Source organism: Martes martes (assembly GCF_963455335.1).
Source record: "Martes martes genome assembly, chromosome: 3".
Lineage (NCBI taxonomy): Eukaryota > Metazoa > Chordata > Mammalia > Carnivora > Mustelidae > Martes > Martes martes.
Window position 1 is genome coordinate 160067874 of NC_137890.1, and position 144179 is coordinate 160212052.

The 144179-nt window shown below is 40.1% G+C and overlaps 2 protein-coding genes across 3 annotated transcripts; both read right to left on the reverse strand.

The window, feature by feature from the left end:
• Positions 1-25149: 25149 nt before the first annotated feature.
• On the reverse strand, positions 25150-66944 carry DAW1 (dynein assembly factor with WD repeats 1; the record flags this gene model as incomplete). 2 transcript variants are annotated; one of them, XM_080799356.1, is made up of 13 exons in its annotated part: positions 25150-25184; positions 27020-27182; positions 29044-29120; positions 36142-36256; positions 37027-37129; positions 38021-38127; positions 40263-40370; positions 44441-44540; positions 48398-48520; positions 51203-51261; positions 53183-53327; positions 56703-56775; positions 66854-66944. In XM_080799356.1, 13 exons carry the CDS (start codon positions 66933-66935, stop codon positions 25150-25152), a joined length of 1290 nt encoding a protein of 429 aa, XP_080655482.1. The 2 variants fall into 2 exon arrangements, with proteins under 2 accessions (XP_080655482.1, XP_080655481.1); XM_080799355.1 differs by lacking the exons at positions 38021-38127; positions 40263-40370; positions 44441-44540 and having other exon boundaries at positions 66854-66893.
• A 35616-nt stretch (positions 66945-102560) lies between these two features.
• CCL20 (C-C motif chemokine ligand 20) lies at positions 102561-105979 on the reverse strand. The gene is made up of 4 exons (XM_080799686.1): positions 105889-105979; positions 104658-104769; positions 103867-103944; positions 102561-102997 (listed from the first exon to the last, which is right to left on the reverse strand). The coding sequence occupies exons 1-4, from the start codon at positions 105965-105967 to the stop codon at positions 102976-102978; spliced, it is 291 nt and encodes a 96-aa protein (XP_080655812.1). The 5' UTR covers positions 105968-105979; the 3' UTR covers positions 102561-102975.
• Positions 105980-144179: the final 38200 nt, after the last annotated feature.

Sequence of the window (144179 nt, forward strand, 5' to 3'; positions counted from 1 at the left end):
CATGACCTTGAAGCACTTTGCAGAAGCTCTTTTCTCTGCTTGGAATATATATTCACCTATGATGGACACTTGGTAGTGTCTCTTCCAGTATCTCTTTGTCCCATCCCAGTGATTCCCAATTTCCATCTTAGTATCTGCTTGCTTAAAGGGAAACTAATAACTTCCCAGTCTCTAGAAGTTTGCCCACAACCTAGGCTAAACCATTCATTACTTTCTATTTCCTTGGCAACAGTGGTTGATTTAGGGTTAGACATATGACTGAGCCTAGAGAGTGAAGCAAGAGTTTATAGACTACTGTGAACTAACGAAAGAGATCTGTTAGGAAAAACGGGCTTATTTTTACGTTTATTTTTATTTTTTTCATTTTTCTAACTTGTTCACTTGGTATTTGTGGTATTACATATGGTTTCCTCAATAACGTAATTGAGGTTTCTTGAAACTAAAATTTATTCCTTTCTAAATATTGGAAAGATAATTTTGACCATCTTTTAAAAGACTTTGATTAATAACGAAGTTAAGCATACAAGAAATTAATTAAATATCTCTTCAAAGAGTTCTCTTGGTATCTTTCTTTGGAATGAAATGGGCTTAAGCCTGGCATCTCTCCTCTAGAAACTGGGAGACCTATAAATCTCTTATAATTGATGCCCAAAAATGCACCATGAAAATAATATCAAACAAACTTGATTAAGTCATTGCAATAATTCATTCCTCTAAGAAGAGTCAGCCTTAGTTTGTATCCAGCTTTTTATAGTTTTGGAGGGTGATATTTTTTAAATGAACACAAGTTATTTGACACTCCTCCAACTGAGCAGTGTCTGTGTTCCCTGCACTTGAATCTGGGTGGGGTTCTGTCATTTTCTTACAACAGTGTTTGGTAGGAGTGATGCTATGTGATTTCTAAGGCTAGATGATTAAATGCCATTCAGTTTCTGCTATTGACCACTCACTATGAGGGAATCCAGCTGCCATGTAAAAAAAATCAGACTAGCCTGAAATTACCTTGCTGGAGAGAACAAGTGTAGACATTCCTGCTGGCAATCTCACTGAGTCTGGGCTTCAAGTCATCCAGCCCAGGCACCACACATCATGAAGCAGAGACAAACCATCCCTGCTGTGTATTATCTAAATTATTAACCTACAGAATTCTTTTAACATAATAAAATTACTATGTGTGATGCCACTGAGTGGTTTTTTATACAGCATAATAATAGGAAAATTTGTCTTTATTCCTTCAAGGATAAACCTAAGGTTTTTCTTTGATGTGTTTTAGCTTGTATGTGTCTAAATGTAGCATTCTTTTTGTTATATTTAGGATTTAATAAAGTTCTTGAATCTGTGATTGCTCTCTTAAAGAGTTCTGGAAAATTCTCAGTCATTACTGTTTCTGTACCATTCAATCGTTCTTTCTCCATCTCCTTATCTCATCAAACATGTTAGACCTTTACCCTCGGTCTTCTGTTTCTCACCCACTCTTTTGGTGCCTCTTTATGCTAGATAATTTCTTCTGAACTATCTTCCAGTTTAAAGATTCTCTTTTCAGCTAAGTCTTCTGTTAAACCCATTCGTTGTGTTTAAATTTCAGTTCCTGTTTTTTAGTTGTAGAAGTTCTGGGGTTTTTTAAATCTGTTATGTCACTTTTCATAATTTCCTGTTCCCTACAGATATTTCCCAGTTCTATTTAAAAAACAAATATTCTTTATACATAATAAGTATATTTGTCTTACCATTTGTGGTCTGGTAATTCCAAAATCTGAAGTCACATTGGCTCTATTGTTATTGACTATCATTCTGCTGAATCTCACTCATGTCATTTTGATTCTTTGTGCACCTGATGTCTTTGATAACATGCTCAATATTCTATTTGAAAAACTATTTGTATAAATAATTGTAGGCCTATGATATTGAAACGTTCTTCTAGTGAGGATTTTTGCTTGCTTCGGCTAGCAGTATTTCAGTCTAGATTGCTTTAAGCTCATTTTGTATTTTACTCAGTTTTTTTGGTTGTTTCATTGAAGATTTGATCCAAACTGTATAGGTCACTATTACCTAAAGCATAAATTCAGGAAATGGTAAACTAATAGAGATCAGAGCTTCTCAAACTTTACAATGCATACACATGAGCTGGTATCTTGTTAAATGGTGGGATTGTCAACAGGAATTCAGATTCTCATTCAGTAGGTCTAGGGTAAGGACCAGAATTCTGCATTTTAACAAGCTCCCAGGTGATATGCTCAACTTTTGAGTAACATGTGTAAAACTGAATAGGAATATTGAGTGACAGTTGGGAAGATGAAAACTCATGATAGAAGACATTCCAAGTGTAATTTCTAAACAATACGCTACTCCTAATCAAACACATTTACACATTTCCTTGATAATATATTAGACACTGAGCAACTAGAGAGACTGAGTTGTGTTTGAGGGTACCTGACACGGTGGTACTCCCAGTGCTACTTTGATTTTTTTTTTTTTTTTTTTTTTGCTACTTTGATTTCAACAGAGATGATTTGCAAGGAGTAAGAGGTTCATGAGTTAGATGGGGAATGATGACAGAAGATAATGTGGTATCTGCCTCCCACACTACATCCCTTGAACAGGTATCTAAGCCCATGTAGGATGGGTCTGCAGGTGAAAGTTGAGGAACCATTTTCTTGGGAAACTATGCAAGAAATAAGGATATAAGTAGGTGGCTATTTATCATCATCAGGACTTGCGGCTTTGGAAGCTCTGAGAAAAAACATGTGACCTCTCCTCAGTAACTGATACCAAATAGGCAGATTTGTAGAGTGGGTAGTTCCCCTCAATTTCAAGGACATGTTCAAGGCAGTACAGAGCAAAACACCTCAAGTAAACTCAGCTGTCATGAAACACTTCTAGGATATGTATGTATCTGTATATATATAATCACATTTTAGCATCTAGAGACCCATATACATTAAATATCCAAATAAGGGGAAATTCTGTATTCATGGAGGTAGTACAGTGTATAGAAAAGTGTGCAAGATTTTTAAGCAGACTTAGGCTGCTTAAAAAGACTTGGGTTTCAAATCCATGCTCTGTCATGGGGTCACTTTGGGTTAGTTACTTAGCATCTTAAATTCCAGGAAGTTTGTGAAGCTTAAAAGTGAAAACAATTACAAATTACTTGCTACATATTAAGTGTTTAATGATAAATGTAAGTATCCTTCCTTTCTCTTTCCCTCAGCAACAACTTAAAAAATACATCTAAATCCCCAGCCACAGCTTTATCCACTTAGGATTTTGATGAAAGAAGATCTGGAATATTTGAACAAGAAATGCTCTAAAAAATCAACATCGCTATTGCATAAGAATTCAAAGCCATAGAAATGTAAGTCCTCTTCTCCTCACTCCTTTTTCCGAAAACTAATGCACCAGGCTGGGAGCAATGATTTATTTGATCACACCATTCCGAAGTTAAAGGAAACAGACTTAGGATAATTAGCTAATAAATTTTATTCTTATTTAATAACCAAGGGAAAAGATCGTTCTTCCATATCCTCAAAGTAGGTCAATCTTGGAGTCTTCTAATAAAAATGTGGTAAGCACAGTTGATCAAAAAGTTTTATTATTGAGAGAAGACATAAATGCCAAAATATGAATGTAATTTTCCCCTATATTCTCACTCTGACCAGTTCAGACATATTTATTAATAATCACTTGTGGAAACATAATTCATAAAGCAGATATTCCTAGAACAATAGTGCATTTACTTATCTCAACAGTACCACATGCTGATGCTCGTCCAGCATTCCTGGAAATAATTATTCAACAGCAATATGGTAAGTTTAAAGTCAGAAAGAAACTAATTTAAATACTGAAAAGTACACTTGCAAATTAACCTCTCCCAAAATGTTCTCAGTTAACAAAACTCTGGCTCAAAGAATACTTTTTTATATTGGAAATTGCTCATGTGGGCTTAGGAAAAAATATATTTTATAACAGATACTCAGCCGGGCTTAGGACAAAACATATTTTATAACAGATACTCAGTTAAGCATGCAAACATTGACAGCTTCACAATTTCCATATAGGAAGTAGAGTTTAGCAGGAAAAAAATCTTATCATATGGCAAAAACACACTGGCTTTACAGATCATGTGTGTTTAATTAAAAGAGCTTTTGAGGGCACCTGGGTGGCTCAGTGGGTTAGGCCTCTGCCTTCGGCTCAGGTCATGATCTCAGGGTCTTGGGATCGAGCCCCGCATCGGGCTCTCTGCTCAGCAGGGAGCCTGCTTCCCTTCCTCTCTCTCTCTGCCTGCCTCTCTGCCTACTTGTGATCTCTGTCAAATAAATAAAAATCTTTAAAAAATAAATAAATAAATAAATAAAAGAGCTTTTGAACATGGTGGGGAAGTTCCAGCCCCTCAAGCCCCTTGTCATTCCTGGTTTGCAAATATATATATATATATATACATATATATATATATTTTTTTTAACATTCTTTTAAAAATATTTATTTATTTTTTTGAGAAAGAAAGAGCAAGAGAGCCAGCATGAGCAGGGGGAGTGGCAGAAGGAAAGAATCTCAAGCAGACTTCCTGGTGAACTCAGAGCCCTACATGGGGTTCAATCCCACAAAACTGAGATCATGACCTGAGCCAAAATCAAGAGTCAGGTGTTTAACCAACTGAGCCACTCAGGCACCCCTGCAAATATATTTTCTTTCATGGAAAACAATGGGTGGTCCTTATAAGAAGACCTGCCCTGTAGATGTTTCAACTCTCCTCAATTATTCCTACCGAAAAGAAAAATATGTTAGAGTTGAAGCCTGCCATTTGAGTGTCCTTTTCTGGTAATAAATAGACTTGTGATTGGTTCTTATGTGCGTCTTGGTTCAGATCTCAGTGTGAACACCAAGAGAGAAAATCTGAAGACTGTCAGGCTCACACAAAAGGAGTATAGAAGCATTAATTTTCACAATCCCACATAAAATATCCTCCAAGGGCCCTGTAAGAATGTTTAACTTTTGACAATGGACTTGGCTGCCTGACAGATTTAATTTGAATGCCACTTTCATTGTTAAATAAACACCTGAGCATCACTGTACTCACACATTCTGGAAACACCAAAGCTAAGCACAGCATCCCCAGAGAAGCAGTCTTGTGTGCCAACAACTACAATACACAAAGGCTAGAAGTCCTTTTTACCTTCTTTTCTTCTCTTTTATTGTGGTCGATGATAGCTTTCTCTCTCTTTTATCATGTGCAATTTTATGATTACCCAAAGTGTGTGTGTGTGCGTGTGTGTGTGTGTGTGTATACAAGTTGGATATTTCCTATGAATAAATGCTAGTTCTTGATACAAAAGGGTCACACAGAATTATGGCAGAAGCATAAACAATAGTCCATGAATCCATTGCTTCAAACTGGAGACTTTCATCTGAAGACCCAAGAACAAAAGAACAATTTTCTAGAGCTCTGTGATGGCTCATAGGTCAGACCAGGATGTATTTAAAACTCCTCTGTTATTCATCTGTCTTCCTTATTTTAAAACTAAAGACTTCAATCCAGTTAGGATTTTATCTTTCCTGCTTTTTGATCTTTTAATAATATACACAAGTGACTGAAGATTTATCCAAAGAGATCGCTAAAGTATTTTAGGGAAGCTTCCTTTAAGAGATACATTTCCACACCATAACACATTTGTCATTGTGTTTTTTGATAGAGTTAAGTATTTAAATTATATTTAAAAATTAAAACTTTACATTTGTCAAACTAGATATTTGAAAAAACAAGGAGCCTCAATTTGAAAATTTCTGTGCACTCACACTAAGCTCCTCTTTGACATAACTTCCAAATTAATTAAATGAAAAAGACATGAACTAGGCCAAAAAAAAAAAAAGTCAGGAGGCCCAAGTTCAACTATTGCCTAGAATACTTGGTCTTGCCTTAATTTGCTTGTAGGTGGTACTGTTTTAGAAATGGTGAAGCCAAATTAACACAAAAAGAGTATCAAGTTCATAAAGCAAATTAGAAGAATTAATGAGTACCTCTACCTTCCTTTTCTTTGAATAAATGTTTAAAAAATTCTCTCAATGTGAAACAAGATTTAAATAAGCAGTAGATGAACTTGGTAATCACTGAACAAATATTTGAGCATCCCTTGCACAAAATACATTGGGTGATAGGTGCAAACCCCAGACCACTGGGAGGCTGGTAGCTCTAAGGCTTGAGACTCTTAACCTCAGGAAAAAAAAACTGAGGGTTGCTGGGGGGTGGAGGGGGGGATAGGGTGACTGGGTGATGGACATTGGGGAAGGTATGTGCTACAGTGAGTGCTGTAAATTGTGTAAGACCGAATATTTGTGTAAGACCTGTATCCCCGAAGCAAATAATAAGTTAAATTTAATAGAAAGAAAGAAAGAAAGAAAGAAAGAAAGAAAGAAAGTCAAACTAGAGTCAATCTACCTATGCATAAGATGCAAGACTTCCAAGCCAGACAAAGGGAAGGTAAAAGCTGTTAACCATCTTGCCCTTGGCCACTGCCTTGATTTGGTTACAGAATAACTGTTGTATATCCATCTGATTGCATTATTCAGAGATGATGTCTTCAATACCTACACCCTCCAATATGGTAGCCAGTAGTTACCTATGGCTATTGAGTATTTGAAATGTGGGTAGTGTGACTTGAGGAAGTGAAGTTTTTATTTTACTTACTAATTTGATATTAATAGTATAGTTTGATAGCAGGATTAATGAATTTACTTAAGTTGGACAAATGTAACTTTGAAACAGATGCTTTTGTTTCAAAGCCAAATCAATTCTTCCCATAAAAATGAACCAAGTCTCTCAATGTGGGTGCAACTATAAAGGACAATGGTTATTCGGTATCCAATTTAGTTATTGGGAAACTTTCAATTATGGCTGGGACAACTTAGATATGTGAGTGTACCTTTTTCAACTGGAAATTTTATGAAACTTAAATATAAATCAAGTATTTCCAGTGAAAATTTAACATCTAGATAAAGATGTGTCTGCCCCAATGCCACTCTGCTATAGAAATGTTCTCATTCGCATTTATCCTGGAGGGAGGTTCATGGGAATTTCACCCTCTGAAAGTCTGTTCATGAATTTCTCTGATGAGGCAGCTAAGCCCCATATAGGATACACTGGGAAATGCAGAGTTTGAGAGGCCCTGAGCATAGGGCAGCCTGTCTTCCTTTTTAGGCAAGCCTCCAATCTTCAAATGTGGGACATGTGGTGACAGCACTGGCCAGTGGTAGTTACCTGACCAGGGGAGGAATCCTGGAACTGCATTATGGATTCTCTGCAGAGCCTAGCCAGGTTCACTGAAAATAGACTTTTTTTTTCAGCATATTAATAAAAATTTATTAAGAATTCCTGGGATGGTGTCTATTGCCTCCCAACCTGGAAGGAGGAACCAATACTACAGGGAATCAGTCAGAAATCACACTTCCCAACACCTCTGGCCGACACAGGGAGGAGCAAAGTCGTGCCCCTGGGAAATTGGCCAAGCCTTGTTCATCCAAGAAGGGGTGAGATGACAGATGCAGAAGGGACTGTCGCATGATATTGGGGGTAGGATAGAGGTGTGCTGCACCCCAAGCGGGGTCCTCAAAAAGCAGGGAGAGAAAAAGATCTACTTCTTCTCTGGGAATGGAGTTCCTGGTCACCAGGCTCATTTCTTATCCTTGATGAGTCTGTCACTGCCCTTAGTAAAACTTTCATCCTGCAGATTTCAAGACAAGGTTGTCAGCAGTGAGACAGATAAGGTTCTGTGATGTGGCAGTCCTCCTGGAGATGTTCTGGGCTGCCTGGATCTTGTGCAATTTGATATAGTCAGGGTTCTTGCTCAGAGCTCCTCCGACATGAGCAGGTTGGGGTATGGGTTCACACAAAGCCCATTTTCAACCCCAGCTCCATCCTTTACTACTCCAGCCCTTCTCTTTGCTGTCAGAGCCAAGGCTGCACTCAGATGGCTCCTGTCTGGTCCCACTTTGTTCCCCACGGGTGGGACCCCCTGCAGGCAGCTGCCAGGAACCAGAGGCAAGGCTAGCAGTGCTATTGATCTGCCTTACAGAGAGGGATAGGCCTCAGGCACCTGGCTAAGCAAATAGACTTTTTAATGGGGTACTTTCTGGAAGGGCTCTTTGCTTTTTTATTGGGTCAAAAAGAGGAATTCTGAAGAGATGAGGGTCAGTGAGTAGTTGGGTACCTGTGGTATCACAGGGAGCTTCTCTTTACCGATGCTGTCATGGCAGTTGGAATCACAAAGGTCTCACAGTTACCTGTCTCTGTTCTTCTACTCCCTGGAGTCCCAAATCTGTGGATCTGTAGATCTGAAGAGCTAATGCGGTAAGAAGCACCTGCCTGGAGAGGAAAAGTAGATCGACTACACGCACATACACAGAATCGCCCAGTCTCTAAGAGAGAAGAAAACAAGGTGTGTGAATTCATTGAATACTGAGTAAGCGCTTACTATGTGCCAGTTACTGAGCTAAATGCAGAGATAACAAACCAAATCAACTAGATCTTACTAATGAGCCTGAGAACTGGGCGGGGGGGGGGGGGGTCTTCTTTATTTAATTGCCTCTTAACCTTATCTATCCTGACTGATGACTAAGAATACATGGCACTTTTTGCCATGTAACTTTAGGTATTCCAGTGGCTTCAGGAAGCACCAGAATAACTATTTCTAATTTATATAGGTATTTATGTCCAAGGGTGATGAAAATTTTATCAATATCAAAACATATATAAAACAAGACAACTAGAAATTTCAAGTTCATCAGAGCGGTTGTTCTCAACTCTGGTTACCTGTTAGAATATCTCTAAAATGCCAGTGCCTGGAGCCCTAATCCCCTGAGACTCCAATTTAATTGGTTCAGATTAGGGTTCAGGCATTAGTATATTTTAGCAAGATTCCTCGTTTGATAGTTGCATTAAGCTCCTGGGATAAAGTCTCCTAAGTTAAGTTTTAAAGTGAACACCAAATTTAACTCTTAACTTCCAGCTGAACAAAGGAATATAGATCATGTTTTTCTCCTTCCTGGAAGTGATGATATTTTTGCATGGTTTCTTTAATGTTTTTCCCTGTGATGGTCAATTTGTGTCAATTTAGGCCACAGTCCCCAGTTATTCAATCAAACACTTGCTGTGAAGGGTGTTGTAAAGGTATTTGGTAGAGGTGATTAAAGTCCATAAACAGGGACGCCTGAGTGGCTCAGTTAAGTGTCAGACCCTCCATTTCAGCTCAGGTAATGATCTCAGAATCCTGAGATCAAGCCCCGCCCCCCACCGTCATTGTCTTTGGGCTCCCTACTCAGAGGGGAGTCTGCTTCTCTCCTTCTCCCTCTCCCTCTGCTCCTTTCCATGCTCTGTCTCTCTCTCTCAACTTAGTAAATAATTCTTTTTATTTTTTAAGATTTTATTTATTTATTTGACAGAGAGAGAGAACAAGAGAGGGAACACAAGCAGGGGTAGTAGGAGAGGGAGAAGCAGGTCTCCTGCCGAGCAGGAAGCCTGACATGGGGCTTGATCCCAGGACCCTGGAATCAACACCTGAGCCAACGGCAGTCATTTAACCAACCGAGCCACCCAGGCGCCCCAGTAAATAATTCTTAAAAATAAATTAAGTCCACAGTCAGCTAACCTTTAGTAAGTAAGGAATGTTAAATATCTGAATGGGCCTAATCCAATGAGTTAAAAGATCATAAAAGCACAACTGAGGCTTCTCAGGAGAAATTCTACCCATGAGCAGCTCCTTTAGCTTGTGCCTGAGAGTTTCACCCAGCTCATCCTGATGGCCTGCCTTTCAGTCTTTCAGTCTTTTCTTGTGAGCCCCCAAGTCATCTGAGCCTTGCAATGAATCTCTTAATGTATTTCTCCTTACCAATTCTGTTTCTCTGACTGAATATTGATTAATATACCCCAATCTTCACTAGACCATATACTCTGAAGGCAGAAGTATCTGTGTTATTCATCATGAATCTCAATTCCGAGCCCCATGCCTCCCTAACATGTACCAATGAACACTTATCAAGTAAATGAATGAACAAACCATCTGGTTGGGGAAGTAGAGTTTATGCAACATAAAGGGTTGGCCATGAGACACCATAAATGCTTTGCAATTCAGCATAAGGAAAGAGCACATCCAGGCATGGGGATCGGGGAAGACTTGCAACGTGACCTGCGGTCGCAGGATGGAGGTTCAGGGAGGAAAAATATGGAGACCGGAAATGGCAAGCACAGACACATTATACAAGTTAGACTAGATGACGAATTTATGTGAGCAAGTGGAAGAAAATGAATTGGGAAGAATCAATCATGGCCAGATTTTGCATGATTAAATGCAGAACTTCAACTTCTTAGACAGTGGTGGTTCTCAGTCTCTCTCTTAAGGATTCCAAAGCCATTCTCTGAATGCATTTTATTTGCAGGCTAAAATCAGGACTAACCAAAAAAGCTAAGTTCCTCTGGTAAAGAAAGATTTGGAGGACACGGTTCTCGCTCACTGGCATGGATGCCTTTAAGAAACCCCTAAAGAACAGCTAATGTCCCATAAAGAATCTGTTGAAAATTAACACTAAAGTAACAGGTCATGTCAGTATTAATTCACTCATTTAACCAGTCCATCAGTCATTCACTGTTTGGAGTGCTCTACCATGCCACATTCTGGAGAACTTCAGGGTGAAGAGCAGACGGTGTCTGCTGGTGGTGGGCCCAGGATGAGAGGCAGCGATTATGCTCCTGAGGTCCTGAAGGGTGGCCTCCTAAGGGTTTTGCGGTTTGTTCCAAAGGCAATTCCTGATGGAGGAGACAGAGTTCTGTAAAAACTGTGGATCTTGCTTACCAGGTCTTTATCTGACCTCTTCTCTCCACCATGAACATGTGCCAGAGCCCTGGGGAGAGGACGCAAAAATGAAATACTCCATCATAAAAATCTCTGAGACTCTGGGGAGGGACTGTATGGCAAACCAGTGCCAGAGGGTATCCTCTTCCCTTAAAGTGGAACGTATTCTAAAAATGGAATATGAAAGAATGTTACCCATCAGAGGGGGGAAAGGTGAGGGTCATTGCAGAGGCAGGAGTACTCATCACCTCAACTGCATCCTGTCTTAGAAGCCACAGACCGACAAATCCAAAGTGGCCCAAGGAGACTTCGATCTACCTGGTTGGTTGACTTTGCAATGCAGATTTTCCATTTTCACCCCAACCTTCTGATTCCAAATGCCCTGGACTCTTTCTAGCTGAAGAGCTTCTCATTACCTAGAATGGCTTCTACCAGACAGTTTTCTAAGACTCATCTCCTGGTGGTAACTCCCCTCATCTCCTGTCTCTGTTCACTTCATTGCCCATACATCACAGCAAGTCGAGAGACTGTGCTCACCAGCACTCTCAATTTTGACTCCTGTCCTGTGTCCTGGTCTTTCTGTCAACCCCAGCCCAGAACCACTTGTAGGATATGCCTTCTCCACACCTGTGCTGTGCAGCCACACGCCTTGGGAGAGAATCACACAATCACAGCACACATGGCTACAAACATCTGAGGTCCCAGCTTTGGTACAGCCCATCAGCCTTTTTGATTTCCTTCAGTAACTATCAAAAAAAAAAAAAAAAAAAAGTCAATGTCCCTTGGTCTCTAAGCACCACATTCTCAGCCAACAACCCTATATAACCCAAGGTCATCAGGCATTTATCAGCCAGGTATTAGTGTTGCTACTGCCTTGACATCAAGACAAAACCAAAACCGTTCCATTAGAAGTCTGAACATAGCAAAAATAGGTGCACTGTTCAAGCACAAAAATGACCAAACAGCCCCCTCTCCTGGTGAGTATGAATGGTGCCTCTTCCCTTACTAAATTACATAAAATTTACCAATTGAATAGAATTGATGAATATACACAATAACAGCATTCCCCCTGCTTCCTTACAGCATCCAATCTAGAGCAAAGAGCAAAGTCCCTAAACACTCCCCCAGAGAACCTAACACAAACCCAAACCCTGTAATAAATCCTTCCTGACATTCCCTTTCTGAGATGCTCCACGATTCCCCAGGCAAGTGTGTTCTCCCTCCAAGGAGCAATCCACCCAATCTGTTCTTTGGCAAGAGGGCACTGGCATAGCAATAAGAATTACTGTTATCACTGTTGTTGGGTTCTGTGCTAAGTACTTCACACGTGTTGTTCATTTAATCCCTTGATGACAGTGACAATTTTGCCCACTGTGGACCTGGAAACATGAAGACTGAACAGAATTTAAAAGCCATCTGGGTCACAGATTCAACATGATGGGTGAAGAGACTTAGGAATGTGTCTCTGGAGCTCATGCTTCCATGATTTTAGAAATAATAATCCACAAAAATTAACAAAACTTGTTTCTTTCTCACATCATCCCCTCTAGTCTCAGAACATGAGCTGTTTTTCTTTCAATGTCAACCCCTCCTTCTGTCTGTTCTTCGACCACCTCTCCTGTCTCCTTTAACCCTTGGTTCTAACAAGTTTCAATTTCCTTCTAATTCTTCAATCTTCCTTTGCCTTTTGAAAAACTTCTCAGTCTAACATTGGGTATAAGTCTTGCTCATTCTAAAACAAACCATGGAGACATCTGATGGTCCCATGGCCCCTTCAACTTTTCCATCTTCAGACCAAGTCCTGGAAACTTAGTCTCTATTTTCAAGAATAACATAATTTCAAATGATAAACTAGGCATGCAGAAATGGAATTTGGGGAAGAGACCTTTTCTGCCTTGGAAGGGTAAGGCTGGGTGGGAGGGATCAAACAAGAATTCAAGGAAGAATTGATATCTGGGGCAAATTGTAAAGCATGGGGGGACAGCAGATTGCCAGCCAGAGATATTAAAAAAAGGAGTTTTAAGGCAGATAGGTGTCCTACCCCCAAAATTCATCTGTTGAAAACTAACCCCCAATGTGATGGTATTAGGAGGTGGGGTCTTTAGGTGGTAACTAGATTGTGAAAATAGAGCCCTCATGAAAGGGATCATATGTCCTTATAAAAGAGACCCCAGAGAGCTCCCTTGCCCCATGACCATGTGAGGACACAGCAAGAAAATGGCCGTCTATGAACCAAGAAGTAGGCTTTCTCCAGAACCTGCACCTGCTGGTGACTTGATCTTGGATTTTCCAGCCCCTGAAGCTGTGGAAATAAATTTCTGGTGTGTATAGTTCCAATCCCATACCCATACTATGATAGTCTTTTGTAGTAGCCTAGTGGACTAAAACTGTAAGTAAAAGTAAAATCACAAAGAGAGGAAAGTCTGGCACATATTTAAGACCTGATGAGTGGACTCATTATCTGTTATATCAGTCAGCTCAGGCTACCATAACAAAACACCACAAACTGGGTGGCTTAAGATGCAGAAATGTATTTCTCACCATTCTGGAGGCTGGAAGTCCAAGATGAAGCTGTTAACAAGTTTAGTTTCTCCCTGGGCTTCTCTCCTTGTCTTGGCCACCTGCTCACTATGTCTTCATGTGGTCTGATCTCTGCGTGTGTGCCTCCCTGGTGTCTCTTTGTGTATGCAAATTTCTCCTCTGGGTACCGGTCAGATTGGAACCATCTTAAAGACCTTAACGTAATCACCTCTTTAAAAACCTTATCTCTAAATATAATTCCATTTTTATTGCATTTTGAAGTGGATTAGGACTTCAACCTATGAATTTTGGAGGGATACAATTTATCCGATAACATCTGGGATAACAGGGAGCAGGAAAGTTTAGGCCAGAAATGTAGATTAAGACTAGCTCATGGATACTTTGAAACATAAGAATGGGAAATTTGAGCCTTTTCTTTAAACAGTGAAGTATATGAATGCCTGACATGACATCAACTCATCAAGTTATTCAAAACTGAAGGTGAGACCTGCTAACATGATTCAGTACTGTATAGGTTATCTGTATAGGTTATACGATATATTTTGCAGCAACTGACTTTCCTCAAGAGAGACTTATTTTCAGATATATGTATTTATATTCTTCTACTTCTATCCTCCTTCTCAAACCAAATCTGAAAGATCCTATAGATATTTAGAAGATTTTCTGAAACAAAGTTTTTACATTTATCCAATGCTTAAAAAGTTTTTGTGATTAATACTTGTCAGCATTAGCTCAAATGCATAAGAAAGTAGCTGATGCTATTCTAAATATAGGCCACCTGCTTTTCCCAAGGGAGTCAGTAAAATCTGAATAGCTGAGAGAAGCACATTTGGGAAGAGAGGGCTCTGGCCTTCAGAAAAATAAAAAAAAGCAGAGAGGCTGCCCTGGCTCTCATCCACAAGGGCAGGTCATGCAAGATCGTCTTTCCCATCGCTCAAGTCAGCACTGATTCCAACCTTGACCCGGTTGTTCTCAATGGAGCAATGCAAGGTCAAGGACACTTACTGCCTGATATACCACAGCCTTTGAGCTAGTTTTTCTTCATGTGTAGTATGAACCAGTCTCTGGTTATATTTCCATTGCAGAGATAAGGAAACAAACCCAGGAAGGTAAAAAGTCTTATCCAGAACAGTAGAATGATGAGTTGAACACTCTCTCAGACCAAAGTGCACACTCTATGCCACACAGTGTATTAAGTGGGGCTTCTCTCCCATGATCATGTAGGTCAAGATATCATCAGCTCTTTTGGGAATCCTTCCCTCTGCCCTTTGCCTTCTGCCCTCTGCCCCCTGCAGGAGGAGGACACCAGGCTGCAGTAATGGATTGTGGGTCACTGTCAAGGATCTTTTTGAGAACAAACATGGGCATGAAATCTCTCACCTTTCACACATACAGCAATATATTAGGGTGAACCAGATGAAATTACTTTTTGGAGATCAAAATTTGTCAAAATTGGCAATTTCACATGATGCGACCAAATTGATTATTCATGGTGATAGCCCAAGGGTTAATAACTTATATAACTTACATTGGAGATTTTCTAGCCTAGAAAATAATTGTATGTGTCCTTTTGCCTCAGGCACACCTAGAAAACAGGTCTTCTCCTGCCTGGGGGAAAACACCCAGCGTCGACTCCCACTGTAGGAATGTACACTCCTCCGGGAAAACAGGGGAAAACCACATCTAAATGGAGCAGAAATTTAGGCATTCCTCCCCGAATTTCCATTTCCATAATTAAAGATGAGAATATGTCCAAGAAATACTTGCAAATAACAAAGGGTTTCAGATGATGAATAGTACTAACCTAGGAAACACATCACAAAAGATCCCAAGGGGATTACTGCACATTTGACATAAGTCCAAACCCGAAATGTTACTGGAAGTAACGACGGGAAGTATGACTGTAGTCACTCATACTGAAGGGGCACCGGCTTCTTTAACAGTGTAAATGTTAAAATCCAAATTTGGGGGCATTTGTCAACTCCCCAAATACATGTAAGTCACTAAACTTGTAATAGGCCCATCAGCACACCCTGGGGACTGTTTTCACCCTTAAGATATTTTTGAGAAATATTTGATAAATTCCTTCTAATTTTCCTAATAAGAACGTGTTCTCAAGTACTGAGAGGCGGGTTTCAAGAGGAATTTTAGAATTCTGCTTAGTTAATGGCATTTGCATCTTCTTCAACTGTGATTTCCTTGGCTGTGCAGGCTGGACAAGGCTTTACTTAGAAGTGCACAGTTTTGCAAAAGGGGAAAAATCCAGAAAACCTGGGCTGGCTCAGAGCCACGGACAAACCATGTTTATTAAGCTGAACCAAAATTTTATTCACATGCCTGAATCCGTGAGAATCCATGACAGATGAGCACTCAAAATATCCCCTGCATTTATTTTATTCCCTCTTAGTTTCCTAGGAGAATGTGATTTGGAAGGTCTTTGTCTATTGCAGGGATGCCCCAAACCATAATAAATTAATAAGAAAATTTACCTTGAATGTGCACATCCCTTCTCAATTCTTAAATCCTTTAAATCTAAATCACTGAAGCAGTGTCCACAAATAATACAAGCTACCCGTTAAGTGAATGTTTATGATGCGTCAGCTTAATTATGTGCCAGTTAATTTACTCAATCCTCACAAACTCCCCCCATACTATTGTTAGTCTTATTTTATAGGTGAGAAAACAGAGTCAAGGGGTGTTTGAATTCTCAAAGTCCCATATCCAAGAAGTGGCTGAATAGGATATTAAAACAGGCATTCTGATTCTTGAATCTCTGTTTTTAATTTCCAAAACGCTGTCCCTACCTGGGAAAGTGGCTGTTGTGGCAGCCACCTCCTCACCACCAAATAAGGAATATTATGACAGTTTGATGACAACAAAACACAATTGGCCCCCACTTATTACAGGAAATAGCCACCACACACACACAAAAGAAAGAAAGAGAGAATGAAAAGAAAAGAAGAAAAAGGAAACTCCACCCACAACATTGAACCATTCTTCTTTTGAAATGTCCTCAAGCTGTTTGTATGCTCCCTTGCAGTCAACCAAGAACTATCAAAGGTAGCTGAAGACCAGTTAGAAAGTCACCTCATTTCCAAAGTATCCATCTTAATAGAACACTTGTCAGAAACTCAGTATTTCATCGTTTCACTCTATGAAACTGACTCTCCTTTGCAACCTCAACTCCTGCTGGAATGGAAGTGATAGCAGATGGCTTTCTTTGCGACAAATTTATGATTAAGCGGCCTTTGTTAAGTTAGTCTCAGACCTACTTTTATCTTTGATAACCCAACACAAACCAGTTTGACCCTTTGACTTATGGTTATGTTAAAATAATTAATATTCTAAGTATTTACAATTCTTAGACTCTCAACCCAATGATATTACAATAAACTTTATTAAAATTTAAACAGAATCCATGTTATACTCTGATCAGGTATTACCATTAAAAGACATAATTGAATGTTAGATTCCTTGATTGATTGATTGATTGTATTTTAAGATATTAAAACCAGTTTCCAGTTGAGGGATTTATAGAGAAAAAAAGAACTATCTCTCATTCTCCTTACTGGTCTGAGTCCTCATAGATGGAAAAATATCCCTACACTGTATCAAAATTAATGAGATCTGTCATCTGCCCCAGATATGCCAAGATGGTCCTAAATTTAATCCATATCAAAATCTGAGCATTGTTAAATATCCCCACATAACCCTGGTCATTAAAGGACATAAAATAAAAAGTTTACTCTTTATACTCCTCATTTGTAGCTTTTGAAACAACAATTTATCTGCTAAAAGATAAACACTGCCATCTGCTGAGATGAGAGAATAAAGGCATGCAAGCCTATGCACTTGTAGAACATAGCAACATTTTCTGCTTTTCATTAGTGAGAGTATTAATTACTTCATTAAGATCTCACAGTCCTGGGGTGCCTGGGCAGCTCAATGGTTGGGCATCCAACTCTTGGTTTCAGCTCGGGTCATGATCTCAGGGTTGTTAAATGGAGCCCCGTGCTGGGGTCCCATCTAGGCTCCAAGTCTGCTCAAGAATCTCCCCCACCACCACCACCACTGCTCCTCTCCCCACTCTCTCTGTCTCTAAAATAAACAAATAAAACCTTTAAAAAAATCTTAGAGTTCCAAGAAAATAGTAGCAAAGACAACTTTGTCCAAAGAGATGCATCCAACATTTCTCAAAAGGTAGAATGAGTATCAGCCCTGGTCTTTGTTGTATTTAGCTTCCAGACAACTTTTCTGGGATTTCCATCTCCTGCATTCCCAAAAACTCATTTTTAACTTCAAGGTAATGCAAACTGAAATTCTGAACTCAAAAGGAAATTTAGGAGTAGAGAGAAACTAATGCTTTTGCCTTAATGTGAAGAACTCAAAGAGCCCTGTGAAACACACATATACACATAGGTACACACACACACACACACACACACCCCTTTATCAATTCCTCACCATGTGTTAAACCAATATCCATTCTGGGGATAACCAGCGTGTTTCAGGGAAGAAAAAAAAATGGAGGAAGGGTAGTAAAAAGAGGTAAAAAAAATCAAAGTTACACCAACTCCCTGTTGGAATCTTCTAGAGGTTATTATGAATTGGCCTCAGAAGCCTGTAAAATTCCACTAGATTCACCCTAAAAGAGCAGGGTACTCCTAAAAGTAGCATTCCCAAATGTAGACTACTCTCATATCACAAACCCAAACTCAGAAAGTATCAAACCAGGAACTGTTATGAGAAAACATTTGAAGGCTTCTGAGTCTTGTAATTACAAAAGCATCAAATACCAACTGGATCCTCCCTTTCTGGGCCAGATTTTATGCTAAAATAAGAAAATGGTTTTTTTGTCATGTTTCAATCATTTCATCCTTCAGGTTTTCTTTTCTTTTTTTTATTAAAGTATACTCCTCGAAAATATACTCTCAGTTCTAAAAGAAGAAAAGAAATTTCCAAACTTTCACAACCTCCTTTCCCACCAAAAACCTAATCAAGTTGTTTGTAACTAGCATAGTGTCTTGGAGACAGTAAGTAATTAATTGTTGAAAGACATGATCCCACAATGAATGAATCTTTCTAAAGAGTTAATACAAATATCTTTAAGGCTTATATCTTTTTCCTCATGAGGTCAATGCTTGATTCCCCCTTTAAATAATATGCCTCTAAGACAAAAACCCCCAGTATACGATGCTGCGAAAACCGAGAAAATTGACCCCTTACCACTTGCAAAAGATTGTGAAAACAGATTGAGCATTTCGTAAGTTTTTATTGAGATGAAATTCACATAACATAAAACTAGCCATTTTAACAACCCATTGGCATTTAGTAGTTTTACAATGTTGTACAATCACCACCCCTAATTCCAAGAGGTTTTTATCATCCCAAAATAAAACTGCACCCATTGAGTTACCGCTCCCCATTGCCCTCTACTGCCCATCTCTGGCAACTGCGGATCTGTGTTCTGTCTCTATGGATTTAACTATTCCGGATGTTTCATATCCATATATTGGGGTTACCCAACACATGGCCTTTTGTGTCTGGATTCTCTTACTTAGCATAATGTTTTAAACATAGGCTTACCTATGTGGTAGCATGTATCAGTCCGTTATTCGTTTTTATGGCTGAATGATATTCCATTGTAAAGATGTATCACAGCCCGTTTATCCATGCACCTATGGGCAGATGAGTGAACTGTTGTGAATATGCTGCCAGGAACATGAAGGTACATAGGCTTAAGTGCCATTTTTCATTTTGGTGGGGGGGGGGATTTACTTAGGAGAGCAATTTGGTAATTTCATGTTTAAATTTTGAGGAATCTGCATACTTGATTTTTAAATCAAGAAAAATAACGATGTAAAAGATAGAGCTTGCCAATAGTAGAGACGAATGAAGTCACAACCAACCATAATCTAATCTAGTTGGGATCAGGGATTTCACCAAAAGGAGTACAGCCTGTGGAGAGGACATTTTGCTATGGTAGAATCTCTACTCCCTTTAACCATATTGATGGACCTGGCCCATATTTAAGAATGATAAACTCACTCTAACATGAGGGAAAGGAAAGAAGTATATGTGAATCATAGTCTGCCACTGGCTTATTGTATTAGTAAGTCAAAAATTGTTACCTTGGATACAAACTGCATTTAAAAATGAAGTCCTCTGTAATAAATAACCATTACAGAAATAGCCAGTGTCAGAAATGCAGTTACATGAATCAGAGAAAAAAATGCTATAGTTTTCCCATTAATCATATTCTTTTAATAAAACATTGATTTCATTAAACAAAATTAACTCAGTTTGCTTCACATAAGGAGTATTTTTACATTGGCTTTTGTGGTTTCTTTTGCTCTGAGTTTTATAAACCCTTCAGTATTTTTCAAATACTTTGTTTTATATATACCATTATGTTGAGATTCGGTAATTTAACCATGCAATTAAACAAATACACATTTGAGAAGAGCAGTCCTACTTTATACACTTGTGACTTCACCTTTGTTCTCATTGTCTTGGCATGATTTCAACACCCTGCATTTGTGAAATGGGTTCCACAGTAAGAATGAGTGAGGATCCAGCCTTATTCTGCTTGTTGATGCTGGTAAGGAAACTTCCAAGTGAGAATAAACAACTTGCTCTTACAAGTTCACACAGGTCATCCTATTACTAAGCAGAACTCCTAGGTCATTACTGCGTCTACCTTTCCACTAGCCACGTGTGAATAACAAGAATCTGAGCACTTGCTCTTTTCTACGTCCAAAAGTTTTTATTTTTAATTTTCATTTAGTATCTGTAAAGTTTGGAATAAACAATTCTACTCTGTTGCGATATAATTGCTAGGAGAAGTGTGAATTTATGATTACCAGGCCACAGGAATTGGGACCCCATTACTAAATAATTGCATACATAATAAAGGTTCAAATTCAAACTTTAATTAATTGGAAAACACCATCCTTCATAATGTTTATGTTTTAAAAGTTCTTCAAGGGGATTTAAAAGAAATCTAGACAATTAAAAACATACATGCTAGTACAGCACAATAATCATGTGGAAAAACTCAGGCAGCACATCATTATTTAAGACCTCTTTGAGCTATATATAGGACATAGCCTTTCTAGGTTTGAATTCATGTCTGGCAACCCACTGACCGATTGATCCGGGAAGCCACCCTCCCTCTCCTCAATTATGTGTTACCAACTCTAAATTCAGGTTCTATTAATTCCTACATCATTCTTCTTTATTAAATGAACTGAGGCAAAAGTCTTGTAAACCATAAAACATGCAAATATTTGGAAAGGTTTTTTGTTTTGTTTTGCTTTTTCCCTGTTTGCTTTAGAAAGCAATCATCTAATACAGCAAAAGGAAACCAGGATAATTAACTAGAAGATTATCTTGATTTCTAGTACAGAGGTAGTGAGATTAGAGATTACAGATAAAAATGGCAACAATGGGCGCCTGGGTGGCTCAGTGGGTTAAAGCCTCTGCCTTCAGCTTGAGTCATGATCTCAGGGTCCTGAGATGGAGCCCCGCATCGGGCTCTCTGCTCAGCGGGGAGCAGGCTCCACCTCTCTCTCTGCCTGCCTCTCTGCCTACTTGTGATCTCCGTCTGTCAGATAAATAAATAAAATCTTAAAAAAAAATGGCAACAAGACTGGATAGCTAGGATTTGTTTTTTAATTGAAGAAAACATTTATGATTTTGTGGGCACATAGAGGAAATGAATAGTGGAAAAATGAGATTATTGCCATCAGCGGCTGGAATAGAACTGCTAAGATATCAGCATAAATGGAAGTCCTAGAAAAGGAAGTGAGATGTTCTCTTCTGGATTGGGTGAGATTAAAGAGATGACAAGATGATTAAACCAAGAAAAAGTGTCAGCCATTTTGAAGCTTGGAAGGACACTGAGGATAAGCCAATAAGGATGGCAAAGGGGAATGCCCCCAAACCCTGAGTCCTTGGGTCATCTTGCCTCTAAATAACCAACTTTGGGACTGACTTTGTTTTAACTGTGCATTTTGACACTTACATGCAAAACCACCCTAGCCAATGTAACAGTGTAGTTGAATTGAACAAAAAACAAAATAATCTTGGTAAGATAACTAAAAGGGTTATAGATATTCTGAGTCAGTTTACAATTCTTCATGTTTGAGAAGGGATATGTCTTCAAATATAGTAATTGCTTTTTCCTTCTGTTACAGATTTCCCCCCTTTGGAGACCCAACAAGGTAAACTGAAGATAACAGCAACAGTGGAAAGACAGAAGATAATCTGCCTGTGATTTAAAAGGTTACTGATGTGTTTTTAAACGGCAATGCAGAAGTTGCATGTCTAGAAAGCACTGTTTAGTTCGAAAAGCATTTATTTTATCTCTAAATCAGGCATTATGCTAAATCGTGAGCTCCTGCAGTTTTAGATATGAGTTCTTAGAAAAGATATTTCATTTTTATGAGGATGATTCACTTTCTTAAAATCCTATCCTGAATCTGAATATATGAAGATGGATTAGACCACAATCATTTATATTGATGATGGCCTCACATCTCAGCTCCTCTGTTCAAGAGAGAAACCTTAAAAGGACAATGTTCCTAGGGTTCTTAAATTTTCATTGATAAAAATTTGAGCTATATTTCTCCCCAGGATACCTATAATACATTAAAGTGAGTTATATTTCAGCTATCATTTCTGAGTAATTCATGTTATGTTCTTTTCTGAGAAATGTGTTCATATACCAGTTTTTTAAGATGATGGCTAAGTTACTGATTATAAGAGTTATAGGAAATATTTATCATGCTTGTGATGTGCCAGATATTCTCAGTCCTCAAAACAAGAATGATTATTATCACCCCTTTCTGGCTGAAGGAATGAAGGAAGCATGGTAGGGGAACTTGCCCAACAATTAAGAATTAGAATCAGAATATATATCTAGGCATTCTGATTCCAGACCCCACATGCACCTCATTTATACCCTATAATACTCCAGACGAAAAAAAATGAGGGTATTATCATTTATTCTATGATCTTAAGTATCTAAATGTTTATTTTTTTAAGTAGCTTAAAAAATACTACTGGAAGAAGAACAAACTTCCACTTATAAAATAAGTCATAGGCATGAGAAGTCCTTATTTCATAAGAAATACAGTAAATAATGCTGTAATAATGTTGTATGGGAACAGATGGTGACGACACATCTCATGGTGAGCACTGAGTGATGAACAGAACTGTTGAATCACTATGTAGTTCATCTGAAACTGATATAACATTGTATGTCAACTACACTTCAATAATAAAAAAAAAATGATACTGCATGGTTAAGCATCGGACTCTTGATTTCAGATCAGATCATGATCTCAGGGTCGTGAGATCGAGCTGCACAAGGGCTCCACACCAAGCATGAAGGCTGCTTAAGATTCTCTCTCCCTCTGACCCTCCCACCAGCTCATGCATGTGTGCTCTCTTTCTCTCTCTCAAAATAAATAAATAAATAAATAAATAAAACCCTACTGGAAACCTTAATAAGTATTCTATAAAGAAAGATTTCTTCATAAGTATTAGAGGAAGCTTAAAAAAATTAGAGGAACTTTTTCTGACTGAGGGGCTTCCAACAGCTAAATAGGTCAATGAGGCTTAGAATGATCTCCATGACCATATATTCATTCTCTCTATTGAATGACATAACAAAATAGTATCGCCACCTTCCCTAAAGCCATCAAACAATCAAAGAGGAAGAGTCAATATCAGCTTCTTGGTTTCCTAAGAAGTAGCTAAATTTTGAGCCAGGTTTCTCTAATCCAAGCTCTCCTGGGCTTTGCCATCTCTGAGTGTCTTCCTTCCAGCGGTTGCGATGAAGTTTTGTTTTGTTTTGCTTTGCTTTGCTTTTGTTTTATTTTTCTTCTTGGGTGCTAGACATCCATTGATGATCTGAAGGGTAATTCTCAGCCCTGACCTTCCTACCAGTACATATGATACTCTCCACCCATGAGAATGTAATGGAATCAGAATCCCTAACATGTGGTGTCTTTGGTAGATTATTTCCCTTCAGTGTGACTCACCTTCCTCATTTTCAGATCAGGACTGTTACCTGCTCGGAAACATTTGCCGGGAGGGTTGCATGGATGATCTACATGGAGTGGGTGGGCAGTGTCTGGCAGGCAGCACACGCTCAGCCACCCTGACTACGGTTGTTATTATTGAGAAAATGGCTCCGGAAGATCCTCAAGCATTCTCTAGTTCTGGGTTCAGGCATCACTAGTTTTATCTTGTGCTTTATCTTTTTTGTGTGTGTGCTTTATCTTTTAACAATAACTTTTAATAGGCACTAGAGCACTTTCACATAGAAAAGCCTTTAAAAAATCATTTTCAGTATTTCAGCAGCAAGTGGGTTGATGTTTGGTGATTTACTCTGGTACCTCAATTGTTTCCTATCCAAATTTTTTAATTCAATAATTCAAAGGTCTATTCTGTTTAACTTTTCTTTTAGAGAAAAACCTGCCCATATATTTGATACCCACTATGAATTCAGAATATATTTCCTAGTAAGTGACATTCATTTTGCTTTCCCTATATGCCACCCTCATTTTACTCAGTGTAGGTTGTCAACTTTTCTTCTGAGGGAAGGAGGTATAGATATACTTGTGAGTATGAGGAAAGATTAGGCTTCCAATTTTGCCTTTTTCATTCTTAGGTGCAGAAAGTAAAATCACTAAAGAAGTAATACAACTTCTAGTCAGATTCCAAACTTGCACAGCCACGGTGCAGCATGGAGTTTCCTCAAAAAATTGAAAATAGAACTACCATATGATTCAGCAAATCCACTTCTGGGTATTTCCCAAAGAAAATGAAAACACTAACCGGAAAAGATGTTAAGTGCCCGCATGTTCATTGCAACATTATTTACAATAGCCAAGATATGGAAACAACCTAAGCGTCCACTGATGGATGAATGGATAAGAACAATGCGGTATATAAATACAATGGAATATTACTCAGCTATAGAAAAGAAGGAAATCTTGCTATTTGCAACAACATGGATGGACCTTGAGGGCATTCTGAAAAGCAAAATAAGTCAGACAGAGAAACACAGGTACTGTATGTTCTCACTCATATGCGGAACCTAAAAAGAAAAACAAAACAGAAAAAAAAAACACTGAATTCGTAGATACAGAGAACAGATTGGTGGTTTGTGGTTGCCAGAGGCAGGGCATTGGAAGGATGGGCAAAACAGGTGAAGGCTATCAAAACGTACAAACTTAGAGTTAAAAAACAAATAAACCTTGAGCATGCCATGGACACCATCATGACTCTAGTTAATAATACTGTATTGTATATTTGAAAGTTGCTACGAGAATAAATTTAAAGTTCTCATCACAAGAAAAGGGAAACATACATCATAAATACAGATGTATGATTCACTAATAACTGCTTCCCAAAACTTTAGTCAACAGAAATTATAATGGCCTTCAGAGTAGAATCTAGGAGACACACTGTTAAATCACTCTGGTTTCCTTAATCACTATCATGATGCTACTAAAAATAAAAACAAAATTGAAATGACCAGTGACATTTGCCAGACGTTATGCTCTTTCTTGTCATTCCCATTGAATAATATCAAGAAACGGTATAAATTTATCAGTTTTAATAGTCATATCCATGAAGCTGACTTTTGGAAAGAGAGAAAATGTGAAATATAAAAAACAGCTTGCTTGCACTATGTGAAGCTCCAGGTCTTGAACTCCATTGCTAGCAAATTTGCTCATCAACTTCCTTTTTTCTTCAGTCAGCGCCATATCCTACATGTGTTATCCTTGCTACCTAATAAAACAAATTTCACCAAGTTATTATTTCTTTATTTCATTCATTAATTTTCCCTTTTTACAAGTTGACCTTCTCTGGGACATCGAGGATGATCAGTGCACTCAGTGTACCCAGCTGTGGAGTCTTAGAGCTGCTCCAGCATTTGGGGGGCAAAAAAAAAAAAAAAATGTGTTTTTAATGATTCCTGTCAGTCATCAATTGGGCAAGTTCACGTCCTACTCACATGTGTGAGATTCATGGCATCTCAGAATTGGAGCCCTGAGAACGCAGCCTTCCTCCCCTCTGCTCATTCCTTGTGCCCTCCCCTCAAACAACACAGTCAAATGGAAAGACAGTGAATTTGAAAATTTCTAGATCTGGGTGATTAACTTATGAGGAGGCAACACATTCCACTTCAGAACATTTCAAAATGTCAATGGCTTTTTCTCATTGTTGGTAAAATGTGAAATGTGCATTCTCCCTCCCCACTGCTATGATAGACACTCTCCCAAAGCAGCTCTGATCGACTTGTCCCCAAGGGCACCATTCACATTCGTTATGCCTTTGGGAATGACCACCCTGGTATGGAGCAGCACCGGGCACTGCTGGTTCCCTGATCTTCGGGAGCCATGCACATGACATCAGATATAAGAAATGTGCTGTTTAGATGGACTGAGAGAAGCTATGGAAACTGTCCATTCCACCAAAAGGCTCCTCACCTTCTAAAAAATATTAATGACCACACTGGCCAAGTTCCTTCCAATTTTTTATTTCAAGCCCAACCTCAGGCAGTCCATGAAAACTCATGCAGTTAATCATGCCTGGGTCCATCAAGAAAAGGGGGTAGATCCATTCAAACAAAGTGATTGCTTTGCTGATGACAAGACAGAAGTGTTACCCCTTTGTAGTAAGCTCCCCCATCTAGTAGGCCAGTATCCACTAGCACTTCAGATAACTCCAGAAAGTAACCCATAACTTTAGAAATTATCCACAATTAAATAGTAAGAAGAGATTTTTAGGGCAAAAAGGGAGATTATTCTCAGCACCCCTCAAGTTATATGACTAGGAAGCTATTTAATCAGTCAATATAAAAAGCCAATCTTGCGCATGGGACATTTAATTTATTTGACCGGTTAAGCAATTTTGAAATTGCTCAACATAGTAAGAATCACTAGGAGTTAGGCAGATTCTGTCCTCTGTTCCCCCTTAGGGTGCCCCTACCCCACACAGCTTTACCACCCCACTCCTTGCCAGGGCCTCCTTCCAGAGGCACCACACTAACATTGCACCATACTCTTCTCACTTTCCACAATCAAAGTTAGCCTATTCTCAATTCAGTTCTTAAAAAACATTTCTAATATAATTCACAATAAATTGTTAACTCTTGAAAAATGCTCAATATGGGTTCTCTTCCCCCAGATATTAATGTGTTAGTGGCGGATATCCAAGGAGAAAACAACTTAGCTCAAAGAATAAATCTCTCATGGGCTGGAAGTCCAACTGTGCAGAAGTAGGGTCCTAGCCTGTTTTAGTTATTAACACTTACTGACAACTGAATATTAACCATTCGGTGGGTACTTCCTGGGGAGATGCGGTAATCAGTAAGGCAGGCTACTAAGCTCTTTGTTAAGAGCAACTAAAATTCAAAATTCACAAAGCCTTACAGTCAGAGCTCACCCCTGTGGTCCCACATGCGACTAAAATTAAATCGTGGGTGTGGGAAACGTGAGCACACACCAGGAACCCTGCAAGACAGGAAGGGGAGAGCAGTAAAACTCTTCTGGTATTCAGCTTGGAAACGCTAATACACAACTGAAAAAGAAACCAAGTGTATGTGTTTCTCTTTCCCATACCTGTAATGATTATGTTGCCTTTGTAGTTGAAAGCACATGAAAAGATCTCATCGGTGTGCCCCTCAAGGACCTGGAGGCACTGACCAGTCTGAGCATCCCAGATTCTTGCTGTTTTGTCAGCGCTGCCAGTCAGAATATGATTCCCTTGGGGGTTGAAAGAAATCTACAAGACAGAAAGGAAAATGACAGGTTTGTGTAATTTGATTCCTGATATATTTTTAATCAGCAGAAAGGGGACATGGCTATGCACCTGTCATCTTCCCAGCTTGGCATTTATTCTTACATAGAACAGTTCCTTCCTGAAGGGGGAAAAACTGCAGGGACTAATACATGAAAATTAAAGGCTAGACTGAAGAATATAACATGCCACCCCACACTCACCCCACAGTTCTAAGGAAAAAGACCAAAGCTCCCTTCTGTTTCGAGTATTCCCCACCTAGCTTCTTTCCAAAAACTCAAGATGCAAGTCTTTCCACAGAAAGAGACAGAGCCCTGGTGTGGATGAGAACACAAGTCAGGTTCCTTCAAACCCAAGCCCCCGTGTCATCCCTATAACTCAACTTTCTCTAATCAAAAGTATATAGATCCTCTTTCAATCTGTGCCTCAGAATGAGTGAATGTTGGCGGGACTTTCGTTCTGCTTCCACTCAAAGTAAAGTAGGCTGTATAAATATTTCCAGAGCGCTTCCTATGTATCAAGCATTGTCATGTGGTATCTGAGTGACTGTCAAAGGAAATGGTTAGTTCACTATTCCTTTGGGTCCCATGCTTCTAACACTCTCTAAATCATCATAAGACAATGACTTGGGTCACATTCTTTATGACTGAAGGTTTGATGAGGACAAAGCTCAAGAGCATGGCTTTTTTTGTCCCTGTGTCCCTAGTACAATGCCCAGCACAGGGAAAGCTCTCAAAAAGCACTTCTTGAATGAATGAATGAATGAATGAATGAATACCTTAACTTTCTAACCCATAGAAATGCCATTGCTGAAAGGCAATTCAATAAGTAATGTATCACATATCCTAAAATGCAATACAGAGTGAGAGAACCCTTTATATTCACACATGCACAAAAATATGTGTGTTTGTTGAGTGGGCCACATCATGCATGTTGATCGTTATCAGACCAGTCACTCAGCAACAAGGCCTGGGTTCTCTTCCCAGGCTGTTCCCCACATCCATACTTCCCATTTCCCTTCCTGCCAGGTCCTAAGGCCTCCTAGCCTATGGAGATGTGTCTAGTGCAGCCTCAGAGACCAACCTTGAAGGGCAGAGGCTCCTCGCCCCCAGCAGCAGGTGCAGAGGAGGGAGAGGTAGGGAGAGCACAACAGGGGGCAGTTCCAGGGTCCAGGGGCAGCCTTCCAGGACCTGAAGCCATCAACCTGATCCTTCAAAAGGAAGGAGCAAATCTGATCTCAGGTATGAGACCAAGGAACTGGGCTGAGCTGTGTGGGAGCTGAGAGTCACCAACTTCCAGCCTTTCCAGAGTTTTCGAAGGACACAGCTACACCTCAGATTACTGACTGGAAGGCCCTGCTCTGTGATTCAGCTTGTGGGGGGGAGGTTAGATAAAATCCTAAGCTACAGCTTTGAAGTTTCAAAGTAGGTCATTTTAAACTCTGTTAAGTGTTAAATATTTCCAGGAAATACTTTCTCAATTGCATCTAATTTACAAAACACTTGATACTCGCTGCACAGCATGTTTTTTTGCATAATACATACTTGTGTGTCTGCTAGGACCAGGAAAAGCACTTCATGAGTTTCTTAAATAGCTTTAATAAGTATTTTCAACAAACTCAATCTTGTGCTGATGGCTGAGAAAAATGCTGTTTTATAGTTTTTAAAAGGTTTTAGGAATGATTTATTATGCTAAGTTTGAGGTCCCACTTAAAAATATAGTTTTTAGGAAGCTGATTTCTAGAAAGAATGAGATAATTGGACAAACCCTAGTGCCAACAGATCTATTTATACTAAGCATATGTTTTTAAAACTAAATAAATTGCTCAAGTGAGAAAGCAACTCACCTTTGAAATTTCTCCTTCATGGCCTTCCAATTTGGTAATGCATTTTCTTGTGGCTGCACTGAAAACTCTTGCTGTTCCTTTTTGAAAGAGTGAAAATACATATAAATTTGTCTGAAATACAGAACTTTTGAGCCACGTGCCCCGAATTATGTAATATCCATCCCTATGACGTCCAGATTCTGTGCTGCTTGTCCTCTTCCCTGCAGTGACAGCCACCACCTGAAACTGCAAATGTAAGCTGGCACCAGGGTAGGAGAAGAATGGGAACAGGGCGCCCCTCTAGCCCCAAGCATATTCGAAGAAATGATGGGTTCCAAGGTAGAAAAGGTGGGGGGAAGGAATCCACAAAGAAAAAGATCTTAATGGGAAAGGGAGAATTAAAACGAGTTTTGAGAGGCTGGTGATGAAACAAGCAGTCAGACCAGCATCACACACCAAATAGGAGTCTAAGGTGACAAAAGGTTTAAGAGGCCTTCCTGAAATGGAGCAACAGCCACTACTTACTGGACAAAGAACATGCATCAGGGAAGCCTTTCTACAGAAAGAGTTGGTAGAATGGTTTATTCCCTGTTGTATCCCCAGGGGCAAGAAGTGCCAAGTTCCCAGTAGACAATAAGTAGATAATGGATGGATGGATGGATAGATGGATGGATGGATGGATGGATGTTTGAGTAGGTGGATGAATGGGTGGGTGGATGGATGGATGGATGGGTGGATGGATGGATGGATGGTTGAGTAGGTAGATGGATGGATGGATGGATGAGTGGAAGGAAGGAAGAAGTGGTATAGAAATTTCCTTTGAATTAAGGAATGGAGGAGTTAAATAAATGTAGAAGGAGAAAAATAGCAGTAGTAAAATTGTTGTCAGAAAAAAACGTTAAAATTTTTCTGGCCAGATGAAGGCTGCTCTCTTATTACAATACAAAACTACATAGAGGCAAAATTAGTAATGATAGGGAATTTTCATTACTTAATTTTCATTCAGAGAAGAGCAAAACATCTTAGTAAAATTTTTACTTGCCCTTCTGACAATGTCAACTTCAGAGGGAAGTAGATGAAAATTGCTATTTTACAATTAATATGACTAAAAATATAAAACTTGCTAGTCGAACATTTCAAAAGCCTTAAAGTGACCAATGTGTTTTAAGAATGTGTTAATGGGGCACTTCGGTAGCTCAGTAGGTTAAGCGTCTGCCTTCAGTTCAAGTCATGACCCTAGGGTCCTATCCCCACGTCAGGTTCCCTGATCATCGTGGAATTTGCTTCTCCCTCTTCTTCTGCTCCTTCCCCCTACTCATGATCTCTCTCCCCCTCAAATCATTAAAATCTTTTTTTTTTTTTTAAAGAATGTGCTAATATTGGGGCATCTGGGTGGCCCAGGTAGCTGAGCATCCAACTCTTGGTTTCAGCTAAGCTCATGATCTCAGGATTGTGAGGTATAGCCCCATATTGGGCTCTGTGCTCAGCTGGAAGTCTGACTGGGATTCTCTGTCTTTGCCCCTCCCTCACTTGCTCACTCTCTTTCTCTCTCTCTCAAATATCTCTTAAAAAAAGAAGTGTTAATACAACAAAAATGAATATCCTGCATATAATAATTCTCCAAATTGCTCAAAAGATTTTTAAACTTCAGAAAACACAGTAATAATATAACCTAAAACTACATTTGTAAAAGATAGAAATATGAGTAAGACACCAAAAAATAATCCAGCCTTGAGAATGATTCAAATGAAGAAGTAAAATGTGATTAATATGAAGAAACATTTATCTTCACTTTTACAGCTTCAAATAACTCCTGTTGAATAGATCCAGTTTTAAGAGGGGAATGAGAAGGAAGAACCAGAGTTAAGTAAACAAGATTTCTCCAACCATCAAGACTTCTTAGAAGGTGCAGAATGAGAAGAGGTTTACAAAACATACCAAAAGAAAAAAAAAAGTTTTTTTGAAGTAATGTCTTATTGAGCAAGGAAAGAATGGAATCACTGATAGGGGACATAAAAGATGATAGAGAAAACAGAAGAATTACTGAACTTACAGTTAATTCTCATCCATCTCTCATTATCCTGATCCCCAGACCCTGCTTGTTTCTCCCCTCATAGTGCTGAGAAACTCTTAATATTCTTTATAATCTATATTATATAGAATATATATAACTCATATATTCTATAATCTATATATTCTATATGTAAAGTATAATCTTTATACTCTATATTCTAACATTCTATGGAAAACACATATATGGTATTCTTCATATCTTCCCCCTCCAGAATATAGCTCCATGAGGGAAGGAATTCTTCTCTCTTTTGTTCATTGATATATCCCATGTTCCTAAAACAATTCCTGGCACAAAGTAGGTTCCCTCTTCTTTTTAAATGATTTTTTTTGGTATAAGTGAAAATGATATTTAAAATAAAAAGGGTAGGGGTGCCTGGGTGGCTCAGTGGGTTAAAGCCTCTGCCTTCGGCTCGGGTCATGATCCCGGGGTCCTGGGATCGAGCCCCACATCGGGCTCTCTGCTCAGTGGGGAGCCTGCTTCCTCCTCTCTCTCTGCCTGCCTCTCTGTCTGCTTGTGATCTCTGTCTGTCAAATAAATAAATAAAATCTTTAAAAAAATAAAATAAAAATAAAATAAAATAAAAAGGGTAGATTAATTACAGTTGAGGTATGATTTTAAAAAGCAAAGCTCTGTAAGATGAAAAAGCAAGTTCATCTTACAGATGAAAAAAAGAGTTCTCCAAATTCAGGGCATTTATATTCCAGGATATAGAAAGAAATTTATGTATGATCAAAGGATCACCTTTGAAAAGTCCTAGTGAGTAAGGGAACATACAAATGTAATTTTGAAAAGCGAGAGAAAGTTGGAATAAAGACTGTGTAATTAAAATGAATCACTGGCAAAATTCCATAACTGGTTATAACACAAAGGATATGTGACTACCTAACAGTATGTTAGTCACAAAGAGCAAATGCAGGCAAACAAAGAACAAATCATATCTGGAAAAAGCATCCCATTTTTGCTAGAATTTCTTAAATGGCTATTAAGTTTACATGGACATGATGTAGAGTCACATAGGGTCAGTCATTAAGGGAATTAGACATAGTGAAGCATCATGTGTGATTATCAAAGAGATGACTTAGACACAGTGTAGGCTTATGTGTGCTGACATGGTGATGACATAATCATAGAACAGCATGATATGCATTCATGGGGAGGTGACACAGATATAATATAGTGTTATAGGTGGTCATCACAGAGATGATGCAGACATAGGGAAGCATGATGTATGGCTGTCAAGGAGATGAAAACACACAGCATAGCATCATACATGACATCAAAAAGATAATGGAGATGTTGTGTAGAGTCATCTATGGACTACAGAAAGATGGCACATACCAGTGTAGCAACATATGGGGTCGTCAACCAATGGGACAGATATATTGTAGCATCATAATAAGGCCATCATGGATATAACACATACTATATCATCAAACACAGTTGTCTGGGAGATGATGCAAAATAGTGTAGCACTCGACGTGGTTATCAAGGAGATGACATAAACATAGTATAGCATATACAGGATCTATCCCTAGTTGGTTGTCAAAGACATGAATAATGACACAGCATCATGTATTTATCGAAACATTCAGTCGTAATGACATACCACAACATATACTTAAAGTTGATACAGAATGTGGCAAGGATATGATGCCAACATCATGAAGCATCACTTATTGTCTTCAGGGAGCTTACCCATAGTTGGGCATCATCCATGGCTATCAGAACAGGGGGAAGTCACAGTGTAGGATCATATACAGCAGATTAAAAGATGATATGTAGAAAAAAATAAATAAATAAATAAAAAATAAAAGATGATATGTAGTGTAGCATGATATGTGGTTGTCAGAAAGATGACCTATAGCATAGACTCACATATGATTATCAAAGACCTGGTCAGACATGGCATATCCTGGGATTTACAAGGAGAGAAGACTTTAGGCAGAAAATGCAAATATGCTGTGTGTCCCACATGGTGTTATACATCAAATTGTGTCCCCCACAAAACTCCTATGTTGAATTCCAAACCCCGAGTATCTTAGAAGTTGACTTAGTAGGGAGATTTGAGACTTTAAAGAAGAAATAGGTTAACATGAGTTCATTAGAGTGGGCCCTAACCCAATTTAGCTGGTGTCCTTATAAGAAGAAGAGATGAGGATACAGACACGTGGAGAGGGAAGACCACATGAAGACACAGGGAGGAAAATGCCACCTGCAGGCCTCAGAAGAAACCAAGACTGCCAACTTCTTGATCTCAAACTTATAGCTTCCAGAATGGTGAGAAAAGAAATTCTTGTTGTTTAAGCCACTTAGTCTGTTGTACTCTGTTATAGCAGCCCTAACAAATGAATACAGTTACCCAAGAGATGATGCAGTCACATGGGAGCATTATATGTGCTTACCACGGCCATACTGTAGCAGCATACATGGTGGACCAGATGGCAAAGACGCTCATAGCATCATACGTGATTGTCAAGAGACTACCCACAATAGATCATCATACAGTATATAGCTTCATCTGTTGTCAGAGACGCAATGAGACATAGTATAAGTTCATAGATGGTTGTCAAGGAAAGACCCAGAAATAGTGTAGCATCACTTTAGTTGTCAGGGAAATGATGCAAATGTAGCATGGTGACATATATTATCATGGAGATGACGGATATTACAGTGTCATACATGGTCATCAGAGTGATGACATAGACATGATTTGTGTCATATGTGGATATAATGAACTTGACACAGACATATTTAATGTCATAGTTGCTTATCAGGAATATAAGACATAGATTTCAGCATTAAAAAATAGGAAAATAACACAAAAATAATGTATTATCATACTGTTTTCCAAATGGCACAGACATGGTATAGTGTCATACATGATTATCATGGACATGATATAGAAATCATCTAGTCACATCCTCTAGCATCTTACAGGGTTGTTAAAGGGATGAGAGAGTAAAGCATCACACATACTTGTCTGGGAGGTTTCACATAACATAGCACGGTTTTCTAGGATATGATGCATGTATTATGTAGCCTCATGTGTGGTAATTGAGAAAACTCTCATAGTAGAGCATCACACATGATTTTCAAGAGGAGGATATAGATGTCACTGTGAAGAACATGATACAGACATAGTATAACACACATACATGTTTTTAAGGCAATAACACAGAAATAGCATGGCATTATCTCATGTGGTTATCAGAGAGATGAGGCAATCCGAGTGTAGCATCATACATGGAGGTCAGTGAAGTTACACACTTTAACATCACATAACCTCATTAATTGTGGGCACAGAGAGCATAACATACAAGCCCACTGTGGAGATGACACACACAATAACATCACACATGGCACTCAAGGAGATGACATTAAAGGATAGTGTGATAAGCAGACTTCAAGGATATAATCCAGGTATTGGATTATATGGAATCATGTAGCTTTGTAAATGAAGGGATCCAGACATAGCAGACCTTGAAGATGTGTTTATCAAGGTGATGAGGAAGAAATATTACAGAATCACACATAAATTTCTATGAAATGGTGAAGGTATGGTAGAATATTATATATGGTTATAAAGGATTAGATGAAGATATAGTGTAGCATCATACATGATTTTAAGGGGAATGACAAGGACTATAAATTAAAACATAACAGTCAGGTTATGACACAATATAGCATCATACTTGGTCATTAAAGGGATAACATAGACTTAGCACAGCTCCATACATGACCATGAGGTGGATGGCACAGGGGTGGTGTAGCATTTACTACAGTCTTCAGGAAGAGGACATGTAGTATACTGTAGCATCTTACTTCATTCTCAAGGTGATGACTCATAGAACAGAATCACACATTGTTGTATGACAGCATGAGATGACAGAGACTGAATATATCATCCCATGTGGTTGTCAAGGAGATGATGCAGACACAGTATCACGTGTGGTTGTCATGGATATGATATAATGATGGGGGGGCAGTGAATGAGGCAGAAGTTGTATAGCATTTTACATGCTTGTCATGAATACATAGCTGTTATAAGGATGACCTGTTGTTTACTATCATAAATTATCATCCAGGACATACTGTATATATAGTATACCAATACAGATGGTTGTCAATGAGATAATGCAGACATCACATAGCATTATATATGGTTTTCAGTGAAATGTCACAGATACAGTGCAGCATCACATATATTTGTCATCAAGATGAGTTCTAGTATCACAGAACACACGGTTATCAAGGCAATGATGCTGACGTAGTATACGTCATATGCAGCAATCGAGGAGAAGATATAGGTAGAGTGCAATATCATACATGGTTTTTAAGAAAACTTGAGTATGGTGTATCATGCATGGTGATCAGGATGACGATGGTACATAAAGCAGTATCTTGCTTGGTAACCCGGGGCTGGAGTAGATAGAGCATGTAACATGTGTCCTGGAGGGACGAGGTGGGCATAATAGAATAGCATACATGGTCAACAGGGAAATGACATAGAGGTATTGGAGCATCATCTGTGGTTTTCAGTGAACAGAGGTACACATAGTGTACCACCAGCCCATAGTTGTCAGTAAGATGATGCAGACCAGTGTAGACTCCTAGGTGGTAAACAAGAACATGATGTACAACAAAGCATCACATATGTCATCGCAAAGATGTGTTACATGCAGCACATGTGGTATAAAGAAGATAATGCAGATTTATTACAGTGTCATGGATGGCGGTCAAGTTGATGAGGTCAACGTGGTATAGCGTAATGCGTGATTAGGGAGACGACCCAGAATATACCATTATATATAGTCATCAAGGGGATGTGAAGACCCAGTGTAACATCAGATGTGGTTGTCAAGGAGATGACGCAGACATTGTAACCTGTGGTTACCAAGAATATGATACCAACATAGTGTAATGACCAGCATCACAGAGATGAGGCAGATGTAGTGTCTCTCACAGCTGGTCATCAGGTAGATGATCTATGGTATAGAATTATACGTGTTTATCAAACAAATTAAATGTATGAACAGATGACCTACCATCGGCTGAAGCAGTTGCAATAAGTTTTCCAGTGTAATCGAAACAGCTGTCTAGAATTTCATCATCATGACCTGTTAGTGTTGCCACACATTTTCCATTTGTGGCATCCCACAGCTACAATAAAAAAAGAAGGTGACTGTGACTTCTCGTCTGAAGTGCAAAAATGGGAAGAAGTGGTCATTATGACATGCTTATGGCTTGCTGAACAACTGTGCCAAGATCATATGTATAATTTCCACATGTTCTGTTAAGTTTACCTGGATTCATGACAAGAGACCCCAGCCAACCAACTCACAAGGCACACTGGCCAAGAGAAGACCAGAGACACACATTTAGAATGGAGAGTGCAAATCTGCCACTATATTAGGAAAAATCTCAAAGTGCGTGCTTCACTGATTGGAGTGGAAATGTCCTCTTTCCATAAGAAGGTAATCAGATGATAAGAAGCTTGATCTAAAACTATAATGCTAGAGAATGAAAAGTACATTAAGATTATAATACATCACATATGTAATCAAATATTAATTCCAGAGCATAAGCTCTTAGCAACAGAAATTTAAAGGCAGGGAAACATTGTTTTGAGCCTCCTCAAGATTCACTCCAATCAAAGTTTAACAAATGAACAGAGAGACATTAAAGAAAAATAGCATGTCTTTTAAAATAAGATCTTGTGATACATTTGATTCAATTAACATGGTTTTACTGCATCATAATTCCTTTAAACCTGGGGGATCAGAAAGTTAACATTTAAAAATGCCAATTATTTATTAATTAAATCCTCATTTTACAGCACCTTTGAAATGTGGTAATGTTTCAATGACTATCTGACCCAGTAAAAAGGGCACACAGGAGAACTGTAAAGCAAAGATATTTCTTGAGCTCACCATGCACGTTTTGTCCATAGAGCCAGTTAATATCAGAGAGCAATCCCAGTTGAATAAAGCACTGCTAATCTCAGCACAATGCCCGATTAAGGTATACACCTTCCTACAAAAGGAAAGGATTCACACTGGTGAAAGTTGCCCTACTTCAGGATAAGGGCACAGATAATGATGTCAAGCCCGTTGGTGTGAGAGTCAAATTTTTGGTTTTCACAAAATAATGCTTTTGATGACAAAACAAAGATGGTTCTAGTACAGCTCAGAAACAGCCAACTAAGCTATTAATTTCATTTCAGCAAGCATATACTCACATTTGAAGCACTCAAAAATAACAACATTACTTAAGACTTCAGAAAGCCATGGCTAATAAATAATCCAGTTGGTCTGAGGTCCTGGAAGTATTCTTATACCAGACCAGTAGACCTCTTGGTAGTTCAGAAACTACCCATCAAATGCCTGAAGGACCCCTCCTTCCCCCTCATATCTTGACTGCTACCCCTGGTAATTAGCCCCTCCATCAAGACGCAAGTCCAAGGTAGAGCTTCCCAATGCAGAGTCTAATTTAGTTAACTTCTCAGCAACTAGAACCCAAAATAATTAGGAAGGAAATTGAAGTTGTTGGACTAAATTAAATTTGGAAAATTAGCCATGATTTTATTTACTCATGAGATCCATGCCTGCCATAATGACAAGCCATTGAAATCTGATTACACAGTATACAGAAGGAATAATAGCCATCCACCCAGGCTATTGCTAATATTCTCCTTTTATATTTCTGTGTGGCATTATTTGGTCAGAATTCCAAGAAAGCACACATTTATTTCTGGATCAGAAATATCACTTCTGATTAATGAATGAATTAAAAATAATGAATTAATTTATTTGGGGGGTATCCTATTTCTATAGAGTCCAAAGCACAGTTAATCGATATGAACAGCAAAGATGGTGTTCTTAACCCTCTGATCCAGATTGAAAAATCCTTAAAGACACAGAATACCTTCCAGTATCAGCTTCCCACACTGCAACAGTATGATCAAAAGATCCCGTGATGATTCTCTTTCCTGAGGTATTAAAGGACAAAGAGATGATTTCAGCGGAATGTCCCTAGAAAGAGAACGGATATTGTCATGCATTGCCCGCAGAAAAACTCTACAAAGGCACAATTCTTAGTTTAAAAGAAAATGCTAGAAAAGGCAAAACTCTATAGGTAGAAAAGAGATTAGTGGTTGGCTGGGGGGTGGTAATGGTATCTTTTGGGGGAAATTTTGAAAACTGGAGTTTGGTAAAGGTTGCACAATTCCGTAAATTTACTAAATCTGACTTATACACTTAAATCAAGTCCATTTAACTTAGTAAAACTAAATAAAACTAGGTTTTGTTTGTTTGTTTGTTTTAATGGACAGCAAGAGGGCAATATGTGGGAAATCAGAGGGCTGCTTCCACATTGTCTTGAAAACACTTTTAAAAAGGCTGTATGCAAAAAAAAAAAAAAAAAAAAAAATCTGGGGCACTTGGGTGGTTGGTTCAGTCTGTTAAGGTTAAGTGTCTGACTGTTGGTTTTGGCTCTCAGGGTCTTGACATCCAGCCCTGCATAGGGCTACCCGCTCAGCAGGGAATCTGTTTGTCTCTCTCTCTCTTTCTCTCTCTCTCTGCCCCTCCCTCTTCTTGCTCTCTTTCTGTCTCTTTAAAAAAAAAAAAAAAAAGGCTATATGCTTTATGAGTTAACAGCAGGTGATAGAAAAGTTTGTGAAATAAATTCAACTTTTAAAAAAGGATATTCTTATGCTGATTTTTAAAAAAAGATTTTAATTTGAGAGAGAGAGAGAGAGAGAGCAAGATCCAGGTAGGGAGGGGCAGAAAGAGGAGGAGAAGCAGGCTCCCCACTGTACAGGGAGCCCAACCCACAGGGCTCAACCCCAGGATCCCGAGATGGCGACCTGAGCCAAATGTACCCCCTAACTGACCGAGCCACCTAGGCGCCCCTCTTAAGATGATCTAACATAAAATAGATTAATAAGTACCTGGCCTTTGGCCTGACTTTCACTTGGTCACTGTCTAGGGCCGACGCAGCAAACATTCTGAGGCAACGGAGAGAAGCCCCTCCAGGCAGCAGACTCTGCTTGCAGTATGGCCCTTGTTTCCCGAAATATTTTAGCAAATTAACACTACTTTTTTCACTAGTGAAAATGTTCATTTATGCATCAAATTTCTGGTTGATTCCAAATGGTAGACATTAAATGTAGCTGAACATGAAAATTCCAAAGCGCACAAAACAGATGTGTGGTCTGGTGGCAGACAGGTGTGGGTGTGCCGAGGGAGACTACTGGGCGTCGGTCTGAAAGAGGAGGTAGTGAAGAGGCAGCACCCCACAGAAATGATGAGAACGAAGATCAGAAGAGTGTATATACTTACGTTAACTAAGGATGGCACTCTGAATTCAGAAAATCCCTTGGTGTTCGTTGAAAAGAGTGCTTTTTCTCTCTTTCTAGTCCATTTTGACTTTCTTAGAAAAAACTCTCCTACGAAAGGAGTCCTAATTCGGAATCCATTTATAATTTGAAAGGATAAGAATTGGGTTTCCCACCTAGCTGTTCTGACTGATTGGCACAGAGAATCACCCTATGTGTGTTCTGTTGTTTGGACTGGGGTGGGAAGAAGCAGAGGGAGCAGGTGGGAGGAAAGTGCTGGGCGCGTGGTAGTGACAGACAGAGACCCCCGTGGACATACACCACCAGCCCTTGCTCTCTGGGCAGCGCCCTTTAGCCTTTCTCCTCCTGCCACTTACCCCTTGTCATTTCAGACTTTGTAATACAGGAGGCTTCTGAGACCGGAGATAGTGGAGGACAGTGCGGACAGTTGTCGTTCTAGGGAATCTTCTGTCAAGTTTCTCCAGTTCTGCTTCTTCCAGAAAGTGTCAGCCTCCACCTCCTTGGCTTTAAGCCAGAGAGAGGGCACTAGGTTTTAAGCTGTGCTTGGTGGGACTTACAGACGGAAGCTCGTCAAAATAAAAAAGCCCAGACCTCCTCAGCTCCCTCGTCAAAGTCGTCGGGAATTGCCAACAAACCCACTGGGACGTACTTTTCATAGCAGTTTGAAAACCAATAGCTCAAAAATATCTTCTGACGTGGAGCTCATTTGTGATAAGAATACGAATAACAACAAACCCCGTCATAGGATTAGGCTAAGCAATAGCTAGGGAGAGCGCAGAGCTCTCGAAGCTGGCGGCAGGATGCACGTACCGTTAAAGTGAACACCTCCTCTCCATTCTGGATGTCCCACAGTTTGGCTGTTGTGTCCATGCTCCCAGTGGCCACGAGTGTGCTTTCAGGGTTGAAGGATAAACACACCTGAATTCCAGGAAATGGAAGAGATTTTAGAAAGAGAAGAGTTTTGAATTGTTGATTTTGTATAGAAAAGCTTCAAGAGACAACTGCCTTAGGTTCAGCCTAATTCTCTGCAGTGAAATATCAGGGTGGCCTCTGGGTGGCCTGTGTTCTGCAGGTTGAATCCTGAAGCACTCTCCTCTTAAGAGGCCTCTTTGCCCTCCTACGTCACCTAGTTCAGGCAGCGGCACGGCTTGTCACTTCCAGATGACAGGAGAGCAAGAATAAAAGTAATTCCATCCCCTTTGTGATTCATGCTCTCTGGCTCCCATCTTCCTGGATGTTCATGTCACAGTCTTTCCCAACCTGCTCCCTCACCAGCCAAGGTCTTTGGCTATCGGCTCACGGTCTCAGTTCCAAGTCCTAGGTGGCCTTCATGTGAGCCATCATTCCAGTAGCCCAGACCCATGACCCTGGACTCCCTTCCATAATCCCTCCCGCGGCCACAGCCTGGACCTCGGTGTCACTTTTCCTAGAAGATTCACTACCTGGACATCCATCTCTCAGTACAATTTCCCAATGCTTCCACTTTCGTCCTTACCAAGCCACCCACCCCCCGATATCTCCTGTCTCACTGAGACCCCTGCCTTCTCCTGGCCAACCCCCCATTCAGCTGACACCCTGGAAGCATCACTCCTTCCAGCGTCCTCAGTACCTTCACTCCTTGTCTTTCCCTGGCACTGTCCATGTCCCTAAGACTCCTGACAACTGTATCAAGCTGGCATTTCACCCAGTCGTTGGCCCTCCCTCATCCCTCAGCTTAAGAAAACTGCCCAGCAGATTACGGGTGTTGCTCGTGCGTGCCTTCTCTCCGCAGCTGTGTCCTCAGCACCATTCCCTCCTTACTTGAACGTGCCTCTGGTTCTGTCCATTCTTCCTTTCCACACTTCTGCTCCCTGTCTGTCCTCATCCCTTCCCCACAGATAACCTGGCTTTCGACTACTTCCCTGAGAAAACTCACCTGTGGGGGGAACTTCCTCACCTGGTCCTCTCTTCCTTTCCCTCCACTGTCAGGTGCAGGGGGATCCCTTCTCCCTTCTCAGACACCCTCTTCCCTGCACGCCTGCCGGAGACATGCCCACTCATTTTTCCCTACATCTATAGCGGGTGCCTCCTAATGGCCCATAAATACGTTTGAGCTATTCCCACATAAAAATAAATCCTCCCTTGACTCCATGTACCTCATTTTTAGCTACCTTTTTTCCCCTTTCATAACCAAATTCCTTGGAAAAATAGAGTACCATCATCACCGCTTGCCCATCCCCCAATATATCAACTGCGAGAACCACTCTGACTAAATGTTCGGAAGGCTCTGCTGGCCACCCCCACTGAGGCTCCCTGATGCCTGCAGTGTTGACTCCTTTCTTCTCCATATTTTCTTCCTTCTTGACAGCTTTGATGGCGCTCTGCTTTTTTTCTTTTACCTCCTATCTCTTTTTTGTATCTTTTGGAGAATTCTTCTCATCCCCAGGTGCTCAAGGCGCCATCACACTTCACCCCTTACTGACCCTTTTCCTTTCAGAAATTGCAATTCTCAGCAGTTCCCGTGGTCACCCTGATGCCTGTGACTCATGGACCCACGTCTCCTTCCCCGACCTCACGCTCAGTTCAACCCCAAAGGGCTTCTGTGAAGACATCGCATAGGCAGCTTGAATCAATCTAAGACATGCAAGTCATATGACCACAAACCTGTTTGTCCCTTTTATATAAATGGACAAGATATTTTACATAAAATGCCCTGCCGTTGTCTGAAGTTAAGGAATCACCCTGGAGCCCTTTTTCTCCTTCACGCCTCACATCTGTCTGATAACCCCTCCTACTCCCCCACTCCAGCCTCTCTCACATTCTCTTCACCTGCCTCAGGACGGGCCTCCGTTGTCTCTGCTTGCACTGCAACAAGATGGCCAGCTAGCCCCTGCTTCTGATCATACGCCATTCTGCCACACGAAGGATCTTTCCAAAGAGTAAAAATGACCATGCTATCTCCCACCTGAAAAGTCTCAACAGCATGGCATTCTCCACAGGATAAAATACAAATCCCTTAGCACAACATACGAATCAATACAATGGCCTTGCCAGCCTCCCCCACTTTGATCACGCTCACCATGTGATATGGCTTTGAATGTGGTGCAAGTGCACCAAGACATGGTACCTTTAACCCAGGCAGCTGGGCAGCACCAGGGATCCTCAGCCAGCACTTCTGACCATGGCAGCAGGCAGCTCCCTCCAACCCCCACCCAGTGTGGTGGACAGCCATATTGGCCTATTCTGTGTATGTCATGGGGGGGGGGGTGGCAAGTACTTCTCTGGCCACATGGAGTCATCTGAGGCTGAAAACACACACCACTGTTGCACATCCCCTCTGGGCATTGGCCAGTGCAGCTCTCACTGCCCAAAGAATGTGCTATCTACCTGCACAGACTTTTCTTATCATCCCCACCATCAGGATGCTCCCCTCTGTGACCACACTAACCCCCCCCCACCAACTTCTAGCACGCTACAATGCATCTCTGAACTTATTTATTGATGCCTCTACTCCCTCCAGTGAACCACAAAGTCCCTGCAGGACAAGAACCATGTGTGATTCTATTTGGTATGCCAAGCACACAGGCCAGGGCTTGACACATAGTCAATAGGTAGTAAATAATTATTGGATTGATGTTTTTGGCTGTGAAAAATATCAAAGTCTTCCTTGGAACTATATATAAAGAAAACTTTTTCAAAATTCCAAGGGAGCATGAGAATGAGGATCATGTTTTTCTCACGAATTTGGACACGTTACTTACTCTCTCTATGCCCTGGCATCTTCAACTGTAAAATGGGGAAATTTCTAGCTCTTAGAGTAGTGATGAGGTGCAACTAAGCTAATATACGTAAAGGGCTTATACATTAGCACAAAACTGTCTTTTGTGCACACTGAGTGCCATTAACAGGTCGGTTATAATTTTGCACTGCAGTATCCCCCAGTGTCTAGCAAAATATTAAACATAGCATGAGCCCTTATTGGATGAATACACCATGAATCCTAAGGATAATTATAAATTTTACTCCTAAAATAAGCAGCCTGTTTATTTTTAAATGCTATCATTTTTCCCATAGGGTGCCAATTAACTCACTAATTGTTATAGGATGTAACGCAGAATTGGCCAAGGGCAAGGTCTTCCCAAAAGCGAAAGCTATTTAGAGTAGCAAACTATTTATGCAAATTTGAGTTCTAATGATATCCAGAAAACAACCAGGCTAAATATTTCACATGATATAAAAAAGTTACTTTAAAAACTATTCTAAGAATTTTATCAACCCTCATTAAGTCAGTCCTTTAAAAGCAAGTCACTGAAAAAGAAAAAGTGAGGTTGGATATGGTATTCGAATGCAATTATCACTTTGCACATCTTCTTAGTCAATGTAGGCTATGGGTCTTTGACAACTGTAAGATATAAAAACTCAAATAGTTTAGAAATTACTTTAATGCCTCCATATAAAATATATACAAACTGAAAATACCGGATATAATTGGAAAATTATTCATGAAGGTAGAACCACTCTTTGTGTAATGGATTACTAAAAAGAAATAAAAACGATGCATTGATGTAGGTCCATCAGTTGTAACAAATGTACAGGTTTGGTGGGGGTTGTTGATAATGGGATGTGTCTGGGGCAGGGCAGAGAATATATGGGAAACCACTATATCTTCTACTCAGTTTTGCTGTGAATCTAAAACTGCTCTAAAATATAAAGTCTAGGGTGCCTGGGCAGCTCAGTGGGTTAAGCCGCTGCCTTCGGCTCAGGTCATGATCTCAGGGTCCTGGGATTGAGTCCCACATTGGGCTCCCTGCTCAGCAGGGAGCCTGCTTCCCTCTCTCTCTCTGCCTGCCTCTCTGTCTACTGTGATCTCTCTCTGTCAAATAAATAAATAAAATCTTTAAAAAATAAAAATAAAAATAAAATAAAATATAAAGTCTATTAAAAAAAGAAAAGAAAAGGAAGGAAGGAAGGAAGGAAGAAAGAAAATGCAATAAAATAAATATACTCACTATTTCTGCTGTGTGACCCCTGAAGGTATGGTAACATTTTCCTGTTTCTACACTCCATAGCTTACAAGTCTTATCGAAGGACCCAGTGGCAATTTTGTCACTAAGATTTAAAAAAAAAAAATGGATTTTGAAAAAAAAATTCAAGCACATTATATCATACACTGAATTAAGACAAGAGATATTAATACATGGGTTTATCTACTCAGGAATTTACTTTGTTTTTAAAACAAAAAGCAATCTGGCATTTGTTTCAGTGGACAACAAAATTAAGGTCTAATTTTTCAATAGTATCAGTTTATATGTTTACACTTGATCTTAGCCAAAAGGCCGAGAAGCGATCAGTTTATATGTTTAATTTTAAATATTTTACATTAAAATATTGCATTAAAAAGTAATAAATTTATGTTTGGGATTACAATAAGCTTTTAAATTAGCAAAATTAATATGGTACAAAATTTAGTTTAGAAAATTCTTAACAAATGGAAATAAATAATGTATGAGTTGCAGGGACACGAAAAAATTCCATTAGCAGGTCTACTGGCAAGGATAATGTTGAATTTAAAAAAAGAAGAATGAAAATATATAAATAATTTAATTTATACCATATGACTAGATAAGGTTTTGAGAACTTAGTGTCTCCTTGGGAAAATAATGCTAATATTACTCTAATTGTAAGGTCTTTGAACAAGAGTGAGGGTCTAGAGAGGAAATATGGTGAAGACCAGTACCCTGCAAACAAGGGAGCAGGGTTATTATCAACAACCAACAGGTAAGAGTAGGTTGACCTGTTTGGCTTTCATCATAGAACTAAATCTTTTCCTTTACCATTGACTCCTATCTTTTATAGCAAGTCGTCCAAATGTTCATCCAACTGGGTCATCAATTACAATGCAGGTTCACCATTCAAAAGTGTGAAGTGTCTTAAGACCCAAAATACATATCCTAAAGTAAATTCTATGTGCTTGGCACAGTTGCAGAATTCATATTTTGTCCAAACTAACACCAACGCCCTGTATATCTCCTTTGTTCTCAGGCCACCCACATAGTGTTTCTGTGGTCTCTGATGCTAAAGGAAATGAGGGGGGTGCCTGGGTGGCTCAGTGGGTTAAGCATCTGCCTTCAGCTCAGGTCATGATCTCAGGGTCCTGGGATCGAGCCCTGCATCGGGCTCTCTGCTCAACAGGGAGCCTGCTTCCCCCTCTCTCTCTGCCTGCCTCTCTGCCTACTTGTGATCTCTCTCTGTCAAATAAATAAATAAAATCTTTAAAAAAGAATAAAATAAAAAATAAAATAATTGAGGTCCTTTCTATCCATGCTCCAGGGACTTTTTTTTTCTGGAGAACACCCACCCAACCCACCTAGAGCTTCCTTACACTAAAGGCTGGTTGTCAACCCAAAGTCTGCACTGGCTCTCTCTCCATCCAGTCTAGGCACTCCTCATCAGCTGCTGATGTCCACCAACTTCTGCTCAGACACGCTGAGAGCCCTGTGTGCTCTTTTCCTGCTCCTTTCCTCCATTTCCCATCCCTCCTGCCCCTCAAACATATTGTCTCAAGTGCTGTTGTTTCTCAATTAATTCCTGTTTGGTCACACACTGCTCTATATCCATATGCCTCTACATGAGAAAAGATAATACTGATTACATATTTTTTTAAAATTACTTCATTGAATCAAAGCTTACTCCTGACCTAATATATAGAACACATAAACACTAAACTGGCTGAAGTTCATCTCTTTCTCTCTCTCTCTCTCTCTCTCTCACACACACACACACTCCCTCTCATTCTTTGGTGGTTGTCTAGAACTCATTCTGCTGAAACCCCAATGCCCCAAAAATGCCCTGGAAAATGCTGCTTTAATCTATACATAAACCATTGAATTATATAACTGAACAAAACAGTTTTTCATCAGGGGGTCTTGGTAGAATCCAATAAAAGGACCAAAAGGTGAAGGTTTCCTGACCTCTCTATCCCCCCCAAAAACTTTGTTCTCAGATAGGCATGAAAAATATCATATCTTTTAAGTAGACTTTATGTAATATGGTAATATGTAGTAGAGACTATACTTTTAAAGTGCTTTAAATAACATTGCAATTAAAATAGAAATTATACTAGAAGTAAAACATGATCACTTATGATTTCAATAAAATCTTTCTCTCCCACAGGTTGGTGAAATAAGGTATTATAAAAATTATCATTCCCTACAATGTAAAACTGCATCACATCATAGTTAAGTTTTTGGTAATGCAATTGGAATATTTAATCATTTTAATGTACCAATTAGGTTTGACTGTGCCATCACAATTAATGTTTTAAAAGTGTGTTACATTTTAAAGAGATGTAATGACATTAGCAACCTACGTATCAAGTTTTTAATATTTACAGTATAAAATTCGACTCTAAGTGCATCAAATTTTTATAAAATTCCCTTTTATTGCCTGTGCCACTATCTTACACTGCTTTCATCATCTCCTTCATCATCTACCACTTTATCTGCCTCCAACCAATCTTCTTGCCTCCTGTTTCTTCCCACTCCAAACCCTCTGGCCCCTTGTCTCTGCCATAACAGCCCTCCTGAATAACACTTTCATTGAGTCCCTCTTTTGTTCACAAAATTTTCATCACAACTCCGTCCTCCAGACCAGAGTCCGAACTACACAGAACACTACGATCTTGACCACTGTTGTTTCTCACCAGAAAATGTCCACTAGAGAGCCAGGGGCACTGGGCGAGCCCGACGAAGTCCTACCCTAACCTCCAGATCTACAAGGTGCCCTCACCCAGGATGTCCTCCCCCTTCCCTCTGTCTTCCACCTTCCATGCCTCTGCTTGAGCCTCACATCATCTTGAAAGCCTCTACCAGGAGAAATCACATGGATCTTTCTCTTCTTAACTTTTAAACAATTTGCTGTTTTTTTTCTAGTCATCATAATACCTATATTTATTGAAACAGCATGGTGAATGGAAAAAGTTGGTAAGTCATCCAGAAAAAGACACACATTAAAACTTTTTACTCAAATATGCAAGGCCAACGCCTTTTCTTTGGCTAACTAGAGCTCATTAAGTGCTCTACCACTTCCAATTCTTTTCTTAAAAATGGGATGAGAATGTAAACATACGTGCAGAACAATCTGAATGCAAAGGTTTTCTAAATGTTTCAATGTGCTTTCTAATTTTTGCATTGATATCATCTACAACTTCATTCGGTAGTAATTTTTCCAAGATTTGCCTTATCTATGTTTTCACAAAAAACCAACAGCTTTATTTTCATAGTCATATTTCATTAGTTTAAGCAATGCTCAAATAAATACCATAATTACAATTGAAAGCACAGCCAACATAAGCTGACTGATGGGCAAACACAACTAACTCTTGGTAGGTTGCCTAACCAGTGGGACAAGAAGCTGGGCATACCAGTGGGTGGCGCAGTTGTTGCAAGCATTCAGGGAGCAGAAGGCGAGCTAGAGAACTAAGTTAATCTGTTGAATCAGGTAACTAGAGGTTGGTTGAAAATGCAATTATATTTTGTACTGTTATGTATCATGTTACTGTACACATTTTTTCCCTGCTAAAGATGGTAAGTTAACTTTTAAACAAGGCAAACCATGCTATGTGGGTATGTCAGAGTCTCCACATGCCATTGCGATAACCACCAGTAGGAACTGCCTGTCAGAGAACTCTGAAGGGAAGGGACTGAGCTCTGCTTGAACTTGGACTCTCGCTCTCCTGTTTACTATGTGATCCTGGGAAGGGTACTTGAACTTTATACACTTTATATGAGAACAGTAATTCCTGTCCCCAAACCCCTTAAAGCACTGGAGAAGGTATTTAGAAGGCTTTCAATGCACACATGAGGCATTTGGCAAATTTTAGTTCTTTTTCCATGGAGGGAGAGAGAGAAGAATAAACAAATTAATGGATTAATAAGACATAAGTGAATGAGGGAATGTCTCTGTACCCGTATGGATTGTTGAATGCTATGGCATAGACCACATTCCTGTGGCCCTCCAGGGTGTGAAGTTCCTCTCCAGATGCAGTGTCCCAGACTTTACATGTCCGATCATAGCTTCCTGTGATAAAGCTAACACAAGGAATATAAATGAATCACAAAGCGACAATAGCAGGGTGTTTATCCTCATTTATTTTTTTACCTGCAATATTGTAAGCCCATTTATCTTGGTTTTTACAATGGAAATTGCGGATGCAGAACAGATGAATTGGGAACAATATCTAAATCCTTTGATTAGAAACTTTCTGATTATCCCTAACTCAAAAAGGAGTCACTAAATAAAGAATAATCCTGCCAGGGGTGCCTGGGTGGCTCAGTTGGTTAAGCCTCTGCCTTCGGCTCAGGTCATGATCCCAGTGTTCTGGGGTTCAGCTCTGCATAGGGCTCTCTGCTCAGCAGGGAGCCTGCTTCTCCCTCTCCCACTCACCCTGCTTGTGTTCCCTTTCACTGTCTCTCTCTCTGTGTCAAATAAATAAATAAAACCTTTTAAAAAAGAATAATCATTTTTATAAATAATGAATAACTGAAGCATTAATCATAACGTTTTCTGAAATTCTAACATATTTCCATAAACAGCATCATTCTTCCCATTGGTCAAACCACAAAATATGAGCACCATCTTTGATTCCTTTAAGTCCCTCACATCCCACACACACTCTATTGGTAAATCCTGTTAGCCCAATCTCAAAATACATCCCTAGTGTGGCTTCTTCTCACCAGGCTCCATTGCCTCCTTGTCTTGCCTCAACAAATGAAGCCGTCTTCTAATGGGTCTTGACTGGTACTTGGTCCTTACAAGTCTGTTTTCCACACTGAAATTGGAGTTATTTTTTTTTAACCTTCCTTAGATGGCTTCCTAGCAATCTAGAGGAAAATCCAAACTTCTGCTCATGGCCCATAAGGCCCACAGTACTGGCCATCTCTGGGACTTCAACTTTGCCCCAAAGCACACCCTGAGCTGCCATGTTGGTTTTTTTACTTGTCTCTGAAGAACTCATTTTTGTTTTTCTTTTTTTACACATGCTATTCTTCCACCCATCTGGTTTACTGCTGTAGACCCCATGACCTGGAACATGACTGGCACACTAGTAAGTGTTCAGTGAACATTTGCTTAAGATTTGCAATCCTTTTACATGACTATCCTACTACAGGAATAATTAGCATGTTGGCCTCTCAAATTTTAAAGTAAAATAATAGTATCTCAGTTATTCCTTAAATATTCCATTAGGAAATATACTTCCCCGACACAGAAAAAAAATGCACAAAATTAGAAAGCCAGTCTCTATGTCAAATGATAATGATAAAAGTTGAACACAAATCCTGACATTGAAACTCAAATAAATGAAAGGGCTGACAAGACAGTGTATCTCTGATTCCTCTCTAGGCATCTCCTCACAGCTTCTTCAGGGATGTAAATTAGTACATTCGTGATGGAAGACAGGATGGTGGTTCCAAAAAAAATTAAAAATAGAACTACCATATGATCCAGCAATCTTGCTTCTGGATGCATATCCAAAAAATGAAATCAGAATCTCATAGAGCTATCTGAACCCTCATGTTCTTTGCAGCATTGTTCACAGTAGCCAAGATATGGAAACAACATAAATGTCCATCAAGAAATGAATGGAATATTATTCAGCCATGAGAAAGAAGGAAATGCTGCCATTTACTACAACGTGGATGAACTTAGAGGACATTATGCTGAATAAAATAAGCCAGACACAGAAAGACAAATATTGTCTGATCTCACTTAATATGTGGAATCTAAAAAAAAAAGTCAAATTCACAGAAGCATAGAATAGAACAGTAGTCACCAGGGGCGGGGAGTGGGAGAAATGGAGACGCATTGGTCAAAGGGTATAACGTTGCAGTTATGTGGGATGAATAAGGCTAGAGATGCAATGCACAGGCATAAAGACTGTAGTTAATAATACTGGATTGAATACTGGAAAGATGCTAAAAGAATACATTTCAAGTGCATCCTTCACACACACAAAAAAGTGGTAACTGTGAAGAGATAATGTTAGTTAGCTCAACTGTAACAATCACTTTACTATGTATATGTATGTCAAATTATGTCACCTTAAATATCTACAAGTTTAATTTAAAAAAAGAAATTTCTATTCCTTGGTTGTTAAAAATTAGAAATAAAGACTAGAAATGGAAATATAGAAATAAAGAGGTGGCACACAGAGGATTCTCAGGGCAGAGAAACTGCTCTGTGTGATGTCTTAATGGGGGATCCCTGTCATTACACATTCATCAACCCCTAGAATGTACGTACGAAAGCAAGAGTGACCCCTAATGCAAACTATGAGCTTTGAGTGATAATGATGAGTTTGTCAATGTAGGGCCAGCAAAGAGGGAATCTGAGGGTGTTTGGGGGCCAGGTGTGTATGGCAAATCTCTGTACATTTGCTCAATTTTGCTATAAACCTAAACCGCTATAAAAAATATTCTAATAATTTCTTTAATAAATTTTTTTCATTTAAAAATTTTAAAATTTTAGAGGCACCTGGGTGGCTCAGTTGGTTAACCATCATCTACCTTCAACTCAAGTAATTATCTGGGGTCCTGGAACTAATCCTTACATCAGGCTTCTCACTCGGGAGTCTGCTTATCCTTCTCCTTCTGCCCCTCCTGCCCCCCAACTCTGCTCGTGCTCTCTCTCTTGCTGTCTCCCAAATAAATAAATAAAATAGTCAAATAAACTAAAGTTTTTAAATTTTAAATAAATAAATTTGAGAAACTTACCATGAGCCTGATTTATTAAGTGCAACATTAGTCAATGGCAGTATATGTGCTCTGAGAACCTTCAATGAAAGAAATCACAATTTGTTTTAAACTGAAAAAAATTAAGTTTAACTCATTAATTTTAACTTCAAACTAATGAAGACATTCAAGTTTGTCTTAATTATAAATAAACGGACAATAGTCTGAACAAATAAGAAATCTGAAATATCTGAAATATCTGAAATCTGAAATATTTGAACAAATAAGAAAAAAATACATTGTGTCTTCTACCATTAAGACCATTAAGACATTTGATAGTTACAAATAATTGCAAAAACATAATTAAATCTGTGTTTTCCATGAATTTGATTTTAAGATAAATTACTGATATTAAATAAGATATCAAATAGCACTAATTTATAATATTTTCTTTTAAATACTTCACATGGGGGCCCCTGGTGGCTCAGTGGTTTAGCATCTGCCTTGGGCTCAGGTCATGGTCCCAGGGTCCAGGAGTCCTGGGATCAAGTCCTGGATTGGGCTCCCCGCTCAGCGAGAAGCTTGCTTCTCTCTCTCCCACTCCCCCAGCTTGTGTTTCCTCTCTCTCTATGTCCCTTCCTGCCAACCAAATAATTAAAATATTAAAAAAAAAAAGAAAAGAAGTAAATAAATACTGCACAAGGTTTTGAAAATATGCATGAATAGTATATAGAGAAAATACACCAAATATGTTTTAGATATAGATTTTACAATTTGTTATTACTTTTGGACTCCTAAACTCCTCTAGAGTCAGGATATGTATTATTTTATTTATCTTTCAATTTCTACAATTGTCAAGCACATGGTGGATGCTTAATATTTATCGAATGAACATACATAAATTGGATAGTCTGTTTATAGATAAAGTGATTGCCAAGGCTGGGCCAGACCCAGTTATTTCTACTGCAGGAGTATAATTATTAATACTGTCCCCTTTCCCTATCAAAAATATTCCCTTTGGAGGATAAATTACAAGGTCCTGTGAGTTATAGAGCTCATATTTGAAGTTAAATAGTGCCACCTGCTGGAAGAAAGCGGTATCATAAGAATAATTTCTTAATCTTTCAATAATACAGTGAAGGGATGACTACAAAAGATTGAATATTTTCTTTCAGATAGAATATGTCAATTATCTAAATAATAATTAAATTTTCTTATAGTTTTATTTAAATCATAAAAATAAAATCAGTGTAATAGGAAGCAATACTAGAATAAACTATTAAATATTGTTAAATAAATAAGAAAAACTAAAAATGTCCTGAATAATTGACTATATATATTTTTTTTAAGATTTTATTTATTTATTTGAGAGAGAGAGTGAGAGAGAGCATGAGCAAGGAGAAGGTCAGAGGGAGCAGACTCCCCGTGGAGCTGGGAGCCTGATGCGGGACTCGATCCCCCCACTCCGGGATCATGACCTGAGCCGAATGCAGTCATCCAACCAACTGAGCCACCCAGGCGTCCCTAATTGACTATATTTGTGATATTTTTACTTTAACCAGCAAAAGCTGATTAGAAAAAGATAGGTACAATTGCACTGCATTTAAATTATTATAGAAATCATATCAATAAATAATTTACTGAAATATAGTTTAGTTCACATGGAAGCAGAAAATATTAAGTTATTGATGTACTGTGAAATACAACTTCTAGGTATTAGTCCAACTGGAAAAAAATTTAATTCTTCAATAACTTAAGACAACCTTAATGGTCATCCTTTAAGTTTAACACTGTAAAGAACAGCCAAGCTTACTAAAAATCTTTCTTTAACTTCTCAAGAAATAAATGTTAGAATTTCATTCAGTCAGTCAATAAACAAATATTTGTTGAGACTTAGTCTTAGCAAATATATCTGAGGCACAGAGGGAAAGAGAAAATATAATCTGTATTTTGTCTCAAACTGGTAGGATACCAACTAATTCATTGAAGTTCTTCTATTTAGCTTTTTAAAATACTCATTACCTTAAAAAGATAAAATTTGTGGTTGCTGTGCTGTCTGAGTTTATCTTGTAACCTCTGTATTAAAAGCTTTACTTGATCTGATCGTGAAGCTGTGATTAGAGGCTCTGCTTTTTGTATTTCTTCTACTAAGGCATTGACATCAGAGCTGAAATTCACACACACAAAAAAAAGTGTTACTTTTTTTTCTATGCCAAAATTTGCATAGACATGCATTGCAGGAAGAATTGCATGGTGTTATGAAGCACATCTATAAAAAGTCAAAACACCATAGCTTTATTAGGAGATTTCGGGGAGGGGGGCGATACAAATCATTAAAATCAAGCCTGCAGAAAAGTGGCTCAGGTTCTTTAGAATGTCACGAACCGCATCTTCTCCTGTGGAAAGTGTGCAAGAATTATGATTTGCTCACCTGAGAAGCCCAAGTGCATACTGGCTCTGCAAATGAGCTCTTTATTTTCTTCCTGGGTTTGTTTGTTTTTTTTTTTGTTGTTGTTGTTGTTGTTGTTGTTTTTTGTCTCTTTAATGAACCCGTACAGAATGGTCCTGGTACCATTATATTTTGTACCTTATATACTCTCTTGTTTAAACAACCCCCTAATTTAATGCTTTTTTTTTTTAAGATTTTATTTATTTATTTGACAGACAGAGATCACAAGGAGGCAGAGAGGCAGACAGAGAGAGAGGAAAGGAAGCAGGCTCCCCGCCGAGCAGAGATCCCGATGCAGGGCTCCATCCCAGGACGCTGGGATCATGACCTGAGCTGAAAGCAGAGGCTTTAACCCACTGAGCCACCCAGACACCCCTAATTTTATGCTTTTATCATAATTACTTGAGGGATGAAGAAACTGAGGTTTGGAAAGGTTAAGTTTTAAATATTTTTTTAAGGAAAGAGAAAGTACCTAACCAAAAATGGACATTCAAAGAATGATGATGATTAATATTTCATAGGGACTATAGCATCATTCTCAAAAAAAAAAAAAAAGTTGCTCTGAGAAGTATGAATTCAACTTTCCCCCAATATTCAAATAACTTATGGCAATGCTGATTAATTTTGCTAGTCTGGAATAATTGTTCAAGACAAAGAATAATGTCTATAAACCACGAAGCAACCAAAATAGGTCATTTTGGCTCCTCATGCCGAATTCTGCTTCATTAGCTGTCTGTCGCAGATGTCACTTCTCAATAACCCACCTACCTCTCCTACCTCTGTCTCAACAACTGCTTCTCAGAAATGCAAACTCAGATAAGCAAGCCTCTCCTCTTCATAAATAAACAGTTCCTGAGCTCCCATCCACGTAAGGGACTGAGCTGGAAGACTAGTCATCCCACTAACATTTACCCTACTATTGCTTAGGCCCTGGGAGGGTAAAAGACACAGTCCCAGCTCTCAGGAAGTACAATGTATCAGAATCAGAATGAATATTTAGAACAGAAATGAATCAGAGGCAGTTTATAATGATGACTTTGATAAATTCCAAGAGAGTCAGTTGTCCAAGGGCTTATAGTTTCCTAAGAATTAAGATGATAATGTCTCTTGGAGAGGTTTCCAACCATTGTTATAAATCAAAACAGATTTCCCAGCAAGATCTAAATTCACCAAATATTCACCAGATGTACAGATATTTAATCTGTACATCCCAAGCCTGTGGAATTCTAATTGTTCTTTTCCAATATAGTAACTCTAGAATGTCCCCTATGGTGCAAATATTTTTATGTGCAGAATTCTTCTAAATTCTTGAGAACCAGAAGTAACATCTGTACTTTTTTTTTTTTTACTTGACATTTATGTAATACAAAGCATGACTATCGCATCCTAAGGACCTACACCTTTTTAAATATAAAATCTGTATTTTTCTGCCTCTGTAGCTGAAAGTTATTCTCTCATATAAACATTAATCTGTGCCACTCACATGACGTCCCACCCAGTACAAGTTGTTTCTCAAACTGGAAAACACATTCACTGAGGTCGGGATTAAGATTTTTTATAGCTTCTCATTGACCCTAACCTAGAGCTTTGCATGTAGAAGGTGCAGATAACTTCATTACAGACTCAATAAATGAATGTCTAACAAAGGAACTTTCTACACTGGCATAATCAGTAACATATGCCAGTTACAAAAATAACTGACAATCCTGACTTGATCTTAGACCTTGTCTTCCCCGAAAATAGATAAAACAATGACTTCTACATGAAATTCAATGGCATTATCTTTGCCACTATTTATTCTTTGGTTAAACAATAAACAATTGAGTACCTTCTTTGTGTGGTCACTTGGAACAAGAAGAGGACTCAACGTAAACCGTCACCACACGAGCCACTCCCTGTCCTCACCCTCAGACAAGCTCCAGACCTCTCTGGTGGCCACAGTTCTGAGAAGCCATGTTGTTTGGGCTCATTTCAAAACTCGAGAGCAGCTCATCTGCTATTTAACTACAGTTATGTGAGAGGTCCCTTGGCTATCAGTTTCTGTTCCCCTCCCAGATAATCATGACAAAGGAGAAGGACAGTCACAATGGGAAATCCCTTATTTCTCTGGGTCACCAACTCTGAAACAGGTATCATGGTATTTTTGGTCTATTTGAAAATTTTCTCCCACTCAAACTCTCTTTACTTTATCTGAACATGGGTTTCTGCAGGATAATCACTAATCTGATTCTGTCTCTCAAAGTGGAGTTTTGCCTAGGATTGATTTCTTTATTTTTTCCCTTTCTTTCTCTCTTTTTTTCCTCTCGCTCTCTCTTTCTTTCTTTCTTTTTTTTTTTTTAGTTTTGCATAGGATTTCCTAAAGAGAACGAATTCTGGGCAGTATGATCTCATAAGAGGATTTCCTAACTCTGCCCCATGACAATTAATGAGGAGGATGGAATGCAATCAGTCCTGTGATCTGTTTATCTACCAGGAAAGTAACAGGCTCCATTGTCTTCTTAAAATTACAATAACCAGTATTCCTCAAAAATGTTAAGGTCATCAAAAAGAAGGGAAGTCTGAGAGATCATTCACCAAGAGGAGCCTGAGGAGACTTGACAATGAAATGTAATGTGGTATTTTGGAAAAGAAAGAGATAATAGGAAAAAAACAAAAAACAAGGAAAATTGAATAAGATATGGTCTTTTGTTAGCAAGAATGTTTCAGTACTGGTTCACTAATTAGGACCAATGTACCGCACGAATGTATGATGTTAATAATAGGGGATGCAGGGCATGGGGTATGTGGGAACTCCTGTACTCACAGTTTTCTAAAACTATTCTAAACAAAAAGATTAAAAACAATAAAAACAGGTCTATTTAGGGCAAAAAAAAAGGGCAGACTGACTATCCTTTTCCCATGTCCTCCCCACCCAGCAAGACATTCACGTGGAACTCACTGAAGCAAGCAGGAATTAATACAGCACCACTAGAACATTGTTCTAGCAATCTGAGTTCATGCAGCTCATCCACACATCATCCTGGGTCAGTGTTTTCCAGTAAAAAAAAAAAAATCTGGATACGAAACCCAGGTTGCACTGAGTAGCTAGTTTACCTGGAACTGAGGTTGAGCAAATCTATGGATTTGGTCCTCAATTCTCCACTCTTTTCATATTCCAACATAATTCCTATAAAAATAAACAAACATGTTATAAACCACTTAGGATGACAACAATGTCAAAAGTTAATCTACTTTGCCATCATTTTTTTATTTGTTTTTTTAATTTTTAGAATTTCTCTGCATAAAACATGTGCAGTGATGTCTGATTCTAAAACAAGATAGTGTGAACTCACTTTTTCCTAGTGCTTCCTCTAAATACAGCTACACACCCTTGAAATTACTCAACAGGCAATGTTAAAATAATTGAAGGTTGGATAGAGGGTAGACTGGCTAGAGGTCTCAGGACTTGAGCAATGACAGTGTGATGAGTTCCCTGGATTTTCTATTTATCTCCTATATACCCCTGAACTGGAAACCAGAGCAACTTGCTGCCTGGAACCACCAAAAAGTATAGACAACAAAAACCAAGCAATAGCAAAGTTTGCTCTCTGTGGTCAAAGGACCAGACAAAGGGAAGTCAGACAAAGAACTAATGGGGAACCCTAAACACTGCTCCATAACCAGGGCTCCTTAGGCAGTCTGATCCCCCAGTGGAAAGAAACCCTGTCCCAGTCCCCCCGCAAAGCTGGGCACCAGCAGTAATCTGATCTGTCTGCAGCAGCTTGGCCACAAAGACCCAGGCCTCCTCAACATCCTCAGCTGGGGCCCCAGGGGGCTATCCAATCTGTCTAGCAGCCACTGGGAAGTCCCAGGATCACTCAAAACCCATTTCACAACCAAGTCATTAGTGGTCAGCCTCATCCACCCTCAGAAGGGACAACAATGAAGTCCTGGGATATCCTGGACCCCACTCTACAACCAGGTACTGAAACGGTTTCAACCAATGGTGTCACCAGGACTAGAGTCTTGTTCCCCACACTGTTCTGGAAGGTTATTCAGTGAGAGCAGGCATATTGGGAATTACTTCTACCCTGCAGGTGGCACCAGCTGGAACTGAGCCGGAGACTTTGCAGCACCAGAAAAATGAAGCAGACCAGAATAACATTGCAAGGGCTCATAAACTTAAGCTGCCATTGGAACTGAAGCCCACAAAGGAGACAGAACCTCTACGCTAAATCTAAACATGGTGACAGGCCTGTCAAAGTAGATTCAGATAGGATCAAGAGTCTCCTAACATAAGAAGCAAAATGTCCAGGATACAATAAACAGGAAAGACAATCACTAGACCCCAATACCCAGGATATAATTAAAAAACCACCCATCACACCAAGAACCAGAGAAAGATGATCAACAAACATGAATATGGAGGTGAATCTGATGCTGGGATTATCTGATTACCTCCTTAAAGGAGATGTCGAAAATACTTTAACAACCACTTACAAATTCATGTGAAACAAATGAAAAAATAAAATAATCCCAGAAAAATAAAAGTTTTTTTAAGCAAACTAAACGGGAATTATAGAATGAGAAAGTTCAATGGGCAAAATGAAAAACTTGTTGAATAGGTTCAATAGAAGAAGGGAGATGACAAAGGATAGAATCAGTGAACTTGAAGACAGATCAATAGAATATATTCATTCTGAACAACAGAGAGATAATTTATTAGGAGAAAAAAAATAAAGAGAGTCTTTTACCCACTTTACTTTACTACCCCTATAAATATGGGCCAGTGGATCTCATAAGTTCTGGCCTTAGGACCACTTTATACTCTTTAAATTATTGAGGACACCAAAGAGTTTTTGTTTTTGTAATATTTTCCATATTAAAATTGAGAAATTTTTAAATTATTTATTAAACTTCTTTAAAATAATAATAATAAAGTCATAGCATGCTAATGTAAATAACATTTTATAAAATAAGAAGAGTAACCTCATTTTACACTTTAGCATGTGCCTTTAATATCTGGCTTATTGAAAGACAACTGGATTCTCATCTCTGCTTCTGCATTCAAGCAGTTTCTACGCAGAGTTTCAGATGAAGTATATGGGAAAAAATCTGGCCATGCACAGATATGTAGTTGGAAAATGAGAAATTATTTTAATTACATTTCCAGGTAATCATAGATAATCTTCTTTAATACTGCATTAAAACTTAACTAGTAATTCATAAAGATTGGTTGCAATATAGAACCTGAAACCACATCAATTAATTCTTCATATTCTGTTTTATTAAAATCCATTGGTCTATCTCACACTTTCAAAGGATCTTTTATTCATGTATGATTTATCATGCATCAGATATCTGAAAAATATTCAGATCATGCATCAGACATCTGAGAAATATTCGTTTACTGAGTTATACACATCTTCTGAATGTTGACATATATCATCATACAATATCCCCCCAAAAAATCACATTTGTTAAAATCACTACCAATATCCATCATCAGAAAACTCTTTCAGGGTCGGTATGCTGCCCAACTCATGGTGGTAGATCCAAGTTTTCTGAAATTCTCATTTTTGCCTGAAGGCTCAAATTTTATCACCGGCAAGAAATGCTGACAGTTTGACCTCAAAGTTCCTGGCTCATTTTGCTCATTTGCAAACAAAATGTCTTCCAAATGTCCAAGTCTGAAAGCTGCATTTGTTTTTCAGTCTTTCAAGTACAACTGGTGTTCCATGAAGAAAATGGCTGGTTCATCTCTCAGTCACATGACCATACAAGTGTTTTCCTCAAAACAGCTATCAAACATCTCTGTGCAGCAGAAGTGCTTAATGAGAACTTTCTATTTCATCAGGCAGAATGCAAGTACTCCCCGGTCAGTATTTGACTATGTTAGTAAGTTTTACCACTTCATCAAGGGCATTCCTAAGTGAAACTGAGGGGGTTTTTTGTGCTATCACCAGTTTGTGTCAGTGAGGAATACAATGACCCCTATGAAAGTTTGTTGCCACCGCCTGACGTGGAGTTAAATTTCCAGAGATTTCACTTCCCAGTGTTTTGTAATCAGTAATGCAAATGTCAACATCGTGAAAAAACCAAGTGGTATCTTATTGTTACTATCGAAAGAGGTTTGGCCTTGAGGCCCCACTGGAAAGGCACAAGAGCCCCCAAGGGTCCTCCTACAATTTGAGAATTGCTCCCCTAAGATCATATATTTGATATAACAGATGTGATTCCAGAAGCATTTTAGATCAATAGAAAATAGGAAATTCCATCAAACACATATTTATGTTCTAGAGCACTGAACCATTGAGACAGAATGAGGCAGAGTTGAAAAGGCATGTACGTGGCATCAAACAGATCCAGGTTTGAGTTCCAGCTCAAGTCCCTACTTATTTCATGATACTAGTAATCTCTTTATACCTCAGTCTTCTCATTTATAGATAATACTTTCATTTTTCTGGTTGAAATTAAATAATACGTATATAAAGCACCTGGCATCTAGACACTTATTAAGTATTTCTTATTATCTAGTGAATAATCAAATACTGCCTTGTGACACATAGTCACCTTGTATTACTTAAATTACATCTATGCCTTCTCTCTCTGGTGAGACTATAACATCTTTGAGAAGAAAACCATATGCTTCTTTATACTTCCAGGAGGACCCTCCTTGGAATGAGTCATGATGATTTATGCACTGTAAGCACATGATTTGGCCAGCTTCAAGTACAAGCAACACTGTCAAATGGATTTACACCTTCCCCTCTCTGGCCTTCATTTCTCCCTCAGAGGGGTCTGCCCCTCCCCGTTGTCTTTATGATCTTTCTGTTTTCCATCCTCTCCACATCTGACTCACCAGACTATGCCCTCCTGGGTCTGTCTTTTCTTTATCCCTAGTGTCTACCATGAAACTGGTGCACAGGAACTATTCAAACAGAGCTTGTTGAACACACGAGCTAACTGACAGAAGATTGGATGAGTACCCCCAGAATGCTTAATGCAATTGACAGTCCTTATCTTTACGACACACAGACTTTCAAAAATAATCAACACTATGACCAAATCTCCTTCTTCAAATACAATTATCCATTGGCTTTTATGAAATCTCTCTGTCTTTTTTCTACTTTGTTACTTTTCATTCTCCTTTACGGATTCCTCCTCTTACGACTGACCTTTAAATACTGATTTAGGTTAGGGTTCGGGTCTAGGAATTTTCTCTTCACTTTACATTTTTTTTGTCTGTATAAATTCATCCGTACCCATGACTCTGATTACCATCAGTATGCCAACAATTACCAGTTATAATTTTCCCATCTAGACCTCTGCATTCTAGATGTGTGGGTATCTCGCCTGTACCTCAAACAAGTCCAGGATCTTCCCCCTCAATCCTGCTTCTCCTACAGAGCTTATTTCCCGGGGTCAGACATCACCACTGACCTGACAGCACAGCTGCACTCTTGGGAGGAATTCATCTCAACACAGTCATGCTGCACAGATTTGGCACAACTTAAGTAGGTAAACCCAAGCAACTGTTGTGTAATGAAGTATAAGGTTTTAGAACCAAAAAATCATTCCATGTGCTTTTAATGACCAGAGCACCCGGACACAGGCAAACAACTGTAACTAACCTTTTCAAAATATTACAACATTGTGAAAATCTTTTTAAAAACCTATTTATATGTCACGTGTTTTAGAAAAGATTTTTTTTTTAAGATTTTATTTATTTATTTGACAGGCAGAGATCACAAGTAGGTGGAGAGGCAGGCAGAGAGAGAGGAGGAAGCAGGCTCCCTGCTGAGCAGAGAGCCCGATGCGGGGCTCGATCCCAGGACCCTGGGATCATGACCTGAGCCGAAGGCAGAGGTTTTAACCCACTGAGCCACCCAGGCGCCGCAGAAAAGATTTTAAAGGGCTTAGAAAAAAATAAATAAAATTCAAACAGTGAAGATTGGAAGTAGTAAGAATTAGATGCATTGACAAGGGAAGGTTCGAGTAAAGGAAAGATCACATCTAGAATTGCATTGAACACTTAAATATAAAATTAACAAGAAATGTGCAAGGCCTAGTTGTACTATGGAACATAAAAGAAAATTGTGATAAATGAGGACACACATTTCTAGATGAGAAAATATTATAAATAAAATAAAGAAAATATTATAAACATGTCAAATCAATCTATGGATTAAAGTAATTATAATGACTTTATTTTTTGGAATTTGAAAATTTACCATATATTATAACAGACTGTAAAACAAAAGAGTGTGACTCCAGTCAACATAAGTGTGACTTAGATCAACATAAAAGAATCACTTGTATATGGGAGTTTAAAAATAAACTGAAGGTAATATTTTAAATTAATGGGGAAAATAAATTATGCAATAAATAATGATATAATAATGAGTTGGATTTGGGAAAATTTTATAAAACTGGACTGCTACCACACAAGATACAAAAATATATTCTAGATTGATTTGAAATTTTAATATTAAAAACAAAATACAAAATGATCAAAACAATATTTACATCTTAGTGTAAGCAATTGGCTTTTTTTTTTTAAGATTTTATTTATTTATTTAACAGAGAGAGAGAGAGCACAAGTAGGCAGAGAGGCAGGCAGAGAGAGAGTGGGAAGCAGGCTCCCTGCTGAGCAGAGAGCCTGATTTGGGCCTCAATTCCAGGACCCTGAGATCACGCATAACCTGAGCCGAAGGCAGAGGCTTAACGCACTGAGCCATCCAGGTGCCCAGCAATTGGCTTTTTAAGCATGATGTGAAACTCAACACTTAAAAAAGAAAAAAATGATGCATTTGTCTGAAATAAATTGAAGCTTCTATGCAGGAGAAGATACCACAAAGTTAAAGATAAATAATAATCAGCAAAAAAATTTCAACTATAAATACAAAGCTTAAAGAACTTACTATAAAGAAGCCTAAAAATGATTTTTAAAAAGAAAATGGACAAAAGGCAGGAAAGGCCAGTTTGCAAACAGAGAGCGAAAATGGTCAATCAATAGACAAAAATAAAATATTCCCAATATTTTACCTGGGAAAAGAAATACAAAATATAAAAAGAGATATAATTTTTACTCATCAGAATTGCAAAGATGGCAAAGACTGGTAATACTAAATACTAGTCAGGTTGAGGAAATAGGAGTTCTTACTGGTGGTAGACATGTCAAGTGGCTCCCTACAAGAAGCCATCATACCAGGGTTCCTGGGTGGCTCAGTGGGTTAAGCCTCTGCCGTTGGCTCAGGTCATGATCTCAGGGTCCTGGGATGGAGCCCTGCATAGGGCTTTCTGCTCAGTGAGGAGCCTGCTTCCCCCACCACCGCCTGCCTCTCTGCCTACTTGTGATCCCTCCCCTCTGTCAAATAAATAAATAAAATCTTTAAAGAAAAAAAAAAAAGCCATCATACCTTCAGTGGGCGGAGCATGCTTTTAGTTATCCTTTTATGTATTTTTCAGAATTTTGTTAAAAGTAAATATTACTCTTAAGATAGAAAAAAGAGAGAGAGAAATTAGAACATGGAGGAAAAGGGAGAAAAATGTTAGAGATTAACATTATTAACATATAAACTCCTGAAGATCAAGATCAAGATCTCCATAAGGTTATTTGAAAACTCAAATAACATACAAAGTTTCTGTCAGCTTAAGGTATCACTATCATTAAGGACTGCTTCCTTCCTGTTCTGTAATTTTAAGTATTTCGCATTATATATGAGTACTCAATATGCACTATTTATTCTTAAGGAAAGTAGGCATTCGATAAATAGTTGAGTAAATAAAAGATGTGTAAACAGTGGGTAAATTATATAATCTTAATCTGTAACTCAGAGAAAGGTTGGAAAGAATTAGCACTATTCTAAGGAAATGTACTAAATAATTTTAGCAAATTCACAAACTACTGCATTCTTTTTTTCACGGTTATCTTGTTTCTTATAAAATAAAAAAATGTTTAAAGTCTTTAAAGTCGACTACTAAAAATTAGCTGGGTTACTATACAGATGGATTTAGAAAACAAAGTGCAAAATCGGAAACCTGTGCATTGGACAGTCCCGCTGTTAAAAAAACATCAAGGTCAAATGCTCACCCTCCCCATGACCACTGAGCTGCAGTATCAAGGCAGAAGCTGGGTTGTGCATAGTGAAGAACACAAGCAGAAGACAGACAAAGATGCTCCCAGGAGCACATGTTGCTCTTCAGTGATTGTTGCCCACAGTATCTTAATGTTCTCCATGAATTTTTGTGCAGTAGGTACGATTCCCAAAAACACTTAAGAAGCTTCTCCCCCGCAAATTTTGCAATGTGCTATAAGACCAAGCTTCAAAAGATGTGAGTGTTCCTTACTCCCATCACATTCAACCAACAAAGACCATTAGAGTGCTCAGAATATTAACGAATCTAATTAATGTTTATTTAACTCCTTCTTATGGCCCAAAAAACTAGGGGCCTACACACAAGAAGTAAAAGACAAAGACTGTCATGCCTGAGTCAGTTGAAAAGCACGTATGCAACACCTACTCTTCATGAAGTGAAGAGCTTATGAATTAATGAATGAGATAAAAAGAGAATGCCCATGCTTGATTAGCCATATTATTGCCATGTACTTTTAGGAGGGAGAGGGACAAATTCCATGGATGCCAACGTGGAATGCTCCTGACCAATATGTTATTCAAAAGAAAGTAGGAGGACTGAAATCTGGGGACTAAGAGATTAAACAAAATTGCAGAAGGGATAAAGGTAACACAAGAATGATTCAGTGGTGAGTGATTTTTTTTCCTCCTTGATAATGTTATTTCAACACCCACCTGCTATTCAGTAGTACCTTGGAAACTTGCATATAATGCATGGCTCACCAAAGACTGGAATTCAGAAATTGTCTAACATGCTAAGTGATATGACTTCATTAGAAGATAATCATTAAGACAATAGTTGCAAGTTTAAGTCCAAAGCCTTATTGAATGGGAGATCGCCATTGGAATCCCGGACTTTGAGAGCTGGAGTGAATCTTAGAGATCATCTGTCTCACCTACTCCCACTTCAGGAGGAGCTCAAGGCTTTCTACTCAACACAGCTTATCTCATTAAACTTGTTTATTCAACAAATAGGTGAGCTCGTCTTTATTGACCTGTCTCCATCTACTCTAAGTGCTAGAGATGCGGTAATAAACAAAATAGATGAAGTCCAGGACCTCAGGAAGCTTTAATTCTAAGTTGGGGTGACTAGGTGAAATACATAGGTAAAACTGTGGTACGTTGCCCTGAGATAGCACTGAGAAAAAACAAAACAAAACAAAAAAAACAGCAGAGGATGCACATTGCGCATCCAAATGAACGATCAGGCAGGCCAAGAGGTACTCAGGACTACTCCCTCCGGTTTTTAAACAGGGAGAATAGATGAGATCACCTAACCGATGAGTATAGATAGCAAAGTCCAAGGGCAGAGTGCTGGGACACTCCAACATTAAGATCAGAAGGAAGAGATGCCAATAAGATGGATGAAGAAGGAACCACAATAAAGTAAGATTAAAAACCAGTGTGTCCTGGAAGCCAAAGGACAGAGTGGTCAAATGCATTAGATGCTGCTGTCAGGTCAGGACAAGAAGGCTGCAGAGGCGGCCAGTGGATTGAGTGATGTTGGAGATCACTGAGGATCTTAAGGAGCGCAGTTTCAGTGGAGCCACGAGGGTGAAAACACAACAGGAGTGAGTTCAAGACAGAAGAGAAGAGAAATCAGGACACTGTTCTTCTAAGGAGGTTTGCTCTGAAGGGAAAGAGGTAAATGGGAGAGTAGCTGCAAAGGGTCAACAGACAGGTTAAGACGGGCATTATTATCAACATGTGACTTGATGGATCAAAACAAATTGCCCAAGCTACAAAATCTGTATACGGTGAGAGCCAGATATTATGATCCCAGAGCTCATCTTCCTAACCTACACTCCACAGCAAAGGGATGAATGAAACCCAGTCATTCACATATCCGTCTATTTATGGGAATCAGCCCAGCCTACACCAAGCATAGCCAAAGTTGTGAATGCATCGAGAGAACAAGCTCTTTACAATTTCCCACGTGCTACCTCTCACATCTAGGGCCTTTTCGTGTTATTTTAATTGTAATTCGAAGAGGGAGGAAATGAGTTATGATTTTACTACAAATGTTAACTTCACATGGGTGAGAGTTAATGTCAGGCCTTCTGTTGCAGGGAAGCCCAACCTTCTCATCCCGTAAGGATATTTGGTCATCTACTGCTTTGTGGCAAGTTTTGTAGACTTTTAAATTTTGTATTCTTCTTATTTTTATTTATTTTTTTTAAAGATTTTTAACATTTATTTGTTTGAGAGAGAGAGAGAGAGAGCACAAGCAGGGGGAGAGGCAGGCAGAGGGAGAGGGAGAAACAGGCTCCCCGCTGAGCAGGGAGCCCCATGAGGGGCTCCATCCCAGGACCCTAGGATCATGACCTGAGCCCAAGGCAGACACTTAACCCACTGAGCCACCCAGGAGCCCCTATTCTTATTTTTAAAGTGAGCTCTGAATTGGAACCAAGAGTTCTCCCCTTACTTCTACACCTAACGAGTTGGGTGACCAGTGGTCTTCACTCATTCTTCAAAGGTGACCATGTCCTCACCTGTGAAACAAGACAACTAGACAAGTTTGTCCCACTCTAAAACTACAGGGTTCTGTGGGTGTATTTTGAAATTCCTCAGCTCATTGGAATCAAGGACTGTGACCTTTAAGCTGAAAGCCCTGGGGCACAGGGCGCCTGGTGGCAGGCCCTCAATAAACGTGTTTGGTCAACTGATAAGCGTGATCTGGAATGCGGACACTCAATTAATTGCATATGCATTTTCCTTTTCATACTCAACACATCTTGACTTGATCGTTCTGCTCTGTTTAAAATAAAAAGCAATGTGCTCCTTGTCAGTGTCTTCCCTTCCGGATACCAATCTCTAGGGACACTGATCACCACCTCTCCCTCCCCATCCGCCCCATTCCTAACTAGCCAGAAAAGCATTATAACTCCGCAACTTCAACGTTTAAAGAATTCCTTAAAAATCACTTTAAATGTTTTGAGTAACAGTGTTCAGCAACCAAAGGAGGGAGGGGCCCTGTTGGGAATCGCCCGGCTATCTGTCCCGGACATGGATCACCCGCTAGGGGACCCCGCCGGCCCCTCGAGTCCCCGCACCCTCCACCGCCCCGGAGCCTCCCAAGGCCAGAGCCCAGCACCCACGCCAGCACGGAGGAGGCCCTGCCCCTACCTGGCGGGTAATACCGGAGTAGGAGGCCCTTGAGCTTCATTTTCTCCTTCCCAGACCCCTGGTCAACGCTCTTCGTAGCCATGGAAACAGCCAAACAGCAGCTGTGCTTCGGCGCGCATGCGCGAGCGTCCGGGGCGCGGAGCTGGGCTTGCAGACTTCGGGGATGCGGTCTGCGGCGCGGGCGACCCGTGGCGGGTTGGGGGCGTCCGCTCGGCGAGGCGCGGCCAGGGAGCAGGCCCTGCCCCTGCGGGTGCCCGCACCTGCCTGCTTGTTCGTAGGGGCGGGCGGGGGCTCCAGGGCGCGTCGCTGAAGAGAGCGCTGCCACCCTCGCCCCGTCCGCACCGTCGGTGCCTGGGCTGCGCAGGGACGGGGGGGCCCCTCGCGTTCTCCGTCAGGGTAACTTCACAGCGGGCGAAGCGCGGCCTGGGAGGGCGAGGCGCTGGCCGCGCACACTGTGGCCCATTGAGTTTCCAAGGAGAAGGGACGGCAGAAAAGTTCCCTCCTGGTCACCATTCCGGGCGTCTCCTCATGCCCTGTCCTTGTTCCCAGAAAAGAATTAGGACCACAATGTAACAGGCTACATTTCCTGATGCTGTGCGGTGCGCTGCGCTTGGCGCCTTATACACCTGTAGCTGTAGAGATTAACAGAGGTTTGAGTGGTGCACTATTTCTTCCCGCACCCTCTCACGGATGCAACAACCCAGCATCTGAAAAAGTGAGGACCCCCACACACCCCCAACTAGCGAGCCACAGAGGCGGGACGGGAGGGCAGGTGCGTCAGAAGCCTGTCACCTGGAGTCCACAGGGTACTGTCCACCCAGGGTATATGGTTTCCCGGACCTTTTTGTGGCCTATTCGGTTTCTTGCCAGAATCGGTTCTTTGCCTGTAAAGTCCAGTTCCCGTGAGGAAGACTGTCCTGGAAGAATCAGTGGGGCCAGACTGTCCATTTCCTTTAAGGAATTTGACCTAAATTCCTAAGTCAAAATATCCCCAAAGGTAAGCACTTCCTCTGTGGTCTTCACAACTGTGGGCCACGTCTCCTCATCGTCTCCATGCCAATTCTCCAAACTGACTCACTTATTTTACTTCACGTTTTTAAATGTAAGCTTGCAAGAAAATTATTGTTAATCCTGTAAATTAGAATTTTGCCCAGTTGTCGATGAGGAGCAGTAGGTAACTGTAAAAATAAATGAGATTTTTTAAATGCTATGGAATGACCCTATACTATTGCCTACCAGAGACTATGAACCAAAGGCCTTCCAAAGGCCTTCCCTACAAAACAGTAGGGAAGCATCATCGACTATTTGAAATTTTCAAGACAGCCTAGCACCCAACTGAGCCTTTCTACTTCGTGTACTCAGAAGGCTGGAGAGATCATTGAAATGGGAGAGCCTCTGCATGGAAAAATTAAGCCTAATACAAATGGGAAGCACATAAAAATCCTAGCATCCCACACTTGAGAAACAGAAAAAAAAACAGATGAAATGTAAGATTCATTCTAGCTCAAAGTCTCTCCTAATCATTAAGACTCTGGAAAAGGCTTAAGTGGGGAAGGGCGCAGAGATCATCTATAGAAACGAGAAGTCTTGGGGCTCCAGAATGGCTTAATCAGTTAAGTGTTGATTTCCGCCCAGGTCATGATCTCCAGGTCATGCATGATCTCAGGGTCATGGGACTGAGCCCCACCTTGGGCTCCTGCTCAGTAGGAAGTTGGCTTGAGAATCTCTCCGTTTCCCTCTGCCCTCCCCCAGGTCTCTCACTCTCTCTCTCTCAAATGAAATAAATAAAATATTAAAAAAAAAAAAGAAACAACAAAGTCTTTAGTGGATTTTGTTTCCCCATTTATTGTTTATGCTTGTGAATTTTAAATGAGGCCTTCGAAAAAATAGTAACTTTATAGTGGAGAAATCCAGTAGACACCATTTGACCATTGGGATAGAAGTTAACATTCCCAATGTAGGGACAAACTGACATTCATAGCTTGTTATACAAGACAATGACAAGGACACAGCAATTCTCTAGAATTCCTTCCTGCAAAGCATAACTTGTCTCTTTAATCATGAGGAAACATCAGGGCAACCAAAATTAAAGAAACTGTACGAAATAACTGTCAAGCCAAGAAAAAAAAAGACTGAAAACTGCTTCAGATTAAAGACACTAAAGACATAGAACAATTAAATGCACTGAGTGATGCTGGGTCCTGAACCAGGAAGAAAATTATCTGTAAAGGACATGATTGGGACAATTGAATGAGACATTGTAGTTTAAATTATATTGATATTATATCAATAGTGAGTTTCCTGATTTTGATCATTGTGCTGTGATTATATAAGACAATGTCTTTGTTCTTAGGAAAAATATATTAATTTCTTTAGAGATAAAGGGGTATGATACGTGCAATCAACTCTCAAATGGTTTTGAAAATCTTATATTTATGTGTAGGGGTGTGTGTGTGTGTGTGTGTGTGTTTGGATAGGTGGATGAATAAGAAACAATAAAGCCACTGAGAAAAAAATCCTGAATCCAGCTAGGCACAGGGCTCTTTTTGAGAAGTTCCTTGTCCTACTCTTGCAACTTCTCCATTAGTTTGAAATTCTTACAAAATAAAAAGTGGCCTTTGTTTTCCGCAGAACAAGCCAGGCTTCATAATGTTCCAGGGTATAGATAACAACCACAGAACCATCCGGCTCCACTTTTGTTACGAGATCCCCAAGTTCAAGTTCACTCCCTGTTTCACCTTTCCTTCTACCTCCATCTTCCTCTAGTTGAGACCAAGAGCCCCCACCACTGTTACGGTAGGTAGCATCACCACTGCCTCCATTTCCAGGAGTTCCTGAACTTCCTAAGTGGCTCTTGTCTTTCTGTTCCAGGTAAAGGATTTCTCCTACTTCCTTGAACCAAACTTTAACAGGTTGTCCTTTTGCTTCTTAAAAAAAAAATTCCAAAAAAAAAAAAAAAAATCCAGCTCTGCAGCTTTTGACATCCTTCCTTTGGCTCCAAGAGTTTAAGCCAAGTTCTCCCACATAAGTTAGAGAACTTCCTCAGCACCTTCACGTCATATCCAGGGCCCTCTTTACCGACTCTGGGGCACAGGCCTTCGGTGTTGAGGTCTCAGAGCCCATCCCCACTAGGGGTCAGCAGCCCTCCTCTCTCTGCTTCAGAGTAATTTATCTGGATGTCAAAACATCCTGACTGTCCCAAAGTTCTCTCACATTTCCTCCCTAACACCTAGATGCTCTCTGCTGATGGGATTCCTAGTGTTCTGACTTGTTAGCCCAGAATCCTGCCACCAGTATCCAGTGTAAGTCCCCTCAGACCCCTTTTTGGGAGGCAATAGGCTTCTCCGCATATGAAGTGGTGATCCAAAGAGAAGTAAGCGAAGTTCATGAGTGTGGACAGATTTCTCTTCTGGCCTTGGCTTAAGTTGAGGTTAAAGCTATACATAATTGACTTACCGTGTACTCATTCCTGGAAGGTACTGCATGAATCTCTCTACCGGAGTAAATGTCTGTTTCATGCTAAGTCATGGCCATTAGCCATGAATGCTGTACAGAAATCTACAAAAACAAAACTCCTACATTGTCCCAGTGAAGGGTGCTCATCTTAGTGTCTGGTAGACTTGGTATGACTTCCTGACGGGGCTACTCTAGGCACCTTCCTAAAAGTCATATCATACTCTCCATCAATTCCTGCATTCTGTGCTGATTTGACCATTGACTCACTAGAGCAACAATCACCATTCATAATGGATTTGTATACATAAATTTAACATTTGGCTCTGGGTTTCTTCCCACTGACACCTTCCTTGAACAGCCAGAAGTTTAAAAAATTTAGTATCATTAACTTGACTCCCCCAAAGTAATTCTGTCTGGTGGATTGAAGCCACACTGGGTTTCTGTTTTCAGTGTGTCCCTGGACCAGCAGCATAGTCCCCCCTGGGAACTTGCTAGAACTGTAAATTCTTGCCACACCTTACCGCCTACAGGATCAGAAATGCTGGTAGCGAATGCCCGACAATCCCTGTTTGAACAAGCTTTTCTGGTGATTCTGGTGAACAATAAAGTTGGAAAACCACTCAGCTGGTACAATAGGTTACAATGGTGGGCCAGGCCTGAGAGAAGGTGGGCGCTCTCCCCCTACCATCAGACCTTTTATATATTCTGAAGTCTTCCCTGATTGTCGGGGACAGTAAGCGGCTTGGTCACATCTGAGGATGTGAGTAGGACCCAGAAACAGTGTGGGAAGAAACTGGAATTCTCTACCTAATTGGGTTTCAGAGGCTCCAATGTGCTGAGAGCCACCAGTGGATATCAGAGTGTGAAGGAAGGCTGGGGGTGGGGGAATGTCTCCAAGCGGGAGAGGGAGGGAAGGAGGGGAAGAAGGACGCAGGGAGGGAGGCAGGAGTCAGCCTGGAGGATCTTGCTCAGCACCGCGGCAAGGCTGATGGGCAGGAATGCAGCTCCAGAAGGACATGGTGGCTCCCATTTGACCCAGTTCCTCCTGGAAAGAGCCCTGGCATCAATGGGAACCTATAATCACTTGTCTTGGGGGCACCCAGTCCGCAGAAAAGAGATGCACAGTTGCTCCCTGGAAAGAAAGTACAGAGAATGAGATCTGAATGTTCAAAGACTACCGAGAGAGGTCCGCTGAGCCTCCCAGGTGGTGGGACCCCAGTACAGCCACCCCAGAGGGGCTGCATCCGGGCTCTTAAAACTTCTTCCCATATCTTCCTCCACCTCCCTGAAGGACCTGTGGAGGACCTGATCTTATCTGGGAATGGAAAACCAGAGGCACCAAGGGCCACTAATTGATGCACTAAGTCTATTTAGAGGGCCTACCAGTGCTAGGCAAATTTCAGGTATAAAGGGTCTAATTCTGAAAACAATAATTTGGGGGAAGCCATTCCTAGAGAGGATTAGACTTCAGGTGGGTTTGAAACTATTGTGTTTATGGGTGGGGGGCATGTCCCTAGGTAGGACAACCTAGGGATTGTTCCTAGGTAGGACTGCATTTAGAGTCTATGAGGTACTCCTACAGGGACATGCAGGCCGCATTAACAGGGCCGGTCCACAGTAGCTTCTGTCACTAAGAGCAGCATGCCTGACCTGAGACCTCGCTCTGCCATCTACCAGCCGTGGGCTCTTAGGCAAGGTCCCTAAGCCCTAAGGCTTCAGTTTCCTCATCGGAAAGATAAGAATCCAGTTAATGGGGTTTTTATCTCCAAGTCTGGCTTGTTCAGAAACACTCTGCAAGTATCAAGGTTGATGATGACAGTGATAAGCATTTATTTTCCTAAGGTGGTTTGTTTGAAATTGGGGAAGGGTGTGTGCCCATTGCTCTCATCTAAATTGATAATCTAGATCGACAATTACTCTGATAACCCCCATACAAGCAATTTGGAGTCCTTTGTATGATACCTGACAATAGATACACCTTTCTAGTTATGTTTGTATTAGTATAATTAGTGTAAATAGTAAAATGAGCTTACATTCCTCAAGACATAACTACTTTGTCTGTAGATCCAAATAGATTTGTCTTCTTAAAGAAATGGCCCTTGAGGACTCAGAAGGGGCAAGAGGGTTATAGATCTTAACAACGCTAGAGATTGTCCAAAGAAGAGTAAAGCTGTGTAAGGACATGAGAACGTTCAAATGAGGGGAGCTGCCATGGACCTCACACCACCTTCCATGTCCGTGCCTGATACACAGTGGGTCCTCCATCAGTGTCTGATGCTTAAGGACTTGGAGGATCCATCTGGAAGAGGAAGTAGCTGATTACGTGCAGAGAGAGGGCAAGGTTGAGAGAGCCGGATCCCCAGAGACAGATTTCGGCTCAATACAAAGAACTTTGTACCAGGGTGTCCAGTAATGGGCTAGGCTGTCTCAAAAAGTACTGAGGATTTCCCAGCACGGGAAGTGTTTTAGCTGAAACAATTTGACCAGCTGCCAGGATGACTGCAGAACACAGTGTTAATTGGATGAAAGCCAAAACTAGATAAGAAGTTTCATCTCCCTTTTGATGCTGTAGTTCCTTCATTTTGTGCTGCCTGTGTGTTTTCACAAAGGAGTAACCGCGGGGCCGGTGAATGACGGTAGCCTGGGAGTTGGAAGTTCCAGTCCCGGCCCTCCCATCAGTGACCTTTGAGCAAGTCAGTTGTCCTCACCTGGAGTTACTCATCGGCAAATCATCCTTCATTCCATTCAGTTCCAGCATAACACCGCCAACTTCTTCATGCTCTGGACTTTCATTCTGTCATTCCTTCCACCTGATAGAACTCCCACTTCATCCACTCTAAAGTCGTACCAGGCTCCAATCAGCTTTGCCACATGCTCAGTTCAACTGTATGGGATGGGTGTGGGTTTCGCATCAGGACGAAGGCCATTCCTGCCCCAGGCTCCCATTCTCAAGGCTGCACCTGGCCACTTTCCGGCAAATTCAGATCAATCCAGGTATTCCTTTGGAAGCCATTTCATCTTTCAAACCTCATTGCATTCAGAAGTGTTATTTGCTTTGTCCCTCTCAAATAGAGTTTATTCTGAACATCTCATAGCCACTTACCGTGGCTTGTGGAGAAGGACCCAGAATTCTCAGTCACGGTTACCCTGGGTCCTGCCCGCCTATGTTGCAACTCTTCTTCCCACTTGCCAGGGTGCTCCCCACCCCCTATCTGCAGCCAGGAGCTGAGATGTGACCATGTCTTGCTCTGGACCCCAGTGGGACAGTGTGTGCCTCACGTCTGCTCTTTCTCCTCTAGGCCAGCAGATCCCGGAAGGCTCTCTAGCTCTTTCCTTGTTACCTCCCATGCCCCAGTCATGGGTCCTGAGAATTTTCAAATATCTAAATTCGCCAATTTGACCACAAGAAACAAGGGGGTTACCTCTAATCCATATTGGGCTGCCATTTCTGCCCAATTTCCACCCATTACAGTAAAGCAGGAAAGCTTCTTTGCAAGGCTTGCTGGATTCTAGCATCATCTCACAGAAGGGTGGTCTCCTTCTTCTTCCTGGATCCCAAAACACCAAAGGAGTTCTCCGTAAGCCTTCCACATCTTATAATAAACCGTTTCCATCTTTCCTCCATCTACCCAGATGAAAGGGTCATTTTCTAAATATGCTGGTGAAGGGAGTTGGTTTGGAGTCAGTGTCCTGGTACCCTCTGCCCTTCCCCCAGACTTGGGAATCCCCCGCAGGCAGGTAAACGCCCAGCAAGTGCTTCACACAGAGCCATTGCTAGCATGCACCATGCCTTTGTGCAGATTATAAAAATGTTGTCACCTCTGGGCTCGAGAACTACAAATGACGCCCCTTCGCCACTCTAGGGTTCCAGGGTGCCAGGGCTAGGCTCCCACAGCCGGCCAACCCAGGCTGGGTATAGGCCAGGTTTCTCTGCACTCTTCCTCCATGGCCAGGCTCGGTGTGCTGCCCAGACTGCCCGCAGTCCTCCTCGCATGCCCAAGGAAGGGTTGATCCTTACAACGCTACCCACACGAAAGCCTTGACCCACCTAAACTTCCCCGTGTGGCTCATGCTAGGGAAGTACATTTGCCTGCAAGTTGCTTTTCCATGCAGAAGTGACGGAAGGCTGGGGGAGAGGTAGAGTTACGTGATTAGGTTAGACTTGCCCAAGCGTCAAACTTTCAATGCTGTTGACGACTGTGTGCTCTTTAGAAGAAGGCATCTTGGCCAAGAAAGGACACAAAACTGGGTCAGAGGAGTTTGAAGTTGAATGCCAGTTCTGACGGCTAGACGGGTCACTTTTAGAACTTCTGGCTTCTTTCACTTACAGCAGGGATAATAATAGTATCTGCCTCATGGGGTTCTTGTGCAGATTAATGATGGAAATATAAGGAGTGTCCTTATGGCCCTTTAAGTCTCTAGGCACCTAAAATTGTTTTCCCTTAAATATTATCATCCTGCAGTGATCTGCTTCTACAACTGAATTCTCTAACTCTACGATGCATACATGCACAAAATAACTAGCCTGCTATTCAGAATAAAGACCACTTTGAGGGATTCTTACAATCCAGTTACGGTTATTTAGCTGCCTCGTTGGCAGTAGGGGGCAGCAGTGTACATCCGTTCTTTATGAGCCCTAACACCTGTTGCCTTCCAAAGTCCAGAGCCCATGTCGTTGGGCAAAGGAGTACACACTCTTGCAGCGTACGCTCCTTTCTTCTGGCTTCCAGAAGCCTGTCTTTGAAGGCCATTCCCTGGATAAACCAAAACAGTGCACAAGACTGATTCCTGTTTATCGTGTAATTTTGCATATATTTCTTGAGGTTTTATCATTTAAAGGGGTGTTTCTCTTTGCTTTGAAAGAATGTTCGATATTGGTGAGCTAGACTTATTGTCTTCTATTGCATTTAACTTTACTTATGTGTTAGTGCTATATTCTTAGCCACAATTTAATATACTTAAGAGAAACAATCAATTATTAAATATATAATAAGACAACGATTATGATTCCTGATCTTACGATCATGCTGTAAGAAATCAAAACATGTGGTTTGCACCACGGTGCTAATGACACCCAAATATGCTAGCTATGATAACAATAATAATAATTAACATTGACGGAATGCTTACTCTGTGCCAGACACTGGGTTAAGTGTATTATACAAATGATGACCTGATTCAGTCTTCACAAAACCTCTAGAAAGTGAGGACTACTGTCCCCATTTTAAAAATGAGAAACTGAGACACTGAGATTAAGCCTCCTTCTCCAGCTGTATGGTCGTTTTATTTTATTTTTTTTAAAGATTTATTTATTTTAGGGAAGGGGTGTTAGGGAGAAGGGTCAGAGAGAGAGAGAGAGAGAGAGAGAGAGTCTTAAACAGACTCCCCACTGATCGGGGCTCGATCCTACAAACCTGAGATCACGACCTAAGCCAAAACCAAGAGTCAGGTTTAACCAGTGGCATCACCCAGGCTCCCCTATGTACAGCCATTTAAAATAGTTATCTTATTTAACCAACTTTTTTGCTTTTTAGTCTACACTTTTTTATTTAAAAAGAAAACTAAAATTCCATTTTCTCTTGCTTTTCCTTTGAAGAATGTAGCACCTTCCCCATGAAGGAAGAACTACTTCCCTGAGATTGAGTCTGTACGGACTCAAGATCCGTGGTCCCAGCGGGACTGTGATGTCTGACACACTCTAACATGACCACAGTGTGGCTCTCTGTCAGGCAGGACTGTGACTTCATGGGGACAATTGCACTCCACGCATGGTGGCTAACAAGTGGCATTTCAAAATGGAAAAGGGAAAAAATCGAACTGCCCGCACTGTGTCTTGTTTGCAGCGGCAATATATGCAAAAATACTTTCAACAATAAAAAACTTGAGACCCATGGTGCTACAGCCATTGTTGTTGTCATTCTTTTCCTCAGAGCTTAAATCCCCTGGACTGCCCGACATCTCAGAGCATCGATATTTGTGGGTAATGGTGGGGAGGGGTAGCAGAGCCCACATCTCTGTTCTACCATTAGTGGGGGTCCAGACTTCTTCTCCTTCCCTTCTCTTTCTGTGACCCCACTCACACTCCCTTCTCTTTCAAAGCTTCTTTCGTTTTTCTCCTGCCTTTCTGATCTATTTCGCTCTCTTGTTTCAGTCCCACATTGCTATCTCCAACTGGACCTATGTGACAGCCTCCTTTCCCCATACCAGCTCGTTTTCAGACACTTTCAGCACTTGAAAGACTTCCCCTTCCTCTTCTTCTTTAAAAGGAATCAGCTGATAAGTCTCTGTATTTCCCAAACTCTCACATGGCCGCTTTGGCAGCCTGGGCAGGAAGGCTCACTCAGCTCTGTTTCATCCCCCTGGCAGGTGGCCTCGTGCCTGCTGGAGCCTGCAGGTCACCTCTGAGCCGAGCCAGCTTCCACGGGGGCGGGGGGGGGTTGACTTCCACCAAACGGGTGGCTCTTGTGCCATCTGGGAGCTGATCAGTGTCCTGCCGGGCAGGCAGCAGAGCATGTGCTGCAGCTGCCATGCTCCGTCCCTCAGTCACGGAAGCAGGGAGAGTTTTTCCGCAGCAGCTTTAATAGAGCTCCACGTGGGGTCTCTCACTTCATGGGCGCTGGAAAGCAGAGTGCAGGCTACCCAGAATGCCCACAGTACTGCGTCCCCCACGGCCATCTGCTGTAGGCTGATGTTCCGATCCCCTGCTTTCTGACCGTGGCAGAGCTGGCCACACACTTGCTTCACCCACTCTGCACGGTAGTTTCGATCGACCTGCTGAAGTCTCTGGCCAAAATCTGTTCTTCTAGTCCTCAAGGGACTTGGAAAACTTATCCCCCGTTTTAATCCCTTGTGTTCAAAATAAAGTCCTGCCCGATCATTAACTGGTAAGAAAAGTGACTGGAGGCAACACGCCCTCAAAGAGAGGCATCTGGGAGTGGCTGTCCGGCCAGGCTGGGGCAGTAACCACTGCAGGATGAAATACTGACAGTCCATAGCACAGAGGGACCTTGGCCATCCCCGGCCTCTAACCACACCCCGCCCCCACCACCTGGCCCACCAGATGACGCTGGTTCGCTAGGTAATGACACCAGGCTGATAAGACGCGGCGAGCAACAAGTTGCAGGATACCGTGCCATGACCCATCTATACAAGTGGTTCAAAGACAAATTCTGTTAAATGTAAGGATCTGCCACCTTACAGATGTTTGTGCGAAACCAGCATTCTCAAGCTTGTTGGGATATCAGTTTCAAAGAGAAAAATAAGATGTTGCACCCTGTCCCACACCCAATTAAAAGGCAAAAATCCTTGTGGGACTATTAGGATGCTTTGAGTTGAAAGTCTCAACTCTGAGTAACCTCTACCGTGGCTGACTTGGAGCAAGCCTGGGCAAAGGAGTGTTCTCGACTCCTCCCGCTGGAAACAGCGCCACCTCCTGGTGCTTAAGGGTCAAAGCATGTTGAGGATGACGTACAGAGCCTACGGAGAGCCATGAAGGTAAAACCACTGGACTTCAAAGCAAACCATGTCCTCTTCTTTAAGTACATCTTCTTTAGAAAGATAGTGCCTGGCTTGCTCGGGAGCCCTAGCAGAGACTAATCCCCTGACCAAAAGACCAGCTGGCTTTGTAGATGGAGGTGCCCCTCCTGAACTGGGTGTTATCTGGCTCGTCAAGCGGTAAGGTCCGGTGGAACCAGCAGCACTCATGGGATCCAACAGGAGCCCATCCTGAAGGCATAAATCCGTTGCATGAACAAAGTTTATACCCCAAGGGTCAGTTACACTGGCATTGTTTCTTCTGCCCACACCTCTAGCCATGTAAGGAGCCCACCGGTAAACAGAGGAAGGCAAAAATTTAAACATCATTTAAATGTGGCTTCGTACATCAGAAGTGGACAGCTGCAAATCTCCAGTTCCAGTTAGAAGTAACTCACAAGGACAGTGGGGAATGAAAATCCAAGTTCAGGACAGAACTTGAAACAGCTCATCTCAAAGTCCGCTTGGCACGGGGTGCGAAGGAGGGCCTGGTGTGTGACCAACCGCAATAACTTGGAAAAAGGTTCAGGGAATTGGAAAGAAAATGCTGGAATTTGGTGACAAGGAAGTCTAGAGAAGACGAAGGTGGAGGAGAAGGGCATCTCAGAACGGGGCCAGAGTGTGAGATTATCTGTTACGTCCAAGTGAGTGCTTACCAAAGACACAGCTCCCCCCACCCCCACCCCCAGAGTGAAGGGTCTTGGAGATCAGGAACAAAAGAAAGTAAACCCACTCTGGAGTTGTCAGTCCGTCTCCTGCCCACCAATTCCACTTTTGGCTTCATGGGCAATGAGTGAAGTAGCTGTAGAGACAGGGATGAAGGTAAGACATGGCCCAGACAGGATTTCTTCTCACCGCTGGGCTGGCCTGCCTGCTGCCACCGCTGAGTGTCCCCATCACCCACAGCAGCAAGCAACCTTGAATCCCATTTATGTACTATAACCCGAGGACCAGGCTGACACCATCAGAAGGTTAATTAGAGTGAAACTTCGTATTGCAGAGGGAAGGAAAGTGGAAAAGACACTCATGCAGGATAAGCAATCTTCTCTCCCTCCCATGCTTCTTCCTGCAACACAATCTGACGTATGCTTTGCTGTACACGGAATGGGGCCCTCTCCCTCCATCACTGAATTCATTGGCTGAAATCCTCATGCCCAAAGGGATGATATTCAGACAGGAGGCCTTTCGGAGGTGATTAGATCATGAGGGTGGAGCCCTCATGAACGAGATTAATGCACTTACAAAAAGAGGCCCGAGAGAGCTCCCTAACCCTCTTCCCCACATGAGAATACAGCAAGGGGCCCTCTGTTAACTGAAAGAGGGTTCTCATCTGACCAAGCTGGCACTCTGATCTTGGACTTCCAGATCCCAGAAATAAATAAATAAATACATAAATACATAAATAAATGAAATGAGAAATAAATTTTTACTTGTATAAGCTGCCCAGCTGTGGTATTTTATTATAGTAGCCTGAACAGGCTAAGATATCATCATGATAGCTAACAGTGTTGCTTTTGAGCCAAAAATCTTGTCCATGCACAAGAATTGAGGCAGTCAAAGCATTCCCTCCTCTTAACTACAGCCTCACCACCTGGAAGCAACCGGCATGGGGGCACTCAGTTCCAGCACCGGTGGAAAGCAACACTGGGTTAGATTAGGGTGTGTTGTTCCTGATAATGTTCTGAACCAGCAACCGTACTGGATACTGATTCTCCCATAGTCAGAATGTATTATTCTGAAATGGAAATCAGCATGGCATCTCCTAACATCCCATCTAATAATTCACTCATTAAAGTTCTCTCAATATCTTTTTAGCTGTTATTCTACTGGTTTAGAAGTCTGAGATCCCAAGGACAAAAGTATTCCACCATTGGACAAAACTATGGCCAAGAACTGCCTTTTGACCCTTTTGGGTTCCTTGTGTCCCTGGATAAACAGGTCAAAGAAAAAGAGGGTTGCCGCATTGACTAAGGGGATTAGTTTGGTTATCGAGGGGAAATGGAGTTCCTGTTAAGTCAGGCAAACGATGGGAGAACATTCTGCAAACAAAGCAATCCTGTGGAAAGTCTCTATACCACGCCTCGTCAGGTGGTAAAAGTCAATGGACGACCATGAGAACCCATATAACCAGAACCTCCCTAAGATCCATGCCCTTCAAGAATGAAGTTTCAGTTCCTGCCAGAATGAAGAACCCTAACCTAGGGGTGGCTGAAGGCAAAAGGAGCCCAGAACTGGAAGTGGAGTTAGGAAGGTAGAAATAACAAATAACGAACAAAGCCACATGATTGGTTGCAGAAATGAGCACTGCGGCAAGTAGCGTGCTCCTGCCCTCCCTGCTGTGTCGTAGCTTCCTCCTCCTTCCCTTTCCTGACTATTTTACAGAGGGCTTGGTTGTAATGTTGCTGGTGGGTTATAGTAAAGCAACAGAGGCTGAGCCTGAACTGAAAGATGAAAGACATCACCCAGAGATGATTATTGATGCTGGGTAACATTGGGGGGAGGGTGTCTCCATTTTGGGGAATGGTCTCATGACAATAATGAGGGCACTTTTTTGTTGTTGCTGTTGCTGTGGTTTGAAAGTTTATGTGCAGGAAGAAGGGTATTTGTGGGTGTTGAGTAGCCAAAAGTGTGGTCTATGGCAAAGCATTGGCTACAGGCTCCTTCTAGTCCATTCCAAACCCCTTGAGTTGAATCAGGCTTTACTGCAAGCTGGAGGCTCTTCTGGAAACCAAGACTGCTCTCCCAGACATCCTTCTAGGACACATTTCCCATGTGACCTCACCACCTTAGCCCTCTTTCAAAAAGAATGGGGGAAGGGGTGTTTAAACTCTGACGAGGGCTCTGTTCTCAGCTGCAACAGAAAGGTCAGAGAGGTGTTAGAGCCAGAGGACTGGGAGCTTGAATCCCTACTCGACTCCCCAAACCTGACCTTCCCAGAGCTGAGCCTCAGCATCCCCTGTGTATAATGCTAAGCCCTCCCTGGAAGGATTGTCGTGAGAAATATAAGTGAGATCATGAGTGTAAACCACCTAATATAGTACCTGGCACACATCACCGAGTGTGGTTCCTCATCCCTTAACAACTGACAGATCTGTTTGGCAGTTTGGCAACTGGTCATATCTTTTCCAGAAATATAATGAGTAAAAAATGTGCAACATTGTAGGAACGTTAAGCAAAGAATTTGTGATATTATCTAACAGGGCATAGAGCCAGGAGAAAGATCAAAGCAGTCTGATTTCTTTTTAGAGGTAGAAAGTTATCTGGGCAAAAGCCCCCTTTAGAACACAGGGCTAATTTCCCATTAAAACTTCTGGACTACGTCACGGCTTCAACCAGATATGTTCGTTAAGTAGTTACTGGTGGTAGAACTGGGTTCTCATGTGACCCCCCTGCTTCCTCTACCATCTTGATTTATTTCTCTGTTGGAGCAGAAAGTGCTATTTAATACATAGCAATTGCCGAGAGTGATCTTTTTTTAGTCCTTTCCAAGTGAAAGTTCCTAAAATATGTTGTTACATGCTCTCCATTTTCATGTTAAAGCAGAACTATTTGAAATGTTTGCTCTCAGAATTCACTCACAGTGTTAACCTCCACAGGTGAAAAGAACAAAAATTCAAACTGCGTTTCTTCACCGTGGAAACCACCACTTTTGAAACAATGAAGTGAAGTTAGCTTACAGGGCTTGCTGTCTTACCGATGTTATTGTTCTAGAGATGTGGGTACCTGATCAACCACAGCAGAACAAGAAAGCCATTCACTGTTGAGGAACAAAACATAGAATATGTGATATATTGATAGTGTAACCTGCTCGGTACTTCCCATGCCCAAGGCAGAGACAGGAAGTTCACCTTTGAGAATTGGCTGAGAAGAGAGAAGAAATCTTTTTTCTCTTTTATTTCAATATTTCAATCCTTCTAATGTAACCGAAAATATAAAAATGATGAGCAGATATTTTGATATATGCCTATGTACATATAATGCTTAGATATTGTTTAATATGGGTACTAATTCCACCCATTTATTAGTGGGTTATAGGAAGGAGGTAAAGGGAAGAAGAGGGGATAAAAGAGAGAGAAAAGTCACGGAGACAGATGGTTAATGACAAGGAAAGAGGAGGCATTAAAAATAGGCCAAGAGGGAGGGGAATACATAGGACATGTGAACAAAGGGAAAGAGGGAAAGGGAAACAGAGGGAGAGGCTGGCTTTAAAATATAAAAGGAAACATCGTGCTAAATAATCTGAATCCGAATTCTAGGTCTCGGGAGCAAGTGATCGTGAGTACGGGCATGAACTGTCCCTGTCTCTTTCCCCCCTACTTGCCAAGTCTGTGGGTTCACCACCACGTCCCTCGTGCCAAGCCCAAAGACAATAAACCCTTGTTCACCAGTTGAATGAGGATCCGGAATCAGCACAGGAGGTCACTTGCAAAGACCTTGAAAGGTAGCCCCGTTCCCAGGCATGGTTCAGCCTACCTTGGTTCTTTCCAGGAATAAGTAATTCACTTCTCAAGGCAGTCAGAGATAGCTTTGTTCTAATGGGGTAAACCCTCAGTCTGTATCCACCTGCAGTCCAGCCCTGGAGACCAGATTCGGAGGGTCTAATCAATCTTCTTCAAGACAGCCCGCAGCAGCTGGCGTTCAATGCCCTTCAAGGTCACCGTGAAACCCTGCTGATTCCTCACACCCTCTTCTCTTCTTCTTTTCCAAGTATGGCTCATTCTCTGCACGTGGTGTGAAAACCACAAAGGAAAGGGGCTACCACCTCCCTCATTCTAGAGACCCCAAGTCTGATGCTGTACCGTTAACTCAGATGACTTTCTTTGGGCAACCACGTGGTAATAGGAACATTTCACCATGGAGAGCAGTCTAGTTTGCATGCCTTACACCGCATAATGGTTTCCTTCCCCTTCTGTGGGTGCAAAGCTCAGGGAAATTATTCAGACAGAGTAAGGACATTTGTCTTTGTCTCAGCCTCTGCTGCCTTCATCTCTTTCCCACTAGGGATGCTCCCACCCTCTTTCTCTTCCACGTCTACCTTTCACAAGGGTCCCCCTGGACTCGCGCTCATTGCCAAGGTGTTACAAGCCTTTACAATCGCTGCCCTCTTTAACCATCTGCCCCTCCCAACCATTTCCCTGCCGAACATCCTCCTTCTCAGAGCCTTCTGGGGAAGAGGGCAAGTGTGGAGCCACACTGCCTCATGACTCAGCTGCGTGAATCCAGGCAACAGAATTAACCCTCATCCTCTCTCTTGTAAAACAAGGAAAATAATAGTGACAACCTCCTGGCATCCTTGTGAGATGTAGGAATACATGTAACCCCCTAGAACAGGACTGGGCACTCAGGAAGTATTCAGAACGCATTGGCTTCTATTACAAGGCTTACTCTGGTTCTGCCTCCTAAAAAAGCCCACGTGATTTACAAAATCACAATAAGGAGTAGCTGACTATTGTCTACAAGTGTCATGTGTGGGGTTCCTTAATATTGGGCTCATGAAATGGTGTGTAAAATTATGTGGATGCAAGCATTTCCCCCCTGTTATTCTCAACTCTGGCAGGACATTAGAATAATCTGGAAAGCTTTTAAAATCTATGGATGCCTAGGCTCCCTCCTGCACCAGATATTCTGATATGAGTACTCTGGGGTACGGCTCAGGCACTGCTCCCTAAGTAAACATACTTATGGGCATCAGTGAGAACCACGGATGCATATAGTAAGCTCCTTAATCAGAATGGGCACCAGATCATTCTGTAGTTTAAAAATCAACAGCGAAACAAAACCATATGTCAAACATATCCTTTCCAAAATTTTTGATCCCATAGGTCTGAAGTGGAACCAAGTGCCTGAATATTTCTAAAACTATAGAGACAATTCTTATACACTCTGGAGAACCACTAACCAAAGAAGTTTCCTCAGATTTCCAAATGTCATAAAGAAAGGTTAGCTCCCAAACAGAAGTCCAAGATGTGGTTTCTGTTGGGGAAGAGGTTTTCTCCTGTCCAGACCTATCTGGAGACCCAGAAGCTTGCATTCAGCTCCCTGGTGGCCAGCCCTGGGTGGAAGAGGTCACCAGGATGGGAGGGACCTCTGGAGCCTCTGGCTCTTTCTGGCAAATCACCAAGCAGAGCTGCTTTCATCACTGAGAATATGAAAAATCAGGAGAAATGGCTGGAGCCATGAAGTCCTTCCTTTATCTTTATCCAGGATATTTTAGATGGAGAGAGATTGCCTGAAGAAAGTTGTTTCTATTTCTGTCAACATATGCATCTGAGAACAGATTTTCAGCAATAACTGATAAACATTAAATCCAGGAAGAAGTAGGATATTGTCACCTCATTTCACACCACTTCAAATATAAATGTGCAAATTGACAAGCTTGTATAAAAGAAAAATACACTCCGAGTAAAATAAACTGCCGTGTTGTTCTTTATTTTTATGTACCTACATGCTTTCATATATTTTATTTTCAAAGAGACATTTAGGTATCCACAGAACTTTACTTCTTGTGCTTTCTTAAGATGAGTTTCCATTACTCTGAAATTATTCTTCCCATATTTATGATGTGAAAATATCCTTTTTAAAATGAAATTACGGCATGTTTACTTGGTCATTAGTCTAATGACTTTGTTTTGAAAAATAAAGACTTGGTAACTCTGTTAGTCAACACCCCTTCACTGTGAATCCCCCACATTTTTTTTTTTAAGACCAGTCTGTGAAATCCCAGAGTCTGGGAAACCAGTCATTTCTACAAAATGCTCCTCAAAGTACTTAAACAGTATTCAAATATACAAAGTAGGGGCACCTGGGTGGCTCAGTGGGTTAAAGTCTCTGCTTTCAGCTCAGGTCATGATCCCGGAGTCCTGGGATCGAGCCCCGCATCGGGCTTTCTGCTCAGCGGGGAGCCTGCTTCCTCCTCTCTGCCTGCCTCTCTGCCTACTTGTGATCTCTGTCAAATAAATAAATAAAATCTTAAAAAATATATACAAAGTATACAAAGTGCTGAAACAATATACAAATAGTGGGTGTGGGGTGGGGTTCTTAACAAGTGTCCCAGATGGTTTTTGCATATGGAAACTTGACAAACTAGAGATACTGCATTTTTATTTTATTTTTTTAAAGATTTATTCATTTATTTGAGAGAAAAAGAGAGCTTGTGAGCAGGCAGGGGGCCAAGGAGGAAGAAAGAGAGGGAGGAGAGAGAATCTCAAGCAGACTCCCTGCTGAGCAGGGATCCCAACACAGAGCCCGATTCCCATGACCCTAAGATCATGACCTATACCAAAATCAAGACTCAGACATTTAAGCCACCCAGGCTCCCTTAAGATATTGCATTTTTTAAAAAGGAAATTTCTTTACCCAAATCAATCTATAACTAGTGACACACCATAATCAAGGGGGGACAAAATGATTAAATTTGGGGGAGGAGTATGTGAGGACTAGTGAATCTAAACAGTGCTCCTTTGGAATAAATAATGAACAAAAACTGGGAAGAATATGTTGGATAAATGATGGAGGGATGGATGGGTGGGTGGGTGGATGGATGGATGGATGGATGGATGGATGATGGAGAAAAAATGGGGGCTAGAAACAGGAAGACTAGAAAGATTTTGGAAGAGGGAGACAATGAGATGAAGAGGAAGAGGACAAGAAATATATGAGATTGTGTAGATTGCGGGGAGGAAAGAACACTGAGAGCTACTCTCCAAGTGAATTAAATGGTCCTCATGTCCTCAGTTTCCTCATCTGAAAACAAGTAAATTAGTTCCAATTACCACTAATATACTCCCAGTTCTGGCATTCTCTGTGTCTAAGGGGTAGACAAGGAAGGCAGAAAAGGAAGAAAAGAGGAAAAGAGTTTCAGTAGTTCCAAAGTGTTAGGCTAGGTATTAATTCCTGTAACAAATTACCACACCCCGCTGACTTAAAACATAAATTTACTTCCTTACTGTTGTGGAAGCCAGAGTCCTAAAATCAAGACAGCCCTCCTGTACAGTTCTCATGCCAGCTTTGATTCAGAGACATGGGCTCCTTTTATGTTTTGGCTCTACGTTCTTCGATTTGTGACTCCCAAGACTGCCTTGGGGATACGGTGGTCAGATTTAGCACATAAAAATACAAAATGTTATTATTAATTTTGAATATCAGATAAACAGCACATAATATTTTTAGTGTAAGTATGCTCCAAATATTGCATGGAACATAATAATGCTAAAATAGGTTGCTTATCCAAAAATCGAAATTAAGTGGTTGGTCTCTATTTTATCTGGCAACCTTCCTTGAGTGATCATACCCGTTTCAACAAGGCAGACGGGAAAATAAATGGATATTCATGCTCCCAGGGGAGTTTATGGTCCGGGTCAAGATGAAAATTTGTTCATCCGTAAGTAGCTTCCCACGCTAGACCTACACTCAGACCAGTTTCTTCCCCATCATTCTGCCAGAGGCTCTGGTCCCTTCTAACCTTCTTCAAGTGTCAAATCTGAGCGTATTACCAATCTTTATAGTCCTCATAAACTCCTTTGTGTTGCCTGGGAGTCCCTGCCCCCAACTTACTCTACAGCCTTACTTCTCCTCACTTCTCACTCACTTCTCCTCAATTCCCTAACTCCCGTCACACAGTCTACCTTCAGCCCCTCATAGAAATCTCTGAGCCCAAATGGGATTTATTGGCACTTCCATGATCACTCAGAGAAGTAGAAATGTCACATCAAAAAGTTGAATGTCTTCTAAGTTAACACCAGGGCCAAGCCAGGAGGGTCTGCGAATAAGCCCTCTTACTATCTTGTGAATTTCCAGTTTCTTTCCAATTCTCTATGGATTCAGAGTCTAGGGTCTGTGACCGGCTCCACCAGTTTTTATGAGCATCTCCAAAAAGTTAGAAATGTAAAAAATGTTAAATAGTGCAAAATATGAATTTGTTGAAGGGAGGGTGGTTTTTTAGGCTTCCGCTTAAAAAAAAAAAAAAAAAAACTAGTCTGACCCACTTTTCAACTAGGTCAAGATGTGGTAGACTGAGTTAAATCATGAAAGGCATAAATTACCCTAGAGCAGAGGAAGATTTTTGTGAGGTCACTTCCGAGCTGCTCCTTTAGCTTGGGTGGAACTTGCCTTTCCAGTTGAAGGAGTGTCATGCCCCCAGGAAAAGTGAACTCATGATTTTCCCATCCTCCTCCCAACAGTGATGACGATCCCCATTCCCTCTGGTTTTAACGACTTGGAGTGACCCCAAATGGTTGGCTTTGTGGTGTGTTTCATTTTTCTTCTTTTCTGTCTCCTTTTTCCTTTTTTCTTAGCAAAGTAAGAAGTAAGGACACCAGAAACTTAGAAAAATCTAACCATTTTCATTCTTTTTTCCTTCTATATTTTCTCTAGTATCATAACTCATATTTTTTGTCCCATTTGCCTGATGTTTCCTTCAGCATCTACAAATGAGTAAATTAAGCAGACTTTTATGACCATTCCTGCTTTTTTTTTTTCTAAAGGTTTTTCCATTACTTGGTTTTGTTGATCTTTGAAATATGAGCCCCCTTGATTTCCTATAAATGTTTGTTCTTTTAAAAAATAAGCCTCATTTTATTTGTGCTCCTTTTAATTTTCTCATTCCCATTAGCCATGTCTGCTCAATTTCTCTTCTTTTCTGTTACAACTTGGTTTCTCAATTCTTTTTCGTGTGTCTTTCTTCCCCTTCCTGCATCTGAGAGCAAATCAGGCTTATCAACCCTCCCATCTCTCACTGCAGGCCTTCCTTATACTTTTAGATTTTATTCCTTTCATACACTTTCCCTCAAATTTCTTCCTGACTCATTCCCTACCTTCTTTTCTCCTTTGTATCATTTTCCCTTCTAAGTTTTCATTAGAGAAGTTTCCTCTTTTTTTTAGGTCTTTCTGTTCCTGCTTCATAACAAGAACATCCTTGCTTCAAAAAAACCTCCAATAAGTCTCCTGAACACAAGCAGGACATCTGGCCTCTGACCTGCCTTGCCAGCCCCTTTCTTATGCTCTCACCCACAAACCTGGGGTCCTGGCCCATCACTTACTCTCCTGGAGCAGTCTTACTCTGCCTACAATGCTTTCCTCTTTTCTCTAAGTATCTTCTGCTGCTCTTCCAACACAACTTCTCCCAACCTTCCTAGCCTGGTTAGTCAAATGTCATCTCTGCTTCTATTACCTCATGAATTTAACCTCCTTATCAATAAAAATTCAAGGTGAGATTATAAATTGACCTGTTTTTTAAAAATGTCTTTTAAAAATCTTAAAAAAAGGTATGGGGTGCCTGGGTGACTCAGTCAGTTGGGCATCTGCCCTCAGCTTGGGTCATGATCTCAGGGTACTGGAATAGAGCTCCACATCGGGCTCCCTGCTTCTCCCTCTGCCCCTCCCCCACTCATACTTCTCTCTCTCTCTCTCTCTCTCTCTCTCTCTCTCTGAAAAAGAAGAAATGTCAGATATAACAACATGGGAAGAATGCACAAAACAAACATACAATATATTGAATAATTATTTTTTAAAAACCTGGGTCTGTACTCCCCCAAACTTCGTGTATCCTTTTGTGTCACACACACACACACACGGCTTCCTCCCTCCTGAAAATAACTGTTATTCTTGCCCTAAATGCTAATCACTTCCTCACTCTTCATTAGAGTTTTACCACCTGTCTATGCCTCCTTAAACAACAAAGTTTCATTTTTCCTGATTTCGAATTTTATAGAAATGGGATCACCCCGTGGATGGAACACGCAGATCTCTCTCTTTTGTCTTCTTTCTTGCACTCGGGCCATGTTTAAGATTCCAGACTATGGTGTTTAGGTATAGCTTGCTTATTTTCCCCTCTCTCCAGATTTCAATCCTGTGAGACATTCCACAATTTATTCATTATAAAGTCGGTGGACCCATTTGGAGCTACTGTAAACATGGCTGCTGAAAACATTCTTGAACAAGAAGCCTGGCACATGTATGCCTGCATTTCTCCAGGTCAGGAATGAGAAAGAACTGCTGAGTCACGGAGCATACTTGTGCTCAGCTTTGGTAGGAAATGCCAAACTATCTTCCCAAGAGGTGGTAACAATTTACATTCCCACTGGCCATCTATGGGAATTCTTTTTGATTCAGAACCATGCCTTCTTTACCCATCTGATGGGCAAGGATGGGCATTTTTCATCTCTAAATGCCCCGAGCTACCCAAATGACTGGTTTGTAGAATATGTTCCCATGCATGTATTAATTCATAAAATTCCCTTATGCTCATGATTCATTACAGACTTATTCTGTGTCTGAAAATTTTCCAAGGATCTACCTTAGGAGAACTTGGGTCAAGTGTGCACGGATGACACCTACTCTGATAATTTCTTTTCTTTGACATGTAACAAGCTTTGCTCCACTGATACTGCTGGTAGATGGGATGAAGCTTGTATAAGCCTTTTTGCTGAGCAGGTGGAAGCAAGCTGTGGTACACATCCCATGCCAGCGCCTTTAGCCCTAAGATAAAGGACTGGCAGCACCCACTGAGTCTCCACATTCCTGAGCTCAGGAGGGGCCTTTCCATCCTGCCTTTCCATTCCAGCAGTTCTGGGATCAAGAGATCTGGGCTTTCCAGGGACTTTCTGTGGAGTTCTGCTACCACTTGAGGCAAGATGCAAACAGAAGAGTTTGTTTCTACCTATATCATGGGGCCCCTCCTGAAGCTCCCATCCTTCCTGTCAATTAATAGATGCCCACCAGTACATTTTCTACAATTACAAGGTTTTTTTTATTTAAATTCAACTAGCCAGCATATAGTACAAGTATTTTTGGACTGATTTTTTTAATTAAAAGATGCAAATGGAGACACGTGGGGCCAGACCTGACACTGTGTCTTCATACTTCTCTGGAGATCAATTACTAGAGAGGTGGTAGAAGTGAGACGGAGTGAAGTTTAACATGTTAAAGAGTTGCCATCATAAACATATGTTCAGGGATTTCATTTTAATGCCAGTGAAGTATTGCTAGTAAAAATTTCCCCATTTAAATACAAATGTCTCCTTTAATTTAGATGTTAATTGAATATATGAGTTAATGCTCTGTAATTTTTTAAGTGATTTTTAGTTAGGGCGTCTGTGAGAAGCCAGTTTAAAATTCTCATTTTCAAATCTCTCCCACTTTTAATATCTCCTCTATTGGACAATGAGGGTTTGAAAAGTTTCTTCAAGCTGAATGTTAAGTACATCTAGCAGAGAAGTAATTGCAGATCTTCCTCAAGAGTTGGTAGGAGGGGGGTCAGGGTGGCTCAGTCAATTAAGCATCTGGCTTTGTCTCAGGCCATGATCCCTGGGTCCTGAGATCCAGCCCCACATCAGGCTCCCAGCTTAGTGGGGCATCTGCTTCTCCCTCTCCCTCAGCTGCTCCCCAGCTTGTGCTCACTCTCTGTCTCTGTCTCTCTGTCTCTCTGTCTCTCTCTCTCTCTCAAATAAATAAATTTTTTAAAAAGTTGATAGTAAAAGAGAATGTTTGTCATTAGAAAATTTTTGTGAATTGCTATAACACTCTCAGAAAATGATGTTTGAGATATGTGAAAAGAAAGACTCTCAAGGCTTCTACCTGTCCCATTATCTGCCCCTCCTCCTTCATCAAGTTTCCTCTTGATTGATGAATACATCTTTCTTACTGGATTATAGTTAAGAGTCAATGGGACAAAAAAGAGATCAAAGCTTCACGCAAAATGATCAGGTTTGTCCTCATGGTCAGCCATACTGTTTTCTTAAAGTCAAGAACAAGCAAATTTTCACAAGAAGGTGATGTCATCACTAAGGGGGGAAAGCACATGGTCAAATGACAGGGGCATTGCAGAAAAGAAAGCACTGGGATGGAAATCTCATAGTTCACATTCTAGAATCCTCTTGGTATATTCTTGGACAAGCTCCCTAATCCTCATTTTCTATACTTTTAAAAGGTGTTAAATTAAGTAATACCTAAAATCACAGAGACTTTAGTTTCTGTGATGAATTGATACTGAAGCCCCAGAATTAATAAAGAAATAAAATATTTTTAAAAACCAGGATAAGGGGGCCCCTGGGTGTCTCAGTGGGTTAAGCCTCTGCCTTCAGCTCAGGTCATGATCTCAGGGTCCTGGGATTGAGCCCCGCTTCGGGCTCTCTGCTCGGCGGGGAGCCTGTTTCCCCCTCTCTGCCTGCCTCTCTACCTGCTTGTGACTTCTGTCAATCAAACAAATAAATAAATAAAATCTTTTAGAAAAATCAAGATAAGATCCTAATATTTACAAACTCAAAAGATGAAACTATACAATGATAACAAAATCCACTGCACAATTACTGGAATAGCTAAAAAAAAAAAAATTTTTTTATAACAACATTAAAGACTGACAAGGTTGTGGAAGTCTCCTACATGGTTGGTGGCATTTTAAAATGTTACAACCATTTCAGAAAAAAATATGGTAGTTCCTTATAAAGTTAATAAACATCTAGCCTCTGATCCAGAATTCCACTCCTACTTATCTTATCCAAGATAAATGAAAATGTATGCCCACAAAAAGACTTTACAAGAAAAAAAAAAAAGACTTTACAAGAATATTCATAGAAGCTTTCTTTGTAAAAACCCCACACTGGGAACAGCTTAGATGTCCATCAATAGGGGAATTGAATGAACAAACTGTGGTATATCTATACAAAGGAATATTACTCAGTAATAAAAAATAAATACAGTATTAATACATACTTCAATATGGAAGAATCCCAAAACTTTTCAAAGTAAAACAAATCAAACACAAAAGAGAATACAACTTGATCACAGTTTAGATTCTTTAAACGTATCCATTTGTCAAAACCCATGGAATGATACATTTAAGATTTGTGTATTTTTTAAAAAGATTTTTTTTTATTTATTTGACAGAGACAGAGAGATCACAAGTAGGCCGAGAGGCAGGCAGAGAGTGGGGGAAGCAGGCTCCCTGATGAGCAGAGAACCCAATGAGGGGCTCAATCCCAGGACCCTGAGACCATGACCTGAGCCGAAGGCAGAGGCTTAACCCACTGAGCCACCGCAGGCACCCCTAAGATTTGTGCATTTTGTTTTATGTAAGTTGGCTTAAAGAACTGGAGTACTGGAAACAAATATCAAACCATAGTTCTTGATATGCAGACTGAAATGGTTGGGAGTGGAGTGTACTAATGCCTGCAAGTTATTTTAAATGCATCAAAATATGTCAGATTAATGGATGGAGATGGACAAATAGTGTTAAATGTTAATCATGATATCTAGTTAGTGGGTATATGGGTGTTCACGGTACAATTGTTTCAACTTTTCTACATGTTTGAAGAACCTTATAATAAAATGTTAGAAATCAGAGAAAAAGGAAAGAGGAAACAATGCGCCTAATTGTTTGTCTAATTGATAACAACACAGAAGAAAATATTTATTTGAAGTGATTTTGAACATAGCAGTCTATTTAAACTTAGTGGGACATATTCTAAATAGACCTAAAAAGAAATTACAAATTTCATTTATTGGTTTTATTGTTAATAACAACATTGCTACTATTTTGAAACTATTTCATATATACTATAAGATAAAGCCAAGTAAATATGCTGTCATTGTCAGGAGCCAAGAGAGACCAAAACTAAAATCCAAGAAGTTAAGTAAAAACTCTGTAATATTAATTAAAATGTAATACTTAACTGAAAATGTCAATGGGAACTCATATATTTTTAGAAATATATTCCCTGGTTCTTTTCCCCTGGGAGATGTTCAAAGCAGGGCCCCTAGTGACATTCAGTCCCTTAGAACAAAGATCGTGCTTTCTATAGACTCCTCCTACTTGCCCAGACTTAGCTGTGATTTCTTGGAGAAATAGCAGATTCCATTTTTGAGGGAGAGAAAGTGCAAAAAATGCCTGGGACATCTTGTGCTGAAAGTAGGGAATGTTCAAAGATCAGTGGGTGCATCTCAAACACACAGAGGCCAAATTTTAGGACTATGGGATCCATAAATACTAAATGATCGAGACACATTGAATAAATAAAAATCCACACTACTGTCAGTTATCTATCATACCAAAACATTATTCTGGATATTAATACCTTTTTGGGAAAATCTTCCCAAAGTGCTGAGGAAGAGCTCTTCTTCACAGAAGAATTCCAGCCAATAATATAGAAGGAATAGTGGGAGATTTACAACCACCGAAGAATTAATTAATTAATGAAGGATCATCACTGGATGTAAAACTACTATGTAAATTACACTGGGGATACTGACATGACACGAATCACAAGTGTCACCCCACAGACTGCCTACTCTTTACAAAGAGAGATACCTCCTTTATAAGAGAGAGATGTCTGTCACCATCTGTGCCAAGTGACCAAATTAGCATCACTAATTGTGGACTAACTGGCATTGTGTGCATTGTGAAGGGAAGCACATGATGTTAACCTCACCTATGAAACCAGGGCAGAAAATTTTACCTGAATCTGATCAGCTCTTAGACTTCACAAAGAATAAAAAAGGACAGTGAAATTAAAAGAAGCAATTGTCAAATGCAGAATGTGCAATTTTATGAAACAATCCTTCAAACAACATGATTTTAAAAAAGTAAATGGAGCAGGTCTGACATAAATACTTGGTCAAAAGAAATGTCAACAAGCACAATGTATGAATCTTTGTTGAAAACTAATTTGAAAGAAAAAAATAGCAAAAAAAAATCTGTGGAGCACAATTTGGAGGAAGTATAATATGGACTAGGCACTAGATATATTATAAGATGATTGCTAATTTTTTTAGGTGTGATAATTGACCTATTGATTAGGGAGGAGAATTTTACTGTTTTGGAGATGCCTGTCAAATTTTTATGGTATGAAGAGCATGGTATCTTCAAATTCCGTTGAATAATCAAATCAATAATTCAGAGAAAGAGAGAGACAGACAGAGATCGAAACAGAGCAAGAGAACAATATGGCAAAATGTTTGTAGGTGTCAAAACTAGTTTTTCAGTACATGGTGTTCATACTAGCCTTTCAACTTTTCTGTATATCTCAAAATTTTTATAATAAAAATGTTAACAAAAAGAAGGAATTGTAATGAATGAAATCATCTTTTAAAATTCATAATAGAGAGTATAATTTAAAATAAGATAGTATCAAATCAAATGTATTTAAAAGAATATTATTGAATATGCTCAACAAATCCCATGATTCCAACCACAGTGAGCAACACAGTGTACCTGGCATCTGGTCCTGCTCTCCTCTACCCTATCCCACTCCCTGCAGCCCCCAAAAATCAAATGTTGTTATTCACCCTTCAGCGGTTCAGAGTCAAATCCCAAGTTCCCTTCCATGCCTCCTGACATCTTCCCGTCTATATTCCCCATGATGGTCAGACCAGTGACCTCGCTCTACATTACAGAAATGGTCTTCGTACAGGCCATGTGTTTTTCCGGTATGCTGGCCGTCGGAGATGGACCCCCTCAACCTCCCCTCTACCTTCTTTCTCATAATCGGCGAGGCTGGAAAGCTAAAGCCACATTTTTCAAAGCCCTTACAGCTAGTATGCTGGGTGTGACAAGATCAGCCTAATAGATGTAGTAGGTCAAGCTTTGGAATGTGGAACTAAGCCAGGGTCTCTTTTACATTGCCCTTCTCTGGTTTGTACTCTCCCGCAAAGCCATGAAATCGTGAGGTTTGCGAGCCTTTGCTAGCATTCCACATCCATCTCTAGCTTGAAGGGTAACAAGTTATTGGTGCTCCTTGATGAGGCTTCCTGTTACCTGGGTTGCCACCCTGGGTGCCTACTTTTCATGTTCTAGATAGTCTAAAGGTCCACTTTACCAGCAGCAGGTGATTTCAATTGATATTCTCAAATCTCAGGGTGGGTCGATTCCTTCTGGTTCTTGATTTATTCCTGGAGACCCAACTTGGGATGCATTCTGTCTGCCCTTCCAATAATGTTCTAAGACCTGATTCCTGTATTACAACCTTTTTTGATCAAAATACTTGTAGTGGTTTTTATCATCCACACTGAATGCAGACTGATAAAGTTTTCTGGGTCTGAGAAATATGCATCCTAAAATACAGGATATTTTGAAATAACAGGAATTTACGTTTGGGCAGGAATTCCAAAATCTGGAACATCAAACACCTTGGACACTTGAGAGCAAAAAATAGATTCCCAGACTCCACCCCATAGTGTAAGAATCTCTCTAGATAGGGCCTACCATCTATTTTTAAAATCTCTCCAGGTAATTATGATGCAACCTGCCTAACATGGAAATCCAGGGCCAGGTATGTAGGATTTTAAGGTGTAAAGGCTTATAGACATCATGAGGTCAATGTTCCAGCTGGTCCAAGAACCCCCCTGCTAACATTTTGGTATTTCCAAAGTTTCCTGTCCTATGGATTACATTATTGTCTTCAAGAGTTTATCAGCCTAGCAGGAACTCTCTCTGTTAGGAACAGTCAGCTTTGCAGAAAGAATGAAATAACTTCTTTCAAAACCATGCAATAAAGGAAATGCCCAGGTTAAACTGTGACTTACAAATCCACATTTTACTTTATGGAATGTAAACTTTTTAAAAAAGATTTTATTTTTAAATAAACATGGGGCTTGAACACACAACCGCAAGGTCAAGAGTCATATGTTTTACTGACTGAACCAACTAGGTGCTCCTCAGAATGTAAAGTAAACTTAATAATTGCATATGATACACTACCAAGCTCTTAAAAAATATTTTTGTTGGCTGAAAGCACATTCCAGATATTGTTAATATACCAAAACAGGATCTCAAAAGTAGTCCATCACAGATTCATGGGATTACAAGATACAAGATTAGAAGCAATCTTAAAGATTACTATTTTACTTATTTTTATTTTTTTAAGGTTTTTTTTTTTTTAATTTTCTAGAGAGAGAGATCATTAGCGAGGGTCGGGGCGGGGAGTACAGGAGGAGGGGCAGAATGGTAGAAGGAAAGGGAGAAACAGACACCCCACTGAGCAGGGAACCCTCCACAGGACTCCATCCCAGGACTCCGGGAACATGACCCAAGCTGAAGGCAGAAGCCTGGGTGGCGCCCCTAAAGATGATTATTTTAAAACATGGATCTAGAGTGGAAGGCACAAATTAAAAATAATGACATTTTTTTAAAAGTGACCTCAGAGGCCTTTACTTTCATCTTTTACTCAGTTGTGACCGTAAGCAAAGAGCAATGTATTTAATTCATTCAGGCCTCTTTTCAAATAAATGACAATTTATGTCCACTTCCCTATGGAATCATTCTTTAGTTTTTCCTGGGGTCTCACCTTGAGATACTAACCTTGCCTTCCGTGGATCCAGCTCCAACCAAGCAGTTGGAGAGTTGACTGAAGATGGACAAGAAAACAGAGCAAAACAAAAAACAGAAACATAGCAGAAATCTGTGATTTTGAAAAACACACGTGATCATGGGTATGTGTACAATGAATTTAAGTCAGATAGTAAAGGCAGAGGGGCAAGTCTCCCACATCACCTTTGAGAGCCTTTGAAATAACTGAGAATGGACACCTGTCTGCTTCCAATATTCTGACTCTCATAGTGACATGGAGGTCACCAGAAGAGCTGAGGACAGAGGAAGACCACAGCTGTGCCCAAATTCTTTGTAACTTCTTATCTCTCTTTTGCGTATCAACTGCATTGAATTCTCTGAAAATTAAAGACTCGACGTTAAAGAAAATCACAGATTTATAGTGTTGTAAATGAGCATGTTGTAAATTATGAAATGATTCATAATCACTTATTGACGTGACAGGTATCTCCTGGGAACCTAGAATGTGACAGGCACTCTGCTGAGCTCCGGGATAGAGTGGTGAACAGGGCCCTAGTTTTCTGGATATGATACATGTGCTTGGAATGCTACCAATAATCTGATGGTCTCATTCTCTTAGGTAGCTCTAAAGGTGTGGGTTTGGGGACCAACCTGACCTGGGCTCCATTTCCAGCCTCACCATCTTCTGACCATGCAATCCTGGTCCCCATGGTGGACAGGTCCAAAGTGGCACACATGTCCCACAAGGCACCACCTTGAAGCAGGGAGTGACCTGATCCAACTGTGTAGGGAGATAAAGCTCATTCATTTCCTTTAGATGAATAAGGCCAGCCCTTAGGGAAGAAAACAAACATTTTCTTGCTTTTATCAACTTTTCCTTAATCAACTTCCCAGTTTAGAGACCCTTTGAAGATAGGACTCCTCCAGGAGTGTCTGGATGGCGCAGTTGGTTGAGTGACTGACTCTTTGTTTCAGCTCAGGTCATGATCACGAGGTGGTGAAATTGAGCCCCGTATCAGGCTCTGTGCTCAGCACAGAGTCTGCCTGGAATTCTCTCTCCCTCTTCCTCTGCCCCTCCCCCTGCATGCTCCTCCTCTCTCTCTCTCTCTAATAAATAAATAAATCTTAAAAACAAAACATCACAAAAAACAAACAAACAAAAGATAGTACCCCTCTGGGTTGACCCTAACCTCCACAGGGATAAATAGATCTGTTCCCTTACTCATGGACTTTTTCAAGGAACCAAATTCACTTGATAGTGAGAATCCACTGGGCACTTGTGGAAATAGAGATTCTTGGACCTCACTCTGGACCCAATAAAGTAGAATCTCTAGAATTCTACTCTTAACAAGTAAGAAATAAAATAATGTAACTATTTCTATTCTATTTCTATTTTTAAGTAAGTCCAGATATTTCCTGGTGGAGAATTTTTCAAAAATAAAAAGAAATGTTAAGAAAAAAGCAAAATCTACCCCTTATTTCAAAGCCTAGAATTAAGAAAAATAATCAGGTTGGTGTTTCTCTTTTCATTTTCTTCTATGAATATGCATATATATTTCTATCACACAAGATCATACAATAAGTATATTTCTCTTCTTGCAGATTTTCTTTGTCTATATGCACATATCCTGTGAACACATGTCTGATTAGTATTATAATTTCACTTAACTATTTATTGAAAATCCCCTCTAGGCAGTCACTGTTTTAGGTGTTGGAGATGCAGAAGTGAGCAAGTAGAAGAAAATCTGTGAAGCAATGAACATCTATTACAATAGCAAAAGATGCCCAAGAAACCAGCTAACTGGTACATAAATGAATAAATATTTAAAGTTAGTGCCAGTGACAGGAATGATAATATGTAGGTATCTACGAGGTGCTGAGAATGGTTCCAAGTATAAATTCATTTAATCCTTATAAGAACCCTATAGGGCAGGTGCCAGAATTACCCCACTTTAGAAATGTGAAAACAGAAGCCCCAACAGTTTGCTAGCGTCTCTAAGTATTTATAAGGTGCTATGAAATAAGTAGGAAGACCAACCTAGAACCTAGATCATCATGAGGTTTTGGTTGGTTGGGCCAAGAATTGAAGCCTACTTATGGATTGAAAGAAAAGGTAGGAACCAAGAAATTCAAGATGTGCATGAGATTAAAGCAAAGCAGGTGTCAGAAAATGAGATTAGGGAGCAAGAAGAGAGGGAGCTGTGCTCAGAGAGGGGGCAGCCAAGCCAGTCCTGGTCACTCCATTTTGTTGGAGGTTTCTAGTTTGGTTTTTAGGAGGCGATATTTTACCCTGCTTTGTTGTAAAGTGGAAAACACTTCTTCACTGCGCTGACATTTCCACCTGGGCTGACTCACTTGCAGGCAGGTTTCGCACCTGAAGTTTGTCAAGCTGATTTGTAGACTGAAGGAGGGAGTGAGGCAGGCTGAGGCAGGCCCAGACAAGGTCCAGAGCCCAGCTGAGTGGTGTGGTGGTGGCAGGAAGATGCAGGTGGTGAGGGCAAACTCTGCCCAGGGAACCTTGGGGGTGGAGACCAAGGAAATGGAATTCCTTCAAGTAGTGAAACACAGCTTCTGAACCAGAGATCACACCCACCATGTAGAAGCCAGGAAGTCGCTGGAATGATGACGAAGAACCATCTAATAAGAAAGAAAAAGCACAGCATTAAAAACTGTCAAACACATTGCGGGGTGGGGCGGGGGTGCCTGAGTGGCTCAGGCAATTGAGCGTTGGACTCCTGATTTCGGCTCAGGTCCTGATCTCAGGGTTGGAAAATCAAGTCCCGTATCTCTGCTTGAAATCCTCTCTCTCCCTTGCCCTCTGCCCTCCAAAATAAATAAATAACTCTTAAAAAAAAAAAAAAAAAGCAGCATCAAACACCACAGATGTGTCTTCACTGACACAGAAACACCTTTATGCCTAATGCCTGGGCAGAATGTGAGATCAACTGATTCCACCACATTTCACAACACTATATGACACTGGGTAAATTTCTTAATTCCTTTGACCCTCAGTTTCTCTATCTGCAAAATGGATACAAATATAGGACATACCTTGTGTTTAAATGAGATAATACATCAGCAATCTTAGCAGGTGACACTAGCACAGAGGCTTAGATATTATTGATGACATGACTGGGACCCCAGCCCAAACCCTTGCATTCATCTGTCCTTTCTCACACGTCTCGTGCTCCCACTCCAGTACTCTTGGGTGCCTCCAACTCATCTCCATGATGTCAACCTCTGGCCTCTTCTGGCAACTATTTTATGTCCTTCCATCTTTCCCTCCCCTAGCTCCTTCCCTCACTTGAAACCTGAGTCTACGGCAAGAACATCACTGCCCCTAGGGTCCTCTCGAGACAAGCACAAGGTCGGAAGCAGATGGAAAACAGCCTTCCTGTGCTTCTACAATGGTGCTTCTCCATTCCTACTGCCCCCCTTCCCCATCACCCTCTTTGAAATACATGCATGTCATTAACCCATACACACCACCCCCCAGCTATCAGGTGAAGGTCTTGATCAATTCTTCACATTCTTTGAAGGCTTGGGCCCAAGCCCACAGTCTCCCCCTCTATACCTGTTGCTGATATCAGTTTAGGCAACTTTATGCCAAGGTGGCACAATGTCACTTGTAAAATGTCCCTTCCTCAAATGGAGCTTCAATGCAGCCTCTATTTATAACTCAGAGTTAGGGAACAGGCAAAATCTCAGCATACAAATGCAAATTCAGCAAGACCCAGAAAATGAGAAACTACAGAACACAGTCCTTGTTTCTCCAAAACATAAATCGCAAAGGTGAGGGGTTAAGAAACACACATTAGAAGTAAAAAGAGGGACGCCTGGGTGGCTCAGTTGGTTAAGTGGCTGCCTTTGGCTCGGGTCATGATCCCACCGTCCTGGGATCGAGTCCCACATTGGGCTCCTTGCTCAGCGGGGAGCCTGCTTCTCCCTCTGCCTCTGTCTGCCACTCTGTCTGCCTGTGCTCGCTCTCTCACTCTCTCTCTCTCTCTGACAAATAAATAAATAAAAACTTAAAAAAAAAAAAAGAAGTAAAAAGAAACAAAGCAAACAACGCAATGTCTAGACCTTACCTGGATTTTCATTCAAACAAATTCAACTGCAAATATATATATAAATAAATTTAAAAAAAAACCTCTTGGGGGGAAATAAACTGGATTTTTTTTTCAAACAAGGATATTTTAACAGTGGTTATTTGGTGATATTAGGGAATCAATTTAAATCTGTGATAATGAAAGTGTTCTTGCATTTTAATTAAATATTTATAGACCAAGTATTTTGGTATGTGGGAATTGCTTCAAAGTCACTCAGGGGCTATATAAATGGGAAGAAATGAGGTGGGTGTTATAGGTGTAACAAGATGGCATTGGTTAGCTGAAGCTATGTGATGGGTGCGAGGTAGGGGTGGTCTTTGTATGATTCTCTGCTTTTGCTTTTTGGATTTTTTTTTTAAAGAAATCGGAGGGGAAGATCAACCATGAGAGACTGTGGACTCTGAGAAATGAACTGAGGGTTTTGAAAGGGAGGGTGGTGGGCGGTTGGGTGAGCCTGGTGGTGGGTATTATGGAGGGCATGTATTGCATGGAGGACTGGGTGTGGTGCATAAACAATGAATCTTGGAACACTGAAAAAATATAATATAATATAATATAATATAATATAATATAATATAATTGGAAAAAAGATTTATTTATATATCTGTCTTTCTACTCTGGTTTTCACTGAATTCCCACCATTTCTCACCTTACTTGTTGCTGCTCTCCCTGCTACATCTACTTCTATTTTCCTCCCCACATCCCTTTCCCCCTGCTTGGACTTTTTCACAAGCTCCCCGGTGTTCCCATGTTCAAGTTCAAACCACTAGACTTGGTTGAGGTAACAGTTTCACTTCACCTGTAACTACTCCACCCCACCCCTACTCCTTGCATACTTTCCACTTCATACAGTTTGCCAAATTGGTGGCATGGTTGACATTTTGGATGGGGCAATTCTTCATTATGCAGGGCTATCCTGTGCATTCCAATAGATTGGCATCCCTGCCTCCCACCCACTAAATACCCATAGTATCCCACCTTCAGACATTATGAGAACTAAAATATGTCCCTAGATATTTCCAAACATCTCCTGCTTTTCCAACAGGGTGGCTCCTACTGGCCACTTAAACCTCAGCTCAAATATGGAACCATACATGATTGCCACCCTTATAGTTCAAGAACATCGAATACTGGCTATTTAATATGATTCAACCAAAAATTCTTCCCTTCTGGAAGCCCTCACTGCTGATGACCTACAGAGCTCTGTGACTCTCGTTATCCAAGTGCTTACACCATGTGTAGTAAGAGCTGATTTTCTTGTCCCCTCCCTCTATCCTCACTGCTTAGCCCTACTTATCTGGGAGCAAAGACCAAGTCCTGACCTTATCTCTTGGTATTGCAAGCTTCACTTGGCTCAGTACCTGGCACATAATAGGTACTAAACCCATGTTTGATGAATAAACAAACAGGATATTGAGCACACTTTCCCTGATGACTCAGTGTTCTTACTCCTGGGCAGAGAGACAACTTCCAGGCTAAATGGGCCATTTACAGCTCTTGGCTCTGTACCAACGACCCACCATTGCCCTGCTTTATGGGTTTGTGTGTGTCTGGATTTGGCATCATATCATCAGTGTGCCTGCCTCCAGTGATCCTTCATGGTCTTTGGAGTCTAAGACAGACAGTCCTGAGTGCTGTTTCAAGTCACAGACTTTGCTACTTGAACACTGTGATAGTGACTTCCTTGGTTGAGGACCCTTTCATCTTTTGCCTGGGTTCTTGCTAAGTTTCACACACCTCAAGTCTCTCCTCCGCTTAGTGAGACAATCAGTTCCTAGAACCCTCTGCTTTGTCATTTTCTTTTTGGAAACTGCTTAAGGATGACTCCAGAGGACTTATGAAATCGAGAAATGTTTCTGTGCTGAGATGCCCATTCCTAGGTCCCTCGCTGGTGACCATGATGGATGGGCAAAAGAATTTCTGAAGACATTTTCTCCGTGGTTATTATGTCCCTGAAGTCACAAAATATATAGGTACTCTTTATTTTGAAAAGTTTTATATTGATAATCATGGAACTATGGATTTCTAATGTAGCTATGGATTTTCTAATTTTTGGTTTGGATGACTTTGAATCTAAAAAAAAAAGACCCTTTCCATTATAATCCATATAGAATAAAAACCAGGACCATGAGGAACAGGGAAAGGGGCACAGCCAGGCAGAAGTGAATGGGGAAATATGACCCTCCCCTCCAATTTTTAGATTTGCTGTCCCTTTAAGTATTTTTAAAATTTTTAATTTATATCTTAGAAGTGCTATATAACTCTATTAACAAGCAATTTTAGTTCATTCTTTAATTTTCAATATTTATTTTTATCATAATTTTTCTTTTTTACAGGATAATTACAATGGTTTTGGAAACAAAACAATGTAGAAAAAGAATGTTAAATAGTTTTTTACAAAGAGCTTGCTGCTTTCAAGAAAGTCCATATAACCTCATTTCTCTGAGCATAACATTATACCTCGTACTAAACCAAATAGCTTATAGAAAATTAGTATTAAATAGTAAAAACACACACAAAAAGACACATATAGATATATAGATATATATATAAATAAAATAAAATAGAGTTTGATTCTAATGTGATGCTTAACAAAGCAAACTATGATGCAATATGTATCAACTTCATTAATTGGACAAGTCCAATGAAGCACAAATCAGGTATGTGCTACACTCTCAACAACCAACTCCTACTAGATTCTTTTTGTTCATAGGCTCTGTCCAATTCCATTCCAGGGAGCATCTGCTTTACATCTTCTTGACTCTGTGGCTGTAAAGAGAAAAAGGAGAAAAAACTAAGCAATGACAGGGCGACTGGCTGGGAGGAATAGATTTTGTACCTAAAGATTGCCTCTTGTTCCCTAATCTCATCTCAGGACGTCAGCAGCTCAAGAGTCCAGAGGAACAAATCAAGGTTCAGAGAGGAAGGGCTTTGCCCAACATAACTCAGCTAGCTAATGACAGATACAGGACTCAACGCTTGGGTTGCATCTTTAAATTCAGTGTCTATGGCACCTTTGTGTTAGGTGACTTCTGTTCATATTGATAATATAAAATGTAACACCACTGTAAATCACAACCATTGATCTCTTTTTGACTCTTTATTTTTCAGTTTTTAACAAAATGTCATGTAGTTTGTGAATCATATACATAGGAGTCATCTTTGCAACGAAAGTCAAGCTGCTAGCAACTATCTAATGCATAGGAGACCCTTATACCTCATGGAAAAATCACTGAATTTAAAAAAAGATAAAAATGATGTGTAAGTGGAAAAAATGAATTTTTGTTTTCATGGTCCGACTCAAGTTTCCCCTTTTAAAATTCTACGCTGCTGGGGCACCTGGGGTGGCTCAGTTGGTTAAGCAACCACCTCTGGAGTTCTGCTCAGGTCGCGATTCCAGGGTGGTAAGATCAAGCCCCGCATCAGGCTCCGTGCTCAGCACAGAGTCTACTCAAGATTCTTTCTCCTCCCCCCACTCTTTTCTCTCTAAAATAAATAAATAAATCTTTTAAAAAATTAAATAAATAAAATTCTATAGTGTTTAGGTGAAAAGGTCCCAGCAAGCCTATGGTTCACCACTCTACGCATGACCTTTGCCCCTGACATTTGAAGAGGGTCTGATGGTAAATATCCCATACCTGACGATTTGCACAGCCTTTTTCACCCAGTTCTTCTTTGGATCTGCACACACGGCCAATCTTTTCTTTGTGTAAAAGCTTAAAAAAAAAACACAGAAAATTTGATTTGTGCTTAAAGAGTTTTGAATTGCTATTTCACAGAACAAGCAATGGAAATTTTGTATTCCAATGGACTGCTCTACCCATTAAGCATTTTATTTGTTTCAGAGGTGAAACAAAATACAAAAAAAAAAAAAATGTTTCTAACAAAGCTTGATGCAGGAAATAAAAGTGATTCTCTCCTACTTTCTCTGTATTTTAACAATTAGCTGTGAGATAACTGGAAAATAAGTCTCAGAATTGTTATTTAATTTTCTTGCTGGTGGTTACACAAAATACATGTATATCCAACCAATAACCTATATCACTCTGAAGTATAATATCCTATATGGATCAAGATTATTACATGTGAAAGCATGATAACTCTTGAGTTTTTACTTATAGCCCCAACCATTCTCTGGTAGAAGATGCTCATTTTAAAATTTATGTCCCCCATGTTTTCCTGAGATGGCATGTAAGTAGTTTATAAGTTTATCTTAAAAAGTGATTTGGCCCTCAACTCTGTTCTTTAAAAAAAAAAAAGAAATACTAAACTTCTGCCTTATTCTAGTCCTATTTAAACTTTGGAATACACATGTACCATCAAAACAAACATATCATTGCCACATCAGTTATTTCTGAAATTCCAGAAAGGCAAATTTTTTTTTAAATTTGAAATTCCCACATACTCCCGACACAATTGAATAACTTACATGACAGCATTGATATCACAAGCTTCATTGGCCAGTTGCTGTGTGAAGCCCACAATATATTTGGGATGAAGGATATGTTCTGTATATCGAAGACAGCAATCAAAGTTGCTTGCTGCTGAAAAGAAATTAAAGGTATTGAGTAAACATGATTGAGTTTATTCTGTAGTAGGTATTATGGAACTACTCAAAGTTGTAGTTGTATATGGTAAAGAAACTATTTAGAGAAACAGTTACAATGTCTTTGAGACCTGATTTAATGTAGTTTCCAGCTCTCTTAAAAAAAAAAAAAAAAAAGAGGGAAGGAGCTTACTTGCTGGGTGATTTTGGTTTAATAATACAGTTTAGAAGCCCATGACTTCTAACAAAAGGAATATCTCTAGTGAGAAACACAAACTGATAGTGTTTCATTTAAGTTCATTATAATCACTCAAGAATATGACTATCTCCCACTTGAAGAAACTCTTACAGAGAAACTTCCACATTCAGAAAATGAATAAATATGGAGCTTTTAATCTATTACTTAGCTCTGAGCATTGAGAGAAGAGGAATGATAAGAAGTTACAAAGGAAAATGCAATTTATAGGAGCTTCAAAAGCACTTTGAAATTGTGATATTATGGAAATATTTTGGTCATAAAAGTTCAACACGTGCATTTTCAGGAATGCACCTGTTGCTAAAAGGGATGTACTCTCACAGTCATAAAGCAATACTCAGACACTCCCCCAGGTTAAATTATAACCTGCTGTAAGGTAAGGGATAAATTATCTCTAAATTGACAAGAAAGGGCCCAAAGCTGTGTAAGGATGGAGAAGTCAGATGCTATAATCTGCCTCTAAAGGATGAGTTTTGAACTTAAACTATTTAGTGGGAGGTGAAAAAGTCGGAAGAGTGGGAGTATTTCCTACATTTCAGAATGATCCCATTCACTGGTAATATAACACGATTTACATCACTCCCAAAAATAACACCTTAGCCCTGCTGTGCAGCTTAGGGGTCTCTAAGAACCCAGACACCCCAAATATCTGCTGGGATTGAGAGCAGAGGGGGAAAAAAAAGCCTGATCAGCAGCAGTAACCGTTCCCTCCTCACTCACCAATGAGTGACAACTCCCATCACTTCTCAAGACTTTCTTACTTGCTCCCTTTCCTTGGGGACCCCCAGGGGAGCTCAAGGTTTCAAGGAGAATGAAAACAGTTCTTCCTCCTGTGTCAGCAGAAAGTCTGATACTTACCTTCTGACTTGCTGCAGAGGTGGAGTAGCAGCACTGACATCAAAGCAGCCAGGAGCAAATTCTTGCTACTGCACATCATTTTCAGCTCAAAGAATAGATCTTCTCAGTGCTGAGTACCGAGTGCTCTGGGAGTAATGCTAGGTTCTGATAGCAGCCTGGGTCTGGGATGGCCCTTCTTATAGCAAATATTGGGAATGTACACAGAAGGCGTGTTCTGACATGGGTTTTCCCCCATTGATCAACCTGTCCCATCATGTCGTCACAAAGAAAAACCACAGGGAAAACTTCCTGCCTTTCCCTAACGTTGGGAAGCTGTTAAGGTCAGAGTAAGGGGGGTGGTGTTTGAGAAGGGGAAAATCCTGTTAAATCCTTTGGGTTTTCAAAGAGGGAAAGCAGCCTATCCCTGTGACTCAGAAAAGGGTTTCATGCAGTTTTAATTTAATCTCTTGTCTCTGAAAAGAGAGGACAAGGATTAACAATGATACAAAGGTCAGCCCTACACAGGAACATTACAGGACTCTATTGTTACACTCTATTTGCTTTCCAGAGTCAACTGGGAGCAGGAGGATGAGATAGGATGCCAGGCATACTTAGGGATGCATTTATAATTGGTCAGCTATCACCAAAGACCTGGAATTTCTAGGCTGCCATTCAGATTAGGTAATATGACAATGTTGTAGTAGTGTTCCCAATGTTGGTGGAAAATACCAGCCCTCAAATAAGACTCAAGCCTCAGCTTCATCTTGATGTCATATCAATTCTTCTAAGAATCTTCTAGGTTTGAATGACTCTAATCAATATTGTAGCCCAGAAAATAATCCCCACCTATCCTTAACTCTGCATGCTGAGGTAGTTACAAAGCTCAACACAAAGCCTCAGAAGAGTTGAAGAAAAAAGACAATCAACAAAATCATGGTAAAATAATAGTGATAATGATCATAATGTAATATGAATCCCTAACCTATGATGGTATAATGAGAACTCACCACAAGGGAGAATATCATGCTATGCTAGGAATTAGGTTTGCAAGAGGGGAGTTCTGGAGATAATGTAATTTTTTCTATCCTATCATAGGCATGTTACACATAAGTACACATATGTTAAAATTCCTAGAACTGTACATAAAGAAAAAAAATGACTTATAGTGTATGATTTATTTAGAAAATAAAGTTAAAAACATTGAAATCATTAAACAAAAACTATTCACTAAACACAGATATGTTGAAAGTAAGTAGGTCAAAAAAAGATATACCATGTATGCGATACACAAAAGAAAACTGGAGTTTCTATATCTGGCAAAACAGATTTTAAACTAAAAATTGTTACTAGAGATAAAGAGGGAGTTCCATAATCATAAAGGATCAATCCATCAGGAGGATACCAGAATTATGACCATATGACATATACCTAACAATAGCACCCAAAAATATATGATGCAAAATTAACAGAATCAAATGGAGGAATAAATAATTCAATAATAAAAGTCAGATACTTCAATACCACATTTCCAGAAATGAACAGAAAAACCAGACAGAAAACTCACAAACAACACTAGATCTAACAGACATCTACAGAACACCCTACAACAGAACACGGAACAGGCATCCTTCTCAAGTGCACATAGAACATTCTCCAAGATAAATCATATGCGAGGTCATAGAACAATTCTTAATAAATTTTAAAGGATGGAAATCATACCAAATATGCTTTCAAAACCACAATGGAATTAAATTAGAATCAATAACAGAAGGAACTTTGGGAAATTTACAATAATATGTGGATATTGGATGATATAGTCCTGTATAACAAATGCATCAAAGAAGAAATCATAAGGAAAGTAGGAAATACCTCAAAATGAGTGAAAACAAAAACACAGCATACCAAAATTCATGTGCTGCAGCGAAAGTACTGCTCAGAGGGAAATTTACAGCAGGGATACATGAAATAAGAAAGAACAAAGCAATAAAGGAAATCACTGGAACTCAAAATTGGTTCTTTGAAGAGGTCAACATTAGCAAGCTTTAACTAGACTAACCAAGACAAAGCAGACATAGCAGTGTAGGGAATGAAAGAAGGGTCATCATTATAAACTGTAAGAAGTAAAGAGGACTATGAACAACCATATGCCAACAAGTTAGATAGTATAGAGGAAAGGGACAAATTAGTAGAAAGTTACAAATTCTGGGAACTAACTCAAGAAAACAGAAAGTTTAAAATCTCCATGACAAAGACATTACATTAGTAACTAAAAGTATTTCCATAACGAAAAGCCCAGACCTATACAGCTTCATAGTAAATTCTACTAAATATTGAAAAATAACTTAAAAACCAACTCCATGGCAAACTCTTCCAGTAAGTAAAAGAGGAGGGAAAATTTTCTAGCTCATTCTTTGAGAACAGATTTATATTGATATTAAAGTAAGATAAAGACATCACAGGAAAATAAAACTACTGGCCAATATCTCTTATCAGTACAGACACACACACAAAAATACTCAATAAAACATTAGTAAATGGTAGCCAGAAACATATAAAAAGGATTGTGTATCATAACCAAGTGGGATTTAGCCTAGGAAATATAATTATAATATTAACTGAATAAAAAATGAAATGAAATGTCAAATGAAATGTCAAATGAAAAGCATTTGACAAAACCTAACACCTATTATAATAAAAACACTCAACAAACTGGGAAGAGGAAAGAACTTCTTCAACCTGATAAAGGTTATCCATGAAAAATCCCATAGCTAATCTCATACTTACTGATGAACAACTGAATGCTTTCCTCTTGAGATCCAGCTCCAGATAGGGATGTCCATTCTCACCAGTTCTATTCAACATTGTACTGGAGATTCTAGCCCAGGACAACTAGACAAGAGAAGGGGAAGTCACCCAGACTGGAAAGGAAGAAGTAACTATCTTATTTGCAGATGACATGATCTTATACATAGAAAATATTAAAGAATCCACTAAAAAAAAACCTAATAAGTTCAGCAAGGTTGCAAGACTTAAGATCAATATAGAAAGATCAATCCTATTTCTATACACTATCAATGTTCATTGATAATAATGTTCACCTGAAAATAAAATTAAGAAAAGGATTATTTTACAATAGCATCAAAAAAAGAATTGAATACCTATGCATAAATTTCATAAAAGATGTAAAAAATGTAACTAAAACTACAAAACATTATCAAAGAAATTAAAGAAGACTCCAAAACAAGTAGAAAGACATCTCAGATCATAAACTGGGAAGACAACTTTGTTAAGATGGCACTACCCCCTAAAAAACTGATCCACAGATTCAACGCGATTCCTATCAAATGCCAGCTGGCTTATTTGCAGAAATAGGAAAGCCAAAACTTGAATTCATATGGAATTACAAGAGATTGCAATACTCAGAACAAACCCAACACAGGAAAGGACAAACAAAGTAAGAGGACTTTCAGTTCCCAATTCCAAAACTTGCTATAAAACTACAGTAATTAAGATATGTGGTACTGGTATAAATGCACACACATAGATCAATGGAATAGAAGTAAGAGTCCAGATATAAACCCTTTGTATGGTCAACTGACTTTTTTTTTTATTGTGCCAAGACCATTCAATGGGGGAAAGAAGAGTCTTTTCAACAAATGGTGCTGTAAAAGAATGATGTTAACCCCCTACCTCACAATACGCACAAAAACTAACTCAAAATGAATCATAGACCTAAATAAAAGTGCTAAAGTATGAAATTCTTAGACAAAACATAAGAGTAAATCCTCATGCTCTTGGCAATGGCTTTTTCAAATATAATGCCAAAAGCTCAAGCAACAAAATAAAAAACAAATGGGGGTGCCTGGGTGGCTCAGACGGTTAAGCATCTGCCTTTAGTTCAGGTCATGATCCCAGGGTCCTGGGATAGAGCCCTGCTTGGCAGGGAACCCTGCTCCTCCTTCTCCCTCTGCCTGCCACTCCCTCTGTTTGTGCTCTCTCTGTGTGTCAAATACATAAATAAGATCTTTTAAAAAATTAAACAAATAAAAACAAACAAACTGGACTATGACAAACTTATAAACTTTTGTGCTTCAAAGGTTACTATCAAAAATGTGAAAAAAACAACCCACAAAAACATAGGAAATAATTTTCAAATCATATACCTGAAATGGGGCTTTTACTTATTTCCAGAATATGTGAAAAAACTCTTTTAAATCAGTAATAAAAAGATAAACAACCCAATTGAAAAATAGACAAAATATCTGGATAGACATTTCCCCAAAGATATGTAAATGGTCAACAAGCACATGCAAAGATGCTCCATGTCATTAGTCACCAGGGAAATGTAAATCCAAACCACAATAACATGTCACTTCACACCCACAGGAATGGCTATAATCAAAAAGATGGATAAGACATGTTGACAATGACGTGGAGAAGTTGGAACCCTCACATACCATTGATGAGATGAAAATGTACAGTCACTTTGAAAAACAGTTTAACAGTGCCTCAAATGGTTAATCATGGAATTGCCATATGATTCTGCAATTCTACTCCTGGGTATACACCCAAGATAAGTGATAACATATACCCACACAAAAAGTTGCCCATGGGTGTTCATGGCAGTTTTATTCCTAACTGCCAAAAAGTGGAAACAATCCAAATGGCATCAACTGATGAATAGATCAACAAAATGTGGTAAATTTGTACAATGGAATATTATTTATATATATTATAAAAATGAATAAATGATGGATACTACAATATGGGTGTATTTCAAAAACACTGTATTAAGTGAAAAAATGAGCATAAAAGCCATGTATTACATGATTTCATTTATATGTAATGTTCAAACGCAGTAAATCTATAGAACCAGGAAGTAGAATAATGATTATCTAGGGTAGGGTGGAGTGTCAGGGGAAAGGGAGGGGAATGGAGTATAATTGCTAATGGGTATGTGGTTTCTTTTATAATCTAAAAATAGGTAGTGGTGATGATTGCATAACACTATGAGCATACCAAGACACAAACTGTGCACTTGGAAAGAGTGAATTTTATGGTGTATGGATTATATCTCAACAAATCTCATAACAGCAATAAAAAAAAGTCTCCACCTACCTAGGTCTAACACCCACACCAGCCCACAGGTCCTCTCTCCTCCTCTGTCCGCTCTTGACCGCTTGCAATCTCTCTGCATGTTTCCTTCCTTTATTCCTTTGTCTCTCCTCTTCTCTGCCTTCTCTCTTTCACATTAGTTTTTTTAACTGATTATTTGTGTACTTTTTTATAGTGATTAAAATTGCATTTCCCAATACTTAACTTTGATAAATGTGTCACTTAAACATTTTTTTAAATGTGACCTTCAACTGATTTTTCTTGATCAATGAACATGTTAATGGGAAGTTTAACATAAAATTATTTTCAATCTAATTTATTAGAAAGCTGTTTATCACATTGGAATTTATTTTCTAGTTGTTCTTTTCAAATATCTCAGACATATTTCCCAAGAAGTCTTAATTCCTATATGTAGTAGAGTCTTGTATCTTTCTCTTCCCTTCCCCTGGCCCCCGCCGCAGCTGACAAGTGTCTTATGTGGCAAGTACTTAGTGGTATATACAGATAGCTAGAACATGATTAAATTCAAGAGAACTTAACAATAACAAAATTAAACACAACATGAATAACTACAAAACAAGGCAACATGGGGTAAGATTTATATTCATATTTCATAAAACATTTTCATAGAAATTGTTCACAAAATAAGATCGTTAAAAAATTACTTAACTCCACTTCCGTTTCTGCGACAAATGAACATGATACATGTCATCTTGACTAATGGAGTGTCCATCAAAAGCTGTTTTCTTTCTAATACAGTTCCATTAAAAGTTTTTGAGAAGATGATAGGAGTTCCCTTTAAAAAAGCATGTATTGAGCACCTACTAGGTGCCAGATATTTTAGCAGAGAATGTGCTGTGAAAGCAAAGAAGCGTGATGTTTGATTCCAGCAAAGAGAGGTGCACAAGAGACCAGCAGCCCTGAGCCCTCTGGCTTCCACAGAGTAGCGGCTAACTGAAGCTGAGCTTCAGTGACAAAAATGGTTCTTTCCATGGTGTTTGAATTGTACAAATTATAGAACTTCTAAGCTAGAGAAGTACAGAGACCGTCTAGTTCAATATCTGATTTTAAAAGATGAGGACACCAAAGCCAGAGAGATGTTTGACTTTGTCAGTGTGGAACCATGAGGACCAGAGCTGGACACCTCCTCTCTAAGTCAGGGGATTGTTCCTCATTTCCTCCTCAAAGATTTATTATCTGATTATCAAATGGATGGTATTACATATCACTAGCCATCACTTCATTTCTTTCAGACAGTAATCCAAGTCAAAGCTTCCATACTGGCTTAATCATACACAGCAAATACTGAGGTATTGTAGAGACCACTAAAAAACAGAATAATAAACCACAACTTCAATGGAGGATAGCAGCAATACAAATTCCCACGACGGCTACTTAAAACGTATCTTGTTTCTTGGCATCTTGGTTTGGATTCCCTGAAAGAAGAGTCTTGGATACAGATCATTTATTTGAATGATAAGCCCAGGAAACAAGAGTGAAGCAGGAAGGTGGAAGGAGGAAAAAGCTTTCAAGGGGGACTAGAGAACTGATTCCACTAGAACCTCCTGAGAAACAAATGGATGTCTTGGAATTATCCCCCTGAAAGATGGCAGACAAAGGACTCACATCCAGCTGGCTCACGTCCCTCATTAGTTGAGGACTATCCCCAGGAGTTTTAATGACCTTACATATTCGAGCTTTCCTTGGGAGAGGAAAGATTAGTCTAGCATTCTCCCTCAGTCCTGAGAACTTCCTAGAGCAGAAAGACAAGCAGAATTTAAGCTAAGTTGTTGTTGGTGTGATGTGATCTGAGCTCATTCCACCACAGCTGAGGCTGAAATCAATGACAGCTGAAAGCATGTGACATGGGGTCCAGAGAGACCTGCTACAACTGCTTGGAAAAGATTTTTTAGAAAAGGAAATTTGGTGTAAGTGACTGTGAGGAACTCAACTATCATACGTGCTAACGTCAGATGATCCTTCATAGACCCCAGAAAGACAGCCTTATTTTGTAACAAGTCTTCTCCTGAACACACCGCATATTCACAGCTCTGTTTTCTTGTGTCCCATTTATGCTGGGATAAAAGCCTTGGCCTATAAATTCATTTTGCTGCAAGAATGTGTATTCATGGGACGCCTGGGTGGCTCAGTTGGTTAAGCAGCTGCCTTCGGCTCAGGTCATGATCCCAGCGTCCTGGGATCGAGTCCCACATCGGGCTCCTTACTCCACAGGGAGCCTGCTTCTCCCTCTGCCACTCTGTCTGCCTGTGCTCGCTCTCTCTCTCTCTCTCTCTCTCTGACAAATAAATAAATAAAATCTTTAAAAAAAATGTGCATTCATACTAAGAAACACTTATTTACTGGGTCCATGAAAACCAAGGCCTAATGGTTCTGAGGCCTCAAAAGATCACCATTATCACTAAAGGGATAGTCAAGAGGAGAGTAGCCAAAGGATGTCACTTTGACCTGTGGCAACAGCCAGAGACAAGGTGCAGGGGGTCAGGGCAAGCATCATGAGGCAAAGCATCAGGATAAAGAAGGCTTCTACCTTCAGCTTCAGTCCCAACATTAAATAGGATACACTCAACAAATATGATATTTTATCCAATTCTTAAAGGGAATAGGTCAGATAAAAGTTTTCCAAAAACATATGTTTTTATTCTATAATAGCCACTGACAGACTCATGCTACATTGCTTCTTTTCAAGAGCCAAAAGTGATACCACTGACAGACGTGGTTGTAGGTCCCTTAGAACAGGGAGCCAGCTCTCTTCTGTATTGCTGCAGGGCTGTTTAAAGCAAAGTAAAGAGCCTTTAAAACTAGTCCTGTGATAACTGGCACTATTATCTCCAGAGGGTAGTCTTGAGAGTCACCATGTAAATTTTTCAGTGAGCATTTGGACCCCCACCTGAGTCAATGGCCAAAGAAAGTGGTGTGGTGTGTGTGTGTGTGTGTGTGTGTGTGTGTGTGTGTGTGTGTGTATGAAAACAGTATACTCTTTTTTGGCCTACTGAGAGCCTTTCCAGTTGAAATTTAGTTTATCTGTAGAAAGAAGAATTAACATAAACTTCAGCTAATTCCTCTCTGTATTGTTTATCCTAGGCTCTTTAATTGCCTCCAGGTTCCAAGATCTTCAGTTTCTGTGTGGTCACAGCAGAGGAGTCCCCAATAATGACATGTGGGAAGCAATCAACAGGGTTGCTTTAGGAGACATACATGTAACCAGCAGATGCAAACCAAACCAAAGGTTCCTGTGCAGGGCCTAGAATATCACCTTTCCCAAAGCCATCAAGGTCAGGCAATCAAACAGTATGAAGATGACATAATGAGGTTGGTCAGAGGAGAAGATAACAGTCCTTCCCTGCCTTGACATCTTCTCCAGGAGTTAAAAAAACAAAACAAAACAAAACAAAACAAAAAAGAAAAAAACAACCTGCATTTGGTGGTCTGGTATCCAAGCCAGTGGTGGGCTTACCCAGAAAGAGGACAGTTAGATCAGTAATCACTTCTGTTTCAATTCTGGTCTTCTTTCTGTCTCCTCCAGAAACACCCAAATGAACTGGTTTCCACTTGGTGTTCACCACTTTGAGTTTAACTCTTGAATAAAATAATTTTATGAAGTGCGTTCATTTTTTTTTTTTTTTGCCTGACTGCTCACATGTGCCAAAAGGCTGCTAAAAACTCCATTTTCTCTTATCGTCAAAGTCCCCATCATGTTATCATCTTGGACTCCATAACCCGTGGCACTTTTGAAGTTGGCTTGTTGTGGGGCTCCATTTAGCAGAATATCTGCAGAGACACAACAGGGCTCCTTTGCAGTCATGATGCCTCACAAGGAGGATTTGGCTCCAGTAGAGTGTCCCAGGGTAGCATTAAGACCATATTTCATCAATCTGTGGACGTCCTTCAATAGTCTTTTCTCAACAGACTAGGAAGCCACTCTTCCCTTTCACTCAATAGCAAATATTAGGATAACTTAGCACAGGTCAAACAGATAACAACCCCAAACTTTGGAGAACCCAGAGACAGACCATTGGTGCTCGTTATTGACATTGGGAAAATGGAAAACTTTCTGTAGACATCTAAAAAATTATTTTCTCCACTGTGTTGCCACAGATTGGAATGACTCTTTCCCATCGAATTCTAGATGGAACTCTGACTTACGGAATTGCTGGGCCACTTTTTTCCCTCTGTGGAAAATCATCCCTACTTAGTCTTGAATTTTAAAACATATGCATGTATATTCATACAAATACACACACACAAATAAATGCACACACATGTACAAAGGGCAAAGTAAGAAGGAAGGGACAAAGAATGCGAAGTATTATCACTCAAAGGAAAGATCCGGAAGGGATACCTCATTTACATGGACCCTCCTATTCACTAAAGAGGAAGTAGAGAAATTCATTAACTTATTCAATGAAGATTCACTGGGCATATTTAAGGAGAGTGTTTTGTTTAGTTTTGTTTTTTATTTTTTCAGTGTTCCAAGATTGTTTATGCACAACACCCAGTGCTCCATGCAATACGTGCCCTCCTTAATACCCACCACCAGTCTCACCCAACCCCCCACTTCCCTCCCCTCCAAAACCCTCAGTTTGTTTCTCAGAGTCCACAGTCTCTTATGGTTCATATCCCCTTCTGATTTCCCTAACTCACTTCTCCTCTGCATCTCCCCATGTCCTCCATGTTATTTCTTGTGCTCCACAAGTCAGTGAAACCATATGATAATTGACTCTTTCTGCTTGACTTATTTTACTCAGCATAATCTCCCCCAGAACTGGAGGAGATTAAGGAGAGTGTTAAAGGGGTTTCTCTGACAGGCTCAACCAAATCTGTGCCTTGGAATCCAGGTTGAAGAGAGTTAAAAGCTACACGAAACATCATGAGATTAAAATTCCCGTAAGAAACAAGATAAATACCACAGAACACAACAAAAATTTCAGTGTTGATACTGTATGTGTGTTTGTATGTGTAGAACATTTAGAAGACACTTACACGTTAAATAAATAAAATCTTTAGAATTTCTATTAAAACATGTGCTCCAATTGACAAATTGTGCTACAAGACATAGTCTTGATTTTCTATGCCTGCAACATATATGTTAACTTACATTTCTTTGGGCTAATATAAGTTTTACTCCTTAAACACTCCAAAGCATTGATTGTATTTTCCTTAAGGGACTTTGACTGCTGAAATGCTGTGCTTGGTTTGATAGAGTTTTCTTCTAACAATATTCAGTGGAAAATGAAATAAATACTACTCAACAGTTTTATGATTGATTTCAGTCTGATGGTTTCCATATGACAAACAGAACTCAGCCTTTTGTGGAAGGGGCGAGGATTCTGAGGTGGTGTGCAGGACACTGAGGTATCTCAATGTAGCAGAAGACACTGCTGTGAGACTCTGGGATCTGACATGAGCACAGCCTACCCGTTGTTTCCAGAGTCAGAGCAGTTCCTGAAATGTTTGAGTGGTTTTAATGAGATGGTTGAATATTTAGTCTTTTCCTTGCAAAAAGATTTTATCATGAAGACAAAGCATATATATCAAGCTGAAGACAGAAATCCTCAAGTGCCTTTTCTTGAAAGTTGAAAAAAATCTATGAGGCATAATGTAGAAAGAGCAGAGCTTTAAACATCTTCTGAACTTTTGAAAAAATAGTACGACAGGGGTACCTGGGAGGCTCAGCTAGTTAAACACCTGCCTTCTCCTTGGGTCCTGATCCCTGGGTCCTGGGATCGAGTCTGACCATGGGCTCTCTTCTCAGTGGGAAGTCTGTTTCTCCCTCTCTCTCTCTGCCCCTCCCTGCCCCCTGCTTGTATTTTCTGTCTCTCAAAAAAATAAAATCTTTAGACATTCTAAAATATAAATAAATAATTTAAAAATATTACCATAATGCATACTCTATTAAAAGAAAAAAGATATTAAAGAAGTCAAAAGAGAAATTATAGATTAATTAATTTAGATTAACTATTTTTTTAATTTTTAATTATTTATTTGAGATAGAGCATGACAGAGAGAGCAACGAGGAGAGGGAAAGATAGAGGGAGAGGGAGAAGCAGACTCCCCACTGAGCAGGGTTGTGGGATTCGATCCCAGGACCCTGGGATCATGACCTGAGTCAAAGGCAGATGCTTAACAGACTGAGCCACAGAAGTGTCCCTAGATTAATTATTAAGGTTATTTATAGATTAAGATTAATTATTAACTCACCATCCTAGAGAATTACAATGTTAAAAAAATTTTTGTAAAATCTTCTAGACTTGTGGGCGCCTGGGTGGCTCAGTTGGTTGAGCGACTGCCTTCAGCTCAGGTCATGATCCCAGACTTCCAGGATCGAGTCCCGCATCGGGCTCCCAGCAACGTGGGGAGTCTGCTTCTCCCTCTGACCTTCTCATCTCTCATGCTCTCTCTCACTGATTCCCTCTCAAATAAATAAATAAAATCTTTAAAAAAAAAAAAAACCTTCTAGACTTGTGTCTATTTGTATATTTAACCAAAGTCGGAGCATGGCATACATGTGTTTAAAAACCTAGTCTTTTCATTTAAGAATACAGATATGGTCAAATGTTCATATCAAAAAATGTACTCTCTGTACCATCATGTTAAATAGTACCATGGTTTCTCATTACATGGTTGTCTGTGATTTAATTCCCTAGGTTGTTTCTAACTTTTTGGTTGTTGTAAATAGTACTATGAAAAATATTCTATGGATGAATCTTTGTACATATTCTTAATCACTTTCTTAAAATAAGTCCAAGAAATGGAATTTAGGATCAAGAAATGTGTACATATTTAAGTTTTGAGATTGCAAAGCTACCTACCAGAAATCCAAGTGAATGGACCCAACTTCTTGTACATTTCACAACATAAATAAATAGAAGTAAATGCATTCACTTAAGTAGAAGCAACTAGATATACTCCTCCATGAAATGTAAGTCTAAATGTGGCAAATGTCTGAATGCTGTCAGCTACTGTGATAGTTCCTAGCCTCGACCTCATTACTGCTGGGACTTTTTTTTTTTTTCCTGGCGCAAAGAGAACATGCTGTGAAATATATATGTCATGCCCTGAACCCTTAAAGTAAATATTTTGCCAGGGACATCGAAGAACCGGAAGAGAACCAATGAAAAGGAAGAGGGCAGTCCCTATCAATCCCGTACTTTCCAAAGGAACCTCTGGGTACTGAGTGTATTTACTTAACAGATTAGAGGTTTTAAATATCTAACTGAGTTATTGCTCTGATGATGAAATCTTGGTTGCTCCCTACTGTAAACTTGAAAATTCCCCTGCATGCTTTCTCAAAGCTGACATGAAGGAGCCAGCTATAATAATCTGAGTAGGCAGAGAATAATTTGCTAAGGAATTCTGCTTAGTTAGGGCACAGATGGGGCTGGGGCCACATGTTCCTTCAGAGCACACATTTTCATATTAGAGCTAACAATTCTCATTTGGTCCTTACAAATGGCACCAGCTAAACCACCAGTATGTCGACATGTTTTGAGTTCTATTATGTGACATTTAGATACAACAATATTATGTAAGTTCACGACCCTTCTGCAGAGAAAGATTCAGTGTCCACTTTTTAGACATTTCTGGGGTTATTCTGGGAAAGACTAAACCTCATCATTTATTTAAGACAATCTGTATCTATTAAGAATACAATCACGAATGTTTGCAAAAATGACATGCAGAACTGTTCATTGCAGCACTGTGTAGTCTAGGAAAGAAAATGAAAATACCCAAATTGTTAATAATAGAGCAGTGATTAAAATAATTATAGGATTTCCATAGAATTGAATAATATGTTGTCACTTAAATAACTTTGAAACATTTTATGTAAAGGGGAAAATGCTAATGGCATAAAAATAGAGTAGTAGGAAGCAAAATTGTGAATAGCATGTTAACCCATTATGAGAAATCATGTATATTTGTACTCATGCACTTAAAAAAAGAAAAAAGACTGGAAGGAAATTCACCAAATGAAAACAGAAATTACCTCTGGAGTAGGAGGCTCTCCCCACTTATTTTTTTTCTGTATTTTATCAATTTTTAATAATTTTATATAATTTTTTATTGTTTTTTTTTAATTTCTTTTCAGCGTAACAGTATTCATTCTTTTTGTACCACACCCAGTGCTCCATGCAATACGTGCCCTCCTTAATACCCACCACCTGGCTCCCCCAACCTCCCAGCCCCCGCCCCTTCAAAACCCTCAGGTTGTTTTTCAGAGTCCATAGTCTCTCATGGTTCACCTCCCCTTCCAATTTCCCTCAACTCCCTTCTCCTCTCCATCTACCCTTGTCCTCCATATTATTTGTTATGCTCCACAAATAAGTGAAAGCATATGATAATTGACTCTCTCTGCTTGACTTATTTCACTCAGCATAATCTCTTCCAGTCCCGTCCATGTTGCTACAAAAGTTGGGTATTCATCCTTTCTGATGGAGGCATAACACTCCATAGTGTATATGGACCACATCTTCCTTATCCATTCGTCCATTGAAGGGCATCTTGGTACTTTCCACACTTTGGCGATTGTGGCCATTGCTGCTATAAACATTGGGGTACAGATGGCCCTTCTTTTCACTACATCTGTATCTTTGGGGTAAATACCCAGTAGTGCAATTGCAGGGTCATAGGGAATCTCTATTTTTAATTTCTTGAGGAATCTCCACACTGTTCTCCAAAGTGGCTGCACCAACTGGCATTCCCACCAACAGTGTAAGAGGGTTCCCCTTTCTCCACATCCTCTCCAATACATGTTGTTTTCTGTCTTGCTAATTTTGGCCATTCTAACTGGTGTAAGGTGGTATCTCAATGTGGTTTTAATTTAAATCTCCCTAATGGCTAGTGAAAATGAACATTTTTTCATGTGTCTGATAGCCATTTGTATGTCTTCATTGGAGAAGTGTCTGTTCATATCTTCTGCCCATTTTTTGATATGATTATCTGTTTTGTGTGTGTTGAGTTTGAGAAGTTCTTTATAGATCTTGGATATCAACCTTTTGCCTATACTGTCATTTGCAAATATCTTCTCCCATTCCGTGGGTTGCCTCTTTGTTTTGTTGACTGTTTCCTTTGCTGTGCAGAAGCTTTTGATCTTGATGAAGTCCCAAAAGTTCATTTTCGCTTTTGTTTCCTTTGCCTTTGGAGACATATCTTGAAAGAAGTTGCTGTGGCTGATATCGAAGAGGTTACTGCCTATGTTCTCCTCTAGGATTCTGATGGATTCCTGTCTCACGTTGAGGTCTTTTATCCATTTCGAGTTTATCTTTGTGTACAGTGTAAGAGAATGGTCGAGTTTCATTCTTCTACATATAGCTGTCCAATTTTCCCAGCACCATTTATTGAAGAGACTGTCTTTAATGGGAAAAAGCTCACAGCCTTCCCATTGAGATCAGGAACACGACAAGGATGCCCACTCTCACCACCCTTGTTCAACATAGTATTAGAAGTCCTAGCAACAGCAGACAACAAAGAGAAATAAAAGGTATCCAAATTGGCAAGGAAGAAGTCAAACTCTCTGTCTTCGCAGATGACATGATTCTTTATATGGAAAACCCAAAAGACTCCACCCCCAAACTACTAGAACTCATATAGCAATTCAGTAACGTGGCAGGATACAAAGTCAATGTACAGAAATCAGTGGCTTTCTTATATACTAACAATGAAAATACAGAAAGGGAAATTAGAGAATCTGTTCCATTTACTATAGCACCAAGAACCATAAGATACCTGGGAATAAACCTAACCAAAGAGGTAAAGGATCTGTACTCGAGGAACTACAGAACACTCATGAAAGAAATTGAAGAAGACACAAAAAGATGGAAGACCATTCCATGCTCTTGTATCGGAAGAATAAACATTGTTAAAATGTCTATACTGCCTAGAGCAATCTATACATTTAATGCCATTCCAACCAAAATTCCACGGGTATTTTTCAAAGAGCTGGAGCAAATAATCCTAAAATTTGTATGGAATCAAAAGAGACCCGAATTGCTAAGGAAATGTTGAAAAACAAAAATAAAACTGGCAGCATCACGTTAACTGATTTCAAGCTTTACTACAAAGCTGTGATCACCAAGACAGCATGGTACTGGCATAAAAACAAACACATAGACCAGTGGAACAGAGTAGACAGCCCAGATATGGACCGTCAAATCTATGGTCAAATAATCTTCAACAAAGCAGGAAAAAATATACAGTGGAATTTTATATAATTTTTATAATAAACACATATTGCTTTTATAATCAAAGAAGAATAAACTATATCCAACCCACATATTTAAAAAATCCTCATTTCCACAACTAATGAATCATTGAACACTATTTCAAAAACTAATGATGGCTATTGTATCTGTTGGCTAACTGAATACAATAAAATTTTTTTTAATTTAAAAATTTTTAAAAATCCAGATTTCTTAGTATAATGAACTTAGAAACATGATTTTATTTTATTTTTTTAAAGATTTCATCTATTTATTTGACAGAGATCACAAGTAAGCAGAGAGGCAGGCAGAGAGAGAGAGGAGGAAGCAGGCTCCCCGCTAAGCAGAGAGCCCAACGCGGGGCTCGATCCCAGGACCCTGGGATCATGACCTGAGCTGAAGGCAGAGGCTTTAACCTACTGAGCCACCCAGATGCCCCAGAAACATGATTTTAAAGAGCTACTTTTATTCATAGTTTTAATATTTTTAGCAAAAGTTGCCACTGGAAGAGACTGAATGACCTTATTTTTTGGAATACCTCATATCAGGCTTTCAGGACAATAGTATAGTAAGTCTTGCAAAATTTTCTCTGCCCTCCTAACTTCATGGGTAGACCTAGAAGAAACATAAGTATTCCAGGAGAACATCAATTATATATTTTGTGTTTTTTAATTTGCAGGATAAAATAGGTGAAAGCTAGCTAGAAATAGTTTACATGAGGTAGTAGCTGTTTTGAAATTTAATTGTGAAGTTGCTTTCTTAGGTTGGCGAAATGTTTCCATGAAACAGTTTCAGAAACACAGATTACTTTGCTGGTGGGGGCTAAAGAATAACTAGCCATACCGGTAGCTTGCTATGTGAATGGAGAAGTCAGTGTATTCTCTGGGTCTTAGCATCTCCATTGGAAAATAAGCAATGTGCAAATACCTGCTCTTTGAATTCTCTTTTAGAAGTAATAAACTATTCACTGACATAAAATAACTATTTTATAGATATTACTATTAGCAAATTCATTTCCACTAAATAGAAGAAATGTCTATAAACTCTTACAGTATGATAGCCTTATGATGTGTGTGTATGTGTGTGTGGTGAGGATATTTAAAATTTAGTCTCTTGGCAACTTTGAAGCATGTAACACAGCATCATTGACTATAACCCAATGTTGTGATTCATCTTCTAACTGCAAGTTTGTGCCCTTTGACCATAATCTCCCCAATTCTGCTAGTCCCTAGCCCTGGTAACCACCAGTCTACTCTGAATAGTCTTATAATTTTAATCAGCTTATAATAAACCAGTTTAACCAATAGGCTTATAAACACTTCCTTATATTTCACCATGGTCTCACCCTAAGCAAGCATCCATTTTGAATCTTGTTATATTTCTTGACTGTGTTACACTCCACCATCTTAATTATACTTCCACTCATAGTAGGACTTATCCCAAGTTAGCTTGTCGTTTCCAACTACATACATTACCATTTATAGCGCATTTCCGCAGGTGCCAACCGGGAGTGAACCCAATGACAGAATCAGATGAACAACTGGAATGCTCCGTCATACCCTCTAGCTCAAGCCAAGAGCTACTGATTTGCCTGGAGTTAATATGTCAGTTCAGGAAGTCTAAATGAATCATTGGCTTGGTTCAAAGATGTTTCGATTGCTGCAAGAACTAGGTGGAGTGATATAGTGCCGGCCTGGGAATGAAACCAACAAGGCCAAAGCTTTGGACTCATTGCTGAATGGGCTTACTGATTTGCTTCTGTCCTACAGACCTTAATCCAAGCCCGCCATATGTAAGGGGGTTGGTGAGTGACGGTAAACGGGCCAGAAAAAAATGTGGTCTCTTCTGAAGCAACAATCAGTACAGCATCTCCAAAACAAACCCCCAAACTATTATGAAGCCCAATCAAAAGGATACACCTTAATCAATATCATGACTATTAAGCTTTTGCACCTTCTGAAATGTTTGCACCCTTTTTGAGGACTGTTGTGTTCCCTAGGTAGAGACTCACAAGTGAAAACCATCAGACGTTCAAACATCTGTGTCATAAAGTTTTCTAGTAAAGGACTTTCTCTCAGAGATAAGTCAAGTGCCACAGATGATTTTCACCCAAGCAGAAGGATGAGCAGGACCACAGGGAGAATAAAAAGTTGAGAACAAGTATAATATAATTTTGAGAAATTGTGACTCTCACAGTGAAAGTCACTGGAAACCTTTCCATCCTAAAGCCGTGTGTTACTAATTAGTAAAGATACACAATCACTTTCAGAAAGATGATCATAAAGATAGGAATGGGGAAGTCAAAGCATCATTGACCCTGGGGAGCACATGAAGTGCCTTCATACAGATCTCTGATGTACCTTCCTCTTACTCTCCACTTATCTTATTTCAATATCGCATCTGTTTTCTTTAGGAATTTGAGCTGTTTTCTCTCTCCCTCTCCTTTTTCCTCCTTCTTTTTTGTCTCCTTGTCTTCTTTCCTCCTCCTTCTCATTCTCATTCCTTTTAACATATAAAGTAAAAGATGTACTTTGCCCTCTCTTTCTACTTCTCTTTTCCTTTCTCATTTTCTGTGCCCAATAATGATATCTAGGAGTACAATTTGCTTAACCAACTCTAAAAACATGTTAGCCCTTTTACTTACTGACAAGTGTGTATATATATATGTATGCATATACTTCCCACCACTGTCCCCAGTAGAAAAATATATTATCTGATCCTCCCACAGGCTCTGGGGAGTTTAGAGTAAGTCAGTAGCATGCACACATAGTTTTAGCCATTACAAATAAGAAAGCTTTTGTTTTAGAGTGAAGGTGACTAAGAAAATAATTCAGGCTTGACATTCTTCCTCTCTCCAACTCCAAGGAATTTGCACCCTTGTTGATGTCACAATAAATAAGAGAATAATTACAGGAATATAAATAATTACCTAAAGCACCCGGAAAACTAAATTTAATGAGACATTTCATTGAAGGAGGATTGGGTGGGAGGAGAGAGACTGAATGTTACACTTCCTATAATTTTTAGCAATAAAACATATTAGAAAGACTGAAAATCTTCCTCTTTCAGGAGTTTCAATCATGCCATATATATAAATAAGAAATTAACACCAAATGTCAAAAATGGTCAAATGACTTTACAGAACTTGAAAGAAGGAACATTTTAGAAACACACATAAACACACAGGAGTAGGGGTGATGGGGTGGCTCAGTCGGTTAAGTGTCTGCTCTTGGTTTTGGCTGGGGTCATGAAGTCGGGGTCATGGGAACAAGGAACAAGGCACATGTGGGGCTTCTCCCTCAGCACAGAGTCTTCTTGGGATTCTCTCTTCCCTCTCCCTCTACCCCTCCCACTGTGTGCACTTGCTTACTCTCTCTCTCTCTTGCTCTCTCTTTCTCTCAAATGAATAAATAAAACTTTAAAACACACACACATGAATAGTGGTAGAACGTATGTGGTCAGTTTGGCTGGAGGAAGCAGCACCAGGCCAGAGTTTAAAGGACTAAGTTCTCATGTCACCTGGGTCACACACTGGTCACGTGGCCCTGATCAAGCCACTGAGTTTTAACCTCAGATCTGCCTCCACAAAGTGGGGATAAATGTGTGTCCAAGGATCACTGAGAGGGCTGGTGAGGCAATGCAAGGGAAAGTGCTTTGTGCCATGCAAAGTAGGAATCAAAGTGAGCTGTTAGTAATGGTATTGCTTTCAGTACACTAAGCAGTGTGGTCAAGACAAAGACGCAAAAGAGAGAGTCCTGGTGGTTGAGAAGTATCTGTTTCAGTTAAACACAACGTGAATCAGTGAAAAAGTATATTTACATAGCAACAAACAGGCAGGCATTTTCATAAGTGTTTTGTGTATTTATGTGTATTTATTTGTTTCATCATTGCAATAACCTCCTAAGGGAGATACTACTATTACATATATGTATTATATACAATAATGACCAGTATTATTTCCATTTAACACATGAAGAAACTACAACCAAGAAATCCAAAGCAACTTACCTAGAGTCACAGGTAGTCAGTGATGAAAATGAGATTGGAATCCAGGAGTAGAGGGGACACAAGGAGAGGGAGGGAAGAAGGAGAAGAAAGAGAAATAGAAGTAAATGAGGTTCTCAATTCAGTGTATCGGATTCTATGCTATTAAAGGACACTGAATATTTAGGCAACCAATGTCCTATAAATCTGAGGAGCACTCTTGGGGTGCTCCTGATATCCAAGAACCCCTGTCCTTCGAGAACATGGCAAACTGTGAAGATGTGAATTAAGAAGGTGGTGGGATATGGAAATCCAACGTGTGACACTACAGAAAAGGAGAAATGAAGTTGTTTACTTTCCCCCTCACTATCTTCTCAAAAGTTGTCTGAAGCATTAGCAGATGCTAACATTTCCTCAACTAAGAGAGAAAATAGATATGGGAAATGGGGTACTAAAAATAAATAAATAAAACATTCTCACTCAGTGTTGGTGTGAAAGACTTTTAAAAGTTCCTCAATGTGAAGAAATTACCTCCTGTCACCTGTAAAAATTTCTCATGTGCAGATTCTCAGGGAAAAAAAAAAAAGAGCAAGCCTTGTTCCACTCCTATCCTGTCATTCCAAGAGCATTTACAATCCACCCACAGTGTGCGTGACACCCTCTGACAGAATTTTCCCCAGCACGTGTGCCATTCTGCCAGGAGGTTTGGCAAGGACTCCACCAGCTTCCTCCTCAGCTTCAACTCTTGCAGTTTAAAGATTGCTGATCTTTTCACTCTTGCCTTTCTTGTGACCTATTTACTATTTCCTGTATGCCAGGAAGAGACTTGATTTTGGAGTACAAAGTAATCTGTCAACAGCAAGTCACAGTAAATGCTTTAGAACTTGAAATGAATTCAGTTCCCAGGAGTGACTAAGAGTAGCTTAGCATGATCACACATGAACTACCTGATCCCCTTCTCCAGGACCATGAGAATGATGCTCACAAACTCAAACAGGGATTCAAGATGAGCATCTTGTGATCAAGATGCAAGAAGAAAAGTTAGTGTGATTCCAAATGAGAATTTGGATATGAAAAGGGAGGGAAAACATTGCTTCAGAAAGTAAATGCAAAACCTCTGAATCAGCCTCAGACACAGACAGAGCCAAGGGTTGGGGATATGGGACTGATTGGTGATTCTGGGATTGTCCCACCCCCCTTGGAGCCAGGCCTTCAGGGCTTCCGCCTGGGAAGGCAGTGCCCACTAGACTGGAAAACATTCACCATAATATCTACAGGCTGGGAAAGACTCTCAGAAGGTGGGAAGGTCCTTACTTTCTGGAGCTCTGCCCACACCCCTCAATGTACAAGGTCCCAAGATGTCTTTTAGAAATCTAAAATTTTTTCTGATCTTATCTCTCACTCAACAATATGGACATATTGATTCAAGGGTCTTTCCCCAATATCTTCCCATTCCTGAAGTAATGCCTTTTACTCCTTCTTCCCTGTACCTGGCCCATCACTGTTGGTGGATGGTCATATCCTATTTATCATTCAAGATCTAATTCAAAGGCTACTTTTCTAGAGCAGTTTCCATAATTGGATGAAATAATGTTTTACTTTGAAATCCCATGGGACTTTGTTTTCCACACTGGTAGAGGTTCAAGAATGTGTGTCAGATGAATGAACCAACTGAAGTCTCCTTTGATTATCCCCACATTCATTTCCCATGTCTGTTGGTCACTAATTCTTTTACACACTTGGCTTCCAACTCATTTTCTTCTCTCCTACCATAGTTGCCCCGGCCTCATAGCTCAGAACTCCATTTCTGAATTAATACCATAGTTTCCTAAAGCAGCCTCTTCACCCATCACAGAATCAGAGACTATTGTAATAATGACATGGAGACACCTGTTCCCCATTTTGTTCCAGTTGTTGGTCTCCAAGAATAGAAAATACGATGGTGGACCAGTCTACTTTTCCTATAGGGCTGTTTTTAAAAACAAACAAACAAAAACAGAAAAGATCATTTTGTATGAGCTAGATCTTAAGAGAAGACATAAATGAGAAAGAAGAATGATCATGGAGAGAAAATATAAAGAAAATAAAGTAAAGAGATTTTGGGGGGGGAAACAACTATGAGAGTGAAATTTTAGAGAAAGGGAAAAATTAAAATAGCTATTTAATATTTATAATTCAGAATTATATCCTTCATAGATATAACACTTCCTCTCAAGCTGGGATTTGAACGCAGATCAGTTCAGACCTCTGGTCCATGAGGTTTCTCCATCATTTCCCTCTTCCATATTGTCCATAGAAAGAGAAAGATTGGAATTATCACTGCATACCTTACTGTCAAGCATCAAGATAAGCCACACTTGTCCAATTTCATATACCTAGACCATACTAGAATTAAAATTTCAACTCTGATCAACTTTATTCCAAAACCCAAACTTCTTCAGCTGTACTGCTTGGATTTCCATCTTAGCGACCTTGCTCTCCTCTGTTCCCCTATACCCTTTCCTAGTCCTTCATAGCATTACTAGAGGTAACTCTTTTTTCATGAAGGCTTTCCTAACTATTCTGCCTTTATAATTATTTATAACTTACTGAGGTTTGTTACAACACTTCTAAAGTAAAGAATTATTAATCTCAACTTTGTGGATTCCTAGAACCCATGGATGGTTTTCAAGATATTTACCAAACCCGAGAAATGATGTGTAAAATATTAGGTCCGGCCAACACAGTATTGAAGGAAAAGAACAAAGTTGGAAGACTGACAGTACCAGATGTTAAGACTTACTCTAAAACTTTAGTAATCAAGACAGTATGGCATTGGTAAAAGAATAGACAAATAGATCAATAGAACAAAATGGAAATTCCAGAAATAGGCTCACATAAATATAGTGAACTGATGATCTTTGACGAAGAGGCAAAGGCAATACAATGGAACAAAGATGGTCTTTTCAACAAATGATGCTAAAAAAAACAAACAAACAACAACAACAACAAAAAACTAGGTATCTATATGGGGGAAAAAAAAGAATCCAGGCAGACACCTTGCACTCTCCATAAAAGTTAACTCAAAATGGATCATAGGCCTAAATGCAAAACTCAAAACTTCTAGAAGATAACGTAGGAGAAAATCTAGATGACTTTGGGTGTAGCAATGACAATTAGAGATAATATCAAAGACAGTCCATGGAAGAAATAATTGATAAGCTGGACTTCATTAAAATTAAAATCATCCGCTCTGTGAAAGACAAGGTCAAGAGAGTGAGAAGACAAGCCACAGACTGGGAGAAAACATTTGCAAAAAATATATCTGATAAAAGCTGTTATTCAAAACATATGCAGAACTCTTAAAACTCAATGAAACCACAAAAAAAAAACAATTAAAACCCAATTAAAAATGGGTCAAAGACTAATAGATACATCACCAAAAAGATAGATAGATAGATCGATCGATCTCAGATAAGCATATGGAAAGATATGCCATCAGAAAAATGCAAAGTAAAACAATATTGAAATACCACTCCACACCTATTAGAATGGCCAAAATCCAGAACACTGACAACACCAAATGTTGCAGAGGATGTGAAGCAACAAAGACTCTCATTCACTGCTGGTGGAAATGCAAAATGATAAAGCCAGTTTGGAAGACAGTTGGGTGGTTGATTATAAAACTAAACATCCTCTTACTACACAATCCAGCAACTGTACCCCTTTAGTATCTACCCAGAGGAGTTGAAAACTTATACCAAACAAAAACTTGCACACAGATATGTACAGCAGCTTTACTCATAACTGCCTAAATTTGGAAGTAACCAAGATGTCCTTCAATAAACTGTGGGGAACACTCAGACAATGGACTATTATTCAGTACTAAAATGAAATGAGCTAACAAGCCAGCCACACACACACACACACACACACACACACACACACACACCAATGGAAGAACCTTAAATACATAGTATTAAGAGAAAGAAACCAATGTGAAAAGACTATGCACGATATGATTCCAACTATCCGATCTTCTGGAAAAGATAAAACTATGGAAACAGTAAAAAGATCAGTGATTACCAAGGGTTGGAGGTGGTAGGAAGGGGTAAATAGGGAAAGCACAGAGGATTTACAAAGCAGTGAAATTACTCTGTGTGATGCTATAATGGTGGATACAAGTCATTAGACATTTATCCAAACCCATAGAAAGAACAATCCCAAGAGTGAGTCCTAATGACAACTACGGCCTTTGTATGACAATAAGTTATAAATGCAAGTTCACTGATTACAACAGACATCACTCTAGCGCCAATATTGATGGTGCGGGAGGCCGTGTATATGTGGGGATGGGGAGTATATAGGAAATTTTTGTACCTTCCTCTCAATTTTCTTATGAGTCTAAAACTAATAAAAAATTGTCAAAAAAAAAAGAAAGGTTGGTTTTATGTGCATAGGTGCATATTTCTAAGGAGGCAGACCACGGTTTCCACCAGAGTCTTCAAGGAATCTGTAATTTCAAAAAGTTAAAGAACCTCTGCTTTGGAGCTTTTCTATAAATCCCTGGGTTTGCTCTGAAAAAACTTGCATGTTCATTCCTTTTGATTCATTTCCCTGAGCTCACCACGCAAAGGACTTTCAACCCACCAGAGTCTTTTCTTGGACACAAAATGGGCTCCAAATTGCCTGCTCTTGTTTCCTGTGGGCTGGATTCCAGGATTTCTCTTATTCAAGATGGTACTTTCCCAGCCTTGGCACTCCTCTCTTTCTTTCCTTTATCCTCTTCAGATAATCACACGGTGTTACTTGCGTGCTATTTGATTCCCCTTCCTTAGAAAATCTAACTGATACCCTGTTCCCAGGCTCTTTATCTCAAGCCTTCCCTACTGTGCCTGGCTGAGCAGGTAGTTTCCTGGTCCTGGGACCAAGCCAATCAGTTCTGGTGGTTTTTCTCTTTTTCTTTTCTTTTCTTTTTTTTTCTTTTCTTTTCTTTCCTATTATTTTTCTTTTCTTTACCTTTCTTTTCTATCATTCCTTTTTTCTTTTTTTCTTTCCTTTTTTTTAATCCCCAAAAAGAAAACTCAGACCAATTGGAAAATGTGATAAATGCGAACCGATTTTATTTCTGTCATCTATTTTCATCAATTCAGAGCTTCAAGTTAAAATATACACTTGATTTGGAGGGAAGAGAGTAGAATGTTCAAATCCACAGTAAAATTTCAGTGTTGTAAGTGATTTTAGAATTCACTCACTCACCTCAACAAATAAGACAACTACACACCCAAGAGTTTTGTTCAAGTCTTAAAACTAAGCAGTTGCAGAGTCAAGAGATGCCACTCACCCCTGTGCCGCCAAACCATTCTGCACCACCAACTTCAAGATACACACATGTTGTTTTCTTGCTTAAAGTATCATTTCTCTAAATCTATCTACCAAAGCTTCTTAGCCATAAAACCAGAAACATGTGAATACACTGCATTGGAGTGATTTTCCTGGCTATATGCCTAAACTGAAGAATACAGATTAGATACGCAGACTGTGGTCTCACACACTCTGAAAGATTTATGCTTCAGAAAGGAAGAAAGAAAGAGAAAGAGAGAGAAAGAAAGAATGAAAGGGAGGAGGGGAGGGAAGGAGAAAGAAGGAAAAGAAAGACAGAGAGAAGGAGGGAGGAAGGGAGGAAGGAAATAAAGACCAAAGTTGTGAACGCATCTCAACAATGCACAACTAAAGATTTGCAAACTGGTTTCACGGTTCAAGGTCAAGCAACTATTTGTGGGCTCAGCAGTATGACCCCAGCCCCTCACTAAAGTATTAAATCTGCAGACAGCAGTGAGGCAGGAGGCTGGCAGCAACTTCGGCTGGTTATGTGGTTTCAGCAGACCCCAAATGCAAGGCAGAGGCTCTTCATTCGGCAGCTCTTTACCCTCAGCTTTCTTCACTAGGAAATGATCCACGCCAGAAGTTCTACCAATTCTGCCAAACACCTCTCTCTCCCAAAGGCAGCTTCCCCAGGACAGATGAAAAGATGAAACCACCGGCTAGTTTCTCATTTTACTCTTTGGGTCCCACCATGGAGTCCACATTCAAGAAAATGCTGACATGGAGCACTCTTATCCTGAGGTGTTCAGGATTATATCTCCCTGGTGACGTATGGATCTGGGCAAGAGAAATAGAGGACAGAAAGCAGGTTCAGGGAGAAAGGCTCTGACACTGGAGTTGAAATTGAGTGGATAAAGCAGGGCAAAGTGGGGGATATTCTAGCAAGAAGGGTGAGGTCTTCAAAATCGCACTGGAGATAAAGGTAGGTATGTCAGGGATTGCTGGTTTGAGAATCAGACATGTGTTTGATACCTACTTACTTTCTCTTTGCTGTAGGTGAGATTATTTCTTTAAAAGTACAACTGAATTTTACCTCTCAGCTAACATAGTGATCAGCTCTTCCACACTATTCAGAGCTCTGGTTATCTTCCGTGAAATGTCTTTGTTTCTTAATACTTACATAGCACTTATGGACCTTATGGACCTGATCTTGTTTTAAGTGATTTTCAAATACTAACCAATAACATACAAAAGTTTTGTGCTAGGGGATTTCATATTTCTTTTTACTTACTCTACTTGTCTCTCAAAATTATATTTGGGAACTAATCATGCCAGAATCAGGGAATTCTTGCTAACAATGCTGGTGTCTCAACCAATGATTATTATAACCATGTGCTCATTAGTGCCTATTTTACAGATAAGGAAAATGAAACTCAGGGAAATTTGCATCTGGTCCAAGGTCACGTAGCAATGAAGTGCCAGGGCCAAGATCAAAACCTGCATCTGACTGATTCTAAAGCTCATGTTCCTTCAGCAACAACAAAGAACAGAACTAAACCCTTAGGATGAGCATTGATACTATCCTGCTGTAATTTCAGCAATAAATCCTGAGCATCTACTTTGTGCAAGACACTCCAGAGGGGCACTGTCTTATCTCAAACCTCATACCTTTGGATCAATAAATTGCTGTGGGACAAAGGTGCCTGGTAATCCAGGATGTAACAGCTCCTGTCCCAGGACCAGGATATGACATGTGACTTAAATCCCAATACAACTGTTAAAAAAAAAAAAAAAAAAGAAGGTTTATTGGGAAACTTCTACATACTCACCCTAAGAAAAAAGGGAAGTCTTTTTTGCCCAGGGTTTGAAGAAATTGGGACTCTTTTTGGTTAAGTCACTAAAACTCTGAATTGGGAAAAAATAGTCTTTTTCCAGCTCTATGACTAGAAGATTTACCTTTAATGAAATAGAATGATTTATTAGACCTTCTTCCTATAAACCAGCTGTCTTATCCTAGGCACATTCTGCTATGTTGACCTTGGGACAACACTGACCCACTAGGAAGCATCAGAACAGGTAATGGTGAGAGACACCGCCATTTACCAGGTACTTGGCAGGCTATCTCTTAGTAAGAAAAAGAGAAAGAAAGAAAGAAAGAAAGAAAGAAAGAAAGAAAGAAAGGAAGGAAGAAAGAAAGAAAGAGAGAGAAAGAAAGAGAGAAAGAAAGAAAGAAAAAAACACTTTTCAAAAGGTATTTTTATAAATGAACTTTTGGGACTTCATCAGAATAAAAATTTGCTGCACAGAAAAGGAAATAGTCAACAAAACAAAGAGACAACCCATGAAATGGGAGAAGATATTTGCAAATGACACTACAGATAAAGGGCTGGTAGCCAATATCTATAAAGAACTTCTCAAACTCAACACCCAAAAACCAAATAATCGAGTCCAAAAATGGGCAGAAGACATGAACAGACACTTCTCCAAAAAAGACATACAAATGGCTAACAGACACATGAAAAAATGTTCAACATCATTAGCCATCAGGGAAATTCAAATCAAAATCACATTGAGATACTACTTTACACCAGATAGAATTGCAAAATTTGACAAGACAAAAAACAACAAATGTTGAAGAGTTTGTGGAGAACAGGGAACTCTCTTGCACTGTTGGTGGGAATGCAAGTTGGTACAACCAATCTGGAAAACAGTGTGGAGGTTCCTCAAAAAGTTAAAAATAGAGCTACCCTATAACCCAACAATTGCACTACTGTCTATTTACCCCAAAGATACAGATGTAGTGAGAAGGGCCATATGCATCCCAATGTTCATAGCAACAATGTCTACAATAGCCAAACTGTGGAAGGAGCCAAGATGTCCTTCAACAGATGAATGAATAAAGAGGATGTAGTCCTTATATACAATGGAATATTACTCAGCCATCAGAAAAGATGAATACCTAACATTTGCACTGGCATGAATGGAACTGGAGGGGATTACATTAAGTGAAGTAAGTCAAACAGAGAAAGACAATTATCATATGGTTTAACTTATTTGTGGAACATAGGGAATAGCACGGAGGACATTAGGAGAAGAAAGGGAAAAAATGAAGGGGGGGTGGGGAATCAGAGGTGGAGATGAACCATGAGAGACTATGGACTGCAGGAACCAAACTGAGGGTTTTAAAGGGGAAGGAGGTGGGGGAATGGGTAAACTCAGTGATGGGTATTAAGGAGGGCACGTATTGCATGGAACACTGGGTGTTCTATGCAAACAATGAATCTTAGAACACTACATCAAAAACTAATGATGTACTGTATGATGACTAATATAACATAACATAACAAAAAATTATAAAAATAAAATAAAATAATAAAACTACAGACAATAAAAAATTTAAAAACTTTGACTCCTCAAAACTGTCAAGGTCAGGAGGAAAGACTGAGATCTGTGACAGACCAAAGGAAGACTGAGAGAGACAAACTAAATGTAGAATGTTCACCTCAAGGGGATCCCAGAACAGAACAGGGTAGTTAGTGGGAAACCAGTGAAATTCAGTGAAGTATGGAGTTTAAGTCATAAGAAAGTGCCAATGAGATGGTCTCAGTCTTACTACATGTGCCAGGGTTGTGGATGCTGGCTGCATGGGGACATCTGGGTGAAAGGTACACAGGAGTGCTCTGTACTATTTCTGCAACTTTTCTGTAGGTCTAAAATTACTCCAAAATGGAAGAGAAATTTTTAAAACAAAATTTTGATGCACAAACTTGAGTGCAGTCAAAGCAGACTGTTATTATTGTCTTAGCTTAATCTTGCATTTCTCCTGTTTTTTTTTTTTGGCGGGGGGGATAACTTTTACAAGACCTTACTCCTCTACAACCAGATACAAGAACCAGTTCTTCTGTGCATGGGTTCCAAAGGCCTCACCTATGCCTCTCTGCTGTTTTCTCTCTCATGACGGAAGATTTTCTTTCTTCTTTTCCTTGAAGTCTTCAGGGGAAGAAGAATCCAAAGAAAATCAAGTCACTCTGGGACAGGACAGGGAGATATGTTTCCCTGGATGGCTTCAAAGCACTTCTAGCTCTGTTACATGCTCCTCACATTCTCCATCTCAACGAGAATCAGATAATGCTGCAAACATCATATAATCCCATCTGCTTCTAACCAGAGTCTCTCTGAAGGTCAAACCACCCCTAGCAACCTAAAACTTGGAGCAGAAACCATGAATTTATACTGGTACACTCTTGTTGGGGTTGCTTGTTTGTTTGAAACAAATGGCCTGTGTGAAATGATACCAAGTAAAGAACAACAAGTGAGGATTAATCATGTGGATTGGGACTGCACATGTCAGCACGCAGGAAGGAAGAAAAAAGTGAACCAAAACGTGTAATGTCAACATTTTTTTTTTCATTACAAGAATAATCGTTACTGTTAGCATTGCTTTTCATGTCAGTTTTCGGGGAGTGTGAGAGATTTTTTTCCAGTTTCTATCAAGGGGGACAAAACACCACAACACCAAGGATAAATTTCAGCATCAATATTTCTTAGAAATCCGCATTGACAGTGTTCGCATGCTTTATCAAAGTACCAAAAAAGTTAAAAATAGAGAACCCTCCTAGAACTTGAGGTGGAATAGAAATGAAAGATTATTAATCAACAAGAAAGACAGAGGAGCAGTCCAATACCTTTCCCATGATCAATGGAAATTCTGATAGACAATACCAGAACTTTGATTTTTAAAATTGAGAAATGGAAAGCTGTAGACTCATCATTTCCTCTCTTATATTGTCTTTCTTTCTTTTTTTTTTTTTTTTTTTTTTTTTTTTTTTTTTAAATTTATTTATTTGACAGGCAGAGATCACAAGCAGGCAGAGAGGCAGGCAGAGAGAGAGGAAGGGAAGCAGGCTCCCCGCTGAGCAGAGAGCCCGATGCGGGGCTCGATCCCAGGACCCTGAGATCATGACCTGAGCCGAAGGCAGAGGCCCAACCCACTGAGCCACCCAGGCGCCCCTATTGTCTTTCTTTTTTAAACTGACTTACATAGATTTGAAGTCTTTCTAGGGTCAACTTAGATGTGGAAAAATCTACAACAAAAAGTGACCTACTTAGAGCTCACTGATATTTTCACAGAAACTTTAGAGGTCGTCTGGGACAACCACTCATGTTTCAGATGGGAAATGGAGGCCCGAATCAGTCGAGTGGCTTTTCCAGTGTGAGTTATCTAGTGAGTGGAGAACCAGGACTCCAATACAGATCTTCCAGTGTTATATTTGATGATCTAACATCAACCCCTTGGCCTCTTTTCTGCTTATTTCACTTTGGGTGAAAAAGGTAAAATGTCCATATATGGAGGAAAGGTAAAGTAATTCATTATTATGTTCAAAGAAAAGGCATTTATAACCCTAAGAAGGCCAAAGAAGAAATAGGAAATAATTATCTGTTACTGGAAAGCAACTGTTCTATTTTGTACTATTTGGTTTAGGAAAAAAGTGATGCTTTCAGAGCATTATATTCCTGTTTGAGGAACATTATATTCCTGTTTGAGCCCAAGATCCTCTCACCCTAGGCAATCTTCACCTTCCCCTCCATGAATATTAAAGAATAACTAAGTACGTAGAGAAAAAGGATGCCATGCCACTATCTTAATGCCTGCTGCCAGAAATACTCTCAGCAGGGAACCTGTTTTCACAAACAAAAATGTCATAAGTGGGTAGATTCATCTTATACAAAGACAAGGATACAAAAAAGCTAAAGTTGTTTGCATTAAAAATCAACAGAAATTTAAAAGCCCAGTCTATAAAACTCCCAGAAGATAACATAAGAGAAAATCTCCATGACCTTCAGTAAGGCAGTGATTTTTTTGATATAATACCAAAGTCATAAACCATAAAAGAAATAATAAGTTGGACTTCATTAAAATTAAAAACATATGCTCTGAAAAAGATAATATCAAGAGAATGAAAAGGTGGGCAACAGACTGGAAGAAAATATTTGCAAAAGAAACATGTGATAAAGGGTTGGTATCCAAAATATACCAAGAACCCTTAAACATTAAGAATGAAAATACAAACAATGGGATTTTTAAAAAGGACCAAAGACAACTCACTAAAGAAGATGTACAGATGGCAAACAAGCATATGAAAAGTGCCCCATAGCATATGTCATCAGGGAAATACAAATTAAAACAATATTGAGATATCACTCCATACCTATTAGAATGGCCAAAATCCAGAACACTGACAGCATCAAATGCTGGTGAGGATGTGGAACAACAGGAACTCTCATTCACTGCTGGTGGGAATGCAAAATGGCACAGCCACTTTGGAAGACAGTTGGGTGGTTTCTTATAAAAACTAAATACACTCTTAACATATGATCCAGCAACTGGGCTCTTTGGTATTTATCCAAAGGAGTTGAAAATCTATGTCCACACCAAAACTTATACATAGATATTTATAGCAGCTTTATTCATAATTGCCAAAACTTAGAAGCAACCAAAATGTCCTTCAGTAGGTAAGTGGGTAAATAATCAGTGGTACCTGAGGACAATGGAGGATTATTTGGTGCTGCAATGAAAGGAGCTATCGAGGCATGTGAAAAACATGGAGGAACCATAAATGTATGTCACTTAGTGAGAGAAGCCAATTTGAAAAGGCTCCATACTGGGGCACCTGGGTGGCTCAGTCAGTTAAGCATCTGACTCTTGATCTCAGCTCAGGTCTTGATCTCAGGGTCATGAGTCCAAGCCCCACACTGGGCTCCATGCTGGGCATAGAACCTACTTGAAAGAAAGGAAGACAGACAGGCAGGACTTCCTATAGCTTTCAAACCCTCCCTTGTTTGTTTTCTGGATTTGTTTGCTTTGCACTTTGAGAGCTTATTCATGTTACTCTGGGGAATCTCAAGGAGAAAGTACCTAGAAGAGGATCTCTATAATGACCCAGAAGCCCTCATAAGGCCTTTCAGAAATTAGTGGAGAAACTTGTCAGAGTCGACTTAACTTATAAGAACCCTAGTGTGGGAGAGGAGGAAGGGGACCCACAGATAATGTAGGAAAGTCCTTTTTCTTTCAAATGAGGAGCCAATGACCAAAAAAGGCAAACAACTGGCCCCAATTTTGTCATCTGATTAGAACCAGATCTTCTGACATTCAGATCAATGCTGAAAACACATGCATTTACTCCTTTTAAAACATGCTCCTACCTCCATTAAGCATTCAACCATGTTCTCTAGGATGTTCACCATTTCTAACATGACAAAATGAAACACTCCTCCAGCACCCATTCATCTCTTTCTTCAGCTGAAGCACATTCCCTGCACTGTGCTTGAGTTGGGAGCACACCTTGACACAGCTCAAAGCTCCATGACTCATGATCAGAGGGGAAAGGAGTTCCAGAAATTAGGAGACTCTAAGGAAAACACCTACCAGACAAAGATGGGGGAAGCTGGTGGAAGTCATCATGACAGTGACAACTGTAACAATAAATAAAATAAAAATATCAATTGTAATAAAAAGCTGTCATTAGAATAAAACGGCATTTCAGCAAACAAATGTCTTGTTTGCTAGCAAGTTGTATTCCTAAAGGATTCTAAAAGAAGCATTTGTCCAGATAGCACTTCCTAAAGCTAAAACATTTGCTTTTACAATAATCGTGTCAGCCTCCTATTTTGCAAATATTTTCAGATGTTATGAGGATTTCCCCCAGACTGAACATGATCCTCTGAGTCATCCAGTTTGACTAATGTTGAAGGAAAAGTGCTCTGGTCGGCTGAACACTGGCCCCCAAAGATCACGAGGTCCTCGCCCCGCAACCTGTGAATGTCACCTTAAAGGGCAGAAAGGACTCCACAGTTCTTTTCTCTTTTTTTTTTTAAGATTAATTTATTATTTTAGAAAGAGAAAGAAAGAGAACATGGGAAGGGGGAAGGGGCAGAGGGAGAGGGAAAAAGAATCCTCAAACAGACCCGCCTGAGCACAGAGCCCGACACAGAGCTCAATCTCACAGCCCTGAGATCGTGACCTGAGCCGAAATCGAGAGTCTCAACTGACTCCCAGGCAGCCCCGATTAAGGCTTTTGAGATCAGGAAATTATGCTGGATGATTAGATTGGGCCCTAAATATGATCACAAGTGTCTTCAGAAGAGGGAGTCAGAAGATTTGACTGCAGAACAGGCAAAAAGTGGAGCGACATGGAAGCAAGGGGGTCAGAGGGGTGTGGGAAATAGCCTGAGTTGAGACAGGCATGAGGCCTCCAGAGTCCAGAAGAGACCAAGACATCTTTCTCCCCTCAGAGTTTCCAGAGGGAACCAGCTCTGCCCATGCCTTGACTTTAGCCCCATGAGACTGGTTTCCAGCCTCCAGAACCGTAGGACAACAGACATGTGACATTGTGAGCCACCATGCTTGCGGGGCTTTGATAGAGTGGCAAGAGGAAACCAATAAGGGTGCTGAACGGGACTGACTTCCACGTGGTGACAAGGCACATGCCCACTTAAAGACAAAGAAGCAGAGACAAACTTACCAGGTGGAATCTCACAGAGTCAATATGGGGCCCCGGGGCGCCCTGCACTTCTGGTTTGGCCTTGAAGCCTCATTCAGCATCTGTTTGCACGCTAGCCCAGGACACGTTCTTCACGCTGCTTTTCTAGGTGCCTTAATCAGGAAGGCTTCGGGCCCTGGAGAATTTCCAAATTAATCCATGAGCCAAAACTACAATGTTATTGACAAACAGTAAACCATGTAGGAACCATTTCCAAGCCATTGCCTTTAGATACTGTTACCAATCATGAACCAGTTAAAAACATCAACCGTGCTCAGCAAGAGGGATCCTTCCCAGGAACTTTAGCAGAAAAGGAGTGTCACCAAGTTAGACTGTTCTGCATTCTATAATTCCAGATCTTTGTTTTGAAATCTGGTAGCAGAAAGACCATCACTGGGAGGGAGCCAATCCTGTCCTCTTGGTCAGAAGCCACTTGGACAGGAGATCTGATGTCTAACCGGGTGCTCACTTCCAAGCCTGATGTCTGGTCTCTCTGAGGGAGCCCAGGCCTCAACACCTCCCAGGAGAAAGAGCACTCCTTTCCAGAAGCTCCAGGAGGTGAAGCCACCTGAGCATCGGTCAATGCAGGATAGCTCATTTCGTCCCTTACCTACGTCTATCACCTCTGTTACCTCATAAATAGAAAGAGCTGAGACGCAAAACCGTGAAGACAGTTGACAATGGCTGAAGTCATCTGTCAGAGGAAGACCAACAGTGGAGCTGCGTCCCATTTCCCCATCTCACAGGAAACCACTTGCCACCCCGCCGCCCCAACACACACACACCCCATCCAAAGTCAACAGAAATTAGTATCGGGCAACCGGGGCAAGGAATGTGAGGAGGGGAAACCGTTCGACAGTTCTCGACACAGAAGAACGACAAGTAGCATCATTGACCCAGCAGCCTGCATTCTGTTCCTCTCACTCACCTCTTATCTTATTATGACAAAACATTTAAACATCAATTCCTACGCCACCCCCGCATAAGCAAATAGTGCAATTTTTCAAAACCAGTGGAGAAACTGAGTCAACTAGTATCCTCAAGCCACAAAACTTATTTCTAGCAAATGTGAGCTTAGCTATGCTTTACCCCACACTGTCTGCTTCGTCGTTCATTTCATAAATATTTTTGGCATTCAAGAAGGGTGTCCTGTCAGTAGAGGATCCCTATGTCTTCGTACATTGCCCATCTAGACTCTAAGCTGTGGTTTTCCCCAGTTAAAATTGGTACCCAAAACTTGAAAACTCTTTTGTTTTGTTTTCTCTTTTAAGATTATTTATTTAGGGACACCTGGGTGGCTCAGTGGGTTAAGCCTCTGCCTTCGCCTCAGGTCATGATCTCAGGGTTCTGAGATCAAGCCCCGCATCGGGCTCTCTGCTCAGCAGGGAGCCTGCTTCCCTCTCTCTCTCTCTGCCTGCCTCTCTGCCTATTTGTGATCTCTGTCTGTCAAATAAAAAAAAATTTAAAAAATCTAAAAAAAAAAAAGATTTATTTTTTTATTTTAGAGAGAGAGCAAAACTGAGCTGGGGAGTCAGGGGGCGGAGGGACAGAGGGAGAAGGAGAGAGAAACCCAAACAGACTCTGGGCTGAGTGTAGAGCAAACGCAGGGCTCCTTCCCAGGGCCCTGATATCACGATGTGTGCTGAAACCAAGAGTCAGACATTTAAGCCACTGCACTACCCAGACCCCCAGCAAACTCTTTTCTTAAATATTGGCTTTGCCTCAAGAAAAGAAAGCAAGGTATTAGAGTCCATGCAAACTTGCAGTGTATGAAGAGTCTCTGAATCACCATAAGGCAGATTTCCTTCTGCCCCCCGGAACCTCCTGCACACGCAGACAAGGAATGATTCTTAAGAAAATTGTTCTCAACAGTCAGCCCAGTGACGGCAGTTAGGGGGAGCAGGTTACTTTCTGTCAAGCAGCACGGCGTGATGTGTGCCCACCTGGCCGCTGTGGCCAATAGCTGCTGGTAGAGGGAGGGGCCCACAGGCATCCTGGCGAAGCTGCCCTCCCCTCTCGACTCACCCACCCCTCGTGGGTCTGCAGCCCTGTTCTTGGAACTGCACCTCCCGGCACCGATAGTGAAGAGGAGTTCGTGTTTTGTTGAGAATCAATCCCAAAGTCAAGTGTTGGAGGGCCAGCCTGTAAAGCTGCAACTCCCATGAGCCTCCTGATCCACTTCTCTGCTCACAAGAAGGCAGCCTTGGAGAAAGGAAAGGAGAAAAGCCTTGAACCTACCATCAGAACAAACTAATACCACCTGAAGGAGAACCTTACTCCCATTAGTGGCCAACTTTATCCAGTGGCTTCCTCAAAGATAAGGCTGTAATCTACCTGTTGGAGCCTTAGAATGCACCTCTTAGCGCATAGAGGCTGACAAAGCCCTCCTGTGGGGCAGGGAACCCTGAATGAACATCACCCTTTGTGGGATGCATTGGGAATCTGCCAGGAGCACAGGGCCTTGTTTTTGTAGGATGGGGTTATTCTGCTCTGGGTCCTGGAGCAGCATGGTGGGGACAGACCCCGCATGAAGGAGCCAGTCGGGGGCCCACTCTAGGGCTTGGACTCAGCAGCCACACAGGTGACACTGACCTCGGTGCATCCTGAGGCTGGCTCCACTGACATTTGGGATCGCATAATTCTTTGTTGTGGAGGTGTCCTGGGCACTGTAGGTTGTTCAGCAGTAACCAACAGTGTCCACCACCAATTAGGAGAATGAAATATGTCTTGGACATTGCCAAATATCTCCTAGGGTCAAAAACTTCCCTGATGGAGGGCTACTGCTATGGAGCTTCAGAAACAATGAACAACTGTACCCGTGTCTTTTTTCCTGGTGCCCCCAAACCTGACCCTCCTGCTTCCTCTCCACTGCAGATCATCATGACTGTGGACCCCACCATCACTCTTCACCCTCTGTCTCTTCCCCCGACTTCACATCCACTCGCAAGCTCTGACCACTTTGCCCCTGAAACCCTCCTTGACTGTGCCGTCCTCCCCGCCCTCCACTAGCGGCTCATGTTCTCCCTGGGGCTCTCTTTTGGCCTTCTAGCCTGATCTCAGCTCTCCCAACCCATTTACCTTCTTCCTTGCAGCAGCTGGACAATTTTTGTCAGATGGGAATCTCACCCCATTGCTCCCATGGTTTTCTCTCCCATCAGCTCAAGTTCAAAGTCCCAGTCCCTAGGAGGTACCCTATAACGTGCTCTCCATAACCTCTCCACTTCATCTCCTGACATGTCCCACTTATCTCTTGGTTCACCAGGATCGTCATGTTCCCCGCGCAGGGCGCCAAAACTGTCGCCTTCCAACCTTGGCACGTGTCTCTCCCTCTGTCTCAAATGCCTCTGTCTCCAGATGTCTTCCCAACTTCTGGTTCAAGTTCGCATCTTCCCCAGGCTTCACTGACCTCCCCACACGGGCCCAGACACGCCTCTATTGTTGCACTTTCCATCTTTAGCCACCAGGTGGCAGAACAGGGCTGTATTTAAAAGCTCAGTTCATGGTCCAAGCTGCCTAAATTCAAGAGTGAGATCTGCCTGTTAGTTAAATGACGGTGGGCAGGCCCCCAGAGGCTTCTGCGTGCCTCATTGTCTTTACAGGTAAGATAGAGGTAAAACAGAATTTAGATCATGGAAACGTTGCATGGATTTTATGAGCTAATACATGAGAAGGGCTCAGAAAGTCCCCTGGTAAACAGACAGTTAAGAGCTAACTGTTTTTATATCAAAATTTTCTGTTGAAATTTCTACCCCTCCGGGCACACCGCTTACTGTTTCCTGTTTAAACTTGAAGGGCAGAAAGTCCACTTCACCGGAGTCTCTTACTCTCTCGTAGGGGTATCACATTTTCTGAATTGTTTGCAGCCTTTCCAGTCATACACCCCCCTGCCCGGCGAATAGCCTGTTCAAACCCTTTGCTTTACCATTTCCTCATCAGAGAGGACTTTGGAGAGTTCAGATCTGATCTTGCCACTCCCTTGCTTCAAAGTCCTGTCTGGTTCGCGACTGAGTGGAAAATAATGCCTGCCTTTGCGCGGCTTACAAAGAGTCACGGGGTGGAGGTGAGGGGTGCTTGTTTCAGGATTAACTGTAGGTCATCTCCTCCACCTGCGTTCACACACTTCCCCACCCCACATGCCTTTCTCACACTCATCACTGTTTACAAGGCGGTTTCTGCCTACCCACACTTACTCTCTACATGGAACTTCTCCTCCTCATTATATCTCCCTTAGCACCCCAAAATGTCCTCTTCTCCGTTCCAGTGTAGGTTCCATACATTACTCTAGTCACAGGTATCACATAGTCTCATAATTACTGGTATTGGTATCTGACTTTCATGAATGGATTTTCACAGTTAGTACAAATTCACTCATTTTCCAATAAAGACAGCTTTTGCTTTTATGTAAATGCATTTTTTTCCCTATTAAAGTGATGAAACTGGGAGCCAATTATAAAAAGATTTGACCTTAAAAGCTCAGGAAATTATGCTGAGCCACAAAAGAAGGATCTAAGCATAGGCCAGTGTCATGGATTCAAAGGTGGGCATGAGTTCCTTTCCACTCTCCTTTCAAGACAGGGAGAAAATGACTCGTACATGCAAATGAGTGAAACTGGACCACTTTCTCCCATACACAAAAATAAACTCAAAATGGATGAAAGACCTAAATGTGAGACCCAAAGCCATGAAAATCCTAGAACACAGACAGTAAGTTCTTTGACATTGAGTGTAGCAACATTTTTCCAGATGTATCTCCAAAGGCAAGGGAAACAAAAGTGAAAATAAGCTATTAAGACTACATCAAATAAAAAGCTTCTGCACAGTGAAGGAAACAATCACCAAAACTAAAAGGCAACCTATGGAATGGGAAAGCTATTTGCAAATAACATATCTTATAAAGGGTTAGTGTCCAAATATGTAAAGAACTGATACAACTCAACATTCAAAAACCAAATAATCCAATAGGATTTTTTTTAATTAAAAAAAATTTTAATAGTGTTTTTGTTTTATTTAGGTAACTACTCCATAGTAAGATGACCAGATCATATGGTATTTCTATTTTTAATTTTTTCAGGAAACTCCATACTGTCTTCCAGAGTGGTTACATCAGCTTGCATTCTCACCAATAGTGCAAGAGGGTTCCCTTTTCTCTGGA

Coding starts and splice junctions, on each gene's coding strand:
- CCL20 (XM_080799686.1), bottom strand. CDS start 105,967: ATGATGTGCAGTAGCAAGAATTTGCTCCTGGCTGCTTTGATGTCAGTG. Junction 104,770..105,888: donor CCTCTGCAGCAAGTCAGAAG/GTAAGTATCAGA, acceptor TCTTTTCAGCAG/CAAGCAACTTTGATTGCTGT. Junction 102,998..103,866: donor AAGGCTGTGCAAATCGTCAG/GTATGGGATATT, acceptor TTCTCTTTACAG/CCACAGAGTCAAGAAGATGT.